The 112,009-nt window shown below is 46.0% G+C and overlaps 4 protein-coding genes across 7 annotated transcripts; 2 read left to right on the top strand and 2 right to left on the bottom strand.

Moving 5' to 3' along the window:
* Positions 1–8,252: 8,252 nt before the first annotated feature.
* LOC115082416 (myelin regulatory factor-like) lies at positions 8,253–65,654 on the top strand. Its single transcript, XM_029586646.1, is given in 24 exon segments — positions 8,253–8,265; positions 9,370–9,676; positions 10,853–10,950; positions 11,401–11,524; positions 22,169–22,364; positions 23,490–23,567; positions 27,065–27,117; positions 27,598–27,708; positions 34,425–34,515; positions 36,006–36,206; positions 37,602–37,710; positions 38,761–38,870; positions 39,675–39,835; positions 40,800–40,872; positions 41,438–41,526; positions 46,633–46,701; positions 48,327–48,412; positions 49,704–49,856; positions 56,376–56,672; positions 57,244–57,325; positions 57,971–58,045; positions 59,832–59,934; positions 61,608–61,686; positions 62,113–65,654. Coding segments are annotated over 24 exon segments (3,171 nt in total). The 3' UTR covers positions 62,526–65,654.
* A 2,932-nt stretch (positions 65,655–68,586) lies between these two features.
* Positions 68,587–82,045, bottom strand: LOC115082419 (transmembrane protein 258). 2 transcript variants are annotated; one of them, XR_003854163.1, is made up of 5 exons: positions 81,891–82,045; positions 79,806–79,915; positions 78,241–78,393; positions 72,340–72,378; positions 68,587–68,961 (listed from the first exon to the last, which is right to left on the bottom strand). XR_003854163.1 is itself a non-coding variant. In XM_029586650.1 (4 exons), the coding sequence occupies exons 1-3, from the start codon at positions 81,891–81,893 to the stop codon at positions 78,267–78,269; spliced, it is 240 nt and encodes a 79-aa protein (XP_029442510.1). In that variant the 5' UTR covers positions 81,894–82,045; the 3' UTR covers positions 68,587–68,961; positions 78,241–78,266. The 2 variants fall into 2 exon arrangements, 1 of the variants encoding a protein (XP_029442510.1); XM_029586650.1 differs by lacking the exon at positions 72,340–72,378.
* A 50-nt stretch (positions 82,046–82,095) lies between these two features.
* On the top strand, positions 82,096–85,516 carry LOC115082418 (flap endonuclease 1-B). 3 transcript variants are annotated; one of them, XM_029586648.1, is made up of 2 exons: positions 82,096–82,357; positions 84,131–85,516. In XM_029586648.1, exon 2 carries the CDS (start codon positions 84,193–84,195, stop codon positions 85,339–85,341), a length of 1,149 nt encoding a protein of 382 aa, XP_029442508.1. In that variant the 5' UTR covers positions 82,096–82,357; positions 84,131–84,192; the 3' UTR covers positions 85,342–85,516. The 3 variants fall into 3 exon arrangements, with proteins under 3 accessions (XP_029442508.1, XP_029442507.1, XP_029442509.1); XM_029586647.1 differs by lacking the exon at positions 82,096–82,357 and adding an exon at positions 82,364–82,498; XM_029586649.1 differs by lacking the exon at positions 82,096–82,357 and adding an exon at positions 82,519–82,667.
* Positions 85,517–89,899: 4,383 nt separating this feature from the next.
* LOC115082420 (acyl-CoA (8-3)-desaturase-like) lies at positions 89,900–100,925 on the bottom strand. Its single transcript, XM_029586654.1, has 8 exons — positions 100,818–100,925; positions 98,605–98,681; positions 97,219–97,316; positions 96,911–97,007; positions 96,280–96,359; positions 92,979–93,104; positions 92,125–92,178; positions 89,900–90,640 (listed from the first exon to the last, which is right to left on the bottom strand). The coding sequence occupies exons 1-7, from the start codon at positions 100,852–100,854 to the stop codon at positions 92,127–92,129; spliced, it is 567 nt and encodes a 188-aa protein (XP_029442514.1). The 5' UTR covers positions 100,855–100,925; the 3' UTR covers positions 89,900–90,640; positions 92,125–92,126.
* Between the last annotated feature and the right edge of the window lie 11,084 nt (positions 100,926–112,009).

Genomic DNA, 112,009 nt, shown 5'->3' with positions numbered 1-112,009 from the left:
CCAGGTTTGATCTCTCTACTTGTATGCGATCTCCCATGGCATGGAAACATATCTTGGTGACCCAGATGCTAGAATCAAAGGTATTACTGCTATGCTACAGTCCCATATTTCCACTGAAGGATGGGGAATCCTTCAATGGAAATATGGGACAGTAACTTGACAAACCTTAATACCCAAATCAGCATTCCATTTGTCTATCTGCCTGGATGCTAAAGACTGGAGAATAATCTGGAAGATGGCACAGCATAGTTTGATCTGCCAAAGGAAGGTTGAACTGATGATCAAATTGTTGCATAGGACCTATCGTACGCCTATTTATTACTCAAAACCTTTTCCAGACACGGCTATAGGGAGTAGGAAGTTAAATGCAAATGTGGTGGCATTAGCAGGGGTGCAGACATTTTGGGCTGGGGTATATTAAGAAATGTGTTTTCCTGTGCATATCACACCTTTGGTAAGATTACTAGGTAGGTGGATAGGGACTGGGATCCCAAGAAAATTTAGAGGGCTTGCGAGCCAGCTTTTGTTCATGACTCGGCTTACTATAGCCACATTTTGGAAGTGCAGTCCCTGTATGGATTATTGGAAGTTAAAGGTGTGTGAGCTGGCCAAGACTGAGCAATTTTGATTTACATTGACATACGAACAGTATTGTAGGAATAATGGCAATACTTGAGAGAGATGCTCCAGAAAGTATGTTAAATATTAAAATTGTATAAAATAATTACTAGGGATGGATATTTGAGAGAAACAAAATAGGAAATTAGACATTTCCTATTTTGTTTCATTTCATTATCAAAGCAAAATGATTGAAAAACAGCAAAATTTTGTTGGTTTTCACATTTTGTTTTGAAATCAAAATTGATCCATAGGGCCTAGGCCCAGGCTCAAAACCGGGGCCTCGTCTATAAAATAGGTTGAGACCCAAAGCAAGGGCCTTGGCCTAGGGCAGAGCGTGATGCCAGGGCCAGGGCCTTGCCTAGGCCTAGGCCATGACCCAACACATGAACTGAGGCCTAAGCCTGAGTGAGATGCCAGGGTCTCAGCTGAGGCCCAGGCCTAACACTGGGGCCTTGACCAAGACCCCATAAATGTAAAAAACTTACATGCTCTGGGGATCCAGCGTCATGACCCGGGCCCAGGACCAAAGACCCAGAGGTCGGTTCCTGAAGCCTGGGCTCCCTTGTATGCCATGGAAAATTACAAATAAAGGGTTTAAAAAAAAATAATAATAATCTAGTGCATAAATAAGATTGAGATGTGGTAGCAAAGACCAGCTTGAAGACTTTTGGGTCATCTTGGTACACCAGTTCATTCCTCCTCAGACTTTTCCTTCTGTTGCTTGCTGGGTTATACAACTTTCCTCCGGGGTCCCCATGGAAGAATCCCCTCTCCTTTCCCCATGCTCCCAGCTCCAGTTCTGTCCTCTGTTGCCTTCAGTTTCCATGGAGACATTCCTGATGCCATTTGAAAAGGGCAACGGGAAGTCAGAGACTGGCAAAGAGAAGCGAGGAAGAGGAAAGGGATGACAGAGAGAGAGAGAGGGAATGCATAAAAAGAAAGAGCCAGAGATGGAGCATGAGTGGGGAATAAAGTGAAAGAGAGTGAGATAGACAAGCTGGGGAGAGATGGACATGCAGACAGCGGACAAATAAGGAGAAAAAAGAAAGAAGTCTTCCCATTCTATGCTGATGGATGGAAACAATCTTTATTCAATAAGGTTCAAGGAGGGAAATATAACACAACTCTTGTTTTGAATAGTTCTTTCTGACCCTCTAGTTTCTCCCTTTATTTAAATGCTCGTTCCTTCTCCTCTTGCCTCTTTCTCTCTCCTCTGGCTTTGCACTTCGCTTCTTCTTCTTCTCCTCTTCTGCTGATCCTGTAGGCGCATCTCTCCTGCCTCCCTCGCTCGCTTTAGCTGCAGCCTCTCTTCCCAAGCCTCCCACATAGGGCAATTTTCAAGGTCATTTGCCTGAGTAAATTATCCTGTCTAAAAATCTCCCTCCCTCCGTCTGACCAAACGTCCGCAACAGCTTTCACACCTTGCGTACTCTTAGCCGACTTGCGTAAGAGGCATTAGAGGGTGGGATGGGAAAACTATACACGTAGATTTTAATTTCAAATCTACGCACTTTCCCATCAACTTTTTTTTCTTCCACAGAACAAGCAGGTGCCAGGTCCACGGGTATTTAATTCCAGTAGATTTTCACAATGAAAACTATCTTCCTGGTTCCACTTTGATACAAGGTCTAGGAGTGCAATGTCCCCTTGCACTTTGCAGTCAGGCGGGCAGCAGGCCCCAGTGTCTGTGCCACAGCTCGCAGCTGGAGCCTGGGTTCTAGCTGGGGTCCCAGAAGAATCTGCAATCTGATTGGCCGGTAGCCACTTGCAGCAGAACCATGGCCCTGCGCGGGAATGAGGCTGCAGAGTCTGCTCTCCAGGGACGGGCACCTCCACTACTGCCGAGGAAACTCCGCCCCTTCCCTCCTCTTGCTCCTGGAAAACCATTTGTGATGTCATTCATGATGCAATGGAGGTGCCAAAGGGTGCAGAGCTACTGTTGCTGTGGAATTCATGAGCCTGAGAAAAGGTTTCAAGAGTTGACTATGAATATACATCTGCATATACATGTTCAATATACTGTATATGTGTGTATATACACAAAATAATACGTACACCAATGCTTCTAGCACAATACTCTTTCTAAGATACCAGGGTGGAGCATGTCACAAGATATTATTTACCTTATATTAACTGGTTGGTGGGCTGAATCTCCTTTGTATGTTTTCGTATTCTGGTGCTTGGATGTTTTTATAGGTGCATGGAAAGTACAGGTTGTATAGATAGAAACAGACGTGATCGGTTTTACTTTTCTATGAATTACATCATGATTAACCTAAGTTGTTAAAGCATTATCTTTTGTTTTATGTTGACTGCTTTTATTGGTTTTCACTGTGTTTATTTGTATCTTGTTTACTGTACGCCACTTTGCAAGCGAAAGGGAAGTGTGCGCAACTGTCGGCCACGTCTGCTGCCAGTTCTTCACCTGCCCTAACAGTAGTTACTTGTCAGAGTTATTAGGAAAGGGGCTTTCATTTGAAATAAAACAGGAAATTTAGTTTAACTGTCCTGTTTTTGTTTCATTTCGAAATAAAAATGAACACAATTTTATTTTTGGTTTTCTTCTGTTTTCCAAAGGAGTCACAAGCCCCAGTTCCCCCTCTCCCCCCTCCCCCACCCACTACTTCTCCTACCGAAAAAAAACAAAATTGCACGAACACCGCAGACCTTTAAAACATTAAAGCCCCCACCTGCCATGGGAGGGGTGAAATATAGCGGTGGGGGCAGGTGTTCTCACAATATTGTGGCCCTCCCTGGGAAATATTGCCACAACACTTTTTTTTTCTCACTGAAAATAAATAGCGTGGTGAGAAGGCATCAACCGGACCTGGAGCTAGGGGGCGCCCGATCTCCCACAGACACCGGGGATTCTTTAGATAAGGGGAAGATCTGGGGGCTTCAGGGACCCCTGTCCACCAAAGAGAGAGGAGGTGCTACTAGAAGCAGGGATTATGGTGAATATTGGGGGGATGGGGGGGCTGCTACTAGGGGGCTTGGATATGGGGTCGGGTACGGAGAGCAAATATGAACCAAGGGGAGGGGTTTAGGAAGGGCGAGGCATCTCCGTACCACTCTAAAATGTGTTTTAAAATCGTTTTTTTCTGTATGGGCTGCCTTGGCAGGGGTCGTGGGTGGGGGTCTTGGAGCATTGCAGGGGGTATTTGAAGCCTTAGGGCATTGGATGCATGTTAGTGTCCCGGTATTCCCAGGATGAAATAACTACACCTTCTTCAAATGTGATAAAATAATGTGGCTGTTTGGGTTTTTTTAAGCCAGTCGTGGTATTTTATTACATTGTGTTCCCTATGCGTTATCTACTTTGCATGCCTTAGGAAATTTTATGCTTGCAAATGCATGCAAAACAGCTAATTTCAATAGGGATGCATATTATTAAAAAAAACTACACAATATCGTTAATACTGTGTGATTTTCTCATGATACGCGTTTATTGTGTGATAAAAGCATTTCTCTTGTGATAAACACTATTTTATGAATGTTATACTGTGGAAATCAGTCTGAAGAGTAACTTTAAAGAATATTATAGCTAAATTGGACTAAAGTAGCTTAGTAAATCCACCTGTTAGAATGTAAGTCCTCTGGGGATAGAGAAACACCTCCAGTATCAGAAGGGAATATGTTTATTTCACAGATCTATAATCCGCAATGCGAAAAGCACTAAGGTGGATTACAACCAACATACACAATGCGGATTACAGTTAAGATACACAGTAATAATAAATGCATATAGTGTAAGCATACAACAATCTAATGTAAACATACAACAATCTAATTTAAAACATCTAAGAACCAAAAGTGTTATGCTTTGAAATGTCTGCCATGTAGAAAATAAATAAATATTTTGTTTGTTTTGTCTGTGGTGGGTGTGAGGGAGTACAGTATGTTGGAAGTGTATGAGGGATGGATGAGAATGTGTAAGGAGTTTGGGGTGTGCGAGGGAGCAGCATGAGGATGTTTGTGATTTGGAAGTGTTGGGGGTTGTTTTGTAGGCACCGTTTGGTATAATACTTCAGCTATTTTTCCATATTTCTCTCTGCCTGTGTTGCTGAGGAGACCGGATGAAGTCTTACCGAAATCCCTCTTCTCTAAAGTGGGGTTTTTTTTTTTGGGGGGTTTTTTTAACTTTCCTGGGCTTGGCACTTACCAGCTGAGTATAGAGACTGTTTCTTTCTTGAAGCTGCTCTGGGTCAACTGGAAGGAGTGCCCTTAGCCCATAAAGCTTCTCCTAAATACTTGGGATCCACTGCTGGATCTTCACACTGCAATCCACTCTTCCACTCTTCTTCTATACCGGGCCGGCACCTCCTTTGCTATCTCCGCTGGACATGCACTAGATTGGTGGCTCTTCTCTTCTCCTTTCTGCCGAAGTTTGGTACCAGATTAGTATCTACTACTTCTTCAAAAATCTGCTGGTCCAATAACTGCATCTCCTAGGCCTCCTTTGCAAAACTCCTAACCTCTCACCCAACAGCTCGGCTACTCGCCAAAAGATTAAATTTTAAGACCCACACGCGGGCGCGCACATGGACACGTTTGCCGGGGCGAGGAAATGGACGCGGCGATTTTTGTAACATACGCACGTATATTTATAGCACAATGATATAGGTCTCAGCTGGATAACAGCGGTCCTTTTCAGTTGGATAACGAGAATGAAAGAACTAATAAAAGTAAAAACAAACCGAATTTGGGGACAAAATTAAAAATAATAAAAATCTATAAAATCATTAAAAAAGGGGGGCGCACAAGAAGCAAACAATCGCAGGCAGAAAGCCAAACAAACAATCATAAAATACTGATAAATCCAATTCTTGATTAAGACCATCTGGTTTCACTTCATTCTTTATTCTACATACATTTTATTGTTAAATATTTCTCTACATGTGTTTCATTTTGGTTTATAATAAATTGTTTATCCTTTAGGTTTTCTCATTATTACTCATTGCTATTGCCCTTTTTATTATAAACCAAAACGAAACATATATAGAAAAACATTTAACAAGACAAAATAATGATAACAAATATAAAAATAATATTGTTTATCCTTTTGATTCTCTCTTTATTATTCGTTACTATTGACACGGTCTATTCAATTTTATTTTTAAGGTCTTAGCTAAGTTTCTAGTTTTATTTATGCAATTATTTTATTACATTGTATTTGGATTTTTTGTGCTTTCATAATAAATTATTTTAATTATCTATCAATTCATTTATTATTCCTTTCATTTTATTTTTTATGTATTTGTTTGTCCTTTATCCCTTCATTTTCGCAGATATACACGGTACTCTCACTCCTTCATGGCATGGAGAGAAGTGCATGATCTATAAAACTAGAACATGCCAACCTACCTAAGGTCATGTGTGATCTTAGCCAGCTCTCTTATGGAATGTTGGAAAGAATGATATATAAGGGATCATAGAAACAGGATGACAGAAAAAACACATCCAGTCTGCCCATCCGTCCAAATAATTTAGCATCACTTCCTTAAAGATCACAGTATTTATCCCATGCTTTCTTGAATTCAGATGGTTTTTGTCTCCACCACTTCCACACATCCACCACTCTCTCTGTAAAGAAATATTTCCTAAGATTGCTCCTTATGAATAGGCCCTTTTAAATAGCCAAGTTTTCAGGTTTTTTTTGTAAAGTTAAGTGATATCTGAGAATGTCAAGTGAAACAAATAAGTCTTCAAAGCTTTATAAATACTTTTGGACAAACTGTCACCTGTAGCTCTATTGGCAGCAAATTCCGGAAGTTGGATATAGCCCGGGAGCAATTCTATCAAAAGGCAAGGTAAAGCGAACGCCTCAGCGTTAAAATCTGGAGCGGCGAAAAGCATCCTCCAGAAATTCTCCTGCGATGGCCACGTCACCTTGCTATAGACATCATACCTAAGTACTCGCAGCTGGATGTGAGGCCCAGTGGTGCCTGAAGAGTGGCGTGGCTGCAGGGCAGCCCAGCCCATCCCATCGCAGCCAGAAGAGTAGGCCCGGCGGGGCCCGAATAGAGGCATGGCCATGGTCAGCAGAATTCTCCAAGGGAGGCCTGAGTGCATGTGTGTGTGTAAGACAGAGACCTGTGTGGTGTAAGTATGAGAGTAAGTAACAGCCTGTGTGTGTGTGTGTGTGTGTGTGTGTGTGAGAGTGAAAGTAAGTGAGAGTCCATTTGCATGAGTGCATTAGAGTAAGAGAGAGTCTGTGTTGGTGTGTGAGTGCATGTGTGTGAGCTTGTATGCATATGAGTGTGTGTGAGAGAGCCCTTGTGAGTGCATGTGAGAGCCTGTTTGTATATGTGAGTGAGCCTGTATGCATGGCTAAATGCGAGTAAGAAAAAAGATGTGTGCAATAGGGATGTGCATTCGTTTGCAATGAAATAGAAAATAAAGACGATATTTCCTATTTCGGGGGGCTGACGAAATGATAGGAAAACCCATGAAATTTCGTGTGGTTTTCTTATCATTTTTGGGGGGAGAGAGAAAGGGCACATTAAAAAAAAACCAAACCCACCCCAATCCTTCAAATTCAATTAACTACAATCCCTCCCACAAAAAAAAAAACTTGCCAAAAGTCCCTGGTGGTCCAGCGGGGGTCCCAGGAGCAATCTCCCACTCTTGGGCCGTTGGCTGCCAGTAATCAAAATGGCGCCAGTGGCCCTTTGCCCTTACCAGTGTCAGGGGCTACCGCTGCCATTGGTCAGCCCCTGTCACATGGTTTGAGCAATGGATGGCCCACGCCATTTTTTAAGATGGTTGATATGTTTTGAAATATTTTATTGGTTTTTAAGACCTTTATGAAAAATGTTTAGTTTAATTATTGACTAATGTTCTGTTTGACAGCCGTTTTGAAATATTTTTTTTTCTTTTATTATAGTTTTACTATTATGATTGATGTGTTTTATTTCTTGATTTTATTATTGTTTTATGAGCAGTGATGGTGTTTCTGTTGCACTGCATACAAAGTCTTATTTCTTGCAATTTTGAGTTCAGTCTTTGTCTGCACATTTCTATTTATACTTCATGGTATCTTTATTCTAATTTCATGAGGATCCATTTGTGCTTTGCATGTGTGACTGGGATGAGGTATTCTGCTGGCATGTAATTTCTGTTTATTGATCTATAGCAGCCTAGCTTGTTCTATGTTCCTAATAGGAGGTGTAGTGGTGTTTTAGGACCTGGTGTAATATTTGCAGTGCTGCCTTTTCATAAGTAGGATTGTTACTGTCAGAGTGCTGGCAGTTAGTGCTGTTTTGGTATGGGAGGTTTACTATATTGTAATTGTAATTCAGTTTGTTCATGGCTGTCTGAGGGCCAAGCCCGCATCAGACACATTTTACAATAAGTCTAATACCATATGGGTTCTAAGTGTCTTTAGGCAGGGTTTTCTGGTTGGCACCACAGCAGTGCATATAAAAATGATATTCAGGTTGTTGCGATTATTTTTGCCTCAGAAGACTATGAATGTCCTTTTTTCATGTAAAATCTGTTATTTTTAATTGTGTGTGGTGAGAGCTGGGAGGGAGGAGGTGCAAGACTCTTAAGGCCCACCTAGGGCACCCAACACCCTTGCACTGACCGCTCCCCACCATTCACCTTCGTCCCATTTCTCCAGGGGGAAAATGCTGAAGAAAGGTGAGAGGCAGGGCTGAGGGTGCCGGGGGGGCGTGGCAAAGTTGCCAGCTTCCTAGAAATACTATCACTGACCCTCTGTCTGGGAACTCTGATTGACTGGGTTTGATTTTATGCAATATTTTAGCCTTTTAATATTTTAGTGAATGATTGTTTTCAGAGTGTTCTTGTATGTTCTGCCCTATTTACATTTGTAAACCGGTACGATGGTACCAGAACACCGGTATAGAAATTGAATAACATCAATAAATAACTCTGAGCCCTGCCCTCCCCTTTCTGCAGCCTTTCAAATCACCGAAAGGGCCATTTTTCCAAGGGGACCTGTCCTTGGCCCTCTGGATGATGTGACCCCTGCCATGCCTCAGAAGGCAGGCGGAAGCAGCATCTCACCCCTCGCCTCCTTCAGCAGATTCTCTTGCGCGCCGTCCCTGGCGCGGTCACACGGGTCTGAGAGAGGCGAGCATGGCGGGGGTGACCTAAAGTCCTTTCTTGGATGATCTTCAGGCCCTTGATGGATTATGTATATGTAACGTTGCACTCATCCATGGTCATTTTGTGGACTGGACCGATTCGGCCCCAAGCCATTCTGTAGTAGATTAGATTGTAGCTGGATACAGGTCGTATTGTAAGGAATCCTTCTAGTCCTTCGTGGTTTGGATCTTGAAATCTAAATTCTTTTTTTTTGTTACTGGTCCGCAGAGGTTGAAGTGGTGCGTGGGAGGAAGATCGTTTTTGAAAAGAGGATTTTGGTTTGGGGGGGGGAGGGTGACTGTTGTTGTTCCATGCGTTTGTTATTGGGTAGGGTCAACAACTGATATTTTATTGAAACGCAAAAAAAAAGTAAGAAAATAATTGCAAAAGAGTAGCAATGTGCGTAGATCATCTCTGACTTTTTCCTCTCCTTTCCTTTATTTTTTTTTTTTGTTGCTCATCCTTCTTTGCTGCACTGCACTGATAAAAATACACTTTGGGCCAGGTTTTGTGTAAAAAAAAAAAACAAACTCTAGACTACAATGGCACTAATCCTTTTTTCCTTGCACTTTGACGTTTAAGACATTTATAACCGTTTGCTAATTTTTATTTATTTATTTATTTATTTATTTTAAGATCCTCACCATCTGCGCACTATGACCCCCGAGAACATGTGCCACATGACCCCACCGATCCGGCTGGAGCACCCCCCAGCGCCACCTCCTCCGCCCCCGGTCCATATGCAGGGCCCTCCGCCCCCACCTCACCCGGTACACCAGCAGCACAATCCCCACTCGCCGGCATGCAGCGGGACCTGTACATAGTCTGAGTCTCTGATGCCGCCGTACCCGCTGATGGGGGCAGGAATGTCTCCCACGGACCTGCACCACGCTCAGCAGTCTCAGATGCTTCACCAGCTCCTGCAGCAGCAGCACGGAGTGGAGTAAGTGAGGCGTAGGACGGGGGAGGGAGACGGAGAAGAGTGAGGAGAGGAAGCAGGGCGGAGGAGCATAGATGCCGGGAGATGAAGGTAGTGGGGGCAGAGAATGAGAAGAAAGGAGCGATGCGGAGGATGGGGATCAGGGACAAACGATGGAGGAGAAGGTAGGGAACAAGAGAACGAAAAAAGGAGCGTGGGGAATAGGAGGAGGACGACAGGGGAGGCTGGGAGAGAGTGGAAAGCAGGGCCAGAGTACGGAACCTGGAGGATACGAGAACAGAATGAGCGTAAAGGGGGTGGAGAGGAGCAGAAGATAATGGTGAGCGAGAGAGTGGAGGGAAAGTTAACTGGCATTCCCATTTAATGGAAAGAAGAGGGTGGGGGGGGGGGGGAGAGCAAGGATAATGGGGAAATTTGAGAGAGGAGCAAGGAAGGTATCGTGGAAAGGGTGATGGAGAGCGATGGGAAGCGATGGGTGGGGAGGGGGAGGGGAGAAGATAGAAGAGTGGAAGACCTGGTGGGAGTAGCGACCAAAAGACTGAAGGAATTGGAAAAGGAGAGAAGAGTATGGGGAGGCCGGCCGGGGAGGGGACTAGGGTGAGGATGGGATAAGGAAGAGAAATGGGGTGCGGATGGTGGGACTGAAAGAGTGGAATGAGGTTAGGATGATGGGACCAGTGAGAATAGGGGGTACAGGAAGAGAGAGGGTAAAGCATAAACGACACTAAATAGCCTAAGAGAACCAATAGGGACCTACTGGGCCCAGCCCTGTTGTTTTGCCTCCTGTTTCCAAGCAGCCTTCAAGGTTCTTAGTATGGCAAACAACTTAACAAAAGTTGAATAACCTGGACTGACCCATCTGTTTCTAATAACTTGAAGACAGGCGGTCAAACCACCAGCAACTTTCAGGGCTGTGGTGTCACCTTTATGGGGCATGGAAGAGCTCGCAGGCTGCACCTGCCTCCAAAGGCCATCTCTCAGCATTGGCCCCGCGTGGCTCTCTGCATCGGGGAACGATACAGTTTTAGCTGACTCCTGCCTGGGGACTCCCCTCCCAGGGCCCTGCTCCGGTACCGTGCAGGGAGCCTGCAATCGGCTCGGCCGCCGGAACGTCCGCAGTCTGTGATGTCTTTTCCCCCCCCCCGGGCAATGTGCTGATTCCTGATTGCTCCCCAACAGGCTCCCTGTGCACCCAGCCAAGAAGAGGAAGCATTCAGAGTCGCCCACAAACAGCCTCAATGCCCAGATGCTGAATGGGATGATCAAACAAGAGCCAGGTACGGAAACCAGCACATGCGCCTCCTGACCTCAGAGGTGGCAGTGATCTCTCCCTCCCTCTGGAGAAGAGAACTGGGGGCCGGGGGTGGGGGGGGGGGGGGGAAGGCAGGGCAGACGTTGCTCTTTTCTCACGTTTGTGAGAGGATAAGAGAGAGGGCAAGGCAGATGAGCAGATAGACGGGGTGCGCTGCTCTTGTTAAGCGGCAGCGGGAGCACGGCGGAAGAAAGGTTACCAGGAAGTAGACATAGCAAAAGTATCCTCGTGATAAGGAGAGGGCCCACTCTTAGCAGGCGGGGGATAACCCCGAAGGCGGCAGAAGGACTGCAGCGTGCGGGCGGCGAATGTGCCCCGGTACCAGCAGGAGGTGCTCGCACCAGTTTTGAGGCACAAAACCCTACTCTCCGCGCAGGGTTGGAACTCCCACTGTTGATCCTTTCTCTTCCTGCAGGACTCGTCCAGGATAACGACAGCTTGAACGGTTCCTACCTGGACCCCAATTACCAGTCAGTTAAGTGGCAGCCTCACCTGCAGAACAAGTGGGTGTCTCTCTACGACGCCAACTACAAGGAACTGTGAGTAGCCTAGGGCTGGAATATCCTCGGGGAGGGGAAACCCAGGCCCCTGTGCATGCGAGCTCCGGAAGCTGAACGTCTGCACAGGCCCCGGAGCAGAACAGCAAGACGTTCCTTCCCGATAGATTAGGAGGACGTCGTATTCAATAAGCCGCTCAGGTTTATTGTGGGGGCCGGATAATTGCCACTTAATCGGATATCTCCCCCCCCCCACACACACAGACCACCACCACCATTAATCAAAGACCCTGCTGTTGACAGAGCTCCCTCAAACCCCTCCAGCACGTGAGGAATAGTGTAAATGTTGCAGGCCATCTCTCTCCCTTCCCCTTTCCTCGAGCCCTCCCACCTCCCAGTGCCTTATTTGTGTCCCGTTTCACTCGCAGGCCCCGGAGCGCTGAACAAAGCCGTCCCAGGCACCTCCGCATTCATTTCATCCTAGCGCTGAAAGTAAGCGCAATCCGTAGTTAATGTTCGGCCCCGCACTGAAGCCGGGCTAACGTTATCTGGCTGACTTAGCCGACTGTAGCTGAAAAATGGCTGAGTTAGCCGGAAAACGTTAACGTGCCCCGGAGCTCCTCTTTTTTTTTTTTTTTTTATCCTGCTAAATTATAGCTGGATTATGACTTTCCCGGCTATTATTTCGGTGTATAAAAGGCTGAAAATTCCAAATCTTGCCACCTTGCCCTCCGAGACAGCAGCGGCTATAGCATCATCCCTGCTGTGCGCCTCTGAGGTTCCCCCATCTCTTCCTCTCGTGGCGCACGTCCATCCGGGCAGAGGTTCATGCCCTGGCAGGCAGGGAAGAAGGTGAGGCACAGCGAAAGCAGAAAAATGGGCTCTGCCCACCAGCCGGCCCAGTTCCTCAGCTCAGCTCTTGCCTCCTGCAGTCTTCTGTGGGTGAGGGATGGACCGTGTCAGCCAGATGGATTCAGCCAATCCCCCCGGGCTACCTCCTCTCCTCGGTAGCTGGTGGCATGGACTCCAGTACCTGCCTCAGGCTCCCCCTCTCTTTGGTGGCTGACAGGATGGACTCTGCCAGCCTTTGGAAACGACAAGCGGGGAAAAATATTTTAAAAACGAACAGAAAGCCCAACTGACTGTCCCCCGTCCCGATTCTGAGTGCGCTGCTTGCCTGATACCCCAAGTGTATGAGCTGGCAAAAGTCTCTCCGAGCTCCATAATCAAAGCCATTTAGATGGATAACTCACAAGCCCATGAGGCCACGGCCTTTTTGTGTCTGTGTGTTGTTTGTGTGTCTCCCTTTGATTGTGGATGGCTGCGATTATATGTAATGTCTGTGTTGTGGGTAGCAGGATTCATGAAAGCCTGGGCTAAGCGCAAATGATCCTTGGTTGCAAAGCTTGAGATCAGGCAAGGTCTGTGACTTTGTAACAGGAAGCAAATTGTGCAGACTGAAAAGGCCTTCTGGCCATTTGTGCTGGTGCCTGTTTACACGTTGGTTTAGGAGCATTGCATGTGCATGTATTTTTATTTCTTTTTGCATATTTTATAGTGCACTACTAAATAGCTTGCTCGCAGTGGATTACAGCTGCAGTACTACAGGAGTGCGGCAGTATCTGCACTATGTGTACGTGCATTGATCCTGACGGGGTGTGCTTCTGCGTGTGCTTCTCTGTCTAGAATTGCCTGCTCTCTGTAAGGTGTTATCTCTTCTGAAAATCCCAATGCCTTGCTGGCAGCCATGAGCACCCAGCAGGAGGGTTTGTTTGTTTAATCCGCACGGCCTGAAACTGGATAAGGTGCTGGACTAAGCCTGCGTGGCCGCAGCCAAGCCATCCGGCGTGCGGGCACTAAAGGAGGGTTTTGGCCTTGCCGGCCCATCGTGTGCTCCTCGACGGAGACGCCTTCGCCCCCTGTACCCAGACCCTCGTCAGGCGCGACCTTCCTAAGGACCCCCCCCCCCCTCACTCAATCCCTGCCACCATTGCCTCCCCCCCGCTGACCTTCGCAGCTCGCGAATATTTCCCCGCCGCAGGCGACACCCGGAGGGCAACTTTCAGGGCCGCCTCCTGCCTGGCTCAGCACGTGAGGGGGGGGTTCGGCCGGGATACAGGGAGGAGGAGAACCGCGCATGCACGTGGGGCTCTGAACAGTCCGCGGGCTAACGTCCCGAGAGAAACCGCCACCTCCTGAAAGCGAGGCACGAGGTGTGGGGGCTCCTTAAGCGTGGCGTGAAAGCTCCCAGCTCCCTGTTTTGTAACGTTCTTGTTCTGAAGCTCAGGCGTATTTTGGTGACAAGTCGCTGGCAGTAGCAGGATGCCCTGAGCGGGTATCTGCTGTGGGGCAATACAGACAGAGAGCGCTCCTGACACACCCGAAGCACCAGTGCAAAGCCACCAGCGGGACCACTGCCCTCCCCCCACCCCAGGCTCCTGCGGCACTCCCTTTACTCCAGGAAGGTGGCGCTCCCCATGGGCCATAGCGGAGAAGGGGGGAGGCTGCTGAGAGGCCTGCAAGGGCCACGCTCCGTGATTTATTCTGCTGCTGATCTGTTTAAACTTGGCCTAGCACTCTGGTCTTGTGGTTTCAGGGCTCACTGAACCATCTAAAGGGTGAAATCTGTTTCCAACAACAAAGCCATGGCCTGGAACGAGCTGGCTCATTAATCTTCTGCAAAGAGCGGGCTGGACTCTCCTCCCCCCCGCCCCCCACCTCTCAGAGCAGAGTGCTGGCAAAACCCTCCCCTCTCCGCAACCTTTCCCGTCCTCATCAATCCTGTCAGGGTACTGGCAGGACCCTCTACTCTCCCTCTTCTGACCCTCCCTGGAAGCAGGCAGACGCCATCCACTAGACACAGCACAGTGCAGTATATTCTACCAAGAAATATGCATGCGCTCTCGCAGCCACACCGTCCACGCATGCACATAGTACCACAGGCTCTCACACACACACACTCTCCCCTTGTGCCACACATACACAGTGCCCCACAGTGCCGATGTGGAGTCTGCTTATGGATCGAGGTACAAAGCAAAGGAGGGCTTTCAGAGCAAACATTTCAGTACAAGTGCAGGGGTCCCCCTCTGCACATAAGAACATAAGAAATTGCCATGCTGGGTCAGACCGAGGGTCCATCAAGCCCAGCATCCTGTTTCCAACAGAGGCCAAACCAGGCCACAAGAACCTGGCAATTATCCAAACATCAAGAAGATCCCATGCTACTGATGCAATTAATAGCAGTGGCTATTCCCTAAGTAAACTTGATTAATAGCAGTTAATGGACTTCTCCTCCAAGAACTTATCCAAACCTTTTTTGAACCCAGCTACACTAACTGCACTAACCACATCCTCTGGCAACAAATTCCAGAGCTTAATTGTGCATTGAGTGAAAAAGAATTTTCTCTGATTAGTCTTAAATGTGCTACTTGCTAACTTCATGGAATGCCCCCTAGTCCTTCTATTATTTGAAAGTTCGTTAACACATTAATCCCCCAGCGTGGCAGCTTTCATACTTTCCTTCTCTTTTTTTCCCCATATCTGAGTTGCTTTCCCTCCAAAGTATTCACCCAGTGATGTTTCAGTGGTACGCTCTTAGATCTGTCCCTTCTACACAGATATTCATAAAATAACTTTCAAAAGCCAGTCCTCCTACCCTCACCTGCTGATGCTCCCTCACCTCCCATAGCCTGACCTTTCATGCTTGCTTCCCCTTAGAAGGTAGGGTGTCCCCTTTCCTGGCTTCTGAATCCTATGATAATTTGCTTTTTATCAGCTGAAACTCTTTCCAGAATAATCCATTTGACCCTTGGCTTTTTTCTCCATCAAGCATGCCCTTTGACCTATCCCTCCCTGCTGAGTTCACTCCCTCCCGTTGAGGCTGGTGTTTCTCCTTGTAGATACAGCGTTACTGGACTCAGACAATACCAGTAAGTGCCAGTACGCTGCTGGTTTGTGTGCTGAAGTGCTGTGAGTAGCCTGTCGGGTGACCCCCATTTCAGTGCCGTTGAGAAGGACATTTTGGGATGGGTATGGTGGGAATTAGGGATATTATCCTAAAAATCCCCCGAGTGAATGAGTTATTTACAGGACAGAAACAAAGTAAACTCTTTTTAACCCAAATGAGAGGCTTTTCTCTCCAAATACAGGAAAGCTGCTCATCCTGGTAAGCCGCAGTGTAATCCTGCTATAATGGCTCGACTGCATTGCATAAAAATGCTTCCGTAGGCCCTGAAGCAAGGCTTGGAGTCAGGCGTATTGTGTGGGCTTGAGCAGATCAACGTCAGCGATTCATCTCAATGCCAAAATTCTGACCCCAGAACCCTCTGCTGTTTCGTTGCTAAGGCCTAGATGCAAATCTGCCAATGTACCTCGTTCCTAACCTGCGCCCCCCCCCCCTGCTGTTCCGGGACGGAGTCCTCACACCCAGTTTTGTCATTGTATCCCCACTCCCGACTTGCAGCGCCCCTCCCCATTTACCCAGTCTCGTGCATGCAGATTTGCTAATTCCCCTGGCTCTTGACCTGCAGCACCTCGTGCTGTTCCAGTACTGAGCCTCACGCAATCAGATTTGCCAGTGCACCTCAGTCCTGCCCTGCGTCACTCCCTGCCGTTTCAGCCCTGAGACCTCCCATGCAGCGCTACCAGTGCAGCTTACCTAAGCACAGACCGCCACCTCGAACCATAGCCCAGTACTATTTAGAGGGGCAGTTCTTCCTTTTGTGAAAAACAAATCCTATTTTCAGTTCTAGATGACACTGCCTCACCCAGACTGTGCTGGGCGGTGTTTACTGTTCTCCCCTCCTGGGCCATGTGAAGCTGAGAGAACCAAGGCCAGGAGGTGGACGTTTAGGCAACACAGCCCTCATCCAGCTGACACTAAACAGAGCCCCTTTGCAAGGCAGCGTTTCATAGTGGATGTTGAATTCTTTCTCTCTTTTGCCATCTTCTTTCTGCCTGGATTACTCCTTCTGCTCTGTATCTCTTCCTTCATTTCTCTCTGGCCCTGTCCGAGGAAGTTTAGTTAAGGCCCGCTCTCTTCTCCCCTCCATGTCTCTGCATTCTCCCCCCCACCTCTCTCTCTCTTTGTCCTTCCTGGACAGCATTCTTTCTCGCTGTCTCCTTCCCCCACCCCTCTGCCCACCTTACCCCCTTCCCATACTTATTCTCTGACGTACCCGAGACCCTGGCCCTGCAGGGGAGTCTGGGCTTCAGGCTGTCAGCTGAAGGAAACCACATGGCAGGGGCTGTCCTCACTCAAGCACTGTTTAGATTCCAGGGCAAAGCGCTCCCCGGAGAGCCCAGAGAAGGCAGCGCTGTCTGGGTGCGCCCCCCCCCCCCCCCAGGGGCCTGCTGGAACTGCAGTGAGGGAGGGAAGAGAAAGCCCGAGGTTTGGATAACGGGTGACACACTCAGCGGAGGAGAGGGAGACACAAAGGAACAAGGTGGGAGAGGAGGAGAAGATCAGTGGCAGAAAGTGAAAACTGAGATAAGAGATCAGGAAAGAGATGAGGCAGTGTTAGCAATGGATAGGGAATGAGGATGAAAGGCAGGATAGCACCAAGGGAAAACAAGAACTTCCAGCCACAACCAAAGGACCCCAGTGTCCGGGACGCACACGCGTCCCTGGTCCGTGGATATGAGCGGAGTCTTCGCGTGTTCCCTGATGTGTTCTGACACCTCTGGGTGCACAGGTCTCCCAACAGAAAAAAGGACACGGCCATCTGCTCTGCCTTCTTTTCCTTCAGAAGGGGGGATAAAAATGAGGAGAGAAGAAAGCCGTGGTAATCTGAGGCCAAACCTGACCGGGGGACTGGGAGGAGGGCAGAGGCTGGCAGTGCATTCCTCTCATTCTTGTGGTGAAGGTAGTCCCTCGTGCAGGCGGTCTGGTTTTTGTTCTGGGAACCCCTCAGCCCATGGAGGGGTCACCCTGCTGCAATGAATAATCATCTGTTAGTCATGAATTTTAAGAGCTTGTGTCAAGATCATTCCCTCATCCCTCGGCCACCCCCTCCCTCCCCTCCCCCGCACACGGGCGCTCCACCCTGGGAAAAGGCCGTAAGATTCCCTTGTAACGCTGGCACTAAGAATTTGGGGCTCCTGCCAGAAACTTGGAGGGGGAAGGAGCCTGAGTGGAAAAGTTTTTTTTTTTTTAATCTTCATCTGCATCGGATCTTGAAAAGTGAATTCCCCTCCCCCAGCTCCAGACTGACCGACGTTTTACAAAATACAGTGGGGGGGGAGGGGGAGGGGGGTGTCCCCCGCTAACAGCAGTCCCCACAGTAAAAGCGAATATCCTTAGCTTGTTTGTGTCCCACTCGCTTTCCATTTGCCGCACTGTTATCTGCAGTATTTGCTCCTTGCCCCATCAGCTCATGTACCTACGTTCCTAAACAGCACTGGTACGTTGACTTACTGGGAGTAAGAGAATAGCAAAATGCAAGACAATTACAGAATCTATTGAGAAGCAAAAGAAGCCCTCAGACGCCAAAGGCTTGGGGTGAGGTTGGATATCGGTACAGAAATATTAAAGGAAAAGCCCTGAATGGCTAAGAACGAGGAAACTTAAGTTGCCTCTTCCCACAGCAGATTTTGGCAGGCAGGGTAAGTTTGGTGGGAGAGAAATCCAGGATGAAAAGAATACTGGGTTTGATTTCTAGGAAGAGATGTTGTTCCTGGCTGCACGCAAAATGACCCATCCAGTCTGCCCAGCAACTGCCATTCCATGCAAGTCACCCTTCATTTTTTTTAGGGCTGTTACTTCGGCTTCGTACAGGTTACTCCTGTGCAGGAAAGTCACCACAGATTACCTCATTGCCTCATTTCCATCCTCCGGCCATTAGGGATCCTCTGTGTTTATCCCCTATGTACACCCTAGAGCAGTGGTTCTCGACCCAGTCTTCAGGGCACACCTTGTCTGTCAGGTTTTCAGGATATTATCCCTAACGAATATGTTCGGCATAGATCTGCACACAATAGAGGCCGGGCATGCAGATCTCTCTCATGCATATAAAACTGCAGATATCTTGAAAACCCCACTGGCTAGGTGTGCCCTGAGGACTGGATTGAGAACCACCTCTCTAGGGTTATCCCTATTTACGTCCTCAGGTCTCGTCTCATATGCCTTTTGGTGCAGACCCTGAACCATTTTGCTTGCCTTTCTCTGGCCTGCTTCTCTCCTGTCTATCTTTTTTTGAGATATGGCCTCCAGAGCTGAACACCGGACTCCAGGTGAGTATAAAGGGGGGACACAGCTGCTCTTCTCTGATCTTCTGGCACCACTAGAAATGACGGCAGAAAAGGACCAAACGGTCCATCCGATTCTGCCGTGCCATACAGGTCACCCCCATACTTAGCAGTTTCTCAGACTGTAAACTTCAGGGCCTTGTTTTGTTTGCTGTTTTGAGTCCAATTCCCCATCATCTCTTGCCGTTAAAGCAGAGAGCAATGTTGGAGCTGCATCAAAAGTATCAGGCATGTTGGTTAGGGTGGTAACAGCCGCATCAGCAAGTTTACCCCCATGCTTTTTGTTTTCCCAGACCGTAAAAGTCAGGGTCCTTGTTGCTTGCTGTCTGAATCCAATTCCCCTTTTCCTCTTTTTCCCCTGCCATTGATGCAGAGAGCACTGATGGAGTTGCAATCAACAGTATGAAGTTTATTGGTTAAGGGTAGTAACAGCCGCACCAGCAAGTTACCCCCATGCACTCTTTTCTTCATTTCCATTCTCTAACCTTTAGGGATCCACAGTGTTTATCCCATGCCCCTTGGAAATCTTTCACTGTTTTTTGTCTTCACCACCTCCTCCAGAAGGGCATTCCAGGCATCCACCACCCTTTTCATGAAGAAATATTTCCTGACGTTGGTTCCTGTAGTCCTCCCTGGAATTTCATTTCGTGACCCCTAGTTCTCACTGATTTTTTTTTTCCAGTGGAAAAGGTTGGTCGATTGTGCTTCATTAAAACCTTTCAGGTGTCTGAAGATCCGTATCCTATCTCCCCCTGCACCCTCTCTCCTCCAGGGTATACATCTTTAGGTCCCTTCAACCTCTCCTCATAAGTTCATTTGATGGAGACCACCCCCCACCATTTCGGTCACCCTTCTCTATTGAATAAGTCCTTCAGTGGACCCTCCAAAACATCTCGGAGCTCTCTTAGTATCCTAGGATGTACCTCATCCAGCTCCATGGCTTTGTCCCATGTTCAGTTTTGCTAGCTCCCCACGTGGCGTGGTATTTATCGCACTCTCATATGTATCCTTACCACCCAGCAGCGGTCCTTCTCCAAGGTTAGTGAACACCAAAAGGAAGTATGCACCCTCTCTCCCCAAGTCGCTCACCCTCACTCTATTCCTCCCAACCCAGCGCTCTCCCCCACCAGCCTCCTCCTCTCTATGCTCTCACCTATAGTTCTCATGCAGCTCCGCTACCCTTCCCAGTGACCTCAGGCAGAGCGGCTCATGGAGCAGTAAACTGGTCTTTTTCTTGACCCAGGACATTCTTTGACATCAGGCCTCGTGTTTGTTTTCTGAGTGAATTTCTTCCGATTTCTGCTTCAGGAAGCACTCAGAAATATCACAAAGAATCCACTTTTGCACAAACCGCCCTTCAGCACCCAGGAACGGGAAGGACCCGTTTTGCTGAAACTCCTTACGCAATTGGCATTCTCTGGAGCATCTGGAACCAGTCATAAAGATACCGGGAAAGCAGCTGCTGCCAAATTAGGCAGAGGTGGGAGAGAAAAGGGGCTGTCGGGCCATTCAAGGCTCGAAAGCAAAAACCGACTGGAAATCAAGAAAGAAGCAAAGCCACGTGACCAGAAGGTTGTACGAAAATATTCAGAGAAACATAAATGTCTATGCAGAGAGAGGGGGAAAAGAGGTGAGCGCTCATTGCATCCGGGGGTTTTGTAGTGGAAACCAAATATCTAATCATAGGCCCAAGAAAAAAAAAATCAAAACAAAAAAAAAGGGTGGATAAACGTCATGGAAGGAAACGTGGGGGGAGCTTAAAACCCCCTGCCCTTTCCCAGCGGAACTTCCAGATACCTGCGCCCAGGTAAAACATTTGTAAGAAGGAGCAAAAACAGAGGAAAAAGCGCCTTTCAGCTGGGAAAAGAGGGCGCAGTCTCCCCAGTGATCCGGTGCCTTAGGCACACGTCTGCCTTTCTGCCCCTCCTCTAGGGGCGTCGCAGCCACAGGGCAGAGGTCCTCTGGTGCCACCTTGCCAGCCATTTCCTACTGCCCAATCTTTGCCCTGGACCGCAGCGCTGAGCTGAAAAGCAGGATTTGTTTCCATATTTGTTTACTTTGATCTACGAATTGTAAAATTCCCTTTTGAAAGAAGCAGTCATTTGGGGATTTTAAAGCTCCTGCGTATTTTATGCACTTTTTTTTTTCTGTTTCCTTTTTTCTCGCTTTCTTTTTACCTTTTTTTTCCTTGGGCCTGTGATTAGATAGTTGCTTCCCTTTTCCTTCATCTCTGGATGCTACGAGAGCCCACCTCTCGCTTCCCTTCTCTGCATCTATTCCCCATTACGGTTTTCTGAATTCTTCTGTGCATCTTTCCCCCTCACGTTTCCTTCGAGATGGCTTTGCTTGCTTGTTTCTTGATCCCCAGCCACTTTTGGCCATGGCATGTGAGAGCGCGGTGGCTGGTTGCCTCTTTTTTCTTTTTTTTTGTTTATTCAGGTTCCCATAGCAACTGATCATTGCCTCCTGAAAAAATAACGAAGTAAAAAAGTTCTCAGCGGGTCTCCCGTCAGCGCCCTCCCGCACTCCCCCCCCCTCCCCCGCCATAGCCATTCTCACCCCGGATGCGGGCATTGCGAAATGCTGTGGGCGCTTTATCAGCCCGCCAGCTGGTTTCGATTTAGCTGGAATCTGGCTTAAGAGAAGGCGGGTACGGCCTGGCCTGTGTTCCAGCTGGCAGCCAGGCCTGGATGAGGATTTCGGGGGACTGTGTGAGTGTGTGAGGGGTATTTCTAGCTCTCGCTTTTCTTTACTCTAAACATTCAGAAGGAATATGTTTTCACTATCTCACCAGCCTAAGCCACTCTTTGCACTGGTTCATGTTTATTTTGGTCCTGGTTCTGTCCCACAGCTTTCTGCCAGTGCACCTCGGTCCCCCCTGCTATTACCTCCTGTGAATATGTAATGTCCTTTATCCCTGCGAGGCACAGAAACGAGTCTGCATGCGTACAATCTGCTGTGTGTGCAGGTGGGTGTTCAGCCGCCTGAAATCCACACTCAAGCTCCTGACTGGCATTCTGGGGGCATGTTATAAGCATTTATATTATGTGACTTTATTTAGCCGCAGAACCCAATTTATGGATTAAAGTGATGCTCCCTGCTGAGGATTTACCCCTTAAAAATGATACAGCCTTGGACTTTTACATCTGAGGTTTACATTTCCCTTCTTAACAAAGAACTGAAAATAGCCTTATTTGTTGCATTTATTCAAATGAATGCACGTCCCTACTGCCCATTCATCTCAGTCCTGACCTGCAACTTCCTCTGCTCTTACAGTACTGAAACACCATGCATAGCTCTGCCAGTACACTTGAATCCTGCACACGCCAACCCCTCCTATTGGGTTACCAAAGCATCAAGCAGTGAGGCTGACAAATATCTTTCTGATTGGTTTCTGATAAAAACTCAGCTAAGCTGGTCTTTTCTTCTCTTCTGTCACAGCCCTATGCCCACCTACAAAGTGGATGCTGACAAAGGCTTCAACTTTTCAGTGGGCGATGATGCCTTTGTATGCCAGAAGAAGAATCACTTCCAAGTCACTGTCTACATTGGCATGATCGGAGACCCCAAGTATGTGAAGACTCCTGAGGGTTTGAAGCCCCTTGAGTGTTTCTACTTGAAGCTGCATGGAGTGAAGGCAAGTTACTAAGAGCGACCTCGGGCACAAGCACGTGGTGAAAAAGAAAGTAGATCATTTTCTGTCAGAGAAAATTGGAAGGGGCAGGGAGCAGTTAGTGAGTTCACGGGAGCTCCAGGTCTGTGTTCATGACAGTGTGCATTGCGCAATAGGTATGTGCATTCATTGAGCCATTCGTTTCGTGGGCACGCATGTACCTCACGAAGGTACAGTACGCATGTGAGAACGGATGGTACACACACAAATCATTAAGAAAATACGCGAGTACCATTCCTTCTTAACGCGTGTACCAATGAAGCGAATGGCCCAACGAATGCACATCCGTACTTTATAATAGTGGTATGGGAGGAGTTATAGCTGGCTTTATTTAATCCAGACAGATTGATCCAGTGCTTGTTTTACCCCATTGTATGTGTGGACTTATCTTCCTGATTTTTTTAAAGAAATGAATAGTGAAACCAGAACTACAAATCCCTGACTATCGGGCAAAACTCAGGACTGGATCAATCCTAGATAAAAGCTATCAAGCAGTCCAATATAAGGAGGGAAACTTTGAGTCCTGGTTTTTGAATTTATTACCCAGAGAAATGTGATATTTGTAGTTCCTGTTCTTACCACTGGAAATCAGTTCCACATGTACCAAAATGCATCAAGGTGGGGGCTGTTAGAGATCCAAATGTGGCCTAAAATCTCCGTCCTTGAATGGGGGCCACTTGGCATCTCTAGTTAAGTGTCTTGAAGTCTGCATATTGGTTTCTGGGACTGTTCATTTACTGGTTTTATTCCAAGGACAGTGTGTGTGACGATACTGTGATGGTGACATGACAACAGCAGAGCTTCTAATAAGCAGGCCGATACAGTAAAAATCCGGGGGAGAGCACTGTGCTGTATCGGCCTGAAAGTGTTCAAAGAAGGTTGCTCTTAGCTAAGCCAGACAATGAGCATTCCTGTTTTTTCTCTAGCTGTACTCTCAAGTCACTTTTTGCCAGAGAAATCAGATTGTCTTTAAGAGGCAAGTTAGAAAACTAGGACTGCAACGAGGTCTCAGGACAGCAACGCCTTTAATAATCCATTCACCACAGACTCTCTAATGTTATTCTGTCCCCCTCAATCTTTCTCCCTCAGCTAGAGGCCATGAACCAATCGATAAACATTGAACAGTCGCAGTCCGATCGAAGCAAACGCCCTTTTAACCCCCGTCACGTAAGTAAGCCCTGAGTGCAAGGGTAGGGACGTGGGAAGCAGAAATGGTTATAATAGATCCATCTGGTTTTCAGGTTTTATTAGGGGTGAGGGCTTTTCAATAATGTGGGTTTAAAAAAACAAAACGATTGGGGTAAAAAAAAAAAACCAATTTTTAAAAGTCGTTCTCCCAGGAAACTCCAGTGTTCTTGCTGAGGCCCTAGGTGATGCATCGCACGTCAGACTGCAGGATGATGTCTCTGCTTGGAGAATGGGAGATGTGGGAGGGAAATTGTTCATCAGGAAATGTCTATCTGCTGGGTAAAGAAAACAGTTTTATCAGCTTGGCAGGAAACATCATCGGCCTCATATTGACATCGGCCTAACTTATTGCATAATACCATGCAGTTGGAAAATTTGACGAGTCGTAAAGACTTCCAATCTAGGAAGTCGTTTTTGGCTATTTGGGTAAAAAATACGTACAAAGGTTACCTCCACGTGCTGGTAAATTGGTTTTAAACTTTAACAGTTAATCTGAAACTTGCCCCTTGCTTTTTCTTCCTTTTCTTTTTTTCTTTTTCTTTTATTTCGGGTATATTGGGTACATATGGTTTGAGGGCTGGGGGTTACGGTTCAGGTAGGGGGGGAGATGAGGGATGGGGGTGATGGGAGGGCCCACAAACCTTGCTAAGACCAGCAAACCCTTTTTGGTTGAGAATTATGAAAGTTTAATGGTTTGCAAGATGATGCTGTGCTTGTCCTTGATGTTGATGTTTGAATAAATCATGTCGCACGGGTGGGGAAGAATGGAAAACGGTTATGGATGGTTGTGAACTGTTGTTCCGCTTTGATGATTAGTGCGCATAAGAAACCAATGTATGTCACTTCTCTTTCAATAAACAGTTTAAGCTTCAAGTCGTTTTCCGGGTGAATTGTCCAGCTCTTACCTGGGGATCAGCAGTGCCCTTCCCGTTAGCTGGCTAAAACCTAGACAGGCCCGGGGATGTACTGAGATCAGGGGAGAGATGACTGCTTGACATTTTCAAAGCCGCATGCATTATTTTCAAGGGACAAAGCAGCTGCCAATCTATGTGCCCACGGCACGTCTCAAAGGGAGAGGATGTTCAGAATTCTCCCTTTCAGACCTGGAGCAAAACTCCCAGGTGAAAGATTTTTCAAAATTCCTGCCAAACGGTTTTAAAAAATGCGACTTAATGGAAAAATGTAGCTTGCATTTCACTTCTTTACAGTATACGTCAGTAAGGGATGGGTTAAAATCTGGCAATCTAGTGTGTACTGGAGATGTCGTTTTGCATTCAGGTTTAACTCCAGATGACCCATGTCTAGGATTCTCTTGCTCTGAGTTTAGTTGCTGCTCACCTGGCTGCCGGGGATCTTGGAATATCTCCTGGCGATTGGGTCACGGTCTCTGTATGGAACTGGATCTGGATGTCTGATTCGGATGGCTTTGTGCATATAGCGTCCCTCAGGCTTCCCTTATAATTAAACTGCGGTGCCAGTTCCATGCCCAACACGCCACGGCAACCCACCCCGACTGCGCACCCGCACATGCTGTGGCACCTGAAAAGCTATTTTGGTGTGTGGGTTGAAACAGTAGCAGAGTCAATGAGTTAGGTCCATCGATTCCAAGATTCTGACTGCTAGTTTGAGAGCAGCAGAATAGCGACAACATCCTCTCTGCCTCTATGGCCAGTTCTGCAGCAGCAAAAATCATTATTTTGATCATTTTTATTTTAAAATCATGTATTAATGGCTTTCCAGATCAAATCTTCCAAAGCGATTTACAAGAAAATAAAACAGTCACATAAAACAATCACATAAAATACAACAATCATAAAATAATACTACAGTCAAATAAGAAACATAAGAAATTGCCATGCTGGGTCAGACCAAGGGTCACCAATTACTGAATGCCATTCTCCTGAGCCAAATTCTAGTTCCTTATGGAACATCAGAATTTCATAAGAGAGAGAAAATTCCATGCTAATGTCATATAATCACTGATCGCTGAAAGCTACTTTCATGAGCCTGGTTTTTAAGTTCTTATGGAACTTCAAAATATCCTTTTCTTCCTTCAAATTCAAAGGGAGGAAGTTTCATAGGGTTTTGCCTCCCTGCCAGCAGATGGAGACAGAGAAGAAAAGCTTTACTGATACTGCTATTAAACCCAGAGTGCCACCTGCAGTCCCTCAGTATTTCTGTCTCCAGCAGATGGTACAGGTGTAGAACCTGCAGCCTAGAGTGAAGTAAAAAAAAAAAAAAAGAATAGAGATCAACAGGAGCTTCCTCCTAGGGGTTGTTAGGTTCCTGTTGAGGGGCATCCTCCTTTGGGTGAATGAGCAGGGGCTTGGTGACCCTTGGTGTGTGTCATCCCTAGTCACTGAGGGGTTTTCAATTAGCTGGTGGTCCAGTTCCCTCAATCCCCCGAAGAACCCTCACAGACCAGCAGCCACTCTACAGCATTCAGGAAAGGACTCTTATTTGTTTTTATCTTTTTTTTTTTGTGGCGATTTGTTCGGCCAGAAGAATTTCAGAGCTACAGGCGCTATCTTGTAGAGATTCCAACCTGCAGTTTATAGAGAATGGAGCGTTGTTGCGAACAGTGCCCTCATTTCTGTCGAAGGTGGTTTCAGCTTTTCATCTTAGTCAAGCAGTGAAACTTCCCATTTATCCTAATTTGAATTTGTCAGTGCCACACACGAGGGAGCTTCATGCGTTGGATGTGAGGCAGGTTGTGTTGAGGTCTCAAGGTGACTAATAGTTTCCAGAGATCGGATCATCTCTATGTGCTATGGAGTGGTCCCAGGAAGGGATGCAAAGCGTCTAAGGCCCCTATTGAGCGCTGGCTATAGGATGCGATTGGCTTGGCATACATTTGTAGAGGTCGTCCGGTACTGGAGGCTCTAAGGGCTCACTTGTCTCAGACACAGGCGACTTCATGGGCCGAGTATCAACTGGTTTTGCCTCAAGAATTCTATCAGGTGACGATTTGGAAGTCTTTGCACACTTTTACGAGATATTATCATTTGGATGTCCAAGATCCGGACACCATGGGTTTTGGAGAGAATATATCGTGAGCGGGGCTATCACGTTCTTGCCCAAAATAGGGGAGCTTGGGTACATCACCGGAGTATGGACTGATCTGGAAAGGAAAGGAAAATTTGTTCTTACCTGCTAATTCTTGTTCCTGGAATACCTCAGATCAGTTCAGAACTCCGCCCGTTCAGCAAAGCCCGCTCGTCATGGCAGTATGTAAATGATGCAGAGTGACTTGTTTGGTTAAATACAGTTGTACTTATTGTTATTGGAATGAGTTTTCCATAGAGGCTCAGCCCTCCTTCTGCTCGTTGAGGGAGGTTGAGTGTCTCAGTTATTATAGTTATTCTCATCTTGGCTTGGGTACAGGTCATACTGAAGGACTGCAGGTGGCACACTGAGTTAAGTAGCAGTGTCAGTAAATCTTTTCTTCTCTCTCTCCATCTGCTGGCAGGGAGGCAAAAACCCAGGCATCTGGACTGATCTGTAGTATTCCAGGAACGAAAATTAGCAGGTAAGAACCAATTTTCCTTTTTGAGGGTCTGTTCCACACCATGGGATGTCCTTCTATGCTGCAAAGTTTTAAGGTTTACAATTTATTGCTAATCCAGCTATTGATTGGCTAAATAGCATTCCATGTGTTATAATAATTAATGAAAGCCATCTTCTTGAGTAGCTTTATAGTATCAGCCTCAGTACTGTGTTTCAATGGCCACATTCCTGCCAGTGCATTTCCTTTGATACATGTGCACCTAGGAATCTCTCCCTAGTGATGTACAAACACCCAGTACAGAAGCCTCATGCAGAGGAGCAAGTGTTGAGGTCTTGTAACATGCTCAGATGAGGGCAAGGAAGACCCCTTGTGCTTGCAGTAAACCACAAACTAATGAACAATGACTGGACATGAGATGTGTGTGTGTGTCTCATTCTTTCTCTTATTCTCTCTAGTACTTCTTCTTCACTTCATAACATCTCTCACTCTTTCTCTCCACAGGGTCAATCTGCCTCCAGATCAGGTCACAAAGGTCACAGTAGGACGGCTCCACTTTAGTGAAACAACAGCGAATAACATGAGGAAAAAGGGCAAGCCAAATCCAGACCAGAGGTAAGGCCCTGCCAGCATCTCAGGAGGGATTCAGGAGACACTGGAGAATTAGCTGTATAATACGGAGAACAGACATTAATTTCAGATTTATTTCATTTATTTATTTATTTATTTAGAGGCTTTTATATACCGATGAACGTTGGGAACATCTCATCGGTTTACAATGAACAAAAAGTGCAGCTAAACAAGCTTTATAGAGAACAATGAACAATGCACATAAAGTTGAACAATAAAGGGGAGGTAAATAAACTACAGGGAGGCAAAAACAACTAAGGCGAACTGTAATTTGAACTGAACATGTTACAAAAGAAATAAAATGTGGGAACCATAAAAATGAAATACAATTAATTAAATAACGGTAGAATAAGTTGGAATAGCAGAGTTCAGAGGGGAGAAGCAGGTAGTTAAGTGTAGGCTTGTCTAAAAAGGGAAGTTTTAAGGTTCTGCTTGAATTTTTTTGGGCAAGGTTCTTGACGCAGGAAGGATGGGAGCTTGTTCCCGCCAAGGAAAATGCCCGAGTTCTGGTGGAACAGAGTTTAAACTGCTTAGGGGAAGGGATGCACAGTGTTGCTGCCTTATGGGTCTGTTTGAACTGTGAAAAATAAGGTGCTCAGTGAGCCATTGCAAGTTTTGATTATGGAGTGCTTTATGGATAAGAGTGAGGGTTTTGTATGTTATTCTTTCTGCGACAGGTAACCAATGAAGGTGTTTTAGGACCGGGGTGATGTGATCGTTTGTGTGTGTGTGTTGGTGAGGATCCGTGCTGCAGCATTTTGGAGTAATTGTAGTGGCTGCAGTGTGCTTTTGGGTAAACCTAGGAAAAGGGGGTTGCAGTAGTCTATTTTGGGTAGAATGAATGCTTGTAAGATAGTGCGAAGGTCGCTGAGGTGTAGTAAGGGTTTGATTTTTTTGAGGCTGTGAAGTTTGAAATAGCAGGTTTTGAGTGTGTTGTTGATGTATTTTTTGTAAGTAAGATGGTTGTTAATGGTAATGCCAAGACTGCGCACATGTTCATTAGAAACAGTAGGGGAGTGGGGATTGTAGCCTAGGTGCAGGGAGGGGGAAATACTTTGAGGAGTGATGTGTAGAATCTCTGTTTTGGCAGTGTTGAGAGCTAGGTCAAGAGTGTATTGATCATCGTTAAAGTGGAATTCAAGCACTCAGTAGCTTTTTGCAGTGTGTCATTTACAGGAATAAGAATTTGCACATCATCGGCGTAAATGAAGTGCGGGAGGGCTAGATTGGATAGAAGGTTGCAGAGGGGGAGGAGGTAGATGTTAAATAGAGTGGAGGAAAGGGAGGAGCCTTGGGGGACACTTTGTGGCAGTGGGATGGTTTTGGAGGTGCATTTGCCTATTTGTACACTGTATTGTCTGTCCTGTAAGTAGGATTGGAACCATTGCAAGGCTGTTCCTGAAATGCCAATATCTGTGAGGCATTGAGCAAGTATTTTGTGATAGACAGTGTCAAAGGCAGCTGAGATATCCAGGAGGATCAGAATATGTGATACTCCTTTATCCAGACTTCTGAGGATATAATCGGATAGTGAGATTAGTAGAGTCTCAGTGCTGTGGTGTCGCCGAAAGCCAAATTGCGATTGTGAGAGGATGTTGTGTTCGTCTAGGTAAACTGTAAGTTGCCAGTTGATTGCCTTTTCAAGGATTTTGGCGATAAAAGGAAGGTTAGAAATGGGGCGAAAGTTGGTAAGCTCAGTCGGATCAAGTATCAGTTTTTTCAAGATAGGTTTGATAATGGCATGTTTAAGATTATAAGGAATGAGACCAAGTGTAATGGATCTATTAATGATATTTGCAATGGGCTTACAATGATATTAGGGATAGAAAGGAGGGTTTTGGTAGGGATGGTGTCTGAAGGGTGTGTGCATGGTCTCATTTTTTTTTACTATAGATTCGATTTCCACTGAGGAAATAGTGTCAAGTGCAGGGAGCCTTGCAGAGATGCAATCGCAATGGCAATCAGTAGAAACTTGGGTGGAAGGGAAACGCGACATAATGTTGCTTATTTTTGTGTTGAAGAATAAGGCTAGGTCGTTATATTTTTCTTGCTCATCAATAACATGTGAGCAGCTAGAATTGGATTTAGTTAAGCTGTTAACTAATTCAAAAAGGGCACGAGGGTTAAACTGGAGGTGATGGATTCTATGCGCGTAGAAATCTCTTTTTGCTTTGTCAATGGCTTTTTTGTAGGTATGAAGGTGGTTTCTGAATGTAGTGAGAAACGCCGAGGAGGGATTTTTGCGCCATTTTCTCTCAAGTTTTCTGAGGTTGCATTTCATGGTTCTTAGCTCAGTAGTATACCAAGGTTGCTTTTATTTTTAGATGGGTCGATCAGGCGCGTTTGCATGGGGCAAAGCACTTCAGCAATGGTGTGAGTAAGGTGATTCCAAGATTCAAGGGCAGTTTCTGCATCAGTGAGGTCAAATTTGTTGAGCTCTAATGCGAGGGCTGTTACGAGGTCTTCTTGCTTGCAGTTGCGTCTGAATTGGATTGGTTTTTTGGGTTGTATAGGGGTGGGGGGGCTGATTATGAAGCAGGAGATATCAATGCGGAAGTGATCTGACCATGGGATAGGGGTGCAGGTGGGTGAGTTGGAATGAATGAGAGAATTGGAAAATATGAGGTCCAAGGTGTGGCCTGCTCTGTGTGTGGGGTTAGAAATTAGTTGCTTGAATCCTAGAGCATCTAGGGCTGATAAAATGGCCTCACATGAGGGCATGGTAGGTGTTGCATCAACATGGATGTTGAAGTCTCCAAGGATAATTGCTGGAATGTGTATGTTTATGTGTTTAGAAATGTACTCAATTAGGATGGATGTGCCTTGGATGGATATAAAGCAGCATAAGCATTTCCGAGTGCTGGTGAAGCCACTAACACAGGGGAGAATGACCTGACTGGCAATCAGAATTGCTAAAATTGCAGTGTAGTGCCCTGCACCTTCAACAAACACTCAGGCCAGACAAGTGCTCCAATGCAGTGCATTTGGAGTTACCAAAGAATGTTCTTGTGGTGCGTCATAGTCTGGAAACACAATATTGCAATTCCAGATGAAGGTTTAGGAGGTGGAAGATGGGCAAGAAGGTATGGCAGGCATCAGACAATCCTCGAAACTTTAAACATCAGTCTCTGCCACCATACTATATTGTTTATGTCTTCGGTCTTTTTCCACTTTTGAAATTGTTCTTTGAAAAAAGTCGCAATATGTAGGGTTAGGACCTGGTTGCATCAAGTACGCAATGTCAGGATGGAAGATCCTTCAGTGATGGAAGAAAGACAAATTAGAAGGACCCTTTCCATTTAGCTGTAGTATATGACATTGAGATTGATGGCTAGGTAGCAGGTTTCCCCAGTTGCTTTTCTCATTTTAACGAGGAAATGACCTTGGATTCTTACCCCTACTTTGGCACTCTTCCACTTTCATGGAGAGCTGTGAAGAGCTTGTTGAATTAAGCACATCCTCTCACCCCAAGATTATTTAAAGAATTAAGATAAATCTTGATAGCTAAGATGGTAAAGTGATGTGTCAAGTATGTCAGTGAAAGGAGAGCAAAGCTTATGGGGCTGGATGGGCTAGGATATTAAGGAAGTTCAGAGAGGCTCTGATGGAGATACCCATGATAGAACCACTCTTTATATGTGATGATTCAGAGGAACTGAAACAAATCAGTATGAATCTAGAATAGGTTCTAAAGTAAATTGACAAACTAAATAGTAGCAAATCACTGGGACCTGATGGTGTTCATCCCAGAGTTCTAATGAAATTGCAAGCCTGCTATTGGTAATCTGTAACCTATCATTTAAATCTGCCACTGTACCTGAAAACTGGAGAATAGAACATAATGCCAAGTTTTAAAAAGGGTGATCCAGGGGTGATCCAGGTAATTACTTAGTAGTGACCCTAACGGTGCCTGGTAAAATAGTGGAAGTTATTTTTATGAACAAAATTACTGGTATATGGATAAACATGGCTTAATGGGGAACACCCAGTCTGGATTTAGCAAAGGGAACTGTTGCCTTACCAATTTACTGGATTTTTTTCAAGGTGATAATAAAAATGTAGATAAGAGTGAGCCAAGTGATATAGTGCATCTGGATTTTTAGAAGGCATTTGATAGAGTCCCTCAGGAGAAGTTCCAAAGAAAATGAAAAAGCCATGGGATAAGAGGAATGTCTGAATGTAGGTTGGTAACTGGTGAAAAGATAGGAAACGACTAAATAGTTTTCCCAGTGGAAAAAAGGGAATAATAGAGTTTCCCCAGAATCTGTACTAAAACAAGTGGTGTTTAGCTCATTCATTAATGATCTGGAAAAGGGAACAGTGAGTAAGATGATTAAATCTGGAGATGACACAAGATTATTCAAAGTAGATAAAACACAAGTAGACGGTGAGGAATTGCAAGAAGAACTTGCCAGACTGCAGAACTGGACATCTAAATGGCAAATGAAATTTAATATTTACAAATGAATGCACATAGGGAAAAATAATCCTAATTGCATGTAGATAATGCTGTGTTCCATAATGGAAAAGGACCTGGGGTCATTGTGGACAATACATTGAAATCTTCAGCTCAGTGTGTGGTGATGATTAAAAAAGCAAACAGAATGCTAGGAATTATTCAAAAAAGAAAGGCGAATAAAACTGATTACCATAATGCTTCTGTATAGCTCTATGGTGCAACCACACCTTGAGTACTTTGTGAAGTTCTGGTTCCCCATCTCAAAAAAGATATAGCAGAATTAGAAAAGGTACAGAGAAGGGCGACCAAAATGATAAAGGGGATGGAGTGAAATCCTTATGAAGAAAGGCTAACAGGCTAAGCAGAGAGCAATGATGGAGTTGCATCAAGAGTATGAAGGCTTCTTGGTCAAGGGTAGTAACCACTGCACCAGTAAGTTACCCCAATGCACTCTTTTCCTCATTTCCATCCTCTAGCTTTTAGGGATCCACAGTGTTTATCTCATGCCCCTTTGAATTCTTTCACTGTTTTCATCTTCACCTCCTCCGGAAGGGCATTCCAGGCATCCACCACCCTCTCCTTGAAGAAATATTTCCTGATGTTGATTCTGAGTCATCCCCCTGGAGTTTCATTTCATGACCTCTAGTTCTACTGATTTCTTTCCAACGAAAAAGGTTTGTCGAATGTGCATCATTAAAGTGTTTCAGGTTTCTGAAGGTCTGTATCATATCTCCCAGGGTATACATATTCAGATCCCTCAGTCTCTTCTCATAGATCTTCTCATACAGATCCCACACCAATTTGGTTGCTCTTCTCTGGACCGCCTCCATCCTGTCTCTGTCCCTTTTGAGATATGGACTCCAGAATTGAACACAGTACTCCAAGTGGTGCCTCACCAAAGACCTGTACAAGGGCATTATCACCTCCTTTTTCTTACTGGTTATTCCTCTATGCAGCCCAGCATTCTTCTGCTGGTGCGGCGGTTACTACCCTTAACCAAGAAGCCTTCATACTCTTGATACAACTCCATCATGCCTCTCTGCTTCAACAGCAGGGGGAAAAGGGGAATTGGATTTGAACAGCAACTAACGAGGGCCCCAACTTTTACAGTCTGCGGAAACAAGTATGGGAATAACTTGTTGATGTGGCGGTTACTACCCTTAACCAATAAGCCTGATACTCTGATGCAAATCCAGCATTGCTCTCTGCTTCAACGGTAGGGCATAATGGAGATTGGATTCAAACAGCAACCAATGAGGGTCCTGACTGTTATGGTCTGGGAAACAGATAAGCATGGGGGTAATGTACAGGGTGCAGGGGATCCTACCATAGTCTTGTTGGACCATTTGGTTGTTTCTGCCGTCATTTCTATGTTTTTGTGCAGGTTAGACCTCTGCACAGCCTGGGGGTAGGCTGCGAGGTGATGGGCTGAATTAGAAACTGGTTGTGTGACAGACCGCTGAGGCGAGTGGTGGATGGGGCTCATCCTGAGGAAAGAAGGATGATTAGTGTGCAGTGCCTCAAGGATAGGTCCTGCGGCCAGTTCTGTTCAGTACTTTTGAGAGTGATATTGCAGAGGGGTTGGTAGGAAAAGTTTGTCAGCGTTCTCTGCAAAGATCTGCAACAGAGTGGACACTCCTGAGAGAGCAGATGGAAATGAGAAGTGATCTAAGAAAGATCAAGGAGCCACTGAGTGCTCGGCAGCTCAGGTTCAATGGAAAGAAGCACTGGGTGCAGAAATCCAATGGAGAAGTAAATAGAGGAGAAGGGGGGACCTTGGGTGATTCTATCTGATCATCTAAAGTAGCAGAACAATGTGATAAAGTAGTGATCAGAGCAGGAGCAATGCTGGAGTTACACAGGGTGAGACATAATCAGTAGAAAACGGTGTCTCTGTACAGGTCATTGCTTAGACCTCACCTTGTCCCTCCCCTCGTGAGAGGATGTGAACCCACGGTCAGAACCAGACTAGGGAGCGGGAGATGCGTGTTTCATTGCACAAACGTGAAAGGTAGCCTTTGTAATTAATTGCGGTGTTGTTTCTCTCCCTCCTGTTTCCTGGCTTCCTCTCTTTATTTCGTTCTCTTTATCCATGCTTCCGATTCTTTGTCTCTTCCCTTTCTCTCATTTTCTTTGCAAACTCTTGCTCTGTTTTTCTTTTTCTCCTGCTCTTTGTTTCACTCTCTCGCTGTCTCCTCTGAACCTGTGTTACTGCTTCCCTCCCTCTCTCTCTCTCTCCCAGGTACTTTATGCTGGTGGTGGCCATTCAAGCTCACACCCAGAACCAGAATTACCCCATAGCTGCCCAGGTCTCCGAACGCATTATCGTCAGGGTAACGGCTTTTTATTCTCATTCTTCCCTCCCGTCACATCTCATGAGGATGTAAAGTTTAGAGCTCCGTGCCTGCGGCAGCAGGGCCTCAGGCTGCCCCGCGTCCGGGACATAAACGTCACCCCGGATCCCTGGCAAAGAACCGCAGTGGGCACCGCTGCGCAAGGAAGACTAAGCCGCGTGTTGTGTTAACGATAAAAAGCTCTCTCTCCGCGCAGGCAGGGATCCCGTATTTAGCGGGAGCCCTCCCCTGCGAGACGCGCAGAGGGCCCGGGAGACGTTGTGCTCCTGCGTGCGGCAGCCTCCCGTAGCCCCCCCGGAATCGGAGGGAAATTCTTTTTTTGCCCCGCGGGAGGTCACCCAGAGGTTTGCGGGAGGGGGGGGTCGTCTCGGTACCGCCCGAGGTCGGGCGATGGATTTGCGGCAGGTCCTGCTCATGCTGATAGGTTTATGGTGAAGGGGGCGCATGGGCGGGGGAGGAATTCCACATCCAGTAAGGTCCGGGGTACCGGGGCGGGGATGGTGGTGATAAAGTTCTTTCTAATTAAAACACTGAAGGACGAGACAGGAGAAGCTCTGCTCTCCCACTGGCGCTCTGTGCAAATCCTCTTCTTCCTGAGACCCTTATTTTAGGTATTTCTTCTCCCTTGCTTGGGACATATTTTTATGGAAAAGCGGGGCGATAGCTAAAAGCGATTGGCTTTGATTTCAGCGTGGTCCAGTGACTTGGTCTCTGTGTACCAGAGCGTGCCCAGCTGGCAGCAGGAATAACTTTCCGTGCTCTGCCCCCGCGCCGCTGGAAGCTGCCAGGCAGTCAAGAGATGAGGGCCGTGCGGTGCCAGGCTGTCCATGCTGCAGGTGGCTGCTTTCTGCCCTCGCGCCGCTGGAAGCTGCCAGGCAGTCAAGAGATGAGGGCCGTGCGGTGCCAGGCTGTCCATGCTGCAGGTGGCTGCTTTCTGCCCTCGCGCCGCTGGAAGCTGCCAGGCAGTCAAGAGATGAGGGCCGTGCGGTGCCAGGCTGTCCATGCTGCAGGTGGCTGCTTTCTGCCCCCGCGCCGCTGGAAGCTGCCAGGCAGTCAAGAGATGAGGGCCGTGCGGTGCCAGGCTGTCCATGCTGGAGGTGGCTGCTTCTTATGCCGACTGCTAAAGTCTGCTGGGACCCTGGGTGGGTGATTATAAGGGGGGTTCCTTTCATGAATTGATTGTCCCCAAGGCATCTGCACCGCCTGCTATAAGGGGGTGCAGAAAGTTTATTGCGGACGCCTTTCTCGGCCACCGATGTCTCTGTGCTGCACGTCGCGCTGGCCTTGGCGCTCCTCTCTCTCTCTCTCTCTCTCTCTCTGCGCATGCGAGGCAGGCGGTTATAAGCCCCTTGCAGCCTCTGCTCCCGTTGCATTTGCTTTTAGTTATTTATTTATCCCGCCTCGTGTCCCGCAAATCCTAAAACGCGTTCTGGGCGGCTCTGCCCCGCCTCCCTCCTCTCCCTCTCCAGGCTTCAAACCCAGGTCAGTTTGAGAACGACAGCGATGTCCTGTGGCAGCGCGGCCAACTGCCAGACACCGTCTTTCACCATGGCCGCATCGGCATCAACACCGACCGACCGGACGAAGCCCTTGTGGTCCACGGTAATGTGAAGGTCATGGGGTCCCTGATGCATCCCTCAGACCTGCGAGTGAAAGAAGAAGTACAGGAGGTAAGGAGTGAGGATGGGGGGGGGGAGGTGCAGACCAGGCTGCTTGGCCCGCTGAAGCAGAAACTCCAGGCTGGGTTTGTCCTGTGGCACTGAACCTTCGCTGTTAATACCTTGCCTGATAGCTGCTCTCATGCAATGTAGCAAAAAAAAAAAAAAAAAAAAATATATATATATATATATATACATACAGAAGGCTGCACATCAGCTCCTGCAAAGTGTTGGACTGTAATTGAACCAGGCATGGTTTCGATGCACACGGCCCCGGAGCGGCCTCTCTCTAGTGTCCATCTCTGGCCGGGAAGCTGCCGACTGCCACAGAGCAGCACTTTCTACGTCGTCATTAGGTTTTGAAAACAACTATTGCTGTGACAGCCTTTGAGTACAGCAGGGGGAGACCCTGCCAGGTATCAGCCCACAGGCCACCTTAATCCCCAGACTAAAAACGACCTGCTTTTTTGTGCACGGTTTGAAGCCGGCCTTAGTATCATGGGATCGGGGTTTCGCACGACGGGAGCTTTGAGCTAAGGTATCCGTCTCCTCCTTAGTTCTTAGGTAAATGAGGAGCGGGCTTTAGGAGCTGATTTCGTGACCTCGAGGTGATACGGGCCCGTGCACCAGCACCGGTATTTTGGACTGTGAATGCTGGGCCGCTGGTAGCCCATGCAGTGCCATGGGATGCTGGCAGAATAATTTCCTCCCTGCTTGTGTTGCTCAGAAGTCCTCAGTTGCTGACATCTTTAGGTCATTTTCAAGGTGAAAGAAACTACTCCATACCCCGACCTTTCATATAAAGCTCGGACTCCAGACCCCAGACCATAGGGCATTGCATGGAGCTGTGGATTCAGTTGTAGTCAGTGAAGGGGCAGTATCTTAATGTTTCTCTGGGTCTGCGTCTCCATTCTCTTGGTTGGTTGGTTAGCTAAGTTTTTTATTTAAGATATTGCAATTCCTTGTTACATCAAAGAGATGAATGATAAAATGAAATTAACAGCTCAAAGTCTACAAATCTGGGTCGCCAAAATGTCTAATCTCATAAATATATAAAACAAGAAAAACAGACATACAGCAAGACAATAATAAATAACTAAAATAGACTAATTTGTAGAGTTAATATCAAAGCAGATTAAATAAATCGAGAACTATCAGTGCTCAAGAAATAAGTAAAATAAAACACACTCACTGTAGAAGTAATATCTACAATAAAAACTAACAAGTAGAGTTCTGACAGATGGTAAGAGAGCTCTGTATAACTGAATAAGAACAGACTTGACGATGAAGCAGTATATGTGTAGTAGACCTCATGTAGCAGCATCCCTGAGAGCCTTTAGCAGCATCCGAATCCAAGGCTAGGAAGACGAACGCAGGTGCTCAGATCGCTGCCCTTTTCCCCCATAGGTGGACACCACGGAGCAACTGAAAAGGATCTCCCAGATGCGACTGGTCCATTATCACTACAAACCAGAGTTTGCCAGCACCGTGGGCATCGAGAGCACGTCAGAGACAGGTAGGACAGTTCCAGTCCCTAGATGCTACTGTGGCAGCATTCTACATATTTGGTGTCCTAGAAAACCCTCTTCAGATGCATCACTTACCTCCCCAGATGGGAATCTGAGAATTACCCAATCCCTGACCCGGCTTTGATTTGCATGTACAGATTCAGATAACTTTATTGGCATGACATTTTTTTAACACGTGTTGCCAAAGGAATGCACACAGTGGTTAAAATAAAAGGAATAAACCTGTCTTGTAAGCCTGTTGGGTATGATCTTAACCTCTGAAATTTACTGCTAATGCTCTTCTTAATTCTTATGCCCTGCCAAAGAGCTTACCCGTTGGAGGGATCCGGTACTTTCTGCAGTCACAGTGGTAATTGTGCAGTAGCTGCTGCAAGATAGTGCCACCTAGTGGTAAATTCACATATAAACAATATTGACTGAAGCCTCTTCATTTCTCAGCCAGAAATAGCGCAGATGGGCATGAAGTTTACAACTCAGCTATCTCGGTCAGGATCTGCGACATCCCCTTTTATTCTAGCATGGAGCTCACCCCCACCCCCAAGTCACACACAACTGTACCAATGCACCTTGATCTGACCTATGGATGCCCTCTGCAGTTCCAGTACTGAAACCCGAGACCCGCATCCAATGTATCTCAGTCCTGAGCTGCAGTATCCCTTGCTATCCCAGCCCCACAGCTATATCAATGCACCTCTCAATTCATCCTTACTGCAGGAGGGACGTTTTCACAGGAAGGCCATTGGCCTCCCATGCAAGTCATTCACCTCCATAGATTTGTGTGGCATCAGCCTTTTGCCTAATCTGACTAGTCAAACCTATAAAAATATCCAGTGTGGGTTCAGCGGAGTGAGGGATCCTAAAAACTGGAAATGACATGAGAGAGGATCCTTTGCTGCTTTGGTGAAACTCCCTGGCCCTGCAGTAAGTGGGCGGCACTATCTTGTCTCATTGTCCTTTACGTTTTTATAGTGGCCACATCCCTTGTATTCGCGGGCCGGGGAAAGCTTTGGTCACTCATGAGACTCGTTTCTTCTCAGGCGTCATTGCACAGGAAGTGAAGGAGATTCTCCCAGAGGCCGTTAAAGACACGGGCGACATGGTCTGCACTAACGGGAAAACCATTGAGAACTTCCTGGTGGTGAATAAGGTGAGTAACGAAGAAGGAATTGGGCGATAGTAACCCCTGGAGGAGGCGTTCCCAGAGGCAGTTTATTGGAGTCCGGGGAGGGAAAGTGCGCACGAAAGAGGCATTGACAGGCCCACGCTGGCTATCTTCAATGCACAAAGTACCGTCGGAAAAAGCAGGCGCTAACATCCACAGGCACATTAACACCCCCCACCCCCCCCGGGCAAATTTCAAAGCAAACTGAGCGCGGACTTGTGCTTTGAACATTGGTACAAAGCTCTGCGGTTAAAACGTTCGCCCAGACTTTGCCCTGACGCAGATAGTATGAAAAGTGCCCCCTAAAATTAGAATGGAATGGCGCCCAGGCAGGTGTGGAGCTCTTCACGTGCTTCAGGAAACGAGAGAGCCCTCAGGGTGGCACAGAGGAGACCCAGTGAAAGTGTCTGCTCTCCCCCCACACCCCCATGACGATCCTGAAATAGGATGGGAGCCGTTCGTGGTGTCAGAAGCTTCGGCTGTAGGTTAGACAGTCTCTACCCTGCCTTGGTCCTCAATCTCCTCTGACATCTCGTTTAGAGGTCCTGGTGAACGAGAGAGCGCGTTACAGTTTTGAGGCACTGACCGTGCCAGTTCGGGGCGCCCCGATTTGTTTAATCCCGCCTGCTGTGATTAGGAGGGTACCTGTAGACTGTAACAGTCTGTGTAATTTCGCCCCCTGCGGTCAGGAGAATGTAGAGTGTAACAATCTGTTTAATCCCGCTGGGGAGAGCTGGGAGTTGCATCTGCAGAATGTAACGGTCTGTTTGATTCCCCCGGCGTGGTTAGGAGCGTATCTTCATGGAGAACGTTGGAGCGGTGAAAGAGCTTTGCAAACTGACTGACAACCTGGAGACACGCATTGATGAGCTGGAGCGCTGGAGCCGTAAACTGGCCAAACTGAAGAGACTGGACAGCATGAAATCTACCGTCAGCACAGGGGCTCTCAGGTGCGATACCATCTCCTTCACATAAAGGGCCCCTGTGGCTCTCAGCTACAATATCATGCCCTTTACATAAGGGGGCTTGCTTGACAATACAAATCTACTGGTCTGTAATTATTTCATGGATCTATCAAGTATCGGGGTTATTCTTTGGGGGTTACCTTTGAATGGGGCACTGCCCATCACAAGAGGCAGAGTTAAGTTAATAACTCACGTGCTAGCAGCTGGCAGACAAAATACAGCTCACCACTGGAGATTCCCTCCCCCGGCTCCACTGACGAAGTCTCGAGTGTGCGTATTACGGAAGATGTATGCAGTGGAGCTCAATGTCAGAGACTTTTACTGTGATGTCCCCAGTATTTGGAAGCGCTGTCAGTTGAATGTGGGATCAGTGTTCGCATATGTAGGGATGATGGATGGAGAGGTGGGAGGTACAGGTACACATAGTAGAAATCCAGCTATGGTGTAAGAGAGGACATCAAAAACTTGCTTAATTTTATCTGCAGTTGCGTAAAGTGTCTCCAGTTAAAATGAGCAAATAACTACGTTTGTGAGATTCTCCCTTCTTACATTTCATTTTTTTTTTTTATCTTGCTTCTTACCTAATTATAGGATGTTTATTGCCAGGCAATTTTGTTTGGTATGAGGTATATTGAACATGCTGGTGAAAGACCGAAATTCCAGTGCATATGAGTATTGTGATGCCCATGTGTTGAATTGTAATTTTGGTACGAAGTTTCAGTAAAAAAAAACAAAATGTTGTCCCATTTCCTTACTGGTTGAACCATTGACCTCTGCTGAGATCACCAGCTGGGGTTCTAGCTCTAATGGTAGGGGTATGGTTATTTTTGCTTGCGGAAACCTGCTCTGAGACCACCATCCCATGGCTCCTAAGTCCCCGGATTTCATTCAGAAGGTGCCATCACACAGTCACATGTTGACCTGGCCCCGTACACCTTTCTCTTTGCAGCCAAGCAGGAAGTCAGTTCAGCCGCACAGGAAGCGTGCCGTACCAAAAGAGACCCCCCAAACTCCTCAGCAAGGTGAGCTTTTGTGTGTGCGACACCCAACAAGAATGAGTATCAACACATGACCCAGGTGGCTATCCGCCATGCCATGATTGTAAAAGTAATTATGGATGCACTCCCCAAAATGTAAGCGATTACAGTTGCAAGTTGCTTAAAAACCAGTTACTATTTCAATTAAATTAGAATTGCTTGCAAACCTTGTCAGCTAGGCACAGGGGGTACGGGGAACCCGGGAGGCTGTGCAAGCAAATAAAAAAAGGGATTAGACATTTTATGGAAGGCCAGAGCAGTCACAGGCTTTTTAGCAACATAGTGAGGGAGGTTACCCCATGTTCTCCATGACTGCCGGATACCGGAAGAGGATGCCAGGGGATGGCACGCATGCCCCATTTCTTATACAGTTTCTCTGGCATCCATTACTTGCTGCCGTCGGAGATGGACCTGTGCTTTGACCCAGTGTGCGTAACTGAGAAAGGCAGAGAGAGAGAGAGAGAGCCGTAGAACAGGATTTGGGAAGAGAAATCCGAGCAGGGCAAGATGGCGAATTCTGCGATGTTAGTGGTTCTGTTCTTTCTTGCAGTCTCGCCCCGGGCCTGTGGAGCAGGCCTGCATCAGCCAGCGCTTCTTGCAGGGAACCATCATCGCCCTGGTGATCATCATGGCATTCAGGTGAGGTGGACACGATTCCTGCGTGCACGCCTGTGCTGTGGCACCTCACTTTTTCCTGTCCTGTTCCCAGTGCTGGATTTCATTCTTCGGCTGCCCCCCCCCCCTCCAGCCCTGGAGGAGCACCCTCCTCTGGAGTCACAGGTTGCGGTGGGCCTGGAGGGGGTCCTCCTAGTCACTTCAGTTGGCTGGCCTACAATAACGATGAGCACCACGTTCAGTAAGAGGGGTGGTGGAGCAGTGGCCTACTCTTTACGTTAGGAAGTCCAGCCCTGCCTGCCCCTCACCCCTGCCACGACTGACACACATCCATGCTGTGGCTCTTCACCTCACCGGACCTGTACTGTGCCATTCAGCACTGCTTTGGCACCTCTCGTGTCCTGTGCCACCCTGCTGGCAGCTGCCATGTGGCGCCTGGTGCTACGGTCCGTCACCTTTCCTATCCTTAGCCCACCTGGCCACACTGCAGGCAGCTGCCACGACTCCCTGTTAGTTCTCCATGCCATGGCCCCTGTGTCACATCTCCACAGGCCGCTGGCGGCTGCTGTGATTCCTGGCCCCCCCCCAATCTTTGTACCACAGCCTGCACTGTTGCTTTTATTGATTCCTTGTGAAGCACGGGAGCAGCTGCAGCACCGGGGATTCAGTGTCGCCTCTCCCATTCAGCTGGGGGCTTGGAAAGCAGTCGGCTTGCTGATACCCCCCTGGCTCAGCCAGCAAGCAGGCAGGCAGCTTTCCAAGGCCCCAGACCACTGTGGCTCCAATGGCCCCTCCCAGCATGGATAGCCAGCTCCTCCCTGACCTCCTCCCACCTCTGCCAGAGGCAGATAAGCTGCTCCACTTTCAGAATCCAGGAGCTTTTAATCTTTTGTGCTCAGGCACACGCTTGGCTTCAGATGTTATATCTGTCAACAGACAATTATAAAGCAGCAGGAATCATTCAGCTAATGACACAATGCTTGCCCTGTAAATCCCGCAGGCTGGGGCTGTGGAATGGCGGATGGATTGTTTCCCCACCACGTTTGCATTTTTTTTTTTTCTCTCACCTTTAATTCTGCCATGTTCGGTTCCCCCTCGCCTCCCGCAGCCTGGATGGCATGTCCAGACAGCTTAGTGGACCCCTCACTATGCTGAGGGCTAGAAAGGCGTACCCTCAGCACAGCTATTTGGTCAGCAGGGGGCTGCCTGAAGAGTGACAGCAGTCTTCTCTTCCCCACTCCCTCCCTTCCTCCCTCCCTGCACCTGTGCACGTCACCCCTGCTGCGTGCCCATCTTGACTGGCCCCAGTGGCTGGAGGATCCCCTATTTCATAGCACTATGACCTGAGCCATGGATCAGCCCACTCCATTGCATTTTCTTAAAATTAAAATACTAATAACTTATAAGATGCCTATGAATATAAAATGTTTACCTGCTGGAGTCAAGACATCTTACTGCATAAGAGTGTTTATCACTCGCACATTTACCTTGCCAGAACAACTCGCTTCACTGTGCTTATTCACTCTTGGCAAATGCACAAGGAGACACAATTATGACTACAAAAGTGCCAGCACACAATAGCACTATACAGGAAAAAGAGATGGTTACGTCAACCAGCATGTGAGTGTGTGAGGTTTTGTGGGACTGTTGAGGTGAGCGTGTGGGGTTTTATGTGATTGCAGAGGCATCATAAGCACCAAGCACACAGGGCCCATGCCCCAAGTCTTACCCATGGCTCTTGTATCTCCTATTTTAAACTATTTTGTTGACGTTTAGGAATTTATTTTTTTTTAATGTATGTGAGTTTTTAATTATTGGATATTCTTTTTGTCAGCTTTTTGAAATATTTATTTTTTCTATGAGTATGGTTTTACTATTATGATGTATATTTCTTGAGTTTATTGTTTGATATTTTATGTGGTATGATGATGTTTCTGTTTTTTTCCATTGTTGTATTGTATACAGAGTCTGGCTTATTGCAGTTTCAAGTTGTTTGTGGCATGTTTCAATTTATATTTTATGGTCTCTTTAGTCTGTGTTGGGTGAGGGTTTGTCTGTGTTCTGTGTAAGTGACTAAGACAAAGTATTCTGCTAGCTTTTAGTTTCTGTGTAGGGATCTATAGCAGCTTGACTTGTTTTATTTTCCTGATAGAAAGTGTACTAGTGTTTTAGGGTCTAGTGTAATATTTACCAGCATGTAAATAGTAATCCCACTTATAAAAAAAGCAACCCTTCAATTAATGCTGTTTTGGTATGGAAGGCTTACTATATTGTCATTGTAATTCACTTTTTTCAGAGAATTCATTGCCAGTTTTTCAGTATCTCTACAGTACTGTAACCCAAAGGCTGAATATAAGTGACTGTGTGCTAAGCTGTGCTGTGTCTGGGTCCTTCAGTGAGTGCACTGTAAGAAGAAATCAGTGAAGGGTGTGGAATACTGATGCACTTATATTTTTGCGATGGAGAAGGTACAGAGAAGGGCAACCAAAATGATAAAGGGGATGGAACAGCTCCCCTATGAGGAAAGACTGAAGAGGTTAGGGCTGTTCAGCTTGGAGAAGAGATGGCTGAGGGGAGATATGATAGAGGTCTTTAAGATCATGAGAGGTCTTGAATGAATAGATGTGAATCGGTTATTTACACTTTAGAATAATAGAAGGACTAGGGGGCATTCCATGAAGTTAGCAAGTAGCACATTTAAGACTAATCGGAGAAAATTCTTTTTCACTCAACGCACAATAAATCTCTGGAATTTGTTGCCAGAGGATGTGGTTAGTGCAGTTAGTGTAGCTGGGTTCAAAAAAGGTTTGGGTAAGTTCTTGGAGGAGAAGTCCATTAACTGTTATTAATCAAGTTTACTTAGGGAATAGCCACTGCTATTAATTGCATCAGTAGCATAGGATCTTCTTAGTGTTTGGGTAATTGCCAGGTTCTTGTGGCCTGATTTGACCTCTGTTAGAAACAGGATGCTGGGCTTGATGGTCCCTTGGTCTGACCCAGCATGGCAACATTGAGAAAAATGAACAATGCACCCATAGTACACATGTGCACACACAATTAATGGAATGCATGTATCTATGTAGATTATTCTCTCATTCTTTTGGTGCTTAAAGAGATTCCAGAGTACATCACTCATTAATACCCCTGCTGCTTGTATTGATCCATTGGTAGATTGCCCATTGCCATTTATCTTGGGAAAAGAGAGAGAAGGAAGGTTCAGGGCAGTGATGGCACATTTATGCAAATTCATGCAAATTAAGGGAGAGCCAGGTGCTTTTTCCCCTCTCCCCAATCCTCAAGTATCCAATCCTGGTCTGTGGAAAAGTTGGCAACCTTGTTGGGAGGAGGTGAAGAAAAGGACCTCTTGGTCCCAAATCTTTTACCTAACAATATCCCTATGTGATTGTAGGTGGTTGAATAGGGGGCTGTGATTGTCAGGGTGTGTGGTGGGGTTTTAGTATAGCCATAGGTGGGTATATATGTGGGGAGTGTGTGATTTTTTAGGTATATGAGTTTTCTCTCACTTTTGAGGTATGTGAGATTTTGACTGACTGTTGGGGTGAATGTGTGGTGTTATGTATGACAGTAGATGAGTGTATGTGGTGAGTTGCTTGATTATTTGGGAGTGTGAGTTTTCTCTTAGTGTGTGCAAGGGTTGTATTATTCTTGTGAATGTGGATTTTGTTGGCTGCTGGGGTGAGGGTGTGGAGTTTTGAATGACTTTTGGGATGAGTGTATGGGGTTTTGTGATTTGTCGATGCATATGTGGGGGGCTTACATGATTGTTGAAGTGTGTTGAAGCGTGTGGAGTTGAAGTGACTGTTGGGGTGATTATGTGGAGTTTTTAATGACTGTTGAGGTGAGTGTGTAGAGTTACAAGTGACTGTAGAATGCATAGAGGGTTTTGTGATTGCTGGGGTATGTGGATTTTGTTGACTGCTGGAGTGAGCGTATGGAGTTTTGAATGACGTTAGGGATGAGTGTGTGGGATTATGTGATTTATAGATGAATGGGGGAGCTTACATGATTGTTGAGGTGTGTGGATTTTGTCTGACTGTTGGGGTTCTCACTGACTATAAGGTTATGTATGACTGTGATGAGTGCGTGAAGGGTTGTGTGACTGCTGGGGTGTATGGATTTTGTCTCACTGTTAGAAACATAGAAACATAGAAATGACGGCAGAAGAAGACCAAACGGCCCATCCAGTCTGCCCAGCAAGCTTCACATTTTTTTCTCATACTTATCTGTTTCTCTTAGCTCTTTGGTTCTATTTCCCTTCCACCCCCACCATTAATGTAGAGAGCAGTGATGGAGCTGCAACCAAGTGAAATATCAAGCTTGATTAGTTATGGGTAGTAGGGGAAGTAACCACCGCAATAAGCAAGCTACACCCATGCTTATTTGTTTTACCCAGACTGTGTTATTCAGCCCTTATTGGTTGTTTTTCTTCTCCCCTGCCGTTGAAGCAGGGAGCTATGCTGGATATGCGTGAAGTATCAGTTTTTCTTCTCCCCTGCCGTTGAAGCAGGATATGCATTGAAAGTGAAGTATCAGGCTTATTTGGTTTGGGGTAGTAACCGCCGTAACAAGCCAGCTACTCCCCGCTTTGTGAGTTAGGGTGATTGTGAGTTAGGGTGATTGTGAGTTAGGGTGATTTGTGAGTTAGGTGCTTTGTGAGTTAGGGTGATTGTGTGGAGTTTGTAATGATTGTTGGGGTGAATGTGTACGGTTGTATGTAACTGTAGAATATGTGAAGGTTTGTGTGATTGCTGGGGTGTGCGGATTTTGTCTGACTGTTGAGGTAAGTGGGGTTTTCGCTGTCTTGGGGGTGAGTGTGTAGGGTTGTGTGTGTCTGTAGAATATGTGAAGGGTTGTGTGATTGCTGGGGTGATTTTTGGGATGAGAATGACTGTTGGGATTAGTGTGTAGGGTTAGATGTGACTGTAGATGAGTGTATGGTAGGTTGCATGATTGTTGGGGTGTGTAAGTTTTCTCTGACTTGAGTTGAGTTTGTAGGGTTATGTATGATTTACATATCAGTGTATATGTGCGTGAAAGTGTTGGAGGGCATCCATGCAGCTGAGTTAATAATGTAACTTGAATACTTATTGGGATTATTTTTCTTCTCAGTGTCATCTCCATGTCCACTCTCTATGTGTTGAATTTAAAAAATGAAGAAGATTTTATTGACATGGATGGGTAAGTATCTGAGAGGTTATTGCACTCACTATTGTGTCTGACTGCTTCGCCTAATTTCCTTGGTACTCCAGCCTCTGAGCTGAAAGGTTCATAAGGTCAAGTTTTAATATGGGCCAGGGCCTTCATTATTTGTTTTTATTTTATTTTTCCCGGGGATTTATTTGTGCTTTTGACAACAACAAAAATGGAAGAAAATCACTGTAACAAACAACTCCTCATTTTTCTGGGTAAATACTGACCCTCAGTATGAAGTGCGTTTCAGTCCCTCCGCCTGAGCTGAAATGAGGGAGGGGGCCAGGGGATGGAAAATGATAACCCAAGGGTTGCTCTGCTTTGGGTGGACGACTCGACATCAGAGGTTGGGAGCCCATGAATTCTGCAGGCCCAAACGAAATTCTGTCTGGTTTTTTCCAAAAATGAGGTTGATATTCAAAGGGGGTTTGTCAGGGTGATTTTTGGAGTTCCCCGGACAAAACAGATTTAAATATTTCTTGCCCATTCCCCTTTGCCATGGCTAAATAGAAGCGGTGATAGGATGGAGGCATTCCGGGGCGTGGCTACATTTTAGCCGGTCAGCGCTGATATTCAGTGCTAAACGTAACCAGGTGAGTTTGGTCAAAATATTTCCTGTCCCACCGTTCCCTGGGTATATTCAGTGGAACACGTACCCCGGTAACTTTCCCGCATATCAGCCCGCTCAATATCAATCTCTAAGTGACAGTTTTATTTATTTATTTATTTATTTATTTTGTAAAATTGAGTTTAAACTGTAAATGAAAGGACCCTAATTCCAGGCCTTGAACTGATATCTGATGCGGATACTGCATGGCAGTACTGGGGGAGGCAGGGTAAGAGAGGTCTTCACTCCGACTCCTGGCTAATTCGGCTCCAGACGTGACTCACTGCTTGCCACGTTCCATCTTATAGGTCGGGTGATCATTGTCCTTTTACAGATCTAGTACCTGACCCTACTGCTGGGTGAAAATCTTGTCACTGAACATCAGAAAAGCTGACACTTTATTCCTCTCTTCCCACTGCCATCCTGCATATTTTCATCTTCTCTCTCCCTCCTCCCTTTTTGGATTTCTTCTCTTCCTGTCATCTCCCTTGTTCGCTGAACCTCTTTCTCATGTCTCCCCTCACCTGTTTCTCTTTTTTTTCTCCTCTGTGTCTCTCTGTCATTTTGTTTCTCACGCCTGCTCTCTCTGACCCCTGTCTGTCTCATGTACACTCTTCTTTCACCCATCCTGTCTTCCATTTGCTTCTTGTCCATGCTCTCCCCCCTCCTCCCCTGCCTCGACAGTGCTCTCGCTCTGCCTCACGCCTGCATCCTGACTCTCTTCCATCAGAGGAATGGCAGCCTCCCTGTTACTCTTTGTCCACGGTAGGTTCTTCCTCTTCTGACAATCTTTGTTTCTTTTTATTCCCTTTCTCCTAATCCCTCTCCGACATTTCCCTCCTGTAAAGGGACCTGCTTCTCCTCCCCTGTGCTTCTCTGCATGAAGCCCTCCCTCCTCGGCTCCCTTTACTGGCTGTGCTCTCTTTCCCGCTCCTTCCCTGCCTCCCTGGCCAGGAGTTTCGCTTTCTCACAGTTTGATCCTCATCCTTTTTTCTCCCCCCTGAAGCTCCGGTCAGAATTTTGTCACAACTCAGCTTCGACGCTCCACGTCATCGCCTCACGTCTCAACGGCGAGCCCCTCCTTACTGCCAGGTACGTAGAATCCGTTCAGTCTGCGTGCGGTGCGCCTGTCCTGGGGTATAATAAGATATCAGCAGTGATTCCTGAGGTCCGCGGGTTCCCTGATATTTTTAGGCCTGGCAGGTTTTCTCCAGCTCCTCTGGGCTTCCAGCTCGGTCGGAATCAGCCCCTGGTGAGCCAGAGAGCCGTGCGCCTTCATTCACGGATTCCCCCCTAACTTTATACCTCCTCCTGACTCACACAGCCCGGTGATCGTAGCAATGGTTCTCGGCACGCACCAGGGCTACCTTCCAGATGTCGCAGGCCCTAAATCTGGCCACCTAGGCATTGCCATTGTGCGACGGTGATGACGCCCTCCCTCCCAGGGGATGTGAACGCTGCCTCTGCAGCACTTCCAGCCCCAGGCGACCCATGGGGCAGAAGATCTTTCCCATGTCATGCCACGCTGCCGCTGTGCCATCGGGCTGGCTCGCCCTGCCTTTTTTAAGGGGACAGTTTTCCTCTCTGCCCACATATTTGCAAAGTTTGCAGGTACTTTCACGTGCAGGCTTTGCACCAGTGCTCAAAGGGAACGTTCGAGTGTGCTTGGGTGGTTCTATAATGAGGCAGGATGAGGAGGCCGCTTCAGGCGGCAAAAAAATGCCGCTGTGATATCCGCCTCACACTGCCTCATTATAGCTGAAGGGAGGAGGGACGCCACCGCCGGAGGCCAGGCCTGCGACGGCTGAAGGAAAGAGGATCACTTTCGCACGTCGCCACCAGCGGCCGGGTCCATGGCGGCTGAAGGGAGGATGGATTTGCTGCCACGGGGCCACCATCGCCAAAGGCTAGGCCGCCGGCGTCTGAAGGGAGGATGGACGGAGGGCGGGCACTGGGAGAGGAGGGGGTGAAGCAGGACAGGAAGGCTGTTCTCTGCTGAGTGAGAGCACAGAACTGGGAGGCAGAAAATCTTCGTCTGGCCTGCTGCCGCCCTAGAATTTTGCCATCCTAGGCCCAGGCCTAGTTGGCCTCTCGGCAAATTCAGGCCTGAAGACAATTACAAAGTTCAGGTGGCATTCAGTAATGGCTCCGGCCCTATTAAACTTCTGGCCTGGTCTCTCTCTGCCTTTATTCTTTCAGTTCAGTAGAGCTCAGGTCACAAGATTGCAAGTACCAAAAAGCTAAAACATTTTAAAAGCAGTGTAAAAACAGAGTAAATGCCTGTATCTCTCACCATCTTCCCCTCCCCATTCCCCCGCCCTTTCATCCCTTTTGGAAAGGTATTTGTGTGCGTACAGACAATCTCTCTGCTATTTCCTTACAGGCATGCCAGAGCCTGACTCTGGCCGTGCAGTCCCTCCCCTGGACTTCTGTTTTAATGCTCCGTGTGCCGCGGTGTGCTGTGCCCCTGGCCGGGCCTTCCCTGGGACCGCCTCCTCGACCAGCAAAACCTCCCCAACCGGCCAGACAGAGACAAGTAAGCGCGATAAATCCACGAACTGGGAGACACCAAATCCCCGTCTTCTGTTTGAGGAGTCTTTGTGTGAAGTTTAAGGGTTTCGTGGGAGCGGGGTGGGGGTGGGGGTGCGGGAAGATGGCGAGCATGTGGCTGGTTTCCGTCCTCTTGGTTATTTTGGGGCTGTGCGGGATGCCGTCCCTCGGGCAGAAGAAGAAGGAGCTTTCAGCTGGGAGTCATATACACAAGCACTCCTGGATCTCTGCTGTCATGAACCCTAAACTCAATCTTTGCAGCATCCCCAGCTGACTCTTGGCATTGAGCGCAGGCCTTTACCAGTCCTTATAATATACAATTTAGTAAATAATGGCAGAAAAAGACCAAGTGGCCCATTTAGTCTGCTCATTTGTATCACACAGCTAGAATATATCCCAGTTGCTAGTTATAAAGGCTTGACATCTTGTAAGATATTGCTCCATATCAAAGTCAGTTTTGCTCATTGGTTCTCTTTGTTTCTAGATACAGAGTTTTGTTTTTTGGGGGGTTTTTTGGTTAAAAATCCTGAATGGTTACAGGTGCAGTGATAGGATTAGTAAAATGGACATTTAAATAAAGCTCTATAACGCCAGATCTCCGCCAGGAACATTGTCACATCACATTCAGAAAAAAATTTAAAGCATGGCTGTTCGCTCAAGCATATCCTTGAAGAAGCCTTATGGTAACCCACACGGAACAACACCCCACGGTTGCGCCCTCTTTCCACCTCACAAAGGAACTGTTTTCTGCTAACTGTGCTCATATACAACTTGACTAATTGACTCCTCTGTGTATATGTATATAATTTTTACCATGTAAGCAATTGTTCTCTGCTTACATGCACTGCTCTCCAGTTAGAAATTGTTAATCTATCCCTTTTTTCTAACAACCTTGTTCCACATTCCCTGTTGTAACGTAACTTTCGCTCTCAGTGTTAACTGGTTTACCCCCTAGTTTATTGTAAACCGGTACGATAAGACCTGGTCTTGAGCATCGGTATATTAAAAGAATTTAAATAAATAAATAAATTTGGGTAATCAGGAAATTGTTGAAAACTAGATGGAAAGCTGCAGATATTTCTCTACTCCCCATTTTTTTGGAGGGTGTTATGAATCAGATAGTTAATAATTGCCGGCTGTAGGCAGATGCGGCGTGTCCTGCTTTCTTCTCCATTTGTTAATAGTACGTGGTAAAATATAGACGTGGTCTTGGAACCGGTAGCGGCTGATCAGTCTGACGTGGTGAAGATATCAATGGCCAGGGCACACTGTGAGGTGTAATAGAGACAGGCCACCAGATATATTTATGGCGAAAAGAATTCAGCAGGGAAGGGAGCTGCCACCAGCCATCCACATATCAGCAGGACCTCACTGTGACACTGTGGCTATGATATACTGTATTTATCAGACACCCAGACATCCTCGGGTGGGCTTATGTGTGCTTGAGACTCAGAAGGCATTGGCCGATCAGGATGGACATGGGCCCACTGAGGGCGCCATGCCTAGACCGTGACCCGGGATCCCCGTGGCCTATAGGCAACGGAGGAGAAGGCCACACCCGTCTTCTCACAGCAGCCACGGAAGGCTCCATCTCTTTCTTTTTGTCTGTAGTATTATAACTTTGTGTGCTGTGGCCCACTAATATCCAAGGAAAAGCTGCAAAGAGCAGCTGACCAGAATTTCAGATCTTTGATAGCAAAAACTGAAGAAAAAGATGCAAGCGATAACGCTTTAAAATATGGCAGAAAGTCGCAGCCCCAACGGTACTGAGCACCACTAGCCTGATTAAAAGGCGCTCCTTGGTACTGCGTCCTCTGAACTCCAGAAAGCAGGCTGGTTTTGGTGCAATTCAAGCACTTAAGCGAGCACAAGCGCTCAGTTTCAGAGACGGAGATGCTACCCAGCATATCCTGGCTTCTGAGTGAGGTTCGTTCTGCTCGCAACGCCAGTCGAGAAAAAGAAGTTTGGTAAGGAAATATCTCGCCCCTGTCCACAGCAAGGAACAGGGGGATTACTTCCCTTCCTGGGACAGCGTCTGCTGTAGGGATGACTGTTTGAACGTTTTCTGTGCTTTTCCTCTTCTGTGTTTATATTTTAAGGGTTAAGAATCCCACCAATATTTAAAATGTTGAAACCAGTGGCGTAGCCACGGGTGGGCCTGGGTGGGCAGCTGCCCACCCAATTTAGACCCAGGCCCACCCAACTGACACCAGAACTGCAAGGCTGTCGCGGGATCCCATCCCCGCGACAGTGAAGAGGAGAACCCATGCTTGGCACGCCATCACGGCACACGTGGGGAAGCGGTCCTACAACCATATGGCCGACCGATCTTCCTGTTTGCGGGGGGAGGGGGGGAGCGGAAGCGCCGTGCACAGCTTCCACTTCCTCCCCCCAAAGCAGGAAGATCAGCTGGCCTCTCCTGCTATCTTCGGGCCGTATGGCCGACTGATCTTCCTGTTTGGGGGGGGGGAGAAGAGCGGAAGCGCTGCGCACAGCTTCCGCCCCCCCCCCCCCCCCCGCAGGAAGATCGGTCGGCCGTATGACTCGAAGATAGCAGGAGGCCAGTGGCAGCAGGAGAGGCCAGCTGATCTTCCTGCTCTGGGGGGAGGAAGCGGAAACTGTGCGCTGCGCTTCCGCTCCCCCCCCCCCCCGACAGGAAGTTCGGCGGGCAGTACGGCCCGACGCCCGAAGATAGCAGGAGGCCGGTGGCAGCAGGAGAGGCAGCTGATCTTCCTGCTCTGGGGGGAGGAAGCGGAAACTGTGCGCGGTGCTTCCGCTCTCCTCCCCCCCCCCCCCCCAAACAGGAAGATCGGTCGGCCATACGGCCCGAAGATAGCAGGAGGCCAGTGGCAGCAGGAGAGGCCAGCTGATCTTCCTGCTCTGGGGGGAGGAAGCGGAAACTGTGCACAGGCATGAATGTGTATGTGAGGATGAGAATGGGAGCCTTGTTGTGTGTGTGTGTGGGTGAAAATCCCTAGGTGTGTATGGGAGTGAGAATGGAGTCTTGAATGTGTGTGGGTGATAATGGAAGCTTGAATATGTGGGTGAGGATGGAAGCTTGAATATGTGGGTGAGGTTGGAAGCTTGAATGTGTGTATATATGGGTGAGGATGGAAGCTTGAATGTGTATATATATGGGTGAGAATGGGAGCCTGGGTTTGTGTGTGTGGGTGAGAATGGAAGCTTGAATATGTGGGTAAGAATGGGTGCTTGAAAGTGTGTATGTGTGGGTGAGAATGGGACCTTAAATGTGTGTATGTGTGGGTGAGAATGGGAGAATGGGTTTGTGTGTGTGGATGAGAATGGGTGCCTGGATGTGTGTCTGTGTGTGCATAAGAATATAAGCCTGGGGAGGGGTGAGAAAGTGAGAGCTTGTATGTGTGTCTGCAGAGAATGTGAGCTTGGGGGGGGGGGGGGGGGGAGAGCATATGAGAGTGAGAGCCTGAGTGTGTGAGGGAGTCTGTGAGAGAAAGCATTTATGTATATATGTGTGTGTGTGTGGAAGGGAAGAAGACAGTAGTAGAAAAGACACTGAAGAAGAATTAGGAAATGAGCGACAAGGGAAAAAATGGGAAAGAGAGACCAGGACCAACTGATTAGAAAAATCCAAAGATCAGACAACAAAGGTAAAAAAAAAAAAAAATATATATATATAGAGAGAGAGAGAGAGAGAGAGATGTTAGCAATTTAAATATCTCTCAAAAAACTGCTGTAGCATCACAATTTTAACAACAAGAATTCTGAGTCACCTCAAGTGAGAGAAATTTTTTTTGAAATACCAGACCTCATAAAACAGCATAATTAGTAATGCTAAGTTAGCATAAATTGTATTTGCCCACGTTTATAATCATAGGTCACAGCTCTATATATTTTTTTATGCTTCCGTGTTTTTTATGCTTCCGTGAGAATAAAAATGGTCACTTATTGGTGGTAAAGATATAGTAAGTCACATTGACATGAACTTAACTTAAGTGAAGAAATGCCATGTTTTTCAGATGAGGCTAGCATAGAAAAAGCCCGACACTGGATCCGTGTTTCGGCTCGTGCCTTCGTCGGGGGCCGAAATAGATGGTGCTAGGGACGGCATGGGATGGCGGCGTCTGCCGATGTTGCGTTTCTTCCACCCAGCGTTTCTTCCACCCAGCTGGGTGAAAATTGTGATGCTACAGCAGTTTTTTGAGAGATTTATATTTCGCTGTTATCACTGCATGTAATTTTTGTAGAGAGTCTTTTTGGCATATAGCAATTTAAATATGTCATCTTTGGGAATGTGCATTCTTATATTTTTGTATTTTGCTCTTTCTTAAGTATTCCACTGTTCAGACATTTTAGTTTCTCAGGCTTTCTATTTTGGCTTTATCTACATGTTTCTGTTTCTAATGTATAGTCTCTTATTTCTATATTAGGTAAGGGTCGGTCTCAGTTTTGCCTGTTTGTGACAGAAATGAGTATTTCTAGCATATAGTTTCTCTGTAGTAGTAGTCCAGCCTGTTCTGTTATTCCCGTAGGTGATGTATTAATGTTCTAGGGCCTGGTGTAGTATTTGCATTGCTGCTTTTTCATAAGGTTGCTGTTTGAATCCTGAGAGTCAGTGCTGTGATTGTTTGGCAAGGTTCCAGATGCCTCTTTCTTTGCAAGAGTTTGTTACTTCACAAAATAGCAGTGGAGGGTTATTTTTTGCTGAGATTACACCAGAATTTGAATTTTTTTTTTCATGTTACTTGTAATGTGAATTGCCCTAGCTCTGCGATGCACCTGTTCTGATGATTAATTATATTTTATTGTATTTATGAAGATTTCTGGGTTTCTGCAAAGATGGTTCATGAAAGAATACATTAATTTTTGTTTTATTATATGATTGGATTTGATTGTTTTCTATACTTGAAATAATTGAAGTAAATTATTTTAAAGTTTCATACATGACACATAATGGCTGTTGCAAACTACTTAGAAAGCCATTCTAGGGTGCAGAATATGGCATTATTTATCAGTAAGAAAACAACTAGTAGACCTGCATGCCTTGTGCCCACCCATGTTAACCTTGTGCCCACCCAAAAAATCAATTCTGGCTACGCCACTGGTTGAAACGCGATAGATATGTTTTTTCAGTTGCTCTCCTTCCCTAGCATTGATAGAGTGCTTTGGGTTAATATGAAACTTCTTTGCTGGGGTTCGTGAAAGCAAAATATATATATTTTTTTTTTTACCAAATGTCTTTTTTGTGATTCACCCCTGTAGTTTGGTCATTTTTTATCGTGTGTCAAAAAACCCATTTGGAGACATTACCCCACAGAACGATTAAGACAGTGTTATTGCAGGCCCCTGTCCATGAGAATTGGGGGTGGGGGGCGTTGTCCAGCCCTCTCCCAGAACCCTTCCAGCCAACGTCTCTATAAAAGGAATATACAGCACCACACACACGTGCGCCTTATGGAAAAAAAATCAACATTCAGCGTCTCTTCATCACACAATTCTCAGGAAAGATAACATAAGTCACATAGAAATGACGGCAGAAAAAGACCAAACGGTCCATCCAGACTGCCCAGCAAGTTTCTTATGGTAATAACTGCCGCTCTGTGCAGGTTACCTCCAAGCCGTAGTAATATTTACCGTCAAAACCAAGCAACTGTCAAACCCATACAAAATGACTGCCAAGAAACGATAACAAGAGTTAATTCACTAATAACACAAAATGTTTTAAGACAATCAAAACATAAGAAAGTTAGAGCTCTGTACTGTAAGAAAAAAAAAAAAGATTTCTTACATGCTAGGATTTAAAAAAAAAAAAAAATGTATTCTAGGATCACGGTTCAGTTGTTTTTCTCACATTCCCAGTCACAAATGAAGGACCTGTTCTATCTGGCAGCTTGACCGAGGTGCTCCAGAATGCCTCATGGAGCCACGTCCCACTGGGCAACCCTCCACGCGTCCTCCTGACTCACAATGGTTAATGCGCTACAGCTTCCGCCCTACCAGCTTCCTTAATTATCCGCACAACAAAACTCAAACCTCCCTCCTGACTGCAGACGTGTGATGTGTCCCCCTCTTCCATTTTCTCATGAATTTAACGCGCTTCTGTGTGCGTTCTGATGGGGCCCTGTTATCCTTACTGCAAAGCAAGACAACTTTACCATGACCTGGAGCGGCGGCTCTCAACCCAGCCCTCAGGGACCTCCCGGCCACTCTGCTCTCCAGGACACTCCCCAATGAACGTGCACGATGTAGGTTTGCACTTCTTGGAGGCAGGGCATGCAGATAGGTCTCATGAATATCCACCGGGGGGGGGGGGGGCATCCCAAAAACCAATAATATTTTATTCCTGCTTTTCTCAGGTTTTGTTTTATTCTCTTCTTGAAAGATAATTTTATATAATAACACTGGCTCCATCCAGGGTGGATAAGCCCCATGGCCCCATTCCTGGCAGGCAGACCCCCCTGCTCCCCCCTCCCCCCACAGGCCTGTCCTCTGTCCCTCTGCAAAGTATCTCTCTTTCTTTCTTCACTAGACCAAAGCCAGTCATCACCTTCCTCCACCCCATCCGCTACCAACATGAAAGCCAAATCTTGGTTCCAAGAGAAGACGTCTTCCAGAAACTTCTTGAAGACCAGTGAGAGGGTGCAGGGCTCCAGGGAGCCAAACACCAGCCCCCAGTCTCCATACACCAACATGCAGGGGAAATGGAAGCACACACCAAACCTCTCATACTCTTCAAACAAGCTGCCCGGGCAGGGCCAGCGGCCAGAGCGGAGTGTCCAGCAGGTGGCCACAGAGCAAGCGCACACAGCAAGCACCAGGCAGGATGGTAAGTTCTGTGTCCCTGCCAGCGAATGTATCTTTTTCCTCCTATATGAGTTGATTGTAAACCGGCATGATGTGCCATACGAATGTCGGTATATCAAAAGTTCATAAATAAATAAAAATAAATAATGCTACTGAAGAGCAGAGAGAGCGGGAGGCAGGATGCACGAGGGGCAGGGGCAGGATGGCTGGGATGTCTAGGAGTGCCATAGGGCCAGGCATGAGGTGCCCTGGCAGATCTGTAGGTGGTGCGAGCGTTGACATAACAGCAAGAGCTGCACATCAGAAGAGAGGTGCGCTGACAGAGCACTGTGAGCTTCCGAATTGGAAGAATGGAGCACTACATGTGAAGAAGAAAGGTGCTCTGGCAGAGCTGCATGTAATGGATCAGTACAGGAACAGCAGGGGGTGCTGGAGAGCAGGACTGAGGTGTGTGGTAAATCTGATGTAGTGCCAGTACACTGTATCCTTTGAAGTGAGAAACGCTATGTCTCATGTTCACGACAAGTCTTTTTGATACCCTTCCTGCCAATGTCTTCAATCTGTGATTCTGGCTTTTCTCCTTTTGAGCACAGGCTCCTCGCTCAGCTCTATCCGGATTCTGGATAATAACATGCCCATCACATCGGAATACTGCACTTCCAATGCCCCCTGTAGGTGAGTGAGACCCACCTTGAATACTGTGTACAATTCTCAAAAAAGATACAGTTGCGATGGAGAAGGTACAGAGAAGGGCGACCAAAATGATAAAGGGGATGGAACAGGTCCCCTATGAGGAAAGGCTGAAGAGGTTAGGTCTTTTCAGCTTGGAGAAGAGACAGCTGAGGGGGGATATGATAGAGGTCTTTAAAATCATGAGAGGTCATGAACTAGTAGATGTGAATCGGTTATTTACTCTTTCAGACAATGCAAGGACTAGACGGTACTCCATGAAGTTAGCAAGTAGCATATATTTAAAACTAATCGGAGAAAATTATTTTTCACTCACCGCACAATTTAGCTATGGAATTGGTTGCCAGAGGATGTGGTTAGTGCATTTAGTGTAGCTGGGTTTAAAAAAGGTTTGGATAAGTTCCTGGAGGAGAAGTCCATTAACTGTCATTAATCAAGTTGACTTGGGAATGGCCTCTGCTATTACTGGCATCAGTAGCATGGGATATACTTAGTGTTTGGGTACTGGCCAGGTACTTGTGACTTGGATTGGCCACTGTTGGAAACAGGATGCTGGGCTTGATGGACCCTTGGTCTGACCCAGCATGGCAACTTCTTATGTTCTTAAGTGCCCACCTTGTTTATCCACAGGCCTGGGAATTACACATTCTGGATCCCCATCAGCCAGGTCACACCAACGAATCTGAATCTAACCCTGGAACTGAAGTAAGTGGCAGGTTTCCTCTGGGGAGGGGCTGAACTGTGGTTAGTACTGGAAGGTCTTCTAGTGATAAGATAATCCTCAAGTGGGAGGAAGAAGCAATAATGAGTATGAGGAATCTGTGAAACACAAGCCTCTGACCAGTCTCGTGTCTAGTTCTGCACTGCTGATCTCTGCTTTGTATCGCAGGTTGTACTTCCTGGGAGTTTGTTTTGCCTTTTGCCCAAATGCATCCAGTTTTTAAATTGGACACACTTGGCACATGATAACACCAGCACTCAAAAACACACAGGCTGATGAACTAATGGTGACTGTGGTTGCCAGACATTGCAAGGCAAGCACATCTGCCTCACAGCAAGCACTAGTCCCCTCACTGCAGGCTTCAGCGACAAAGAAAGATTTAGGGAATGCAGAAACCCAGTAGCGACTCATCACGTGACCCTGCTGACTTGCCTATGAACATGCAGTGCATGCACCAACCTAGCACCTCAGCGTGGACTCTGCTGGCAAGAAGTCTGTAGAAGCTTTCCCTGTGGTATATATTTTATGTGGACTTCCAAGATGGTGTTGTTATACAGTCATGTATAATAAACCTTGCTTAAGATTTAGACCTTTATACTAGGCACTTCTGTTAAAGTGCCTTCATAATCATAGGTCTGTGCTTCTCAATAAATAGCGAGTCATAGTGCAGAAAAGTTATTCAAGACTTATCTATGGTTTATTTGCTGTGCAACAACAAAAATAGATGAGTCTTGAATAACTTTTATGAAAATGTGAAACAAAGGTATTTTACCAGAAGTGCATAATATGAAGGTCTAAATCTTCACAAGCACAGTTTATTGGAAGATCTTGTATTATTTTTCTGATTCCCCGATTCAGACATAGTTTCTTTATTAAAGGTTTTATACAGCCTCCATGCTTAATGAGCAATGTCCTCATTTTATTGTAGTCTCGCTTTTTTTTTTATTATTTATTTATGAATTTACAGAGAAATATCCAAGAACAATCTTGTTATAAGAAATGTTCAAAGGCAAATAAATGTATACCAATATCACAAAATGAATAAAGCAACAAAAACGAACAAAAAAATCTGCTTAAGACATCTTGCCTAGGTAATCAGACCACATTAAAGAATGGAGAGAAAAAAATGGAAAGGATTTCCACCGGAAAATGCCACTAATTAATAAACTGCATCCTACTGACTCTGTGGAATGGCCTTTGGCATCTTTTGTTACTAAAGTTAGTGCTACTTTATCTGTTGAGTCTTCTTTTTTTTTTAAAGCTAAACGCTACTGCAATGTTATTTCTTCTCCTCCTTCCAGCGATTATGTCACGTTTGAGTGTTTTATGACCACTATTGCCAAACGGCTTCGCTACTGTTACGCCTTGCCCCAGGGGCCTGTGCTCCACTGAGGACTGGATCTAAAATATCTCCCCTTCTGGTCGGTTCCAGAAGCAGCTGCTCCATGAAGCAGTCATTTATTGCATCTAGAAGCTTAACCTCCATACCATGCCCTGCTGAGACAGTTAACCAGCCCATACCCAGAAAGCTGAATATCTAATGAACTTAATTCTCCCTCCCTGCAATTTAAGCCAAGCACTTCTGGCTGTGTCCCCAGTGAAGCTGAGGGATGACTCCTTGCCAGCCTCTTCCAAGCCCCCTTTCTGGGTTTGTGTACTTGTATCGGTTGTATTGACTTGGCAGATCTGGATAGTACTTGCACCCTGTTATTCCAGCCTGAATTGTCGGCCTCTCCGTTGATGTTTCTGCCTCTGTTGCTGTCTTTCCAGTGCCTCTTCTGATGTGTCGGTCTACCTTTGTGGTCTTTCCAGCTCTGATCCATGTGAAGACATAGCACCCTCAAATATCGCCACTAATCACACAGATATCCAGGTAATAACACTAAGTTTTCTTACCTTTCAAATGCTGCTCTACAAAAAGGAACTGCCTCTGTAAGGGGCATTATTCTATCCCGGGGTTACAGAGCTGATGGAGAGGGGGAGTAAGATGGACTGTGAGCAGGGACTGCCCCCTGTGCTATAAGGGGCATTATTCTATCCCGGGGTTACAGAGCTGGGGGGGGGGGGGGGGGTGAGATGGGGCTGTGAGCAGGGACTGCCCCCTGTGCTGTAAGGGGCATTATTCTATCCCGGGGTTACAGAGCTGGGGGGGTGGGGGTGAGATGGGGCTGTGAGCAGGGACTTCCCCCTGTGCTGTAAGGGGCATTATTCTATCCCAGGGTTACAGAGATGGGGCTGTGAGCAGGGACTGCCCCCTGTGCTATCCCGGGGTTACAGAGCTGGGGAGGGGGGGTGAGTTGGGGCTGTGAGCAGGGACTGCCCCCTGTGCTGAAAGGGGCATTATTCTATCCTAGGGTTACAGAGCTGAGGAGGGGGAGTAAGATGGGGTTAAAAGCAGGGACTGCCCCCTGTGCGGTCATTCGACTCCGTTAAGAAGTTGTATGGATAACATCTCTGATTGGCTATTAAAGAGCCAGTTGATTTTAAACAGGTCTAAACCAGAGATTTGGGTGCAGGAAGCATTTTATTAAAGCTCCCTCTCTTTTACAGCTTGATGTAGAGGATTATGTAGGGAAGGCTGTGGATCAAGTTTAAAAGTCTTGGTGTAGTTTTGGATTCTGCTTTCTCTTTGGAGATATTTGTAAACCAAACATGTAGAAGAGTCTATCTCCATATGAAGAGAATGCATCACTGAAAGAGGTTTCTGGAAGAGGGAGCAGTGAAGCTTTTAGTGCTCACTGGGGATGATGGGTACCCTGGTTTACCAGGGGGGTCTGATACAAACGTTACAACTGATTCAGAATACCGCAGCCAGAGAGAGAGTTTCCCCAATGCTGGCCTTGTTGCACTGGTTACCAATAGTGGAGAGGGCAAAATTTAAGTTAATTGTGTTAATTTTTCGTAGCTTACATTTCAAGGGTCCACAGTATTTAATCTTCTGAATTGGCTTGGCATAATTCTAAGTGGTCTGTTCGGTCATCACAGTCTGCGCAGTCAGAGCTGCCACATGGATGAAAGTTTAGAGCTATAGTAAAGATTCAAAGTGAGCTTTTACTGCTATTGCTGTGGAATGATTCACCTGTGGCAATGAGGAATGAATATTATCTGCGGTTTTGAAAATTGGTTAAGTCACATCTGTTTCCTAAAATTGTCCAATAATATCAATAAGGTCTGATAAGTCAGATTGTGGGGTGGATGGTGGGTGGGGAGTTGTCTATAGCATTCTAGTTGTTGTGTGTATTTTGGTTTTATTATGTTATTGTTTTATTCTTATGTTATGTATTGTATTGGCTTTTATTTGTTTTTATTATGCATGTAAACCATTGTAAACCACTTTTATTATTTGACAGCTTATGCGCTATATACATTCTGTGAATGAATAAATTCTATCTATGGGTTACGGAGCTGCGGGGTGAGATGATGCTGTGCACACTTGTTCTCCTCCAATCCTATTCAGATTGTGGCAGGACGTGCTGGTAATGCTTCCGCAGTGCTCGTTTGATATGTCCTCATTTCTGTGTCTTGGTTTTATTCCCTGCCTTGCAGAGCACTTCTCATCACTGGCCTCTGGTTATTATCGCCTTCCGTGAGTTCACCTATCACCTCCGAGTGGCTCTTCCTGTGAGTACGTGCAGTATTAGGGACTGGGATAAGTGAGTGAGTGAAGGTTGCTCGCCGCCGCTGTGCTCATATTCCCAGTAGCCTGCCTTCTGAGGCCGCGCACCATGGCTTTCAAATTCTTCCCATCCCCTCCCCTCAAAACCCCAGATATGCCTCCATGGGTCTCGTTATTAAACTCGATCCAAGGTACTCCTGGAGATCTGCCTAGGAATTTTGCCTTCTGGAGGAGAGTAGCTTTTTGGTTTTAACTGGGGAAGGTGAGGGACTGTAGAGAATGTCATTGTAGCAATAATCTCTTTCCATGCATTGCGTATAAAAGATCAGGCGCTCCATCAGCAGCCGTCGCCACGATCTTGCCGTGGTGCAGAAGGCAGGGGTAAGCTCCTTCAGGGCTCTTCTCATTTCCCTTCTCACTTTTGTTTTTCTTCAGGGGGAAGCAGACTGCGACACCAGCCCAGACCTCGGGGGCCAGCTTTTTACCGACTATTATCTCCGATTTTACCGTGTGTGTGGCTGAGGCTCGCTAGCACCGGTGCACTCCGAGGGGGGGGGGGGGGGGGAGAGGGAGACCGCCAGTCCTCAGCCAGGAGCTCCGCTCTCGCAGCCCAGGGCCCCCGGCTGGCTGGGCGCAGGAATGGTGTGGCTTGTTCTGAACTGAAATGTCTCCCTGATGAGGACAAATCAGGACACCGAGGGCAGGACACTGCCACAGCATTTGACTTTTATAAGCCTTTGAGCCTGCACTGGCAGAGGGTGCTGAAGCCCCCAGAATGCTGGGGGGACACTGGTGCCTTTCACCCCCAGCCCTGTCCCATCTTCTCTCAAGGACTACACTGGATTTGAGACACTGGATCGACCGACGGGTTGCCATCTTCACAGCTTCCATGAGGAGGGTTTCTTTGTTTTGTTTTGTTTTCTCACTGGACATGAAAACGTCTTGGACTGTGGAAATAACGCAGGCTGACCCCGGCTGGGTCTGCCCTCTGCCGCACTGGAAAAAGTCTGACTGCCACTGGATTACTGTCTTATACTACTGGAATTCCTGTTGGTGCAAACTGGATCTACACTGGTGAAACTGGGTAAATGTCGAACCCTCAGCTTGGCGTCTCTTCCACGTTGCCTGCCGGGGGGGGGGGGGGGGGGGGGTGAGCACGAGAGACTCTAGAGTGCTCCTGGAGAACCCCAGGAGGCTCCCCTCCCATTCCCAAGCCACAAAGGACCGAACGTAAAACGACTCACTTTACTGGGAGTTCCTGTTACATGAGATTACTTCTTGGCCCCCACTAACATCCACCATATCCCAACCTGTTACTACTAGGCGGGCTCATCCCCAGCAGAATAGGTGAATCCAACTTGAATACATTATTCCTGAAGATCACGTCCTTGTTCCTGCCTTCATCATTCCTCTCTCCTTTATCCATCTCCTTGTGCCTTATTTAACATCACCATGGATATTACTGTATAAAGTGCTATGCAAGCTCCTCTCCTCCCCTCCCCCCCCCCCCTTGGGAACCTTTCTCCAGGGTGGGAATAGGAGAAAGTAGCAAGGAACCCAGAAGAGTCCAATTATTCTTCAATCTCATTTCTTTGCAGCTTCTTCATGCGCTGTGGTCCCCCTCTGTCCCCCAAATATGAACATTGCTGGGGGGGGGGGGGAGGGCAATAATCACCTCTCCTGCTCCCCATACCTAATATATTTGTTGTACTGATAACATTTGGGCTTCTTACTCATCTGAAGTTTGCATGTTGATGTGTTATGGGTTTCCCACAGCACTGACAAACAGTTGAGAGTTTGGCCCTGAGGTGGGGTCTGCGCCCCTGAATAGCTCTTACTGAGGGGACTGCCCCCCCCTTACAGAGCCTGTGGTGTGGCAGTCGGAAGGGGGCCCTGCTCTTCCTTGCTTCCCACACCTGTTTCTGCAGCTGCAGCAGAATTGTTACCCGTGCAATTCAGCAAGGAGCAGGTCAGATCCTAGGATTTGCTAAGCAGAAGCCGTGGCTCAGGACCATTCCTTAACTGTCCATGCCAGGGAACGAAGGCACCCGTGGCTGCTCTGAAGCAGAACACCCCAGCCAGAAGAAAACCACCCTGCCTTGGGAAGGCCCACGCTAGAGGTGGCTGTGCATTCTCCTCCAAGATGCTGGGAGTTAGGATATCTCATCCTGCCTTATTTTGGAAAAGTGCGTCTGCGGTTCTGATTGTGGCCTGACCTGGAGCACTTGTGCAGAAGCTGAGAGGTTCTGCATACTGCAAAGAGGCCTCGCCACCCGCTGGAGGATGACGGAGGGAGAAAGATTTATAGGACCAAGTTGATTTCTCCGCTTCTCTGAAAAGCTATTTCTTTGTGTCCTTGAAACTGTTGTGCGATTGTTCTGTTCCACAGCCCTAACTCGCTAAACCCCTGAACTCGTCACGAGAGAAGGGAACCCCTTCTGCTGCCATTTCTTGCTTTTGGATCTAGGAAACCAAAGGGGACGCTACTGGAGGATTTTATGAAACCCACAGGGGACTGGAAAATTGCAACAGCTGCTGGAAGAGTCTTAGAGAAGGTAGGGCTTTGACCATTTCGAGTAATTAAAGGGTCCAGTCCTTTGCCAAAGTCAGTGGGTAAAAATAAGAGCTTCAGCTTGCAGCTTTGACATTTTGTGCCCTTTCTCTTCTCCAAGACTGAAGGAGAAATGGTAAGATCTCTGTTACCTAAGAGATAGCAAGATTGGTTAGGGTCACTCAAGCAACTGCTTTATTCACTATTTGGATATCTAATAGTTAACTAGTAATACTTATCTGAGTCATTCTCACTCAAACAAAAATGTAATTTACAAGCAGATCACACATCCCTTAAGTGGATATAACATCCCTCTGGGTCATCACAGGGGCTGGCACGCATGGGCCAAGCTAGGGGGCACCACCCTGCCCTGGGCAGTCTGAATTTCATTCACCCAAAAGGAAGGGGGGGACCTTGAGAGCAACCCTCACCCTGCTCACAGTTTTTGACGGAGACTACTCTGCGCTGCCCCCTTGCCCTGCTGGACCATGCAGTGTAAAACCTTACTTGGCCTTGGTTATACCATGCAACTGGTATTCACACCCCCAACTGAAAAGCCCATGAAATAAATAGCAGAACCCTAGGTCCTCCTGGCACCTCCTCCTTCCCCCAAGAACCAATGGCTCTACCACTAGCACTGCGATGATTATCGATTGCCTCCTGTCCATGCACTCTGAGAAAAATGAGGACCATAGAGCGCCTGGATTCTGGAATGCAAAGAAAGAGCATCAGCCAACACCCCTCTAACCATCAATGCGCTTCTTCCAGAATCATTAGTTAAAAATACTGCAGCCGGTCCTGAACTCGCAGGGTGGAGATTTGCCCTGGCGTCTGTTTCTTAGTGACCTGCTGAATAGGGAATCTCCTGCAGTGATGTCTACAGCAGAGTGCACCTGTGCACTTAAGCACTAGGGGGCAAGAGGACCTCGCCTGCGTGGGATGGGAGTTGTTTCAACAGAAGGGGAATGACATGTTGCCACTCTGGGAGTGGTTGGTTTGCAGAAGATGGCCCACCCGTGCAGCTGCCCTAGGACCTGCATCCACATGTCTGCTCTCTACCTTCCAGGCCTTGTTCATCCCCATGCATGTCTGCACTGACATCCAGAGTCCGGCTTCAAAGGGGGTGTTCTCTGTTGTCCTAGGCGTGTGGCTGTCTCTTTGCTAACGACGTGAAGATTCTGTTTGTGGCTTTTTAAGTCTGACTTTTGGGGCCGGAGAGACATTATATCTGAAAACAGGTAAGGAGGGCGCATCATGGTCAGTGGAGATAAGAGGCCAATAACAGATGTTGCAGTGCCTTGTGAAACACTATGGGGCAGATTTTTAAAAAGTACGCGCGCGCGTACTATTGTTCGCGCAACCGGCGCAAACAAAAGGCGCGCGCAAGGCTGCGCAAAATCGGCAGCCTGCCTCTGTTCCCTCCGAGGTTGCTCTGAAATCAGAGCAACCTTGGAGGGCACTTTCTTTCCGGCGCCCCCCCCCCCCCCACCTTCCCTTTCCTTCCCCTAACTAACCCGCCCCCCTCCCACCTTTACTTCAAAAATTACACCTGCCTGAGGCAGGCGTAACTTATGCGCGTGCCGGCGCACCATGTTCTGGTCCGGGGGCTGGGCCGGAGGCCACGTCCACACCCCCGGGCCGAAATCATGCCCCCCCCCCGACACGCCCCTGACACACCCCCCAGGAAAGCCCCAGGACTTATGCGCGTCCCGGGGCTTGCGCACGCCGCCCAGCCTGTGCAACATGGGCTCAGCGCGCGCAGGGGGTGGGAGGGGCAGCTTTTCGGGGGTTACGCGTGTACCCCTTTGAAAATCTGCCCCTATAGTTTTATTTTGAGGAAATGCAATGTAAAGCCTTAATTTTACTGCTGCCATTTTATTTTAGATTTTTCATTTTGGTTTGGGTTTTGTTTTTGCTTACAAAAAAGTGGTATTTTTTTTTTCTGCATGTTATTTCAAATTAATACACTATTTTGGAAAATGCTTTATGGAAGATGGCCTCCTCCTTAAGTACCTCTGGCACAGAGCTTTGCAGACCAGGTCCTTTAAAGCTGAAACACTGGAAAAGAAGAGGAGCAGCTCCCACCACCGCCAGCTGACCCGGCTCAGGGGCTGTCCCCCTCTTCTTCAGCGCTTGTATTGCAGATTCTTGAAGACTCAACCAGAAATCTAGGTCAGGTTTCCTTGTTGCCATGGCCTGGATCCTGAATCCTTTCTAGAGATGGCCCAGGGAATATCCGTCTGCTCTTAGAGATTACAGTTCAAGGCCCTGCCCGCTTTTCTACCTTCCTTTCCATGCCCACGGCTGGCACAGATCATAGGCGGTGCTGGAATTGTGCCCTGGCAAGATGGAAGGGGGACAGGTAGGGGAGAGCCTTACCAGCAAAGCAACCTCAATCAGCTAACGCCTGTGACCCACACTCTCACCCTTTTCAAGTTGACTCCCGGATCTGGGCGAGAGCCCCTAGCCTTACGATTGCCTACCCTGACCCCTGGCCTCCTGCCTGTACCATGCAGCAGGGCATCCAGTCCTGGGGCAGTACTGCTGCAGTCATACACTGTACAAAATCTCTTCTAAATGATACCGAGCCGCATAGATACCCGACTCCTGCATTAAAACATGCGGGCAAGACCTTTAACACTGACCACTTTCCATTTCCCCAAAGGGTTTTTGTTTTTTAAATATTAAAAAAAAAAAAAGTCTTAATACCATTTATAAAGCTTAAAGCCTGTAAATATGGATGCTGCAGTCAAGCATTTTAATAATGACAAAAAAAAAAAAGCACTAATTCTGTATTTTGAAATGTTTGCAGTCACACATTGTAATCGTTGTATATTGCCACTGTTGTGTAGATTTTTTCTGGGTTGTGTTTGTGCCTTATCGTTTGCTTGGAGGGGGGGGAAGGGACTTTGCTGCCCCAGCTTTTGGGATGTTCACCGATTCTGCCTTATATTTATATCAGGCGCAGTTTGCAGCGTGCCGAAAGGGGCCCCTGCAGCTGTGTTTTCCTTTCTTCGTTTTTACCAGATGGCCAGAAATGCCCCTGTACAAATATACACTTTATAAATATATATAAATACTGCTTTGTATCCAGCACGGGCTTCTGGGATTATTTCATTCAATAAAACACGCACCGGCGTGCTTCAGACTTGTACAATTGCTCTCTTATATTGCGCTCCATAAGCAGCTGGCGGTACTGCGAGCTTCCTCACAGCAGTGCCCACCGGGAGCTACAAGCTGGCATCACCCTGCCAACCAAAGGGTAAAGCATGGTCCCTGGAATAAAAACTCTAGCGCCGCGATGCAGCTTCCTCCCAATTCCACGTCAATCCCAGCACGCATTAGTGTATTATAAGCAATCTGTGCTTGTGCCACTAGCAACGGTGGCACTATGAGCTTCCACACAGCGGGGTCCTGTCACAGCCAACCCAAACTCTCAACAGTGCGAGATTCATCCTAGGTGGGCCCTGCCAGTGAAAATAATAAATGAAGATGAAGCAAGCCCAATTAGCACAGCTTGGTTTCTGAGCTACCATATGGGAGTCGTTTTGGTATAATCCCAAATGATGATACGACCACTGTATTCCTGGGGCAGGTCTGAATAGCACAGATTTTGCCCAGGGTGCAGAATTTCTGAATTTGGCTGGGCAGACCCAGAGGGAGAAGGAGCAGCTGCAGGACTGGTCCTGGGGGGAGTGGGGGGGGAGAGGAGAAATTAAAGGAAGAACGGGCAGAAGCACTAGAAGGGAGACAGTACGGTAGAGAAGCACTAGTGCAGAGGAGTTGAGATGAGGCTGCAGTGTGGGCGATAGGCAATGCAGTGAGGTTAGGTCGAGGATGCCGGGAGGGAGCAAGCAGTAGTGGGGTCAGAGTTGGAGAGGATGGCAGCTGTGGTTTCACCCAGAAAAGGCAAGAGAGCTGATGGAGCAAGCCTGGGGAGGGAGTGATGACTCTGAGAAGGTAGGGGAAGAGAGTAAGCGACATTAGGAGAGAGAAACCTGATGGAAGGGATGAAAGAGCTGGGGAGAGAGGACGGAGCAGGGTCAAGCCTGGGAGAACAGGGAGGAAAAGAAGTTGCTGTGGGGGGGCCTGTCCGAGCAGGGGGTGTTTCAAGCCGAGAGAGGCTGGTTTTATACTGTATTACAGCATTCCTGGGGGGATTCTCCGCAAAAAATATTTCAAATTTTGCATTTTGGAGTAATTTGTTTTCTGTATTGTATTTTAAATTATCATTCAAAATTGATGATTATACTGTGATATTTTGACAGAAAGATGCAGATTATATTATATTATTTTGCACCGAATTCCTCCAGGAGTAATTAGGAGGCACAGCCGTGACAGAAGGATTATTCGAGAGCCGAGGTGGTTTTCTCTTTTATTAACAGAACTGTGAAAGTTTACGGAGTTGTACATTAAAAAGTGGAACACCCTGACTCTGAAGAACAGTTCTCTCTGAACAGTGAGCATCTCAGAAGCTCTGCCACCCCATCGGGCTTCCCTGGCCTCCCCCCCCCCCCCCTTCCCCCATTCTGTTCCGAACCACAAAACCAGAGTCCACGTGCGTTCCGTTACAAGGCCGCTGCGCTGAACTGGAAGCGCGCCGTCAAAATCCTGCCCATCTCATCAGACTCCTGCAGCTTCCTGTGGATACGCCTCCAGCTTGGGATGGGCTCCATGGTTTGTAAGTTAAAAAAAAAAAATATAAGACTTCTGAGATTCTGTCCATATAAAAACTGAAACGAGAGAAGAACAGGTAAGAGAAGCTGTAAACGGGCCTTGCTCCACCAGGACAATGATGGATGTAGCAGAGTTCATGTGGGTACCACCTCTCTTACGTTAAAAGGGCTGTATTAGCAGAAAAAAAGAAAGCAGTGGGGGGAGTTTAGGCATGGCCTATGGCCTTCCGGGCCAGGGAAAATTGCTGTAGTGAGTGAGCCAGCTCCGGCCTTGGACCCAAGCCTGCAAGTTTCGTTGGGGGGGGGGGGGGGGGGGGGGTAGGCAATCTGACTTTGAACTGTGTGCACACCAGAGCCTCCAGGAGTAGAGGGAGATAATGCCCTGCCCTGGCCTGGTACCAGCCACACACCTGCCTCTTTCCAGCCACTCTTAAAAGGCGGGCGGTTTTAGCCTTCCTTCCAAAAGGGAGAACGGTTGCTGAGAAGACCGCGCGTGTGGTTGTGTGCGGGGCTCTCTACACACCAAATTCTTCAACGCAGACTGGGGGAGAGGGGACATAAGAACTCTTTGGTTTGGTTTGGTTTTTTCATATCCAAAAATCATAGGCTCCGTTAGTTTTAGGTGGAATTCCTTAAAAATCATACTGTGCTGCTGCCATCTTCCCCAAACGTGGCAGTGGTCTCCTTTAGGGGGGTTTATTTCGCTTTTTCAGTACTTCGTTTAATATTTACATTCCGGCCAGCCCTCGGCAGAATACAACAAAGATCAATGATTCATACAACTAACAGCAGCTAAGCCCGCAGCTTCTGCACTCTGATTTTGTTATTTACCTATTAGGTAAGGGAGGGGTCCTGAAAGCAGACATGTTTTCAGAATCTCTAAGGAATATGAGATTTATTTGCTTCCAGAATCTGTTCTGACCACCCCACTTTCTGTCTGGCTTTCAGATACCCATAATATATAAGAACTTAAGACTCGCCATGCTGGGTCAGACCAAGGCTCCATCAAGTCGTGTCCTGTTTCCAACAGAGGCCAAAACCAGGCCACAAGAACCTGGCAGGATCCCAAGGGGTAGATACATTCCCAGCTGCTTATCCCAGGGATAAGTAATGGGTTCCTCCAACTCCACCTTAATAATGGTTTATGGACTTTTCCTCCAGGAACTTGTCCAAATCTTTTTTAAACCCAGCTATTCTAACAGCTTTTATCACATCCTCCAGCAACAAATTCCAAAGTTTAATTATCCATTGAGTAAAAAAATATTCTTCTATTTATATAAATATATTATATAGTAACTTCATTGTGTGTTCCCTACTCTTTGTACTGTTTGGGGTTTTTTTTAAAGTGTAAACAACTGAATACCATTTACTCGTGCCATTCCACTCATTTTATCAATCTTCCAATGTTTTGATAGCTTCCTTCTTCACCCCCCCTCCCCTCCAAGTTTGCCTTCGCCCTGTTCAATGTAATTTTCCCTTTTTGTTACAAGTTACATGTAAACCAATATGATGTTACGACGAATACCGGTATAAAAAAAAACATTAAATAAATAAATAGGTCCCCTCAACCATCACTTCTCCCAGCTGAAAAGCCCTAACCTAAACAGATAGATAAATAGATAGGCTAAAGAGGTTAGGACATCTTTCTTCATAGGAGAATTGTTCAATCCCCTTTATCATCTTGGTCACCCTCCTCTGTACCTTTTCTAATTCTGCTATATCTTTGAGATGTGGTGACCAGAACTGCACACAGTACTCAATATGAGGTCGCACCATGGAGCGATAACAGAGGCATTATGATATTCTGTTTTATTCTCCATTCCTTTCCTAATAGTCCCTAGCATTATCTTTGCTTTTCTTGGCTGCTGCTGTATTTTGAGCAGAAGATTTCAACGTATTATCAATGATGATGCCTAAATCCTTTTCCTGAATGGTGACTCCTAATGTGGAACCTTGCATTGTGTAGCTATAAATTGGTTTACTCTTCCCCAAGTGCATCACTTTACACTTGTCAACATTAAATTTTATTTGCCATTTGGATACCCAGTCTCTCAGTTTTGCAAGATCCTCTTGTGATCTCTCACAATCCTCTTATGATTTAACACTGATTAATTTTGTGTCATTGGCAAGTTTAATCATCTCACTTGTTCCCGTTTCCAGGTCATTTATAAATATGGTCCCAGAACAGATCCCTGGGCACTCCACTATTCACCTTTCTCTAGTGGAAACATTTACCATTTAGCCCTACTCTCTGTTTTCTCATTTTTAACCAGTTGGCAATCCACAATAGGACATTGCCCTCTATCCCATGACATTTTAAATTTCCTAAGAAATCTCTCATGAGGGATCAAATGCTTTCTGGAAATCCAGATACACTATAATCAACTGGCTCACCTTTATCCACATTTATTAACACCTCAAAAAAATGTAGCAGACTGGTGAGGCAAGACTTCCCTTGGCTAAATCCATGTTGGTTTTGTCCCATTAAAATATACCTATCTATATGTTCAGCAATTTTGTTCTTTATGATTGTTCTAGCAGAGTCTCTGGTCTGTAGTTTCCTGGTCACCACTTTATCCCTTTTTAAAAATTGGCTTTACACTGGCAACCCTCTGGTCTTCAGGAACCACAGATGATATTACTGATTGGGGACCTGCTATTGGAAATTTGTAAACTATTTCTTTTCTCAGTTCTTTCAGCACTCTGGGATGTATACCATCTAGTCCAGGTGATTTGCTACTCTCATTTGTTAGTCTGCCCTAGTACATCTTCCAGGTTCACTGAGCTTTGTTTCAGTTCCTCTGAATATCATTTCTGGTATGGGTATCTCTCTTACATAGTCCTCAGTGAAGACTGAAGCAAAAAATTCATTCAGGCTCTCTGCTATGTCTTTGTCATCCCTATGTGTCCCTTTTACCCTTTGATCATCTAATGGTCCAACTGACTCCTTTACAGGCTCTTTTACCTTTAATGTACCTGAAAAAGTTTTTATTATGAGGTTTGCTTCCATGGCATGCTTCTTTTCAAGTTGTCTCTTTGCCTTCCTTTTCAATGCTTTGCATCTAACTTGCCAGTCCTTATGCTGTTTCCTGTTTTTGTCATTTGGATTCCTTTTCCATGTCTTGAAATATGTTCTCTTTGAGTTATAGCCTCTCTCACCTCACCTTTTAACCATGCCGGTAGTCATTTAGACTTCCTGCCACCTTTTCTAATATGTGGAATACATCTGGTCTGGGCTTCCAAAATGGTATTTTTAAACAACAACAAATAGTCCAAGTTAAATAGATAGGGGCAAAGATTACAAAACTACAATCCTAATGGGAAATAATTTGCTTCTTTTTATTAGCAAAAGAAAATATTAAAAAAAAAAAAATATATATATATATATCCTTTGAGACCAACGAATATGCATGGCTCCTAAAGCAGTGAAAGTACCTCAATACAACCGAGTACCCACGGGGTGGAATGACAGTCCTGGAAGAAAAAGAAAATGTTTTACAACTTTGTTCTTGAAATTTGATTTTTGATCAATGGACGCCAGTAGAAAAAGTTAAAGCATAATTCACTTGATGTCTCATTATTTTTATTTTTAAACACTGTCCATGCCTGATCTAAACTCTTAACCTTTGCAGCTGCTCCTTTCAGTTTTTTCCTAACCATTTTCCTCATTTCAGCATAGTTACACCTCTGAAAGTTAAATGCTGTTGCAGTAGATGTCTTTTGTGTCCTCCCTCTAGTTATTAAGTCAAATTTGATCATGTTGTGATCACTGTTGCCAAGTGGTTCCAACGCTGTTACCGCTTGCACCAAATCCTGTGTTCCACTAAGGACCAGGCTAAAATTATTTCCCTCTTGTTGGTTCTTGTACCAGCTGCTCCATGAAGCAGTCATTTATTTCATCTAGAAACTTATCTCTGTAGCATGTCCTGATGTGACATTCACCCAGTCAATACCTGGATAATTGGAATCACCCATTATTACTGTGCTGCTGATTTTGTTAGCTTCCTTAATTTCTTTTAGCATTTCATTGTGTGTTTGTTCATTCTGGCCAGGTGGATGGTGAAACACACCCTCTGCTATTTTATTCCCCTTTTCACCTGGAATTGCTATCCATAAAGATTCAACATTGCATTTTGATTCCTGCAGAATTTTATCCTGTTTGACTCAATGCCTTCGTTAACATATAGTGTGCCCCCCTCTAAAAGTTTGATCCATCCTATCATTATTTATTTATTTATTTAACATATTTCTATACCGGTCTTCATGAATGGGATTCATATCAGGCCGGTTTACATGGAACTTGGGGAATTAACATTATTATGTTAATTATGATTATGATACAATTCGTACCCTGGTATCAGTGTCCCATTGGTTATCCTCCTTCCACCAGGTCTCTGAGATGCCAATTATATTCACCTCTTCATTCAGTGCTACACTTTCTCTCTCCCATTTAGCATTTGAATACAGACATTTCTACGTACGTTTTGTGTTTGTATCAACAACCTGCTCATCAGGTGACAGAGGTAATTTGGAATCTTTCTGCACTTTACTTATAAACACCTGGTCCACGTTGACATTTAATGCGACCTCTCTACTGGAATGTCCTAATTTCCCTGTTCTTAGTATCCTTCAAAGATACATCATTCCGAACCATACGCTTCTCCCCCATCATCTAGTTTAAAAGCAGCGCTATCTCCTTAGGTTAGTGCCAGCAGCCTGGTTCCAGTCTGGTTAAGGTGGAGCCCATCCTTTCGGAAAAGCCTCCCCCCTTCCCCAAAACGAAACAGTTCCTACACAACCTAAAATCCTCTTCCTTGCACCATCGTCTCATCCGTGCATGGAGACTCTGCCCGACTCTGGAGTCCTGCATGTGGAATGGGGAGCACTTCTGAGAATGGAGGTTCTGGATTTAAACTTTCTACCTAAATCTGGCTTCCAGAACCCCCCTCGTACACTTTCCTAAGTCATTGGTACCTACATGTACAAGACAGCCGGCGCCTCCTCAGCACTATCTAAAATCCTGTCTATGTGATGCATGAGGTCCACCACCCTCAAGCGATCCTCACATCCACCAGCCATCCAGCTATCAACCTTCTTAATCACCAACTACTATGACTGTCCTAACCCTTCCCTCCTGGACACGTGTCCCTGGAGTTCTATCCTTGGTGCAAGAGGACACTACATCACCTCGAGGGCAGATCTTAGCTACAGGATTGCCTCCTGCCTCATTAAGGCGATGCTGTCCTTCCAGGTGACCTTTCTCCTCCAAGGCAGCACAGGGGCTGCCAGATTAGAGGTGGGCCTTCTCTATGTCCCTGAAGGTCTCCTCTATATACCCCGCTGTCTCTCCTAGCTCCTCCAGGTCTACCACTCTAGCTTCCAGACATCGGACTCATTCTTGGGAGAGCTTGGAGCTCTTTGCACAGAGTGCACACCTATGAGCTCTCCCCAGCTGGGAGATAATCACACATGTGGCGCTCGGTGCAAAAGGCTGGAAAGCCCCCCTCTCGCTGCTGGACTACTGTCTGTACCTTACTTTTGTTGATTTGTTATCAAGTTAAAATTTCTAAGGGAATAGGGATGTTCAGTTAATCTAGAGTATTTTTAGTCTATTGATTGATTTAATATTTGTCTGACACTGACCCTCAAAACACTATAATTAATCAAGATATTACCCACCTTATTAACTCTCGTTTTGAATTCAGTTCCTCCTGTATATGCCTGCAGTAAATTTTACAGACCCCGGGTCTCCAATATATGCAACTTTATCTGATGCCTGTTCATTGTGGATCTCCTGAAAACGGTTAATTCCCCAGGAGATACACCACTGCAGTGACACAACTAAAGTGAGTCTGGGGGATAGAGACTAAGGGAAAAAGAATCCCAGGAAGTTGCAAATGAAGGCTTGCAGTGCCACATCCCAGCTCGGATTCCAACTGAGATAGAAATTTGTTGACAGCCTATTTGTTTACTCAGGCATTTGATGGTGCATGATTTGGAGCAAGCATTTGAATTTTTTCAAGGTATGACTTTAGAAGTAGATTTTTAATTGTTTTTATTGTTATTGTCTCTATTTTGTTGATATTTGCTTTGAATTATGTTTGTGTCTAATTTGATTTTATGTATTGTTTTTTGCAAACCGCTTAGAATTTTTTTGATATGCGGTAATAAATAAATAAATGTCCAAAAAGGCAGACGGAAATTGGCAAGTCCAAAAAAAGAAAAACAAGAGGGGGAGGGGACGACAAAGTGTCTCTCGGCTCCAGTCTTTTCCCCCTTTGCATCCCACTACCTTTTTCTCCCTTCACCCCTAGTCTTCTCTCTCCCCCTTCAACAACCAGCTCTGGTATCCTCTCAAATGCACACCCCTCCCTGTTGCCAAGCCCCTCTCTCATACACACTGATCCCTTCTCACATATGGACACATGCATGCATCGAGCCGATCCCTTCCCTGCCTCCCAGCTGACTCCCTCTAACCTTCCCCCAAACAATCCTTTCCTCACCTCCTCCTGCTGCCTGGCGCCTCAGCTGGGTGGCTCCCAGGGTGCCTGCCCCCACACTGCAACCAACATCAAGACCTTCACCATCAGAACTGGGACTAAAAAGGTGTCAAACCCAAAATCACAAGGCTCTGCCTCAATATCTCAGGCGGCAGAGATCAGCCCTCTGCTTCCTGCTCCAGCCCCTCCCCTCCCTGCTCCAGCCCCTCCCCTGCCTGGCAGCAGGCAAGGAACTGGATGGGGGTGGGTGGGAGCCTGGAGTAGACAAAGAAGAACCCTCTCTAATCCAGCCCCTTCTCTTTTGTTCCCACGGTCTCCTCCTATCTGCAGGGAACAGAAAGGTGGAGGACTGGATGGCAGAACAAAGGATTCAGTTATCATCTACATATTTATTTTTCAAAATTTATGATCCCTTATTCTGTATTTGGTGAGGGTCTGTGTTCTATGTGTGTGATGGAGGTGAAGTATTCTGCTAGCATTGGGTTCAGCGTAGGGATCTGTAGCAGTCCAGCTTGTACTGTTTGGTGTACTGGTGTTTTAGGTCCAGGTGGAATATTTGCAGTGTTGTTGCTGCTTGAGTTCTGGGAGTTAATGCTATCTTGATATACCAGGTTCGTTATATAGATTCTGAGTGACTTTTTACAGGATTTTGTATTACTTCACAAAGTGCCTGGTAATGGAAGGATTTTGTGTCACTGTAACTGAAGTGACAACATAATCTGAATGTTTTTGCTATAGTGAGTAGTAATGGCACAGCCAGATTACCTCCAACCAATGTAGTATGGATATCTTTTAATTGATATATTTAGGTATTTCTTGGATCTTTTTTTTTTCTCATCTGTTTCCAGAAATCACAGAACACACATTCATCAGACTGTGGCATGATTTCTGGAAGATATATTTTGCAAACCAAAGTTTTAATTTTGAAAAGTATGATGTCCAGCAATGTGAGTTTACAGGGCTGTTCTGGGAAGGGCTGTGGTGGAGACACAATGATGGTTGAGTTTAATTATAAACACTCCGGGGAAGCCGATGAGCCTGAAAATTAATTGAGGAGGGTGCACAAGGCTGAAGGACCTAGGGGCAGTGGTTCCCAAATCTATTTGGGGAGACTCCCAGACACTCCTGCTTTCAGGATACTGCAGTGAATAAGCTGGTGTAGGAGAAAGGGAGGGACTGCCTCATGGCTCGCTGGCCCTTTAAAGTTTCTTCCGCCATTGCTGCTGCCACAGGAATGCAGGCCAAGGGATATAGGAGGAAGAGAGACGGAGAGGGGGTAAACCAGCCAAAGGAAAGCACTGCAAAAAGAGGAGGACCTCCTGCTTGCTGGTAGGGGTTGGGTGAGGGGGAAAGAGGGATGCAAGATCAGTAGTTGGGAGGAGTGGAGAAAAAGGAAGACCTGGGGCAAGGGGTCGGGGGAGAAAGAGAGGGATTCAGGACACAGAATGGATCGAGAAGATGCAGGATGATGTGTGAGAGAAACATTGGGGGAGTCAGGGGCACAGAGAAGGAGGGAGAGAGGACGAGAAAGGGTTTGTTGGGCATGGGATGGGGAGAGAGAGGGACGCCACTGTAAGGCCGGCTGTGTCGTTGATGCTAAAGGAGACAGAGCTGCGTCAGAGCAGGCACAGGTAAGTGAAAGTGGGGCGGGGGGAGGCGTAATCCTGTATATCTGCCCCAGGCGCAGAAAAAGCTGGTTCTGGCTCTGAAGTTAGTCCCCCACGGTCACTGCCCACCTGATTTGGCCTCCCTCTGCTGGTTCCAACGCAGCTGTCACTGGGCCTCCGTGTCACTTACTCTACCTGGCGCACATTATCGACGCTCCTGCCTCCAATGAAGCCCATTCCAGTGCCATGACCCCACAACCTGACTCTGCGTGTGTGCACCAGGGCTCAAAATAAAGGGCAAGCATGTTTACAACAGATAAAAATTATAATAGATACTGACACCTTGTGGTCAATTCCTAATACTGCAGCCGGACAAAAACTAGGTCCAGAGGTCTGTGGGGAAAATTCCAATATCCCCTCTAATAGTCACCTCAACGTACAAGCCCATCACTAAACCTTTGCAAAATCTGATGTGGGACTGCTGGCAACATGCAGAGTTAAAGCTACAGCAGAAACAAACATCTTAAGCAATAAGCATAGGAACATAAGAAATTGCCATGCTGGGTCAGACCAAGGGTCCATCAAGCCCAACATCCTGTTTCCAACAGAGGCCAAAACCAGGCCACAAGAACCTGGCAATTACTCAAACACTAAGAAGATCCCATGCTACTGATGCAATTAATAGCAGTGGCTATTCCCTAAGTAAACTTGATTAATAGCCATTAATGGACTTCTCCCCCAAGAACTTATCTAAACCTTTTTTGAACCCAGCTACACTAACCACATCCTCTGGCAACAAATTCCAGAGATTTATTGTGCGTTGAGTGAAAAAGAATTTTCTCCAATTAGTCTTAAATGTGCTACTTGCTAACTTCATGGAGTGCCCCCTAGTCTTTCTATTATCCGAAAGAGTAAATAACCGATTCACAACTACCCGTGCTAGACCTCTTATTATTTTAAACACCTTTATCATATCCCCCCTCAGCCGTCTCTTCTCCAAGCTGAACAGTCCTAACCTCTTTAGCCTTTTCCATCCCCTTTATCATTCTGGTCGCCCTTCTCGGTACCTTCTCCACTACAACTATATCTTTTTTTTTGAGACACGGTGACCAGAATTGTACACAATACTCAAGCAGGAAGACATTTCCTCAGTTCTCACACGGGCCACACATTATTATCTGGTCTGAACTGCAATCTAATGCCATGCTTCTGTAGCACTGCAGCCTTACCTTGCATCTCTCCCACCATGCCACACTCATACATAGATCCCAACCCAGAGCAGCAGGAAGAGGACTCCAAAGCCCATGAAGAGCGAGGCCACCAAGGAGATGAGCAGCTCCTTATAGATATCCCGGGTGTATTTAGTGGAGGTGACTTCATAGCTGAGCCAAAAAGGTTAAGGACAAAACTGAAAAATGCAGATAGACACATTCAGGCAGCAGAAAGAGGGGCGATATACATGTGCACAGAAAGATAGATAGGCTAACGGTCATCAAAATCTGAGGATCACTGCAATCTGCTCTTACGTTAGTTTCTTCAATAAAAGGATTCCTAGACCGGCAGGCAGTTACTATCAAGCTGCTTACTGTAAGTTAACTTGATTGTTCAGTTTCCAGGGTGAGTAATTCTAATGGCAGAATGGGAATAAAACAGATTAGCAATAAGCCACCACTGGATGTCTGGTAAGCAAGACATTACCACATGCCATGTGTGTTGGGCACAAGGTGAAGTCAGTGCCTTACACTAACCAGGACACACTGTAATATATCTTCCTGTACACCCAGCACTGGTTTCTCATAAAATAAGTCCCATGCCTAGCTCGATGGCTCAGTGACGGTGTGCAAGAAGTTCCTGCTCCTGGAGTCCCAACCATCACACAACAGCAAAATCCACTGGCTAGGCTCAGGATGCAAACATAACATTTCCGGGGGGAGCTGGGGTGTGTGGCCATAAAGTCAAAAATTGTCACTGCAGTAGCAGAGGTAGACAAGAGCAAGGAGAAAGTTACAAATGGGAAACCAACCCTGGTAGCTGCAAAAGGCAGGCTCACGGTGCCACAGTCCAGTAGGAATTGATTCCAATTGAGCCATAAACCTCCCTCACCACCCCATCCATATTATGGCTTCCTGATATTCAGTCACCACCTCTCCTTCCCATCGCCACCCCCTGCCCCCTTGTACAGTTCCTACCCCACCCCGCCTCCCCTATGCGCTTCATCCCCCACCCCCGCGCTACCCCCCACTTTGTCGTCTCTTGTATATAATTAATTTATGTCCAACCTGGTTAACCACATGTAATCTCATTTAATACTGTGGCGCCCGTTGGCTCTACAGTAAAGTTGTCACCTTTTAACTTCCTATCCTTCCTCCATCTATCATTGTAATTTCCTTTCTCAGTTGTCTGTAAACCGACATGATGTTTTTTTTACGAATGCCGGTATATAAAAGTTATAAATAATAAATAAATAAAATAAAATAAACCCAAAAGTGAGTATTTACCATGAGTGGGACCAGTCGAGGGGGCACAGGATTTTATACCCAGATTTTAGTAGATCAACCTCAGATTGTAGTCCAAGAAACCCCTTCTCATAGTGAACACCCAGATTATGAGCAGAGTTTTGGTTTGCAATCAAAGATCTCAGTCTATTCATTGTTTGTTTTACAGATAGCTAGACATGAAAGAAGTCCAGATCTCAGTGCTTTATTTCATTTTATGTTCTTATGTTCATTTTATGTTCTGAGAAGCACAGCCAATCAATTACCACAAATCTATTCAGGAAGCATTGAAAGGATACACAAAGAACCAGGCAGTGAAGAACATGCCGATAGCGAGTAACACCACAGTGAGGTGAGGGAAGACAGCCGGATTTACCGGGCTGGTGTATCTGCTCATAGCCTCCAGCTCCTGAGGAAAAATAACACAAACATGATTTATCACAGGGTGGCAGTCTAAAACCAACTTTGGAGAATGGTTGTGAATAGGATTACATAAACAGACAGACCAAGTGACTGCCTTATTTTTGACCAAAAACTGAATGAACATTCAGGAACACCTGTCTCTAGATGCCAGTCTATAAGAAGTCTGCTTCTGGGACTGTCCTTGGCCATGGCTGATGGCTTCTGCTTCTGTAAGATTGGCTAGGGAACTTCACAGGGCTAATGATTCAATTAATATTTACTGAAATCACTACCTCAAAGTTCTAATGGGCACATTTATCCTGGAAAAAAAACTGGAATCTGTGCTATCTTATAAAGGAACAAAAAGTCATGTCATCACAGTTTGAAAAAGATGCCAATTGCCTCCTCATGTGCACACTTTCAAGACCCAAACTTATTACTTGTGATAGTGTTATGGACCATAACCAATACAACTTTTACACCATAATGTCTTCTCTAGAACCTGCACACTTTACTCAGTTCTGTCTTTTAAACAGATAATTTTCCGAATGCACAAAAGAACCCCAGGGCAATTAAATTGTCATGATGTTCCTATCTGCCTGGCCAGGGAAACTCCAGCCGACACATGAAAATAGTTCTGAGAAAGGACCTGTTAGCTATGCATTTATTTATTTAGAATATTTCCTGACCACCTCCAATCACCATTTCTAGGACATTCACAAAGACATGTCTGCATGTTTCTCTGGTTGTTCGAAAAAACAAAAGTGAAAACTCTGGCATCTTTCACTTAAGCTCTGCTATCCCTGCTCTTGATGTAATAAAAGTGTGTTCAGCTCCGTGCACACTTTACTCCCAATGCAAGGAGTTTAGTGCACACTGTGTGCGCAAATTAGTAGGATTTACTTGGAGGACTATGTTAATCAAGGCATTGGCTATTATTCCCCAATACAAAGAGGACTATAGGCTTTACTCGTGTTTTCTTATCATTGGAAATGTAATTCCTGGTCTAAGGTGGAGGGAAGTTTCTGAGGCTAGTCTTAGGCTATAGGGCTGAACCTGGAGTTTGTGGTGCAGGGTCCTGTATGTGGGATTTATATGCATAAATCATGTTTTATATGGGCTAAGCACATTTTTCTGTGCACATGTTAGAGTTAACACAGTTTTGTTTTTAACTGCATCAGGCGTTAACTCTCTTTTTAGCAGGAGTAAAGAAAATATGCACAAGTTCAGCACACTTTTACTCACATCTTTGCCTCTGGTCCTTTGTAGAGCACTAACCAGGGGATTATAAATCTACATAGGCTCACAATAGCTCAACCCACAGCTGTTAAAATGTATCCTTCTCTGAGCTCAGTTATCTTCAATTAGATTTAACTCCGCTGGTTATTGCCCTTCCTTCCATGTTACAGAGTCTTCCTACCATATAGTTCTGGTACACCCAGCTCCAATCACCTCATTGTCACACTCGTCCTCGCCCCATTCTTCCACTTTTCTTCCCAGTTGCCCCAACCATATAACGTTACAAACGGTCACAGCCGAGCTGCCAAGCAAACACTGGAGCCAAGGTGTTTAACTCATTGGTTCGGGGGAAGTTACATGAAAAGATGGCCCAAGAATGGGCGACTCCCGATACACGACCAGGGATCTGAGCATAAGCCGAGATCCAAAGTGTGAAGGAAGTTTGGTTTCCCATTGAAAATGCACTGGAGAAAAAGGAGCTTTAGCAAGCGAGACCCGGAAGCACCTCTCTTATTTAGTACATTTTATCTTCAGAGCTTTTTTTTATCGATGAAACAGAGAGGGCTGCCTAGTGCCCTAATTAGTCCCAGTCACTCCCGTGGGGCCCTTTGGATGTCCACGCAACAGCGGAGGCTCTCCCCCTCCCTCCATCCGGGAAGCGGGACCCCGCCCGCGAAACAAACGGCGAAGGGAAACTTCAACTTAACGGGATTTGAAGGCACAAGCTTCCCGGAAGCGCTCACCATCTCCGCGGGGCCGCTCTCTCCCGTAGCCACCGGAAAGCCACGTCTGTCAGACAGGGAAAGAGTCAGAGGTCAGGCCACAGCTTGCTGGGAAGCGGAAGTGGCAGCAAGCAGCAGAGCCCTCTGGGAGTGGTGGTTCTATTCCTTTCGGGCGCCGCTATTGGAGAGAATGGAAAGACACGACGTGCTGGCGTCATTGCGCAAGGCATGCCGGAAGCTGCTGTTTTGCTGTATAGGTAGAGTAGGCGGGTGCGCGTATGTATGGGATGTGGAGGAAAGGGTCCGAGTTTTGAATTAAAACAAAGTGGTGATTTTATTTTCCCGAGGAGTTCTTTCCTGTTCATTGGAGATGGTCCTGCGGAATACTTTGCACTACAAATAATCTACAATTCCCAGAACTCCCATGAAAATGTGTTCCGCTTGTTAAAACTCTGCAACCAATCAGAGAATAGTCACGTGGACGTAATGTAAGCGCGCGGACTATTAGTGGCGGGAAGTAAGGGAGGCTAGGTGAGCTTGATAGAAGGGTCCTGGAGGGGTGGTGAGGAGAGAGACCCGTCGATAGCCCAGGAGACGGGAGAGAGACAGGCCCGAAGAGCTGGGGAAAGGTAAGAACCGCCCACAGAAGGGCCCAGAGAGAGCCTGGCGGGAGAGACCCGTAGATAGAGGAGCCTAGGGAAAAGAAGAGAGCCATCCACCGAAGAGCCTGCTTGTGGCGGGGATAAGAGACCCTCAGAGCCGGGAGAAATACCTGGAGTTGGAGCCCAAGAAGAGGAGGTAGACGTTCGCAGAAAGAGCTTGAGAGGGGCGATTAAATAGCAAAAGTATAGGCTGGGAAGAATTGACACGGAGGGAGGAGAGGGTAAATCGTCTGAGGCCGTTCGAATGTTTTGCTGGAGATATCCTCACTGACTGCGCTTTATGCAGGAAAACGTTTATGGCCCAGACGGTGGTGTGTAAATCCCTGTGTGTGTTGATAGCGGAGGCATCCCCTGGAGGGAGATGCTGGGATAAACCAGGCAGGACAAGGCACTGGGTGTTAAATAATGTTACTGATTAAGAGTCAAATTAAAGTCCATCTTATCCATAAATGTGCAGTTACAGTTGGATTTTATACAGGTATGGGTGGCTTTTACTTCAGCAATTTAAGCAGAGTTTCCCCTGATGATGTAAATGTGCAGAAAAGCTCTTCCAGCAGCCTACCGGGAAGCCTAAGAAAGGGGTCCCCCTTTTGTACAGAAAAACAGACCTTCCTGAGTCCTCGGATCATTCTTAAACACCTAGCCCAGTGTCATGGTCCATATAGGTGGAGATCCGGGTGGGAGTCTCCAGTTCTTACTTGGTCTCCAGTTCTTACTTGGTCTCGCTGGCTAGACCCCTCAGGGTCTAGCCAGCGAGGATGACCTTCCCTCAAACGAGCAAAATTTAAACACAGTCCCTTTTGTAAAATAGGTTTCTTCTGGCCATCAAATGTCTCATGCTGCCAAGCCTACCACAGGTGCTTGTCACATTCAGGGAGTGAATGGGCTCACTGGTCTTCAGTTCCAAAAGGGTTCTAGCAAAAAGTTTCCTTACTGCAACTAATAACAGAGCAACCCTCTCTCAGGGAGTGCATGGAGTAAGTTTACTTCAAAAATCAAAAGCCTGATGCAGGGAGGCTGAAAACAGACATCTGTACTGCTTGTGCCTGTCCTGAACTAACTACACCATAAAACACAAAATGGCTGGGTTATAAAGGCAAGAATGACTAATCCCAGCTCTCCAAGGTGAGAGGAAGGCAAGGGGGATGGAAGGCTCAAAATGTTGAGATATCTAGGGTAGACTGGAGGGTCCGGCCACAAGATAAAACAAGAAGTGAGTAGACTGAGTGACAGGACAGAGGAGAGGGGAAAGTAGCAGGGGACAATAATGGGATTATAGAGGATTGCCAACAAATACTATCCAGATCAGTGTACCAGGTTTTTGCTGATAGTCTAATGCTTGGGCTTCTTATTGAAACAGTGTTGAGATGTTTTGTGTTTCTGAGTTTAGCCTGAGATGTCTCTGCAGGAATCGCAGCTCTAGAGGAAGTCTGCCTAATGCAGACATGGGCCTTGAGTGGAAGCCCCTTCCTTTTAGTATTTGAAAGTTAAAAGGCTGACATTTTAGTTTACAGCATTATTTCAAGAACAATGTAGGCTGTTCATTTGCTGCTGTTGGAGCAGAATAATTTTAAAGTGCATTCTGTTTTCTGCCCACAGGAATAGTCTGAGAGAACCCTCAGAGCTTCATTCTTTTCACCTTACTCTTTCTGATAACCAGAATGGGAATTCAGGGACTGGCAAAACTTATCGCAGATGTGGCTCCCAGCTCTGTTAAGGAGAATGATTTCAAGAGCTACTTTGGGAGGAAAGTGGCCATTGATGCCTCTATGAGCATCTACCAGTTCCTGATCGCTGTACGACAAGATGGCAATGTGCTGCAGAATGAAGATGGTGAGACCACAAGCCACCTGATGGGCATGTTCTACCGAACCATCCGCATGGTGGACAATGGCATCAAGCCCATCTATGTTTTTGATGGGAAGCCACCACAGCTGAAATCTGGAGAGCTGGCAAAACGCAGTGAGAGGCGGGCTGAGGCTGAAAAGCATCTGTTGGAAGCACAGGAAGCAGGTAATGTGGAGAACATTGAAAAGTTCAATAAGAGATTAGTGAAGGTCACCAAGGAGCACAATGACGAGTGCAAAAAGCTGTTGAAGCTGATGGGGATTCCCTATGTGGAAGCTCCCTGTGAGGCTGAAGCCACCTGTGCTGCCCTGGTCAAAGCTGGCAAGGTTTATGCAGCTGCCACAGAGGATATGGATGCCTTGACATTTGGGACGCCAGTGTTGCTGAGACACCTTACAGCTAGCGAAGCCAAGAAACTTCCTATCCAAGAGTTCCACCTAAGCCGGGTCCTGCAGGAGATGGATGTTACCCAGGAGCAATTTGTGGACCTATGCATCCTGCTGGGCAGCGACTACTGCGAGACCATCCGAGGGATTGGGCCTAAGCGAGCCATTGACCTGATTAAACAGTACAAGAGCATTGAGAAAATCCTGGAGCACCTGGACTCCAAGAAGTACCCCATTCCCGAGAACTGGCTCCACAAAGAGGCGCGCGAGCTCTTCCTGAAACCCGAGGTGTTGGACCCAGATGTCGCCGATCTGAAATGGAGTGATCCAGATGAGAGTGGCCTGGTGGAGTTCATGTGTGGGGAGAAGCAGTTCAACGAGGAACGCATCCGCAATGGAGCCAAGAAACTGGCAAAGCGCCGGCAAGGCAGCACGCAGGGCCGGCTGGATGACTTCTTCAAAGTGACGGGCTCCATCAGCTCCTCCAAACGGAAAGAACCGCAAGTGAAGGGGGCCACCAAAAAGAAAGCAAAGACCGGTGGGACCCCAGCCGGAAAACTCAAGAAAGGGAAATAAAACCAGACAAATGCGCCCTCCAGCCGCCCACTCCTGCCTTTGGTCTTCAATCACTGGATGAAATCCAGTTTCCTCCTGACTGACAGTCATACTTTTCAGTTTGTGTCTTTTAGATGTTGAAAAAAATATATATAATGTATGTTTTACTTTATAAATAAAGGTAAATGTTTTATCAGCTGCTGTATAATACAATTATTTTAAAGTATGACTTTGTGAGTGCACTTGCTGTACCCCTCCTTTTGGCATTGGCTGTTTCGTTCTAAGTGCTTTCCTTGTGATATTAGATACAAGGAAGGAATAAAGGGGTTTTCTTTGGAGAATATTTTATAATAGCACAGGAAGGGCCTAGCAGCTGCTTCTTCTGTCACAGGGATGGGGGTATATTCTTCAGACCAAGAGTTTCTCACCTGTGGGAGAGTTGCACTGAATCACAAGCTGAGGCACTGTTTGAGGTAAAATGAGGAGTGAAGCCATATAGCACCTCTATAAACGAATTTCTCCATTAATTTTCAAACGGCAGCCCTGTGAGCACCCTTAAAGTGATTCATGGAGCAATTGGTTCAGGAACCAACAAGAGAGGGAGCTATTTTAGATTTAATTCTTAGTGGAACACAGGATTTTGTGAGAGAGGCAATGGTGGTGGGGCCACATGATCAAATTTAAACTAATAACTAGAAGGGGGACAATAAGTAAATCTGCAGCTCTAACACTAAACTTTCAAAAGGGAAACTTTAATAAAATGAGGAAAATAGAAAAAAAACTGAAAGGTGCAGCTGCAAAGGTTAAGTGTTCAACAGGCATGGACATTGTTTAAAAATACAATCCTGGAGGCGCAGTCCATATGTATTCCACACATTAAGAAAGATGGAAGGAAGGCAAAACGATTACTGTCCTGGTTAAAAGGTGAGATGAAAGGGGCTATTTTAGCCAAAAAAAACATCCTTCAAAAATTGGAAGGAGGATCCATCTGAAGAAAATAGGATAAACCATAAGCATTGTTAAGTGTAAAACATTGATAAGACAGGCGAAGAGAGAATTTGAATTGAAGTTGGCCATAGAGGCAAAAACTCATAATAAAAACTTTTTTTAAATATATCCGAAACAAGAAACCTGTAAGGGAGTCAGTTGGACCATTAGATGACAGAGGGGTTAAAGGGGCTCTTAGGGAAGATAAGGCCATTGCAGAAAGACTAAATGAATTCTTTGCTTCTGTGTTTACTAATGAGGATGTTGGGGAGATACCAGTTCTGGAGATGGTTTTCAGGGGTGATGAGTCAGACGAACTGAATGAAATCACTGTGAACCTGGAAGATGTAGTAGGCCAGATTGACAAACTAAAGAGTAGCAAATCACCTGGACCGGATTGTATGCATCCCAGCGTACTGAAGGAACTCAAAAATGAAATTTCTGATCTATTAGTTAAAATTTGTAACCTATCATTAAAATCATCCATTCCCTGTACGTACCAGGATCAGTCCAGACTGCTGAGTTATGTCTCCCTTCCAGCAGATGGAGCCAGAGAAAAGCTGAAAAGCACTCCCTAGATATACCGGTGATCCTGCGATCCTTCAGTATTTCTCAGATCAAAATCGTAGAGCATATAGAAAGACATGGTTTAATAGAACACAGTCAACATGGATTTACCCAAGGGACGTCTTGCCTAACATCTGTTTCATTTTTTTGAAGGGATTAATAAACGTGGATAAAGGTGAACCGGTACATGTAGTGTATTTGGATTTTCAGAAGGTGTTCGACAAAGTCCCTCATTGGAGGCTTCTAAGAAAACTAAAAAGTCATGGGATAGGAAGCGATGTCCTTTCGTGGATTACAAACTGGTTAAAAGACAGGAAACAGAGAGTAGGATTAAATGGTCAATTTTCTCAGTGGAAAAGGGTAAACAGTGGAGTGCCTCAGGGATCTGTACTTGGACCGGTGCTTTTCAATATATATATATATAAATGATCTGGAAAGGAATACGATGAGTGAGGTTATCAAATTTGCGGATGATACAAAATTATTCAGAGTAGTTAAATCACAAGTGGATTGTGATACATTACAAGAGGACCTTGCAAGACTGGAAGATTGGGCATCCAAATGGCAGATGAAATTTAATGTGGACAAGTGCAAGGTGTTGCATATAGGGAAAAATAACCCTTGCTGTAGTTACACAATGTTAGGTTCCATATTAGGAGCTACCACCCAGCAAAAAGATCTAGGTATCATAGTGGATAATAATTTAAAATTGTCCGCTCAGTGTGCTGCAGCAGTCAAAAAAGCAAATAGAATGTTAGGAATTATTAGGAAGGGAATGGTTAATAAAATGGAAAATGTCATAATGCCTCTATATCGCTCCATGGTGAGACCCCCACCTGGAATACTGTGTACAATTCTGGTTGCCGCATCTCAAAAAAGATATAGTTGCAATGGAGAAGGTACAGAGAAGGGCTACCAAAATGATAAAGGAGATGGAACTGCTCCCCTATGAGGAAAGGCTGAAGAGGTTAGGGCTGTTCAACTTGGAGAAGAGACGGCTGAGGGGGGGATATGATAGAGGTCTTTAAGATCATGAGAGGTCTTGAACGAGTACATAAGAAGTACATGTGAATCGGTTATTTACACTTTCAAATAATAGAAGGACTAAAGGGCACTCCATGAAGTTAGCAAGTAACACATTTAAGACTAACTGGAGAAAATTCTTTTTCACTCAACGCACAATAAAGCTCTGGAATTTGTTGCCAGAGGATGTGGTTAGTGCAGTTAGTATAGCTGGGTTCAAAAAAGGTTTGGATAAGTTCTTGGAGGAGAAGTCCATTAATGGCTATTAATCAATTTTACTTAGGGAATAGCCACTGCTATTAATTGCATCAGTAGCATGGGATCTTCTTAGTGTTTGGGTAATTGCCAGATTCTTGTGACCTGGTTTGGCCTCTGTTGGAAACAGGACGCTGGGCTTGATGGACCCTTGGTCTGACCCAGTATGGCATGTTCTTAAGTTCTTATGATTGCTGTCTAAATAAACATGACAGTCAGGCTGCACTTTATTAAAACCGGAGATCAGCTCATCCAATAAGCAACTATTTAGAAAATGTACAGCAGAGCATGCCCTGTGATATGAATGTAATATACACTTGTCACTCCACTATTTACTAATGAAAGTATTACTTAATACATTTAACATTTGTATATCTCATGTATTTATTTAAAATCATTTATTTGCTTGTAATTCTGAGCATCATGGCAGTTTACAAAATTAACCATATATAAAATACCTAAAAACACAACATTCCAGCGAAAGGCACCTAAGTGGAAGTGCTTCTTAGAAATTGCATAAAAATAATTCTTCTATTTATCCAGATCCAGCATCTCATTCAGGCCAAGGATTTGCATGGCAGCTATGCTCCCAACTTCTTTTATTTATAGTGCAGTTTTCTGATTATAGTTTACAATGGATGAAATGCTAAAAAAAAAAGTCTGTGCTCCAAGGGTCATAAAAGCAAGCTACAAGAGAGACGGCATTGCGATAACACTTGGATTGTGGGTGAGGGCCTTCTAGTTTACCACTCGGTTGTGTGCTAGACCCAGCAAGTGAAAGCTGAACCCAATACCGCGCAGGGAGAACATAATTCTAATGACATTGCCTGGTAGGTTGTGGACTCCAAATTCGTGATCGGGAACCTTACCCACTGCTATTTTTGTACAGGCTCTGCGGCCTCTGAAAAATCCCTGACAACCTGTTGTGCTGTGCTATGGTTCTTAAACAGTGGTCACTAATCATTGTCGAGGAATGAAAGGTCCGAATACAACCACTATACTTATTTTGCATTTAGGGATGGGAATTTAACTTCTTTTCTCAACAGAATGGTTTTGCTACTATTGGGATCCTACTGTGATGTATATATTTTATGCCCCGTTCTTCAGTATTTTTTATGCCTTGTTATTAGTTATTCTTTTTATCCTATTCTCCCTCCCCCCCCCCTCCCCGTTCTTTGGTTCCACGTTCATTCCCCCCACCCTTGTTCTCTGTAATATGTTAAGTAACCTGTAAAACGGTATGATGTACCCACGAATACCGGTATAGAAAAGTTCTTAAATAAATATATCCAAGAATGGAAAAATCCTAGTGCCTGCTGCTGTGGCCTCGAGCAGTCACTGAGGCTGAACCCAGGTCAATGAGCTCAACTTTAGTGGCATCCGTTTTCCTAACATGTGGCAGTCAGCGGATTCGGAAACCGACGCCGGTAAAATTGAGCATCAGTTGCCTGGACCCGCTGCCAGACACCTCTACTGCTAATAAGGACAATAGCGCAGCCCTAGCACCTCCTTATTAACGCACCACCTCATTTAAATACTGAATCACACGCCCAGGAGAGGTGGCTGGGTGCGCGGCGGGAGAGTGGGCGCTCAATATGGAGCAACGCTCTCCCGCATTTCCTTCTGTATCAGCCTGTTTGTGTAGCAGGGCTCTGTTGCTCAACCATAGTTTTATTATATCATTCATTTACCCTGCGTGGAAATCAATGGACTGTTAAAGCTCTAAATAACGAGATTGGACAACTGACGCTGGCCATAATTTTTTAATTTACATTTTAATGTTTATTTCCTTTAAAAAAAAAAAATCACTGACATACCTATTATCTCCCAAATCATTCAATCTACAGCAACCAGATTTTCTGGCTAAGCACAATATAGAAGCTAAAATCCACAATCGAGGTTTTTCATAAAACTGATGGCTCCAGCCCATAACTGTTTTTAGGAGAAAAAAATGCTTCTACAACTTGCTCTGAAATTTTCTGACTTCTTGACATTTAGAATAAGCTGAAATCGAGAAGGATCTGTGACGTGCCCCGGCTGCAGTCAATGAAGGTGTTTTCTGCGGTAATAAATGAGTCCTATCGAAGCCAGTAGGTTAGTGCTGGAGAGGCAATCTCAGCGCCTTTTCTTTTACTGCAAACTGCATAGGTGAGACGTTATCTTGTCGGGATGTTCTGAGAGGACCTCCAGCTCCTAGGATTCTTGATACCTTCACGTCGGCCTCTTTGGGAAGAATAAGATCCAAAAGCTGCCGCAGTCTAGACCTGTCTTTGCTAAAGAGGCCAACCAAATGAGAAAAATGCTCCGAGGTGAAATCCCAGGCTGTCCTGCTGCTACTGCCTCCAGCGGATGCAGCTCTCGCTTCTCCTTGCGTTTCCCTTCTCTTCTCCATTCCAGCTGGGGTTGTGCAAATGAACGCGGATGGGCCTGTCCCTTTAAAAAGAGGCATGTTGTAATGCACCTGCCTCAGGAGCAAGCAGACGTGTCCCTTCGAAAGAACAGGAAAACCTGAATATTCTGCACACCAAAAGGGAAAGTGGTTTCCCAACCCCCGATCTGTACAGCAGGTGGCTCCAGCCTTGAGTGCACGATCACTTTTTGAATAAGAGTGCAACACAGGATCAACTCAACTCAAACATAGAAATTACCCTTTTTTTAGGGGGAGGGCAAGTGCTAACTCTCTGCCTGGTCTCTCTCTCTCCTCCATCTCATCCCATCCTCTATCCAGCATTCTCATCTCTCTCCATCCCCCAGCATCTCCATCTCTTCCCAGAAGGTTGATCCTTATTTACTCCAACCCTCCCTGCTCCTGCTGGTGGCAGCTCTGGCCCAGCTCCGCATTCTCTGCTCCAGTAGTACTGGGGGGGGCGGGGGGGGGCTCCTCCCTTCAGTGGCTCTGGGCACAGTTCCAGGCTCCTGCCCTTCTGCTATGGCGTGACTGCACCTAGGGAACAGGACCATCCGGCCCTTATCAGCGCCCCGTGCTCTGGGAGGAGGGCGGATCGCAGTGGAGGACTGAGGACCCTGTTAGAGCTGCGGCTATCGCCACGCAGGAAGGAGAGAGAGCCGCTGTCGGAGGCTCATTGATCCAACCCGGTCACTCGTGACAGAGTGGTTGAAGTCTACTGCTGGGCGTTATTTGGTAGCAGAAATCATCAGTAGTGGTTCAGCCAATCAAATTGCCCAATTCCCCTTGCAGTTGTTGGCATGTGGAGTGAAAAAGCAGGTGAGAATTTTTCACCATGGTAACTGTCTCTTTTATGAAATACGAAATGTATAGACACTATACATTAATGTCTTGGGGGAGGTAGATCTTTCTCTATAACAGCACAGGGATTTCTGCAAATTCAGGTAAAGCCACACTCCTGCCCAGTAAAGAGCAGCTCCCTCAGGACATGGGGTGATGTATCAATATTCTGCTGAGGGAAACATTGGTACAAATTTCACATTTAAAACATTGGGATATTTTTGCTGCCAAATCTGGAATGCATTCTACAAATGATAAATCTGGCCCCATTAAATTATAAATGTGGTCCATAATCAATACAAAGCTCAAAGGAGCATCTCTACCTGCTGTCAAACTCGACAGTCTTCTAGGTGTATGGATGTGGATGGCTCGGGGTTTAAGAAGAGCATGCTGGGTTCATGGAATGTAATCGGCAGGAAAACCCATGAATCGCCCTGCAAAAGATCTCTCAGAGCCCCATAAGTAGCTTGCATTACTGCTCTGAATTTCAATCAGCCCTCAGATCCCTACTGACCTCTTCCCTCGCCCACTCAAGGAACTTGTACGCACCCTGCGAAGGGCCTAGAAGCATATTCTGGTAAGAACCTCTTCCCTCTACCCTGACGATCCATCCCCATCCCCCAAATCCCTGGCAAAGAGACCCCTTTTCTCTAGGAACAAGTCTTCCTGAGACGGTGTGTGGAGCTTGTCCGTGGCAGGCTGATAATGGGAGTCTGTTCACTCACTCTTATTTATGGAGGTAAGCATCCAACCAAAGCTCTCCAGATTCTTTTAAGGAGCTGTGCAAAAAAAAAAAAAAAAAAAAGACAAAAGCCAGAGATTGTTCAGTGATCAACGAGACAGGAAGTAACGTTAGAAAAATAAGCTAGATCCTTTGATCCTGCCCATTTCCTGCAACCTGACCTCCTCCAATTCCCCCTCTCCTCGTAACTGCGCCAGTTGGCACCCTGCGCATTTCCAGAACTCGCCGGCTGGCTGTGCAGCTGATGTCACAATGCAGGAGCTCAGCACAGCCAATGGGCGTCAGCCTAGGAGGGGGGAACAATGCTCCTGGTCTGGCCAGCAGAGATGCGCTTGGCTTACAAGGAGGGGCAAGACGAGATGGCTTCCTCCCTGCTCTGCTCTTTGGCGGGGTGACATTTGCACTTCCCTCCACTCTTCATTGATTACGGGATTGGGTTCACCTGCCGCCCCCCCCCCAATCAAAAACATCTGCCAGTCTCGGCCCGTGCACTGGTCTCGGGGCTGCTTTCTGTGGATGGGTCTTGATAACATTTGCCAGGTTAGTTAAACTCATGGTAAGAGTCTCTTCCACTGAAGTTCATCGAACTCCAGCCACACAGCGCAACCCTGATACCTGCGTACGGACAGAGAGATGGACACGCACTGCGATGCTGCTTTTTCTTGAAGGAAACACAGCTGAAAATTTTGACAGTAAATGCTGAGATGCAGGGGGGGAAAAGAGGTAGAGAACAATGAAGCAAATCAGGTAAGAGCAGCGAGAGAGACAGGATAAGGGGAAGAGAGAAGAGACATCGGAGGAAAAGCTTTGGTCTGGGCTGCTTCACTACATACTTACTGCACGATGTCGGCGAAGGCGGTCAGCAGTGGTTTGGACTGGTATTCAATGCCATACTTGGTGCACAAGGACCTTACCAGGGGAGCCACCTTGCTGTAGTTGTGCCTGGGCATTGTGGGGAACAAACTGAGGAGAGAAGAAATAAGAGCGAGAGGTGAGCCTAATCCAGCAGCGCCATCCTAGACGAGAAGCCGCTGTTCACAGAGAATAAAGCATGGCGGGTCGGGAGGTCAGCGCAGGCACACAAGGCCGGAAAGCAGCGAGTGCACGGAACGGAGGCGACACTGAAACGCCGAAGATATTGGCAGACAAGGACAACCTGGTCCACCCCGTCTGCCTGCTGAGTGTGCTGTGATTAAGTTCGGATACCTCCTTTTCCCATGCCCCTGTATGGATCCTCTTAGAAGGGGAAATTTCCCTCTTATATATATATAAGGCCTTCTCTTAGTGCCCATTGGAAAGAATATGTTGAATTTAATGGGGTGCATGCGGACACTCCTTTACTGTATTGGGAAACTGGGAAAGCAGTGTTAAGGGGATTCATAATATCCTATGTTAGTAGACAAAGACGGATAAGGGCAAGGAAGATCCTTGTGTTAGAATGGCAATTATGTTCTAATAAACTGAAACTGATTACTGATCCCTCGCCATTCCATAAAACGCAGTCTTTGACCACGCAAGTTGCCCTGAATACGTTGATACAACAACAAACCAATCAAAGTCTTCTATATTATAAATACAAATTGTTTTCTCCATGGTGATAAAATGGGTCATATGTTAGCTAATCTTGCTCAAACTTGTTCAAACTCTCAGTTCTAAATGGAATTTGCATACTTCTGTCTCTTTTTCTGATTTTAAGGCCTGCTTTGGGCGGATATCTAAAATAACACAAAATGTGCACTTATGTGAAACCTATTATAGAATACTATCTCGGGCATATGTATCGCAACGACCAGCTTTTCTGATGGGGTTAGCGGACTCAGATTGATGTATTACAGGTAATGTTGAAGAAGAAAACTTGAGTCACTCTTTCTGGTATTGCACTAACATACAATCTTTTTGGAAGCACGTAATCGATTACATGGCTACTATTCTTTCAGTTCCTGGAGTCCCTCTTTCTGTACAGCTAGCAGTTTTTGGACTTTTTCCTTTGGCACGTGCTTACTCCGAAGAGCAGAGGCTGCGGATTTCCAAAGTTTTATTGGTTGCTCGTACCACTATATTGCATTTTTAGCAGCAAGAAGTGAATCCATCTTTTATTTTTTGGAGAAACTCTATTCATTGTTTATTAATTATGGAATTGATGATTGGGAAATGAAGTCACCCAACTTCCTTATCTGGATTCCCTGCCACCTCCAGCTAGAAGTCAGCATTTGATACCTATTAATCATCTTGGACTGGTTGATGCTGGACTACTAAGCATATATAAGGGGGAAGGGGGATGGGTGTTACGGGATTATTACTTTAGAACGCTTGTCGAAGTTTACTAGGCAGCTGATGTGTTCAGAATTCAAACCATCAGGTTGCACCAATATGATTTCTATGTTTTTCTGCTGCTGGAACTGTCAGATCATTGTCTGTTATTATGCTATAACATTGTTAAAAAGATTTAAACATAAAAACCAAAAGGAGAGCAAGGCACGGGCAAACTGAAAAAGAAAAAGACAGGAAAAGAGTCACATCAGGAGGGTGTGAGAGCACATGAACCCTTTGTGGCTACTGTACAAGGCTCTAGAAAACTTTGTTTTAAAACAATTTCTAAAGTGATTATGGTAGAATCAGGGCAGTGTTGTCTATATACCGTACAAATAGTATTCCACAAAGCTCTGAAATGTTTTGTGACATACCGAGAGCTTGGAAAGCAGGGCTGGAAATGGGCGTGCCTGCTGGGGAATGAACAGAGGTGATTTTTTTTTTTTTTTTTTGGGCAGGTCACCAACCCGGAACCTTTTGGAACTTGCTTCCTGTTCCCTGCTGTAAAAAAAAAAAAAAAAGTGGAAGGTGGAGGCCAGCGCTGGCCTGATCCGGTCCCTTACCACTGGGCGTGGACCCAGCTGCTGCCTGGCAGGGGATAAGCCAGGTGCCCAGCAGAGGCAGGAAGGTGCCCCTCTGCGACAGCAGGTCATGTGCAAAATGTTTCTTCTCATTTAAAATAAAGAGAAACAAAACAATAACAATATCTATACATACCTTTACTGTTTTCAGCTAAAGGTGAGGTCACCCAGGCATGGTCAGACTCTAATCTCCAAACCACACCAAGAGCGGCATTGGCTGTAACACTGGACATGAGGCTATAATATTTACTGTAACCCAAACTACCTCACTGTGCTTCTCCTGCAACTGCAGGCCGTTCGCTTCCATATTCCCCAAGCCATCTCTCCCATTGCTTGAAATTAATGATTTTCGCACAGTATTGCAGACCCTTATATTCGGTAGCCTGGATTACTGTAACTGCCTCTTGTTGGGACTACCGATATCTACTATCAGAATGCGGCAGCTAGAGTCCTGACAGGGGTAAGCAAGAACGATCATATTACACCTATTAAATTGCACTGGCTGCCGATAGAGTACCGCATTAAATTCAAGGCGATGTGTATTCTACATAAATTAATTTTTGCAGACCAGGTGGATTGGCTGAATGCAGCTATAAAATTAACACGTTCCTCAAAGGAATTTGCGCTCGGCAAATAAGGGCTTGCTTTCTTTACCAACAGTCCAGTCAGCACATCTTAATCAAGTTATAGAAAGAGCGCTATCCTTGGCGGGCCCGGGAATTTGGAACTCACTTCCAACTCCAATGAGACCAGAATCAAACTTTAAAAAGTTTAAGCGAGAACTTAAGACCTGGTTCTTCAATAAAGCCTATACAGTCTAAGGTAATATACTGATGTAAATATTGGGACCGATTTTAGTTTTTTGAAAACTTGAGTATTTTAAAAACCTATGGTGGTTAACAATTTTAGACATGTTTGACGCATTGAAGAAGAAGACTGGAATGATATAGGTTAGGATGGGAGTTTTTTCTTTTTTTGAGAATTTATAAGGATTTTAGTTAGGTCTTACACACTGAAGGAGAACCTGGAGTGTTGTAGGACATGACAGGAGCTGTTTTTAAGAATATTTTAGGATTATTAGAAATTTTATGTAGAGAATGACAGTTTACGTTTTAAATTTTATGTTAATTTTATAATTTATGATGTTTTATTGATTTTATTTGTTGTAAACCGTTTCGATAGATTTTTGAGCAACGGTATATAAAAAATGTTAAATAAATAAATAGACATGCTCTCTCTGTACTCACTGGTGTTCAATTTGGAAGTTGAGATGCCCGCTGAACCAGTCATTGAACAAAGACTGGTGAACGTTGCAGGTTGCTTGGAGCTGCAACGGGAAAAAAAGAGACCCATCAGGAAGCCATGACGGAGGTATTCCAAGGCCAGCAGGCATCCTCCCCCTAAAGATCTCTCATCACCCATCGCTATTTCATCTCTGCTAATGGAGACATGTGTTGGATACACTCCCCCAACGACCCCACAGAGCAGCAGGAAGGGCTTCATGACCAGCAGAACGAGAGATTCGCCCTCTCCAGGAAGCTGCGGAGTCATCCGTTCCCCCTCCCCACCACGCGCACCCAAACAGAAGAGCCTGAGAAGCAGCAGAATCAACCTAACGTCCCTCTTGCACCCCCTTATTTCTCACACAGAGCAGCAGTCACCATTTCCCCGCCACCGAGTAAACAGCGGAGTTAGCTCCCCTTACAAGGAGCGGCAGTTCCCCCCCACTCGCATCCAGGGATCAACCGCGTCCTCTCCAAAAGCGTCAGAGCCTAGAAAGATCACTTACCCAGGCTCTTCTGATGAACAGCACAGAAGCAACCCCCTCTCCCACTCACCCAAGAAGCAACACAGAGTAACAAAAAGCCTACATCGTACCTGAGTGGTAACCCAGTCCTTGTTCTGGTCATAATAAATGTTCATTGGAATATGGTTCATCTGTGTAACCCACACAAACCAATTGCTCTCCAGGAATCTGTCCAGTGAAAAGCACACACAGAGCAGTTATTTTCCATGAACAACGTGTGCAGTGGAATAAGAAATACAAAGCCGCACCGGAAAGAAAGAAGCAGTGTAGAGAAGAAGAAATGCAAGCCTGGTATAAGATGTGGTTGGAGGGGACATGCAGGCTCCCAAGCAGTGGGAAAGATCATCCAGTAGAGCTGGGCCCTCCAGGCAAGTCTTACCTGACCAATAGGAAGAGTCCCAGAAGGCCTTGGAGTCCTAGGAAAGGAACGTATGTAAAATAGAGCCGAACGTAGAAGGTCAGCATCCAGGCCAGGTCCTACCTCAGAGAGAGAGAGAAAAGATGGGAAATTCAAATAATCCTATGACGCTGCCGCCACTGGCATGTAAAAGTCATGCCATGAAAAATCTACCTAGCGTCACTTCCACCCTCAACACCCACCCAACCCACCATCAACTTCTGTGATTCTCTTCCATGTCTCAGTGCAGGCGTGAAGGCTGAGAAAATCTGCCACCCCTCACAACGTGCACGTCGGAAGGTGGCAGAGAGAAAACTTCATGGCCTAAAGCAGTCAGTCCTTCCCTTGCAGCCCAGACTTGCATGCTTAAATATTTGCAGCAGCCATCTCGAGAAATATAAGGCAAAATGCTTTGCATTTCCTCCCCTTGGAGCATCCTCGCAGAGAACATCAGTCACTGCACTGACCCTCAGCCACATCAGGCACTCACAGCACCACCGGGATGCCAACAAAAAGGAAAGCTCGTACGTAAATCAATGTGTGAATACTGGGTGTACCCTGTAGAATCTGTGGTTAGTCACCATCATCTCTATCTCGCCTCCTGCTTTCTTCCCTTCACCCTCCAATCAAAATCTCCCATTTCCGTTTCTCTTCCACCCATCTTCCTCTCACCCCGTCTTCTCCACCCTGGCCATCTCTGATCCCTGTACCCTTCCATCGCCTCCTCTCTGCAACACCCTTCTGCTTCTCCTCCACTGCCGATGCAAAAATTGTGGCCCTGCTGGTTGTAACGGAGGAGATGTATTGTCTCTTAGCAACCTAATAAAGGGCAGTCAAGGTCATCAAGGCCCCCATTGTGACAGCACCGCATCATAATCCCCCAGTTGAAGAGTCAAGGTGAAGTTGGGTCAATGCTTTCCCCAATGGCAGCATTTTCTTTCATTTATTTAAATTTGATGGTGCTTTCAGGAATTTTATTTTTTTGGCAGACCTTCAGGTTTCGTGTGACAGAGCAACATCTCAATGACCTTTCCTCAACGTATCCTTCATAGTGACTTTAACATGACATACTCTGAATTACGAGATTCAGAAATGTTTTAAGTCAATAAATTATAATATGAACAACTGCCCGGCCAGGCTGGCGTGTCTGACAAGATCCCTGTGCATTACGGCATGATTGCTGGCACAGGCAATACCTGCCACACATACAGCATCGTTTTGTCACTCTAAATGAAAAATAACTCATCTCATTGAAGGGGTCACATCATGACTCTCCTTAGTGCACAAGACCCAGCTGTTGCCTTTCGGTCATCACTTGGTGCTGCTTCTTGACTGCAATGCCTCCTAGGTAACATTTTGCATACTCACCACCCACTGCTTGCGCTGGATTGCAAAGTAGAAGATGTACCACTGGAAGTAAATGGGCAGAAGGGCTGGTGGTCCAACTACAGCAGGAAAAAGAGGGGCACAGATCTCAATCTTTCCATCCCTATAGTTCCACTCCCCCCCTCCCTCACTCTTTCTCCCCTCCCCCACTCGCCCTCTCCCCGTTTCAACCTTGTAATTCTGCTTGGCCAGGGAAACAACTAATTGCTCCTCGAGTATGCCCACAAACCCCAAATTACACAGCAAATAACTTTCTAGAAAAGTTAGTTTTCCCTCCTGCCCGACATTTTGACACTACATTTCAATCAGCCCACTTTCGAATCACACATACCTCTGAGCTGGTAGAGTAAACATGGCTTCATGTTAGAAAGAGATCCTGGAATGACAAATCCCACCCAAAAAAGTGGTCTCCCTCCTGGATTAGTTATTCCAAAAGAAAGTAACGTTGGATGAACTGCATGTTTACTACAAGAATGGAGTGTGGGGGAACTTCAGAATTGAGCTTCAACACAAACAGAAACCACCCCACATTTAATCCCTAGCACAGTTCCACAGTGTGAATGGAGCAGAATGTGGAACCAGATTAAGCAATCCAGAAGGCAATGCTAGGGTAACCAATCCAAGAGCAGAAGGAGCTATCTGTGAAAGAAGTGTAAATGTCACTGGAGGCTGCAATATAGAGAAGTGAAAAAAACATGGGAGGAGCATTACTAAACCCAATAATCTGGAAATAATCCCCCAAAATATCCAGACGAACCAACATACTCTACAGTAGTTAAAAATGTGACAAGACTGAATCAGAGCGTCCTAACAGTGAGCTAAGAGATGGGCTCAAACCGACTTTCCCATGACACCCCCGCACGGTTCCGAAGTCAGGGCTGAGAGTCGCGCTAGGAGGCAGTGATAGCAGCGGAGTGGGTTGCAGTTTTCTCATCTCACTGCAGCTCACTGACCAACACTGCACGAACAGCACTTGGTAGTAATCAAGCCAGACCTGGCTTCTTCTGGGTCAGCAATGCTTGAACATGTCTCGCGTGATACTAGATGAATTGCTTGGTGGATCAGGGGCTAAGGGACTATTATGGTATGTGGTCTTTTTTTTTTTAATCAGAAATGCAAACAAATTCTTCTAGATTTCACAGAACAAAGGCGTTATATCTCAGGTGAGGAACAAATTCCTTCAGCCTAAACTATCTAGTCATTTATTTGCTTTCTTCTTTGTCCAGCCGAAAGGGTGGTTAACAGACGGAACAGCCTTCCAAGAAAGGTCATTCTCTGCCACCATATGTGATATTTCTGTGACTAGGGAGGATTAACTCTGTCTAAGGATACAGCTAAATGCAAGGACAGTGAAGAAAGAGGAGGAAGAGAAGGAGAAGGTTCTGGGGGCCATTAAAACTGGAGTAGGATCTAACAATATCCCAAGTCGGGCCACCACTTCATAAGCCACAATTATGTACAAACTGTTCCAAGGTCACCACGGCCTGGTTGCAAGTTGTGGTGATAAAAGGCTCTGCGTAAGAATACTTGGGTATCACAGTGGAAACATCACCTGACAACGTCAGCCAGGCAAACTGAGGCAAGCTTAAAGATCATCCAACTTTTCTTTGCTCTTCTTTGACACAATTGATTGCCTCTTAGGGCGCAATCTGCTTTCAAGTTAGACACAGTTTATCCTTACAGAAAGATTCCTGCATCCTAGCAACATAAACTAATCTCCTAATCTGTGGTTCCACTACTGCCATCATAGTAAATGACACCATTAAGGGCTTCCCCACACTTCCCTGATAGAACATTCCACATGGGATAGACCTTTCAACAAAAACAACATTCATTTATGGAGAGGCCTCTTTTCATTAAAAGTTGGGATGCCAGAGAAAAGAAGTCCTTAAGAATCTCTCTTTCAGCGAGGGAGCGAGAGGGTCTGCCCTTCCAAAACCAGACACTGACAGACATGCAGTTCCAGGATCTTCTCTGGCCAGTCCTGGGGTGGCCCTCGCATCAAAGGCCAGTGGGGGATTTCGAGGGAACCTTGGAAGATCGGCGCAAGGCGATGACAGAGCGGCAGGGTTAAGGAGGAACCCCTTGGAGGTGAAAGAAGAGACGAGGAAGGGGTTTAGTGGGAGGAGAAGGAGAATGGGAAAGTAACCCTAGAGGGAAGCATTTGTCACTGTGTGGCAGAGCAGGATACTTACTTAGGAAGAAGTATTTGTGCTGATGGTTATAAGGCATGTATTTCTTCTTCTTGACTCCAAGCTGTAAAGGGAGTAATACAATCAGTTGCCTGCTCAGACAGTGCAGCCCTCAGACTCCCTCCCCACAGACAGCAGTGCCACGAGAGAGAAAGTTATTTTTATCTTGAACTACTTTACTTCTCTGTATATCTAAGCCAAAGGAAAGCCGCATTCCTGAGAGAGGGTCTGATGTAACAAGGCGCGCGCCTTTCAAGCCACAGTTCTGCACACATTGTGTGTGCCCCAGCTTTCCTGCCAATGCAACACAGAGCTCTGCACACGAAATACGTGCGGATAACAGTGTCCGTAAAGGTTTGCGCCCTCTCGAGGAAAATCCCATGCTAATGAAGGCATCAGCTGTTACCCCCCCAATGCAGAGAGGTGCACTGGCTTCACTCACATTTTCTGAGCCTTGGAAACGTAACTCCTGGTCGGAGGTGGCGTGCAGTTTCCAGGGCTAACGTTAGTCTATGGAGGAAGCTGGAGGTGCTTCGAGATTTTATGTACAAAAAAACATGCTTTGCAAACATAACGCCTGTATTCTGTGCACAAAATATGATTTATGCACACACAAAATGATTTCTGGGCATATAAGAGTTTTATGCACATAAAAGTACTTTTTTTGCAACATAAGTCAGGAATCTAAAAGACTTCTTTTCCCCTCTGAAGTTAAAATATATACTTAGCCCATGCAAAAGGCGGAGCACACATTTAACTCGAGGTTGCACACTTTTTAACTCCCGATGCATTAGTATACCATTTGTTTACAGCATTGGGAGTTACGTGGGGTGTTTTGTTTTTTTTTACTGTGCACTGCATTTCAGTGCAGTTTTTCTGCATTTCTTCTTACCTCGGGCCCAGAGACGGGCATTAAAGTGCAGCACCCCAGCTGCCCTGGCTAGGGAGGGTGGCCACTATTTCATCTATTAATTTCTACCACATGTTATTAGAACACATTTGCAGCGCAACGAGTGCACGTTAATGCTCTGTAAACGAACCAGATAATGATGCAATAAGGATCTCAGTGTGAAACTGGAGTGGCTGACAACCCTCGAGAAAACCCCATCGGGCTAACAGGGCTTCAGATGGTAGGAGATTTGGCCCGGCACTGAACAGCAAGGCCAAGCAGTTCACCTTGAAACCCCCTGCACATAGTGGCACTCTGTCCTCAGATAAGGACAAAAGGGAACCAGAACTATGCACCTGGGAAAAAAAAAACCTGCTGGACTCGGGGAGAGAGCCTGGACTATTTCACAGTGCCCTCGGGCTACAATGCAAGGCAGCTTTAAAAATAAGAATTGCAAAAAATATAAAACATGAAATGTGTCATGTGCCTTAAGCACCAGAAGGGTCTTGGCACAAGCTCCACCTGCATTTTGAAGCTCGAGTGCAGAAGTCATCAAAATCCTTTAATGCTCACCCAAAGACATTTATGATGATACTAGGAAAATGTTCCATGACTCTTCCTTTTCCAATAAACAAAGTAAACTTTCAATCCTGTTGAATTGGCATTTAACTTAAACTTCTTTTAATTAAGGTATTATTTATTTTATTTAGCGATTTTATATACCGACATACACTGGGAGTATCACATCGGTTTACCTTGAAACAGGAACTTAGCTTAAAATGCTTTACATATGCTTAAAATGCTTTACATAAAATGCTTTATATATATATATATATATATATATATATATATATATATATGCATATTACTAGAAAGATAACCCAGATATACAACACGTTCACATTAGTACCAGGTATCTTGTACTTCTTGCAATGAGAAAAAAAACAATTGTCTGCTGCCCCAGATGACATCTCAAGTGCGATTAGAGCGCACTGTGATGTCATCGGGTATTGTTAATGCTGCCTTGCCATTGGTCAGTGACTCACTGTGCATCAGAGGATCATGGTCACATGATACCTGACAAATCACAATGCTCAAGCTTTTAGTTTGACCATTCGATACTGAATACGTATTTCTCATTACAAGGTAAGTGGTACTTTTCAAATTAGTACTTTTTAATTCAATTATATTTTTATTGTTATATGCTCTCTTTTGGGCTTTTTTGTCTACATGTAAAATACAAGAAAAACTGTGCAAGTTTTCATTTCTTATTATGAATGGTTGATAAATACGTGCACATAAATCCTTGAAGAGCATTTAAAATGGCCTGAAAGAAGGGCCAGCCCAATTCAGTGACAGTGCTGTGCACTCCTATGCAGAAGGTCCAGCTTTGATTGCTAAGCCCAGCCTCCGCTCTTTGGTGTCCAGGGGCTAGGGATGCTTCAGTGGCAGCCTCCACAGCCCCAGATATGGAGAGGGATACCAGCCATTATGCAACAGCGACACCTACTGGCTGTCTAAGAACATACTTGTACCAGGTTTCAGGCCCAGTTGATGGATTGTCACTGTGATGGCTGGATTAGATGGGAGGATAGATCTGCAGAAAGGCTCATGGTAAAGACTGTTTCCGATTCAACTGAAAGTCCAAAAGAAACAGGCGACAACTACCGAATCAACAAAATGGCCCCCCCAATGCCACACACACACACACACACACACCAGTTGCCTTTCAGGAGTCAAACAGATACTTTGGGAGCCCCATCTACTTCCTAATTCCTAATACAAGTGTCTTTCTGCTACCGAGCCTCACGTTCTCATCCCCTGTTTTAGAGTTTCTTCTTGTCTTCCTCCTCCAGTCCCACAATGCTTACTTTCTTCATTTTGATGGTTTCACAGCTCTGTTCCTGCTCCCTGTTCATACATTTTCACCACAAAGCAAATTTCAGAAATTCAGTGCTGTGAGCTTTAAGCTTGCTGGGTGGAAGTGTGTGCGAGGGGCCTTCATTTCATCTTTCTGTGTCCAAAAACTGCACTCTCACAGCAGCGATGGCTGCTCCCAAGCACTTTTACATTACAGTGAGTTAGCGATAATAGCAGATCATAACCAAATCAGACACATTCCAAGAAATCCAAAGGGAATATTTTTCCCCTTCTGTCCTGCTCCTGTGTCGGAGACAGCAGGTTGTTCACACTGACACACGCTCAATATGAAACAACATCAAGACGGCAAATAACATTTCACTCATCAACTGAAGGGCTACCCAGCCAGTCGCGTCCGACAGATTGCCGTCTTCTGTTCATAATACCAGCACTGGGCTGATTCAGTACTTTGATGATCTCAAAACGCGTGGCATCATCAGATGCTTTTGCCACTACTGCCATCCTGGCTTCAGCCTCCCCATCCTCTTTTCTCCTCTAATGCTGCAGGGGTTCTGCCTCTCTTCTCGGCAGAATTCCTCAACAGGATCTCTCAGCAAACTTCTCACTAACACGAGAGGCTCCCAGAAAAATGTGCTCTCAACTTAAGCATCTTGCTTCCTCCTCTCGCCAAAAGGAATTCTTTTTTTCCCCTGCAAAACCTCTCTCCTGAGTGATCACGTCTCCTTAACCTTTTTTTTATTTTTATTCATTTATTTACAGTCTGTCTTTTTGTGAAACTTCAAAGCAGATTACAGCTCTATTAGTTAAAATTTGTAACCTATCATTAAAATCATCCATTGTACCTGAAGACTGGAGGAAAGCTGATGTAACCCCAATATTTAAAAAGGGTTCTGGGGCGATCCGGAAACTACAGACCAGTTAGCCTGACTTCAGTGCCAGGAAAAATAGTGGAAAGTGTTCTAAACATCAAAATCACAGAACATATAGAAAGACATGGTTTAATGGAACAAAGTCAGCATACCTTTACCCAAGGCAAGTCTTGCCTCACAAATCTGCTTCAGTTTTTTGAAGGAGTTAATAAACATGTGGATAAAGGTGAACCGGTAGATGTAGTATATTTGGATTTTCAGAAGGTGTTTGATAAAGTTCCTCATGAGAGGCTTCTAGGAAAAGTAAAAAGTCATGGGATAGGTGGCGATGTACTTTCGTGGATTACAAACTGGCTAAAAGACAGGAAACAGAGAGTAGGATTAAATGGACAATTTTCTCAGTGGAAAAGGGTGTACAGTAGAGTGCCTCAGGGATCTGTACTGGAACCCATGCTTTTCAATACATTTATAAATGATCTGGAAAGAAATACGACAAGTGAGATAATCAAATTTGCAGATGATACAAAATTATTCAGAGTAGTTAAATCACAAGCTGATTGAGATAAATTGCAGGAAGACCTTGTGAGACTGGAAAATTGGGCATCCAAATGGCAGACGAAATTTAATGTGGATAAGTGCAAGGTGATGCATATAGGGAAAAATAACTCATGTTATAGTTACACAATGTTAGGTTCCGTATTAGGAGCTACCACCCAAGAAAGAGATCTAGGTGTCATAGTGGATAACACATTGAAATCGTCGGCTCAGTGTACTGTGTCAGTCAAAAAAGCAAACAGAATGTTAGGAATTATTAGAAATGGAATGGTGAATAAAATGGAGGATGTCATAATGCCTCTGTATCGCTCCATGGTGAGACCGCACCTTGAATACTGTGCAATTCTGATCACCGCAGCTCAAGAAAGATATAGTTGCGATGGAGAAGGTACAGAGAAGGGTGACCAAAATGATAAAGGGGATGGAACTACTCCCCTATGAGAAAAAACTAAAGAGGTTAGGACTGTTCAGCTTAGAGAAGAGATGGCTGAGGGGGGGATATGATAGAGGTGTTTAAAATCATGAGAGGTCTAGAACGGGTAAAATGTGAATCAGTTATTTACTCTTTCGGATAATAGAAGGACTAGGGGGCACTCCATGTGCCCCCTAGTCCTTCTATTATCCGAAAAAGTTAGCATGTGGCACATTTAAAACTAATCAGAGAAAGTTCTTTTTCACTCAACGCACAATTAAACTCTGGAATTTGTTGCCAGGGAATGTGGTTAGTGCAGTTAATTAGCTGGGTTTAAAAAAGGTTTGGATAAGTTCTTGGAGGAGAAGTCCATTAGCTGCTATTAATTAAGATGACTTAGAAAATAGCCACTGCTATTACTGGCATACTGTGTACTTGCCAGGTTCTTATGGCCTGGATTGGCCACTGTTGGAAACAGGATGCTGGGCTTGATGGACCCTTGGTCTGACCCAGTATGTCATGTTCTTATGTTCTTAAGCTCTGTAGCTATTTCTGTCCCCAGAGGGCTCACGATTGAAGGGCCTGATTTACTAAGACATTTCTCCCATTCTGTGTCTATGGGAACAATGCTTGCACCCTAACTTGACGGGTGGACTTAATTTAACGTGGCTATTCTGCCTTTCATAGCTGGTCAGTCACTTCAAAACTGATCACAGTGTGGTACATTAGACCACATTACAAGGAGTTATATTACTCTGGGGTATATGGCAGTGAAATAGGCTACAGCAAAGTTTATTACAATGAGATGTATTAGGTCAAGGTTGTGGATGGTGCATTAGATGCATGAAATCAAGGTCTCTAATTATACCAATTCCTGGCCAAATCAGGTACAGGGCCAGATTGCTTTTCTTAAGAGTTCATTACAATGGACAGATCATCTAAAGCTAGAATATCATCAGGGTGCCTTCATCATGACCGACCGACCGACAAGAACGTGGTTGGGACTGGGAGGAGGCCAACACAGATTATGTTTACTAAAGGTTTGACGAGGCATTCAGTTTGTTCAGGCCGTTATTGTTTTTTTTTTCACAGTTTTAATTCTGTTAACCCCATCGCTCCTTCAGTGTTATATACACAGGCTACCAACTGTCTGAAGTTTTCCCTGCGTTGTATATCGCCTCCCAACTCAGCCCAGCCACTGCAGCAACAGCGGTCAGCAAGGGGACCCCCAAACCATAGCTCCCTCTGGAACCCGACTACCAAATATCACCCACTGACGCCCCTCCCCCTCCCCGTCACTGCCTCTGCATCATCCCCAGCCCCAGGCAATCCAGGAACCGGAGGCCTGGCAGGATCTTCACTGGGCTCTGAGCCACCAGGCTCACCCAAATAAACCAACGTTTTCATCCTCACGGGGGATTTTCATCTCAACTTCCACAATATATACCACCAAGACCTTACACACAGGCCGATACGGTAAGAGCGCCCAGCCACCTCTCCTGGGCACGCGATCCTGTATTTCAACGAGGGGTCGCACTAAAAAGGAGGCTTGTCCCTAGCACCTCCCTAGCGGTGGAAGCCCAGGAGAGGTGGCTGTCAGCGAGGTCAGAAAACTGACTCTCAATTTTACAAGCGCCGGTTTTCCGAACCCACTGACAGCCATGGGTTACGATAAGGATGCTGGTAAAACTGAGCGTCCATTCTCCTAACCTGACTGGCTGGCACATTTATTTATTTCACATTTTTGGTTCCTCTGACTTGACATCGCTAGGATATTAAGTCGGAGGGTGTACAGAAGAGCGGTATTTTCTGTACCCTTTTTTGGGTTCCTCAGAAATTAACGCCTGCCCTTGGCCGCACATTTTTTTTTCAGTATCCCGGGTGCATAAATAATAGCCGAATTAACATGCATTTGCATGTGATAAGCGCTATTAGTTTCGGGGTGGGGGATGTTGGCCGCGCATTTTCGACGCACTAAACCCCTTACTGTATAAGGGGTGGTGGACGTACATCGAAAACACGTGTCCAACTGCGGGTAAAAGAGTGCACTCAGCTGAGCGCCCTTTACAGAATCGGCCCGCTAGTGTACGGCCTGATTTCCGAGCCAGTGCAGAAGGCGGCAGAGGCTTTGGGTCAGATCACAGAACAACGCGGTCAATGTTTATTTTAGCAATTTATTTATTTATTTATTTATTTGACATACCGGTGTTTCATGGGACCGGATCACATCGGTTTCCATTTGTTAACAAATATTCATTTAAAAATATTCGCATTTCCAAAGTTAAATGAAAAGATATAAATACATAATAAAATAATAGACCATTAAAATAATAAAAGAGGTAAAATTTAAATTTAAACGGTTAAAGATTCAGAAAAGTAAGAGCAGTAATAAGTTAAATAAATGCAAATACTAAAAAGGTTCTAAGATCATTCAGTTAAAAACCTTGGAAGGCCGGCTGGAATAGGCTTTTTAAATATGTTAATGTCTGATTCCATCCGCCAGTCTTGTGGTAGAGAGTTCCCCAGTTGGGGGCCCAGCAATGGAAACAGCCCTTTCTCATACATGGCAGACTGGAAGACTGGGGCTACAGATATTCATTTTCCATGTGAGCAAGAAACATTCCCATAATTTAGCCTGCCATGTCATGAGTTTTTCATTCTGGAAGAATCTGGGAGAAAGTGGAGCTGATGTGCACAACGAGTACTAAAAGGCTTTGATTTATTCATTTTGATTTTTATTTTACATTCCACCTTTCAGCCACATCATTCAGGTACTTTATTTTTTTATTAAGAGCATTGGAAAACCTCCTTCCTCCTTGAAACTGGCAGATAAATAGCAGTGACGGTGTAAGGCATGCATCGATGGCTTATCGCTCATGAAAATAGCAGGGACTGCATTAAACAAAAAGGTCAAATTGTTTGTGAAATATTTCAGGCCTTCCAGTCTGGGTCTGAGAGTCGTAAATTGTGCTGTTGGATGTGCAAAATCAGACTAGCAAAAGCATAAATGCCAAAGAGATCAAAGTCAACGTCAAACAAGGGAGAAGTACTAAGATCTTCCTCGGAGAACACACAAGGAGAGCTGCATGGCAGTGCCCTTTGCTGTGAAGTTGATGGAAAATTTCTAAGAAAACCCGAGGCCAGTTATTGTCTCCAGTCATTTGCCCGGCAGTCTGCCAGCTTCTTATGGATTTTTCCACCCAGTCAGTATACGGCAAGCCGCCCAGATCAGAACTGGGCAGAAAGCTTGGCTCTTCCATTTATCTCCTCGAGCAGGCTCCTCTTGAGTAACACTTCCTAGAACTGGATTGCCTGATTGCAGAGTCCGGACAGAATGTCTGAAGAGCAGTCCAGATCCTCCACGTTGCAGGTTCAAATTCTAACCAAAACCTTCCCCTGCCTTCCCTGTCCACGGCACGTCTACCAGGTGGCATTTCAGCTGACCTTTGAAGCAGTGAACAGCAGGTGAGCTTTAGGATGCTGCTGGACTAGCAACACAGAATAAAGTATTGCAGTTCCTGTGGTCAAGTAATTCCCAATAGACTCTTGCGTCCTACGAATGTTCTTGCTTCCAGAATGAGTTGTGTCATCTCCAGAATGCTCAAAAAGGAATATTTCCGTGGCAGCCACTACAGAACTGGGCTTTACCGTCAGGCACAGGGCTGCTTTTACCTAAGGGCAGAAGGAGCAGCTGCCCCAGTCATGCACAGCAGCGAGCTCACTGCATGAGCGCGTAGGACTCTCTACCCCAATGACTCTACTGGCCAAGGTCCTCTATCTCAGGCAGCGGAAAACATCCCCCTGCTTCCTGCTTCAGCATCTCCCCTCCCAGGCCACATGCAAGGGAACAGGGTTGAGAGGGGTGAGACTGGCGCAAAGTCCAAAGGGGCCGAGCGCACTGTTTAACCTAAGGTTGGGTGCGCGTCCACAACCCCTTATGCTATAAGGGGATTAGCGCGCCCAGAACACACGACCGACCCCCCGCAAAACTAATAGCGCTCATCAACATGCAACATGCAGCATCAACGTGCAAATGCTTGTTGATGAGGCTATTAGTTATTCTCCCCAGATCTAAAAAAAAAAAATTGAGCAGCCCAAAAAAAATGTACAGAAAAGCAGAAAATATTGCTTTTTTGTACATCCTCTGACTTAATATCTTGGTGATAAACTTGAGCGTCCGTTTTCTTAACCGGCTGACAGCCACCTCTCCTGGTCACCCGCTGCCAAGGAGGCGCGAGGGGTGCACATCTGGTCCCTAGCGCCTCCTTGGCAGCGCGACCCCTCATTTAAATATTGAATCCTCCACCCAGGAGAGGTGGCTGGGCGCGCGTTAGGAAAGCGGACGCTCAACACCGAGCGCCCGTTTTCCGTTCTCATTTTATTGCATCGGCCCCCAAAGAGGGGCAAAGAAAAGTTACTCTGCTACCCAATCCAGCAGCTTCGTTCCAGTCATTTAAGGACAGGAGGAGAGGGCACGAGGGTGGAGAAGACATTTCTGAACAACGAAGGCGCCCTAATTCGATGCCTGTCCTCACCCCCCTTCCTGTCTGCAGGGAACAGGAGGGAAGAGGGTGAGCCTCAGGCAGATGTTGCAGAGCAATGAATAACCACTCCGTTCCTTAGTCCAGCCCCTTCTCTCCTCCTGTCTGCAGGGAACGGGAGCAGCTAGCGTGGACAGCAGAGCAAAGAGATTCGTTTTGTCTGCATATTTCTAGTCCTAATTTGTGGTCACTTATTCGGTGAGGATCTGTATTCTGTGTTTGTGATTGGGGTGGGGTATTCTGCTAGTCTGTAGATTCTGTGGAGGGATCTGTTGCAGTCCACTTTGTTCTGGTTTCCTAACTGGAGATGTATTGGTGTTTTAGGGCTTTGTGGCATATTTGCAGCGTTGCCTTTTCAGACAGCAGTTAGTTCTAGGGGTGTGCAACATATTGGTAATCCGCAACGTATAGGGCCAGATTCGTTGTATTCGTGGGGAAGCGAAACGTAACGCGATTCCCCACGAATACAACGAATCTTCACCGAATTATTCAGCTGTCTAAAGGAGCGAATTTAAACAAACCCCCCCTCCCACCCTCCTGACCGTCCCAAGACTTACCAGAACTCCCTGGTGGTCCAGCGGGGGGCCCGGGAGCCATCTCCTGCACTCGGGCCGTCGGCTGCCGGTATTCAAAATGGCGCCGATAGCCCCTGTGACATAGTAAGGTCAAAGGCTATCGGCGCCATTTTGAATACCGGCAGCCGACGGCCCGAGTGCAGGAGATGGCTCCCGGACCCCCGCTGAACCACCAGATAGCCAGATATAGTTCATGGTGCTGCCGCGCTGCTGGCTATCTCAGATAGGTGTATCTGGCTAACTTTGGCCACTCCATGGCTGAATATCAGCCCCATGATGTCCAATTGTGTGCTTTTACAGGATTGTTTTTGGAAAGGGTGGTAGTGGGGTCATAATGATTGTTAAGTTTAATTATCAACATCTCAGGGAGAAGCTCTATGGACCACAATACCAGTGAAGACTGGAGGGTGGCCAACATGACGCTAGTTTTTAAAAAAACAGCTCCAGGGATGATCCAGGAGACTATAGAAGGGTGAGCCTGATGTCAATGCCAGGCAAATCACGGGTCACATAGATAGGCATGGCTTAAATTGGAAGAGTCAACATGGTTTTAGCAAAGGGAAATCTTGCCTTACCACTGTTTCAGAATTTCTGAAGGTATAAATAAACATAGATAAAGGTGAACCAGTTGATATAGCATATTTGGATTTTCAGCAGGCATTTGACAAACTTCCCCATGAGAGAGGAAATTAAGAAGTCATGGGATAGGAGGCAGTGTCCTATTGTGACTTCCTAAAAGACAGGAAACAGAGAGTAGGACTAAATGGACAGATTTCCAAACAGAGAAAATGTCACTAGTGGAGTAACTCTGGAGTCAGTACTGGGACCGGTGCTGTTTAACACATTCACGGCAGCTGGGCCTGGGGATCGCACACCAGCACATGGCCGGTGGGCGTAACTTCTGGGATAAAGGTTCGGGGGTATTTTTTTTTTCGGGCTGGGGCGGGACAGGGAGGGGAAGGGAGGGGAAAGTGGGGGGGGGGGCTGGAGGAAACGGGGAAAAGCCATCGGGGCTCCCCTAGGGCTTGGCGCTGCAAGGTGCACTAGTGTGCACCCCCCTTGCGCACGCTGACCCCGGATTTTATAACATGCGCGCAGCTGCGCACGCGTGGGTTTTAAAATCTGCCCCAATCTGAATAGGCCTGGAGAATAAAAGAGAAAATATCATATTGCCTCTCTATCGAGCCGTGCTGCAAGCGCACCTTGAGTACTGCGAGCAGTTCTTGTGCAAGACCTTTAACACTGCACTTGTGCCAACCCAATCAGGGTTATATATATATATATATATATATATATATATACATATACATATACATATACGTATACATATATATATATATATACATATATCTACATACATATACGTATACATACATATATATATATATACATACATACATATATATATATACATACATATATATATATATGTGTGTGTGTGTGTATATATGTATATATATGTGTATATATGCG

This window comes from Rhinatrema bivittatum, unplaced genomic scaffold (genome assembly GCF_901001135.1).
Source record: "Rhinatrema bivittatum unplaced genomic scaffold, aRhiBiv1.1, whole genome shotgun sequence".
NCBI classification, from domain to species: Eukaryota; Metazoa; Chordata; class Amphibia; order Gymnophiona; family Rhinatrematidae; genus Rhinatrema; species Rhinatrema bivittatum.
The sequence above is the reverse complement of the archived record's forward strand: the minus strand, read 5'-3'. Positions and strand labels throughout refer to the sequence as shown.

Coding starts and splice junctions, on each gene's coding strand:
- LOC115082418 (XM_029586648.1), top strand. CDS start 84,193: ATGGGAATTCAGGGACTGGCAAAACTTATCGCAGATGTGGCTCCCAGC.
- LOC115082420 (XM_029586654.1), bottom strand. CDS start 100,854: ATGCCTTATAACCATCAGCACAAATACTTCTTCCTAA. Junction 98,682..100,817: donor GCACAAATACTTCTTCCTAA/GTAAGTATCCTG, acceptor TTCCTGCTGTAG/TTGGACCACCAGCCCTTCTG. Junction 97,008..97,218: donor GGACTCTTCCTATTGGTCAG/GTAAGACTTGCC, acceptor TTCACTGGACAG/ATTCCTGGAGAGCAATTGGT.
- LOC115082419 (XM_029586650.1), bottom strand. Junction 78,394..79,805: donor TTCACTGCCTGGTTCTTTGT/GTATCCTTTCAA, acceptor TTTTTGGCTCAG/CTATGAAGTCACCTCCACTA.